This window comes from Gracilinanus agilis, chromosome 1, assembly GCF_016433145.1.
Source record: "Gracilinanus agilis isolate LMUSP501 chromosome 1, AgileGrace, whole genome shotgun sequence".
Taxonomy (NCBI): Eukaryota; Metazoa; Chordata; class Mammalia; order Didelphimorphia; family Didelphidae; genus Gracilinanus; species Gracilinanus agilis.
The window spans coordinates 606,932,958-607,077,136 of record NC_058130.1 but is presented as its reverse complement, the minus strand read 5'-3'; the positions used below and the strand labels follow the sequence as shown (position 1 = coordinate 607,077,136).

Sequence of the window (144,179 nt, the reverse complement as noted above, 5' to 3'; positions counted from 1 at the left end):
CAAAACCTCCATTTGAAGAGTGCACTCAGGCCAGCCTTCTCTTCATTTCCCACCCAGCTGCACTCATTTGGACTTATCCATTTTCCTGTACTGGATACTTTTCCTTTTCTTTCCTTCAATTTTTTAGCTTCCTTTTGTGTATTGTCTACCCCCTTTAAATTGTAAGCTGGTTGAAGGCTAGGACTAGACTTTTAACAAATGTTTATGACTGACTGACTGACAGACTGATTATATAGCTAACTATACTATTTTAGGATCAGGATTCTTGGCCACAACACATTCTTTCTTGTCTCAACACAGCCAGTGGTCCTTGATATATGTGGGTTAAAAAGATTTTTTAAAAAGGATTAGAAAAGTGCAAAGGATTGCTATAGACAAAATGATTTGAAAATTTTGAATAGGTAGTAGTTCTATATTAAGCCATTGGTCCATAGAACTTTTAGCAAACATGATGTCATCAAAATTCTGTGCTAGGTATTTGACACAGCTGTTGTGTATGAAGTGATGATGAGGTGAGGTGCCTTTAGAGTTTTCTTTAAAGAGTTCTGTTGTTTCTCTTTTTCTTTTTAAAAAAAGTTTTACCATCTGGCTTAGTATCCATTCTAAGACAGAAGAGTGGCCAGGGTTAGGCATTTGGGATTAAGTGGTTTGCCCCAGATCACACAGCTATCTGCTGTTTCTCTTATGAATTAATCACTAGTCTTTTAGTTGGTGCAGTGAATAGGAGTCACAAAGATTTGATTTAAAATCTGGCTTTAGTCACTAATTAGCTGTATGACCCTGAAAAAAGTCATTTAATCTCTGCCTCAGTTACTTTATCTGTAAGATGGCAATAGGATCTCTTATCTCCTAGGATTGTTGGGAGGATAAGATGATATAATATTTATTTTTTAAAATGATATTTTAATTTTATTTATTTAATTAAAAACTTTTTTTTCATGGTTCATTTTCTTTCCCTCCCCTCTTTCCTGCCCCCTCCCAGAGCTGATAAGCAATTCCCCTGGGTTATACAAATGTTATCACTTGATACCTATTTCTACATTATTCATTTTTACCATAGAGCTGAAATCTCAAATCATATATCCTTATAAAGAAGTGATAAGTCAGAAGTTTTTCTTTTGCTTTTCTACTCCCATAGTTCTTTCAATGTGGATAGCACTTTTTCATAAGTCCTTCAAGAATGTCCTGTATTATTGTATTGCTACTAGTAGTAAAGCCCATTACATTGGGTAGTTCCACAGTGTTTCACTTTCAGTGTACCATTTTCTCTTGTTTCTGCTCATTTCATTCTGCATCAGTTCTTGGAGGTCTTTCCACTTCATATAGAAATCCTACAGTTCACTCCTTATAGCATAATAGTATTCCATTGCCATCAGATACCATGATTTGTTCAGTCATTCCCCAATCAAGGGACACTCTCATTTTCCAATTTTTTGTCACCACAAAGAGTGTAGCTATGAATATTTTTGTACAAACATTTTTTTATTATGAGATAATATTTATGAAGTTCTTTGCAAACTTTAAAGGACTATGTTAATGCTTGCCTTTGGTTGACACTTTTTTTACTTATGAAATTTGGTTCTTTTTTACTTGACATCTATGTTTGTTCTAATCTCTCTCTACTTGGTCCTTGATGATGCCTCCATAACATCCCTGGTTCCAAAGCATAAGCCTTCTTTGCATCTTCAAACTGAGAGTTTGCTTTAAAAGGATGTGGAACAGTTCTTTCGTATCCAGAAAGAAATTCCGGAGTACTGAGAAGGCATAGACGATAAATGGTGGGTAGTACAGTGGTCTTCATGTCAGTACAGTAAATCTCTGTAGCATATTTTGTCTTCTGCCATGGAAATCTGATTTCCCTCCTTTGAAGGGAAGAAAAGTGGAGAACTCAACAGAACACATTCTCTCATGATAGTTCTTGCCCATAAATTATAAAGTTTTGCTCCATGGACCCTTCATCTCATGAATTTTTAAGGAATGACTAGAAATTGCCCTTGCTTTATAAAGTCCTATAAGCCTGCCCAAATTTGTTGTATTTGAAATTGATTTGTATTTGCTGGCATTTTTAGGCTAAATTTAAAGGGCTAAATAATGGATGAATAAAAGTTGAGGTAATATAGACCATACCTTTGTGGCCATTAGTTTAGTAGGGAGGATTTAAAAAAAGACCATAAGCAGAGAATTGAGGTTATGATTCTTGATGACGAATCTAGATTGGAATCTTAGTACAACAGGGGATAAATTGGTGTGACATTCTTCAATAGAGGACTTATCAAAACAGTAACATTTTGTATGTGTCTCCATTGCATTACGAGAGAATGAATTATTTGCTGAACTCTTAACAAAAATGTTTGCTTATTGTGGAGCAACATCCCAGTAGTATTTAATAGTACCTGTATAAATCTTTTTTCATATTTTGATGCCTTATCATGGCGTGGTATCCTGTGGATTCTGCTCACAGAATCTAAGTCCTATAGAATTTTAATAAGATTTGTTGGATCATCTTATAGACAAATAAGCTATGGTCATAGAGGCTCTCCTCCATGAGGGATTTTTTTTGTGGCAGATAAAGGTGTGAAAGAATTGTGATCTGAATCAGAAGAGGGAGTACCCATACAAAAACCATGGAACTTTGACATGTGGAAGAAGTATATAAGTCTTTAAATTACTGTGTAAAACATGTATAAGATGTACTTCCTGCCTCTTAACTAGTTGGATATAGTCTGTGATGTGGGCTTATAGTGGGCAGTAAGGGGTAGTAATAGAAACAGGAGCTGCATACTCTGAAATCTTGCATTTTTCACTAGTTAGCACCGGTTAAACATCAATTGCACAACCTGTAGTTTCAGTATTAGTCAAACATGAATTGCATTTTGTTCAATTACCCTCTCTGTGTTCTAGATCTGTGATATTCTATACTGGGCATCAGCTTTGTGCCTAATTTGTTTTTATTAATTACTCATTGTTCTTAGAAATATTTAATTACCTATTGTGGTCCTCCAGAGTACTGCATTCTCTCCCCCCCCCCAAATGTTCTCATTCTAGAAGGGCAATAAGTAAGACCTCTCCCATGTTGACAAATAATGACAAGGTTGATAATGACGGAACATGGAACTTGCACATTGGGGACTCTGGCATTCCAGAAGAATCCCCCAATCTTGTTCATGCTCCTTATTCCTTATGGCAGCAAACCCCAAAATATATTTCCACCTGAGTTTGGAATGGGAGATGCCAAGCTACCAGATCCCAATAAATATGCCAACCCTAATCCATAGGGTGTGGAAGCTGCCACTCTACAGGGGACTCCATATTATCAGCTCCAGAAAGGCTACTGTACTAGCCCCCAGACTATTCTACCAGCTTTTAGGCTATTATACCACCGTAAACTACTTCTTCAAATAAAATTCTTTTCTTACCTCTGGATTGAATGGAGTTCGACCAAGTTTCTGCCACAAACTTGGGTGTGATTCTCCTGCATCATTTGTTTTTGGAAAATATATTGGATTTGGACTGGAGGAAAATGGATTTGAGTCCCAGGTTTGATACTGACTGTGTGAACAAGTTCTGGGTCTGTATCTTCATTTGTAGTTTTATAGTAGCTACCACTTAGTCCTTTTTTTTAAGTTTTATAATGTGCGTACATATTCACATGTGTGCACGCACACACACATAATTCCCAATCTATATGATAAAATTACTGAAATTCTCTCAAGAACCCTATGAAGTATGTGCTATATTCCCATTTAACAGATAAGGAAACTTGGATCTGTAGCTGGGGAGACCTGAGTTTGGAATCTGTTCCATTTACAGCTAGTGATTATGGGCTAGTATCTACTTAGTTGCTTATTTAAAACAAGGATTCTGATAGCATCCCACAGAACAATATTATTGAGGAACTTTTGTTAGCCTTAAATACTATTGCTATTACTAATAACTTGCTACCATATACTTTTGTATATTCTGACCATCTGGGCTGCCATATGTTATGTGTGGATCTTCTTCTAGACTATATCTTTTATTTGCTATGAAATTGGAAAAGGCCTTTCAGTGGACCAAGTTAGCAAAGCACATTAGGAAAATTACAATAGGCCCAAACCCTTTAATGGTAGTTCAGAACTTCATAGATTTTGTGGTCATTCAATCAATCAGCATTTTTTAAGCTCCTTCTATGTGCCACTGGCTCAGTAATGAGGATACCAAAAAAGGCAAAGGACAGTCCCAGCTCTTAAGGAGTCCAGTCTAAAGATTAGGAAGACAACTTGAAAAACAATTACATACAAAAAGGATATATTCAGGATAAATTGAAACACTATTTGTAGAAGATTTTAGATGGAATTTGAGGGAAGCCAGGAGACAGAGTTGAGGAGGGAGAAGATTCCAGGCATGGGGAACAGCCAGTGAAAATGCCTCAGGGTTTGAGGATGGAATATCCTCTTTGAGGAACTAGGGAGAGAGACTGTCTTTAATGGAGAATGGATGGGAGGAGAAAGCCAGCTTGTAAAAAGGGCTTCTGGAAGCTTATTTAAGAGGTAAGTGACATGGTCAAATCTCTGCTTTATGAAGATTAAATTGACAGTTGAGTGGAGGATGGAGTGGAGTAGGGAAGAATTTGTGGCATTAAGACCAACCATTAAGGTATTATAGTCGTCCAGAAATGAGGTAAGGAGGGTCTGCACCCAAAATGGTGGCAGTGTCAGAAAAGAGAAAGGGCTATATTTGAGAAGTATTATAGAGGTAAAAATCAACAGGAATTTGCAACACACTGGATATGGGGGCAGAGTAAGGGAAAGTGAGGAGTTGTAACCTGGGTTGCACCTCTGGGTAACTAAGAGGATAATGGTACTCATGACAGTTTGGAATCAGAGAGGATTTGGAGTGGAAAGATGAGGCCAGCTTTGGACATGTTTGAGTTTTAGATGTCCACTAGACTTCAAGTTCAAGATGTCTAGTAGGCAATTGAAGATGCAAGAACAGAGGTTAGGAGAGTGATTCGATCTGATTAAGTAACTGAAAATGATAAGCATGGAGATCATAATGGAATCCATGGAAACAGATGAGATCAACAATTTAAATAATCAAAGAGGGCTCTGGACAAAAGCCTCGGGGAAACTTATATATGTTACATTTCTTGGAGACTACATATGAATAAATTATATAGTTAGAACACAAGCATATGTGAAAATGAAAAATACCCATTTGTTGCTTTGGAATGTAATGCCATTGTTGCACTGACTTATTTGAGAATTAGGAACTATGGAGTCCATATGGAGTTCCAAGGAAAAGGGTAATTGCCATTTAGTTGAAATAAAATTTCAAAAATTTGGATGCTTTTAAAAATTACAAAAATCCCAAGTATACTTAGAGCAGAACTGTCAAACACAGACAAGGGATACGGGTATGCAGCTTTTACCAGATCAAAATGTAATTGGGAAATGTTTAATAAAATAAAAATATAATAAAACACAAATAGTGTTAATTTATGGTTTCATAAGACAGTATGTGGCCTATAATAATAAAATAATAATTATTTCACATGAAATTGCTGAAGATTCAGATGTCCTACTTTGTTGAATATGTCCTATATATAATTCTCTCACTATAGAAACTCTTAAATATTTCTAAATTTAACTAGCAGTGGCGATGAGATTAAGAAATGATTTATACTATGCTAATTTCAAAATTAGATTGGAAATTTAGTATGAGGACTTTCAAATGTAAGGGATCCATTTCTCTATGAATTTGACAACACTGTTTTAGAGTATAGTTTTTGTTCTTCACTTATGTCTGAGTCTTTGTGACCCCATGGACCATATGAAGCCAATACTGTTCATGGGATTTTCTCCTATGGATTGAGGAAAACAAAGGTTAAGTGACTTATCCAGGGTCACACAGCTAGTAAGTGTTCAAGATTAGATTTGAACCTAGGGCTTCTTGACTTCCAGGCCTAGCACTCTATCCACTGAGCCATCCAGCTACCTCTAGAATATAGTTTAGTTCATATTAATTATGAGAACTTGGATATAATTTTGAATATAACACCACATAATATAATGTTTAGGCCTGATATTTCAGTAGTATAGTATCCCTGTTAATCCTTGATTGAGAGATAATTATGAAACAGGTGCAGGTGTGAAGTATCTGATAAAAATACGAGGATATCAAAAATTGCCATTTATTTCAGCATCCTTGCAGGTGTGTTTAAGAATATATGGGGAAAATCTGGATGCTACTCAGATTTCTTACTAATACTATTAATCATTGGACTGTGTCCAGGGCTATTGTGTGAAATTGGCAAGTTTTGAAGTAAACAAGATCAAAGAAATGTCAGCAAGGAAAAAAACTGTTGGAAGCTTTTGTTTATTTTGTGCTTTTAAAGTTTTGGGGCAACCAAGAGGACTTAAAAGATTTTTTTTAGGATTATGATATATTGTTTTGATTTCTATTGAAGACTCTCAAATTTAGCATAATCTTTTATAAATCCATAATACTATGAAAATGTATTAGACAATAAAAATACAGAGTAAAAATCCTACCCACAATAATATTTTATAGTATCGTAAAGCTAAGCTACATAATGGATATTTAGCAAAACTTTTGTCCCTAGGTGGTATTTTCATAGCAATTACACTAGAATTTTGAAACAGTTTTTACATGAAATTGCTGATGATTCAGGTATCCTAGCTTTGCTTAATATAGCCTGTGTACTAGAAGGGAGGACAATGAATAAGGGGGTAAGAGATAAACAGAAACTATTATATTAAATGAAATATTTATCAATATCAAACCCACATATACCAAATGTTATAGCATCTAAATTTTTAAAGTAAAAAACTAAATGAGTTACAGATAGAAATAGATAAAACAATAGTAGTGGAGGACTTCAATTTTACTATCTCAGAACTAGACAAATCTAACCTCTCCCCCTCCCCACCCCCCATAAGAAAGAAGTCTAGAAGATGAATAGAATCTTAGATAAGTTAAATATGATAGATATCTGGGGAGAATTGAATGGGAGCAGAAAGGAGTACTTTCTTCTCAGTGATACATGGTACCTTTATAAAAATTGAGCATATATCAAGGCACAGAAACATAGTTAAATGTAGAAAAGCACATTAAATGCATTCTTTTCAGACCATAATACAATAAAAATTGCATATAATAAGAGGTCATGGAAACATCATGTAAAACTAATTGTAATTGGAGACTTTGAAAATCACTGGAAAGCCTACATATAAATTGATTTTTTTCTTAAAATCATGAAGCATACCTAAAACCATCAGCAGGTATTATTTATAATAGGGTTAAGTAGAAGCCTTTACAATAAGATCAGGCAGGAGTACCCATTATTACCAATATTATTTAACATAGAAATGCTAGTAGTAGCAATAAGAGAAGAAAAAGAATTTGAAGGAATAAAAATGGACAAAGAAGTAATAAAACTATCTCCTTTTGCAGACATGGTATATATGGAAAATCCTAGAGATTCATATCAATAATTTTAGCAAAGTAGAAGGATATAAAATAGAATCACATAAATCAGTAACATTTTTATGTTACTAAAAAAGTCCTGTAAGAAAAGATAGAAAGTGATACTCCAATTGGAATAAAATGCCTGTCAGTATACTTGCCCAAACATTTTTTATACAAATAAAATCAGTTCTAAATAATTGGAGAAATATTAATTGTTCGTGAGTGGGTAGAGTCAGTATAATTAAAATGACAATCCTACCTAACTAATCTACTTATTCAATGCCATTTCAATTAAATTAACAAAAAATTATTTTATTGAGGTAGAAAAAAAATAACAAAATACATTTGGAAGAATAAAAGATCAAGAATATCAAAAGAATGAATAAAAAAAGGTAAAAGAAAGAGGTCCAATAGTACCAGATTTTAAAATGTATTATAAAGCAATAATTATCAAGAATTCTCTGGTACTGGCTAAGAAACAGAAAAGTAGTTCAGTGGAATAAGACAGACCTACAACAAACTGTAGTAAAAGATTATAGTAACTACCTTATATTTGACAAAGTATAGATTTATACTTTTTTTGGGGTAAGATCATTATTTGGTGAAAATTGTTGGGACAACCCGAAAGTAGTTTGGCAGAGCCTACATATGGTCAATATCTTACACCATTCACTAAGATCAAAATACATACTTGATCCAGACATAAAAGGAAACATAAGTAAATTAGAAGGATAGGAAACATTATCTATCAGATTTGTGGATAGAAGAATTTAAGAATCAGTAAAAGATAGCAATTGTGAGATGCAAAATAGATAATATTGAGAACATTAAATTGAAAAGTTTTTGTACAAATAAAACAAATGTTTCCAAGATGTGGGGTTGGTATGTATGGATAGTCTCTCAGTTAGAGGTCTTAGATCTAAAATATAGAGAACTTTGCCAAATTTATAAGATAAGAGCCATCCCTCAATTGATAAATGGATAAAAATATGAGCTATCAATTTTTGGATATAGAAATCAAAGCCATATATAGATATTTGAAAAAAAATGTTCTAAATCACTAAAAGAGAAAAGCAGACTAAAACAATTCTGAGATATCTCAATCTATCAGAGTGGCTAAAATGACTCAGGCAAAATGATAAATACTGGAGGGGATGTGGAAAAATGGGAACACTAATAAACTCTTCGTGGAGCTGTGAATGGATTCAACCATTTTGGAGTGCAGTTTGGAATTATACCCAGAGAGTTATAAAACTGTGTGTAGTATACCCTTAAACTCAACAATACCATTGCTGGGTCTGTTTCCCAAGACTAGGGAAAAAGGAAAAGAATCTCTTATGTTTCAAAATATTTATAGCTGCTCTCTTTGTGGTAGCAAAGAACTGAAAATTAAGGGGATGCCCATCAGTTGGGGAATGGCTAAACAAATTGTATATGATTGTATAGTCAGAAATATTTCGAATCCCTAAAACTATATTTCCCAAACTTCCTTTCTGTATTACCTACAATGCTTTTCCTTTTGTTTATGTTTGCGAGGTCACATTTGTATAAGTTCTGAAGTTTCATCTCTTTCTTTCTCTTTGACAATGGTGAGCAGGCTGAATAGCTACGCCCCTCACGCCACCATTAAATAATTAATTAATCTTATTAATTAATTAAAATATTTATTGTTATGAACTAATAATTTTACTGTTAATGTTAGTGTTAATTATTAAACTCCACTGAATATTTATTATTTTTTGTTGTTAATTAAACTTTGTTAACTATAATATTTATTAATTTTAATCTCCACATTGTGATGAGATACTACTGCATCATAAGAAATGATGAGCAGCTAATTTTTTAGAAACTTGGAAGGAACTACTACACAGGATAATGAACAGTTGTACAGGTGAACATTACATACAGCTACCAGATTTAATACTTGAAGAATAAATTACATAATTAAGTAAATAGTTACCTCCAGAGAATGAACTAAAAAATAGAACCATAAAAAGCATAATTTATATATACATATCTGTCTCCCAGATGATGCTTTCTAAGATGTGGAGAGCTGAGACCCATGCAAATAAATTCTATTAATAAATAAACTAATTAATTAAATTTTTAAAAAAGGATTATAAGGTAGATCAGAGGCAGCTTTCTTCAGCTTTACAAATTATCTATATACCAAAGGGGACCAAAAAAACTGTTCTAAAAATTATACACACACACACTTTCACTGTAGAAACTCTTAAATATTCCTAAGTGGTGAGTTTAGAAAGTGATTTATATACTGTGTTGATTGGAATTTTTTAATCTTTTCAAATTCAAAATTAGTTTGGAAATTTAGTATAAAGATTTTAAAAACAACACATCCTTACAGTGAACCTAGGGGTGTGGTGGGAGGGTTGGGAATTTATTTCTAACACCATGCTTTTAAAAAATTTAATGTTAATGTGTACTCTCAGTTTTTTAATCTTTAATTGGTTTTTTATATTTTTAAAAAATATAACTTACTTGTTTGAAGTTAAAAGGAAGTCTCATTCTCTAATAGTTTCAGAAATCATACTGTTCTAGGTTTATTGTATTTCATGGAGTAATTTTTTTTTTTAATGTTTATTTCTGCAGGTTGGTATGTCGTTTGGCATCTGTTTTTGTCCAAATTCAAGTTCCTCAGAGAGCTAATAGGAGACACAGGATCCCAACAGGGAGATAATGAGCCTTCAGAGTCTGAAGCTGAGCAGGAGTCTCCACCCACTCCCCAGAGGATCAGAACCAAAACCGTTTGGCATCGAAGGCCACCTGTAGAAGAAATCTCCACCTAACATAGCAGCACCTCAGGGCATTTCTCCTTAAGAAATGATAACAGGTGGTTGCTTGTGTGACTTAGTGGTTTTAGGATTTATTGAGATTCTGACTAAAGAATTTATATTCTTGGATTTTAAATGCATAACTTACTTTAGGCATTTAGAAGAGGTTTGCATGAAAGCCATATAGAAATAAAGGGAATAAAAACCAAACTAGACCATTGCAAGTTTTTCCATCTTAAAAAAGTAGCCATGTATACCACTTCCTGGTTCTTTGATTTATTTCCTTCTACTGGTCTGACTATTATCAATGTAAAAGGTATAAAGTAGTTTGTGTACCTATTTTTCCTTGCAGCACAGAAATGATTAGTGAACTTAGTTTGACCCTTCATTGTTGATAAATGATTTTTCTTTTTAAAAATATATTTGCTTCTATGTGATTTGTCCAGGAACCCATAATTCCCTGGAAGAGATTTCTTAAATTTCAACTTTAAGAAAGAGTGAGGTTTTGTTACTTTTTTATAGGGGAAGGACTTAATGCTAAATTTATTAGCTGTGAAGATAGTAGTCTATCTTTAAAAAAAAAAATAGTTAGGCGACCACAAAGATTTTTTATTTTAAGAGAGAAAGGGAATAGAGAATAATACAGTTAAAACCTGAATAAATATAAAATGGCCATGTTTGTCTTAGGAGAACTTCAGAGATTGGATTTGCCAGAGATAAAAAGGTTTATGGGTTAATTATCTTCACCATTCATTTTCCTCAATTGTTATTTGCCTTATTCAAGTACTAATTACATCTCCACCCCATCATATGGTGTCTATTTTCTACATTATATATTTGTTATCAAATGTCTTTTTTTTCTTATTCTTCTAGAACTAATTATTTTAAATTTTTACAAAATTGGATATACCCCACTATAATCTTTTATAGTACTGTGTAATCATTTTTGGTAGTTCGTGTTCCATGATGGTGGTATATTTGTTTAATGGTGCAGTTAATATTTCCTAAATTATTCCTATTGCACACAAGTTTTGTCAGTGTAACTGATTTAAACTTTGTACTGTGGCTTTTCAGGAATTATGAAAGAAGATTGATCCAAAGACCACACACACCCCAAACACCTCCCCTAACAATTTTGGGGGAAGTATTTGCATTTATGTTTTGGGACAATCTGTCTTTTGCTTGCTTTTTTAGATAATTCCTTAGTTGATTTTTTTACTTTTTCGTTACTGGTGTCAAAACATTGTTTCTAAACAGGTAAACATAAATCATTAATCCTGAATTTGTGGGGTGGCTTGTATAAAGAACAATAGAAACAATAAAAATGATCATCTAAATAGATCCTTGGTTCTGAGAAAAAATTTAAATTGAAAATTTTATAGTTAAACTATAATAACTATATTCTGTATTACAACCTATGCTGACCATACTTAGTTGAGAAACACTAAATAGCTAGTCACCATCCTTTCCTGCCAGTATTATTGTAGAATGAATGTTTTGACTCTTCCCTGAAAAGTGTAGAAGAATGATCATTCCAAAGTAATTGCTTCCACAACAGTTATTTTTTGAGAGGGAAGAGATGAAGGGTGGAAAGGGAGGGTACTATGTTCTGACATTTGTGCTATATAATTAATTATACTTTGGTTTTTCAGGGTTATAGTTTTCAGGAAATTTTATACTTAACCTTTTTTAAAAAATATTGATTGGAAGGAAGGAACCCACAAAAGCTTCACTTGTTAAGTCATGGAATTTGAATTGGCCTCACTACTTTCCAAGGCTACCTGTTCACCTTTTGGGCAGCTGTATTATTAGGAGATTTATCCTTTAGCTAATATCTAGTTTATCAGTATAATTTTATGGAAAGGGAATCACTGATATTGGTATTATGTTTGATTCCCACATTTTTTTAGTTCACTTAGTGTAGTTTAATTGAGTTTTTATATTTTTCATATGATAAGCAACCCCTTTTCTGTAGGGCTATCCATTTTTAAAGGAAGTGTCACACTTTCCTATTATAATTACATTTTTAGCATTCAGAAGACATTTCTAGCCATTTTTAAAAATAGAATGGAAAGATGGCAAATCCATTATGGAGTATTAACTTCCACTTTCTAATTCAGTTGGCAATTCTTTATTATCTGAATAGTACAACTCCTTTACTGTATTTTCTAGTCTTTAAAGAAGATTAGTAAGAATAGCCCATTGTCATTTTTGAGATTCAAAAGCTCTGGGGCTGTAAAATATGTAAATCATAACATTTCTTCATTATTTGAATTCTTGTATGCTTAGCATGATGGTGACCTTGAACCAAACTTCACTTTTATGAGAAAACAAATGCTGATTCTAGAACTAAATACTTATTTTAATCAAATGTACAGTACTATGGAGAGTAATTCTGTACTTTAGAACTAGAACTTTGTTGTCCATCCTTGACACCATTCCCAAATATTTCTTTTCCTTCTGCCTAAGGATATGTGTAGCTTTGTAGATTAGGTAGTTATTTGAATGAAGATTAGCCAAATCAGTTGCAGTGCTATTAACTAGATGCCAATAACACTAATCCTTTGAATAACACTGTTAAATGATGCATTTGATCTTTATAGTAAGCTAATGCTAGTGTTCTTAGAATCTGAAATATTTCTAATGAAATTTGATGATGAGGATGTAAATGCATTATAGGAATATGAGAGAGAACCAGCTCAGAGTCATTTAGCAAGCGTCTTATGACACTGATCTGTAATGGACTGCTATATAAGTTCACAAACATGTCAAGGTTCTGTCTTAGTAAAAGTGTCGAACTTCTTGAAGTCTTGAGTTCTGAAGAACATATTGTGCTTTTAGAACATCTTGACATTTTCACCAAAAGACATTTTGTAAAATGTGAAACATAGCTCATCTTTTTATTTTTAACAAAAGAAAAATCTTAAAACACAAATCATTTAAATCAATGATGTAATCTTTAAAAAGTGGCATTTATCTTAAAAATTATGCCTTAGTGTCATACCCCATTTAGTGAATGTAACTTTAGGTTTTTGTTTGCTAGACTTCAAATATTTCCTTACTTGAAATTGTCTAAATAAAGTGAACAGCAATCACAATACATACCATACAAAGCAGGTATTGGAGTAGATTTTTCCTATGGATTCTAGACTGAATATTGGGTCTGGATATTGTCTGCTTTCAATGATTAGATAAATTATGGTTTTGAACGTAGAAAGCATAAGGAGTTTAATTCTTTTTAAAAACTATTAGTAGAGGGTTTTAAAAAAATCTGCTAACAGGCACTTGCTGACTTTTATTTTATGGTGAATGTTTAACATTTATCCACAAAGCTTAATTCTATGCAGCTCATTCACCAAATACTGCTGCTGTGGCTACTTACAGTAAATACTGTGTGATGTGCTACAAAATATTGTCACCTTGCTGCTTGATGTTAGGTTTACATTGAATTAGACTCGTGTTGTTATAGTACTTTTTTTGTACAAAGATATATCTTTTGGAGATATTGAAGAATGTGTACAAGTGGTTATTTTGCCTCCTCAGTGTTCAAAAATGATAACTGTTAGATATTGTACCTGATGCTTTTGTGGTTTGTCTTTATCATCATGTTTCAACTGTTTTATTTTAAACTTACTTTACATAAAATAAATAAAAATGGAAAGCAACTAAATAATGTAGATGTCTAAAATCCTTAAGGTACAATGAATAAACATTGGGTTTATTCATTAGCCCTGGAATAATTTAAAAGCTTGGTTCTTGATCCTGGAATTATCTGAAAGTTGCTTTTAGTCTAAGCAGTTTCATCAGTTAACACTAGTAATCACTAGTAATGCTAACCCTAGCATTGATAGTTCTTGGTAGTTTCCCCAAAAAACTACATATAGGTCAGTCTAAAGATGACTAATCCATTAATCAACCATAGAGTTTATACTTTATCAGATGGTGCTTTATTATTTACCTAGTGAATCTTCTAATATTTTTTTCATCCTTGATTCTCTGAATTTCCATCAATGAATTAGGCAGCCATTTTCATGTAAAAGGTAGCAACCTGGATTCACATGTAAATAACTGGAGGGATCCAAATTTTGTTGTAGATGATGTTTATATGGCACATCATTCCATTCCATTGAGGTTTTGTTACCTCATATATCACAGCTACCCTTTGTGGAAAGTAGGGCAGGCGTTATCCCCACTTTACAAGTAAGAACCTTGGAGGCTTAGCTTCAGATGACTTACCCAAGGTCAAGTGCAGAATATCCTATTGGAATAGACCTTAGAGATCAATTAATATAGGGTCCTCAATAGGGGGACCATGTAATAAGAAATCTAAGTGTATGGTCCACAATGTCAACTTTTTACTAATTGATCCACACTGGCTAACATGACACAGGACAGTAGTGGTAGTGGTGGGCAGGTAATTAAGACCTATTAGGCAAAAATGTTTAATTAAATTAAGCCTTCCATATCTTAATAGTCAGGATCTATCCTAACATCCTCACTTTTATATCTGAAGACAGTGAGAGAGATTAGATGACTTATCCAAGTTCTCATACACACACACAAATTAAGATGGAATACTTAATGTACTTATTGTGATTTTTAATATTGTATATCTTAATAAAACCACAGGACCCTTGGTGAGAATATCTGTGCCAGTGCTTCTTTGTGACACAAAGGTGACCCTGGGTTTTCAAAAGCAATATCAGAAGCATAGTCTCTGGTACATTCTACCATTTTGAAGAGGTTTCATATGTAAGCCCAACAATAGATAGTGCTGTGATGCAAGGAGCAGCTAGCTTAGTATGGAGAAAGTTTCAGCAGAAAGCTCATAGCTGGGGGATGAATTCAAAGCAACCATGAAACAAAGATAATTGTGCATCTGTATATTATACGCATGGTCGCATGTGCATGATATTTTCATGAGTTACTTTGAGTTAATCGTGTGTATGTACACATACATATACTTATGTGTGTATATATGTGTATAGATAAACAATTTAAGGTTTGCAAAGTCCTTTACATACATTCTCTTTTGATATTAGCATTATTACCCTGAGGTACCAAATGGCCCTTAGTCTTATGTGTCCCACTTCTCTAGTGATGGTGGAAGGTGGCAGAGGTGCTAAAAGTCAGTTTTTCTATCTATGAATATTGACCTAGTTATTAGTTCTCCAAATTTGAGAGTGTTTTCTAATGAACATCAAGTCAACCTATTACTTAGAGAAACTGATCATGTTGCTGTTGCCACTCTGGCTGTATATATGAAGCCAGAAAATAGAAGAACTTTGTTGTTAAATGAAAGGATGGTTCCTGAATTTCTTCTTGAAGAGAGTAGAATTTATAGTTTGTTTTGTCATTTGCCCAAAGTCAACAAGAAACATTTCATGAGACTATTAATTCCGTTAAAAAAATTAAAATGCCTATTAAAATGTCTTTTATTTTGAAATCTATTAAATACACTTCAAAATGTGAATGAGAGTAAGGAAAGAAAAGAAGAAAACTTTTTATGTGCTCTGGAATGTATAGAGGTGAGATAAGGTGTCTGGTCTATGATTCCTTTAGAGCTCTCGACCCTTAGTTTCCATCTTAGAATTAATACTGTGTATTGGTTTCCAGACAAAAAAGTGGTAAGGGCTAGGCAATAGAGGTTAAGTGACTTGCCCAGAGTCACACAACTAGGAAGTGTTTGAGGCCAGGTTTGAACCCAGGACCTGCCATCTCTAGACCTTGCTCTCAATCTACTGAGCCACCCAACTGCCCCCTAGGATATATTCTAATAGGGCAGATAAAGCATGTATAGAAAATCCTTTTAACACAAATATGATTACACATTACACAGCAAAGGTATAAACAAAGTACTGTGAAAAAACTGAACAGAGTTTGGTTGGGTTTAGAATGTATATGGAGAGAGAACTGGGAAGGCTTCAAGGAGCCAAATAGCATCTTTGCAAAACCAGAAAGAACTTAGGTACACAAACACCCTCGTGTGATATTTGTGAGAAATTGAATTCTTTTTTTATTGAAAATATCAATTCACTTCTGATTTTTGATGATTATTCCTCACATTCCCTATCTGGGCATCACTTAGGGCTGGATCAAGAGCCGTTTGATTTCTGAGAGCTTCTTCATTCCCATGGTTTCTAGTTTGTTTTAGCACTAGACAAAAATGTTCAATGGTCATCATAATCATGATGTCAGTAGAAGCACTTTGCATAGAAAAACGTTATAAAACAAAGGAGAATGCAAAGGAAAAGTGGCCTAGAGTTATGAGAAATTGGAGGAGAGAGATTACACTTCCATTTAAGTTTGGGGAGCAAGGAAACATTCAAGGATGAGGTAGTCCCTGAGGTAGGATCCTAAAGGAAGAAAGATACTTTAAAATATGAGAGTGATAGGGATCATGCAAAAACATGAGCAATCATGACAAGGTAAGAACAGAAGGAGATGTGAGAAATACAGAAAATGAGTGTTTTGAAAAGGGCAGAAAGAATTGGGTTCTGGAATATTTTTGAAAGCTGGGATCAGTTTATGTTTAATAATCAGAGTTTTGAAAAAAAAAGTAATGTAAAATCAGTGTTATGTCACAGTTATTAGAAATGGAAACAGACTGGAGGAAGGCAAGAAGACCGATTAGCAAGCTTATAATGGTCCTAGGTGAAGAGAAATGAGGACCTTAGTAAGGTGGTTTAAATAAGAATTAAAAAGAAAAAATACTTTTTCAAGGAAAAGGACGAGAGGAATATTGCTGATGTAGAATCAAGAAGATTTGAGAATCGATTGACAAGAATGAGGGTTTGACAAGTAAAAGACGAGACGATTCCTTAAATCGGTAGAATTCTGGTGCCAATAGCCATCAGAAGATTGTAGGTTCATCTCCTACCAATGTTATAATGGGTAAGATGGTAAAAGAGTCACTAGGGGCCTGGGCGCCAGTAACCAGTCCAGCAGGAGATTGGGGTTAGTTGATGATGAAGGTGAGCAGCCTCGGCTGGGAATAAATTTGGTATAAGAATTAATTCAAATGTTGTTAGCTTGGTGCCCAGTGTATCTTCACTGCTAGCTGTAGGCTCCTTTAAGATGTTAGGTGGGTGGCCCCTCCCTGCTGAGGTAACTGCCTTCCTATTGGATGAGAGCAGAACCCAACAGGAAGCCGAGACCTTAACTTCCTGGCAAGCAATGGAGGCTCAGATTCACCTCCACACTAACACCAATTACTCAGCATTTTCTCCTCTCCCTAGTCTCCTTAGCCTTGATGGTGTTGGAATAATCATAGGATTCTCTGATTAAGGCTAAGGGATTTATTTGAAACTGGGGAATGGAAAACCAAGGTAAGAGGGCTAAGGTGTTATTAAGCTGTTGCTAAGGGCAACTGACAGGTGCTGGCAAAGGTCCCAGAAGGTCCTGGTAGGCTGAGGGCTGGCTGCCCTCAGCCAGAGGTAAATAGTCTCTGGCCAGATATTATTTGAACAGCTAGCTACACAAAAGATGTTGTTAGGTTGAGCTTGAAGATGGTCCTAACCACTAGACTATCCTATTATAAGTTCCTATCCACGATCCACCACCCTTCTCCCTTCACCATCCCAGGTCCCAGGGGGAATCAAGTTGTCTGGGTGAGGTTAGGGGAAATCAACCCAGGGTTGTGTTTGCAGGGCTTTTTATAGCCACAGCCCAACTGCTGGTTGGCTCTTGGCACATGGCACAATGTCATGCCAACATTCCATTATGATAACTGACAGGTATGCCTGAGCCAATATTGTAATGCAAAAATCCTGCACTACAAAAGAAATAAGACATTTAGGGAAAGAATAGGGTTTCTGTTTGGTTGGAATATGAGTTCAGTTTTGAACATGTTGAATTTCAGGTGTCAGTGGGTTTGCTAAGCAGACATTTATTTTGAGATACCAGACTGAAGTTTGAGATAGAAATAGATTTATTCAGCATCTTTCATAGAGGTAATGACTGAGACCATGAGTGATGAGATTGTGGGAGAGAATAAAGAATCATTCCCAGACCAAACATTAGGATTTACCTTTATTAGGAATGAGAAGATTTAAAAGAACTAGTTAAGGAGATGAAACACACAAGTATTTAGAGAGAGAATCACCCAAGAACAGAAGAAAGACTATTAAAAGAATGATTTGTCAGTAATCAAAACATCAGCCAAATAGTGAAAAAAGGAAGAGATGAGAAAAGGATTTAGTAGCATTTGGATACTTTGAAAAAGTGATTTAATGAGACCAGATTGCAGAGGGGTTGGGAAGTGAGTAGATGGTGAAAAAAGAGACTGTAGCCAGTAGAGATGGATCTTTCTAGAGTTTGCCTGTGAAGGCAAGAAAGATATAAACCCCTTTTTGTGCCATCTGGGAATCTGGATATTAATCAGCTGCCAGTTACTTAGACATTCCCTCCCACCTCCATTCCTTGTCCCCCAGCAAGAATCAACACTAGTCCTCAAATTTAGGCTCCTCCCTCCCCAAAATGCCAGGTCCTGCTTAGCTCAGATAGGAACCTGCTGGATTTTATCAGTTAGGATGTAACCAGTTCTACCAAGAGCTCAAACCTGTCTCCGAAACCCTGACTACCACTCTTTACTGTGAGTGTTTCCCCTCAATAAAGCTGCCTTGCTCTACTCTCTAATGACTGTCTTGTGCTCTGAGCTTCCTTGTTCCCAACCTTAGATCCTAAACCTAACTGAAGGCTTTAAAACTGAGTGTATGTTTAAGAATAGAGAATAACTGAACAATACAGGCTGAGAGAAGCCAAAATATAGAAGAGATTAAAGCTAAAAGGTGCTGATTAAATGAGCAAAATAGAGGCTATGTAACCAACATTTACAAACAAGGGATCTTAGCTTTAGCACAGTTAGTCCTATATATATGTTTAAAAATTAGCTGAACAATTATAAAATGAGAGGAGATGTGACTAATACCCAGGAGTTAAGGGTCATGCTATAGAAAAAAGTACTGGACCTGGAATCAGAGAAGGCTTGGTTTCCATTCTTGATTCTAGCATTTGCTGGTGCTAATTTATAGTTCATTGGATTTAGACATGGATGGGACCTTGGACATCATCTAGTCCAAATCCCTTACTTTATAGGAGAGGAAACAGGCTAGAGAGGGTATCTTGAAAAAATGGGTAATAAAAAGCGTCAGAAAATATTTATAGCCTATCTATCCTTTTCTCCAAAGAGTGTAGTAATAATCTGAAGATTCGTTTTTCCTTTAGGAGGAAACTTGATTAAGTTGAGGGGTGGGAGGAGAAGAGGAGTTTCTGCAGCTTGCTGGAACCAGGATGTTTCTTCAATTTGCTCTCCTCATCTCAAGAACCTTTTGCTGTCACCCAAACCCCTTGCTGACACCAGTATCTGGTTCCTGGTTGCTGCCATTCCTTTCTTTTTTGGATCCTCCTCTTTCCCAACAATGTCTTCCCCAGTCAGTTCGATTTTCTGGACCCTGTGGTCTCTGGGAAAGTTAGTCCCCAAATTCCTTCAATCAGTGCCTGTGCCTTGTGCCTGATGAAAAATGTCATTTTCTTTAGCTGTGTTGTATATACTATGCTAGAACAATGGATAAAGTGCCAGCCTGAAGCCAGAAAGACTCATCTTCCTGAGTTCAAATCAGCTTCAGACACTTACTTGCTGTGTGACTGGGGCAAGTCACTTAACTTTGCTTGCCTCTGTTTCTCAACTATAAAATGAACTGGAGAAGGAAATAGCAAATTTCTCTGGAACCTTTGCCAAGAAAATTCCAAATGGGATCATGAAGAGTTGGACATGACTGAAACAACTAAGTAGCAGCAACAAATGCACACTTCATGTGTTTTTCTGTGCTTTCCTTCTAAACCCGTGGCAGAGAGATGGAGAAAGGTAAGAACTTTCTTATATTGATTGTCTGCCACATAAATGTGAGCTATGCTTATGGGTCAACAACTTGGTCTTAATAATAATCCACACATTCACCAGGTTGGCTAAAATGACAAAAGGGCAAAATGATAAATGTTGGAGGGCATAGGGAGAAGCAGGGACATCAATACACTGTTGGTGGAACTGTGAACTGATCCATCCATTTTGAAAAGCTATTTGGAATGACACCCAGATAGCTGTAAAACTGTGTATGTCTTTATTCTATTTGGGTCTGTTTCTTAAAAATATCAGGGAAGGGGCAGCTGGGTAGCTCAGTGGATTGAGAGTCAGGCCTAGAGACAGGAGGTCCTAGGTTCAAATCTGGCCTCAGCCACTTCCCAGCTGTGTGACCTTGGGCAAGTCACTTGACCCTCATTGCCCACCCTTACCACTCTTCCACCTACGAGACAATACACCGAAGTACAAGGGTTTAAAAAAAAAATATCAGGGAAAAAGGAAAGGAATCTGTCTGTTCCCAAATATTTATAGCAGCTTTCTTTGTGGTGGCAAAGAACTGGAAATCGAGGGGATGCCCATCAATTGGGGAATGGCTAAACAAATTGGGATATGGGATTGTGATGGAATACTACTGCACCATAAAAAACATGAGCAAATTAATTTTTTAAAAACTTAGAACTATAGTTGGAAAATCTTGAACCCCTGAAGACTGCATTGCCCAGAATTCCTTTCTGTATCACCTATAATGCTTTTCCTTTTGTTTACATTTGTATGGTCACATTTATATAAGTTCTGAGGCTCCTCCTTGGTCTTTCTCTCTTTTGCTCCTGGGAGTGGGCTGGTTAGTAACCTTTTAGTTAGGTCTCCTTTGTTAGTTTATCATTAATAAAAACTTTATTAAATATAATATTTAGTTATTGGATATTGATTTTAAAATCCACATACATGAGATAATGAAGAGTGAAATGAGTAGAACCAAGACAAGATTATGTATAGCTACAGATTTAATATTTAAAGAATAATTTGTGAATATTCACCTCTAGAATGAACTGAAAAGTGGAAACGTGAAAGATATAATCTATACATTTTACCAGATAATGCCTTCTATGGTATGGGAAAGGGAAGGAAGGGCCAAATAAAAAAAAAATAAATTAAAATAGTAATGTCCCAATGATCTCCTTTATTACTAAGTTGTTCTGTTTTTCTCCACCTACATTATCTTTGCCTTTCTTCACCATTTGGCAGTAGTGACTTGAGGAAAAATGAATTTGTTATGGTAGACCCACAAGAAAGAACTAGTGGTGATCTGTAGACATTTGGGAATCAGATTTAGTCTGGTATGAGGAAAGAACTTTCTAATAATTACCTAAATGATCTCAAAAGGTAATGTGTCTTCAATCAAATGGCCGCTTAGCGATGTTGCAGAGGTCATTCCTTCTTAGATATGAATTGAATTTGGATTGAAGTCCCATCTAAGTATTATCTAATTACATTATATAATTAAAAAAAAACCTCAGTCAACTAGCAAATCAGTATTTGCATTATTAAGCCAGATATATTTCTGTGTTTTCAGAACAGTGCCTTATTAGATATAGTTTTCAAAATATTTCTACCAAATTAGAAATTACAGCTGGGTCCCAGTGAGTATGAATAATGAATCCCAGAAAGTGTCTGCATGTATTCAAATTTACACTATTCATAGTTATAACTGTAAAATATGGTAATTGATTTCAGCTCAATGGAAATATGCAGTTTGCATTTGAATAAATGCAACCACTTTGGGGGGATTCATTATTCATCTTAGTGGGACCTAGTTGTACTTCTGAACAGGACCTGAAGATGGAGTTGGGTTCAGATGTGAATTGCTTTACAAAGTGCCACATTAGGTACTTCTTAGCTGTCAGAAATGTGACAAACCCTTGCCTCTCTTCTGCCTTAGGAGCTCTAGCAACTGGGAAGACAGGAAAGTTTTCTTATGGCAAGTGGAACTTAAGTCCAGCCTAGAAGGAAGGTAGGAGTTCCAGGAGGTAGAGAAGGGATGGGAATGCATTCAGAAAGAGGCCCAGGGGGGCAGCTGGGTAGCTCAGTGGATTGAGAGCCAGGCCTAGAGAAGGGAGGTCCTAGGTTCAAATCTGGCCTCAGACACTTCTCAGCTGTGTGACTCTGGGCAAGTCACTTGACCCCCATCGCCTAGCCCTTACCACTCTTCTGCCTTGGAGCCAATACACAGTATTGACTCCAAGATGGAAGGTAAGGGTTTAAAAAAAAAAAAAGAAAGAAAGAAAGAGGCCCAAGTAGTCACCAGAAATCTAATGAATGCCTTGGCAAACTGTGCAGAGATCATTCCTAATGCCAGCCACAGAAGAAGACCTGTGTTATTTTTGTACCTCCCTACACAGCACATAAAATTAGAATAGCCACATCACCTGCCCCCTCATTATTTCCCAAGACAAATATATTGTCATCAGCCTGAGTCAGGAGGATGGGAATAGAATCAGAACCATTGTTCTGGGAGTAGGATGATTGTTTCCCCCGTTTCTTGTCCTGCCTTTAGTTCTACAGAACAATAAAAGGAACAATTGTAGATCATTTATTTCTTCTGCATGGCTTTGCTAGGAGACTTAATCCATGGAAAGTGCTTATACCGACACACTACAGTGAAGGCTGGTTGGGGCAGGGACAGTGTTTTCTGAAGTTTCTTGGATGTGGACAGATAGGAACTCAGAGCCAGTTGGGCCTTTTATTAACGGAGAAAGTAAAGTTAAATGAAGCGGAGGGGGGAAGGTTGCAGTGGAGGTAGAGTCCTGTAGGCTGAGAAATCCATCCCATTGCCTGGACCTTCCCCATTCTGTGGAGGAAGGGACTTTTAACCACTAGGTGGCATCAGGTCTCAAGATTTTACGGAGGGACAGGCTGCTGGTTTGGCCAGAGCAGGCCCCTTTGACACAGTATTAGTCATTAGTATTAGTTGCCCTGTTTTACTTGACCCTATTAGTTATTTTAACACTTACTTTATTCCAGAACCTGAAGGACTGCAGCCAGATGACAATGTTTCTAGCTGTAATGATTACAATTATCATCATAATGGGGTTCAAATTCAATTATAAAAATAGTAATACGCTTTTTTTTTCCTTTTAAACCTTTATCTTCTATCTTAGAATTAATACTGTGTAAGGGCTAGGCAATGGGGTTAAATGACTTGCCCAGGATCACACAGCTAGGAAATGTCTGTGATCAGATTTGAACCCATGACTTCCGGTCTCTAGGCTCGGCTCTCTATCCATTGAGCCACCTAGCTGCCCCTAATAAAGCCTTTTTATGTTCATATTTTAATAGAGGAGAAATCCAAGTTTCAGGTCACCTAGACCAAGTAAGCTTTGGTAGTTACATATAAAGAGCTCTCATAAATAGAATTTGTAGCCACAGGCACTTCCTGGGCACTGTCAGCTCTTTACCTCTCTTCTGCCTTAGAGCCAATCATAGTATTCATTTTGGGACAGAAGGTAAAGCTTTAAATAAATAAATAGCATTTGCAGCCTGACTGTAATAGACCCCTGGACTTTATAATCAGGAGACTTGAGCTGAAGGAATGACTCTACCACTTTTTATTTATGTAACTTCGAGCAAATTACTTACTCTCTAGGTCTCAGGGTTTCTTTTTAAACCTTTGCCTTCCATCTTAGATTCTAAGGCAGAAGAGAGGTGAGGGCTAGCCAATTGGGGTTGTGACAATGGTCACACAGCTAGGAAGTATCCAAAGTGAGATTTGAACCCATGATCTCTCATCTCTAGGCCTGGGTCTCTATCCACCGAGCCACCTAGCTGCTCTTCTTAGGTCTCAATTTATAAGATCACAAGATTTAGATTACAAATTTACACTTGGAAGGGACCTTAGAAATCATCCAGGACAACCTCTTCATTTTGTGGTTAAGGAAAATGAAACCAGTAAAAGTTAAGTGATTTACTAAAAGTCACATAGATTATAACGGATCAAGGTAGGAGCTGAATGAACACACAACCCCTTAGTTCCAAAGCTAGCACTCTTTCTTATAGAAAAACAGGCAAAGAGAAATGAAGGCCATGTAGCTATTAAGTAGGAGAACTGGAATTCAAATTAGACTTTAAGATTACAATTCTAATGGATTTTCTCATCATACCACATTGCCTCATTTGGATTTAAAAAAATCTTCATGCATATTTTTAGTTTCATCATCTGTAAAAGGAGGGGGAAAGACTAGATAACCTCTAAAGTTCTTTGCAGTTCTGACACCTTGCTCTGAGGTGATTCTAAACTTTACCTTCCAAATTAACACTTGAATCTGTTCCAGAAAAGGAATGACAAAGATAACTCCCAACAGGTCCAGATGCTGAGTTTTAAGAGTAGAGGTTCTTGTACTTGGTTTGGGGAAAGTCTGCAGTTGATAGTGGTGGGCTTTGCACTCATGTCTCTTAAAAGGGATTGACCTTATGGCAAAAAACTGTCAAATGGAGGATCTGGAACAAGCCCTGGTGGCTTCTGGGAGTCTGCAGGGACATGTGCTCAAAGATTCTGAACAGCCGATGAAGGGAAAGCCTATGAGATGACCCCTAGGGGCTTTCACAGGTTTTATTTGGACTTTTGCTTTTTATATCTCCAGGAGGTTCTTAGAATGAAGAAATTTGAGAAATACTTCCAAGTAAGGGAGAAAGAGGGAAATATCATAAAACTGTACCATCTTTAGGGGACAACTAAGTACCTCAGTAGACTTAAGAGTCAGGTCTAGAGACAGGAGGTTCTGGGTTCAAATGTGGCCTCAGACACTTCCTAGCTGTGTGACCCTGGGCAAATCACTTAACCCCCTCTGCTTGGAACCCATACACAGTATTGATTTTAAGACAGAAGATAAAAGGTTTTTAAAAAAATAAAACTATTCCATCTCTTTATATCTTATAGGGGCTAAGTGCCATTTTTCTTTTTTGTTTAAGTCATCAATATATTTCGTTAGGTGGTATGATGCTCACCGCCCTAATAAATTGGATGGAAAATAGTTATTAATTAATAATGTTTTCATTTGTTCTTTTTCAAAGAGGACCACTGGCATCCCAGAGTGCTGTCTTGACTTGAATGTGAGTTGGATTTAAGTGAGGCAGAGTTGCACACAGTCATCAGGCTCCCTCTCTCTCTTCCAGAGTTCTCCAAGCCCAATGGCGAGATAAGAATTGAGATGACCACCGATGGCCAGGGACACAGGGGACATCTGACCAGGCTCTCAGCGCTCCTCAGTGCCTGCTTCAGCCCCTTCATGGCTGCTGGAATGAATCATTCTCATCTGACTATTGATTTATTCCACCAGGGGGAAGTCTTCGCCTGCTTGGCACAGACTTGTTGTCAGTTACCTGCTCGTCAGTTACCCTCAACCTGGATAGAGATATTTGGGTATATATTATTAATATACCAATATATTTCTTGTATATATACCAAATATATTTATATAGTATTTAAAAAACCAGGTTGAATTAATAATATATAACAATATATAATAAAAAAACCTATCAATAAGACATTATAATAATATAATAATTATTGATACTATATCATGGTATTAATTCTATCTGATATTAATTCTTATTATACTTGACATTTATATAGCTTTATAAAATACCTAATTTAAACATTTTTATTTGAATGTTATAAATACTCTGAAAAAAAAACACACAAAAAAAAAGGAAAGGTAGTCCCTACCCTCAAGGAGTTTACAGCCTATTTGGGGGAGACAACATACAAAAGGAGGCAGGAGAGTTGGGGAGGGAGATACCAGGTGGTATGAGGCTAGAAGTAAATTTCCAGAATTGAAAAAAACAGGACAGCATGGGGGTTAAGTGACTAATCCATGGTCTCACAGTTAGGAAGTATTTGAGTCCATATTTGAACCCAGGATTGCCTATCACTAAGTCTGGCTCTCAATCCACTGAGCCACCCAGCTGCCCTTGAGATTCTACCTTTCTGAGCAATTGCTTATCTTTATTGGAAGAACAAAATCTTCCCCTCCCTAAACTAATGAAATCACAAGCCTAATTAAAAAAGTACACTGCCAGTCTCACATCGTTATTGCGGGCAAGTGACTTAGTAAAATATGTTATATGACTATGAGTTACTATTGCTATAAAGACTAAAACCCAGTTTAATTAAGTTTAATTTCTATATCCTGTATAACAGAGAAGACACTTGGTACGACTCTACATTTAAAAAAAGAAGAAGAAGAAGAAGTTTTGGCATCATGAAGGTCTCTGGATTTCATGAAATGACCTTTATTTTATATTCAAGTTCTCATGTGTAGAGGCTTTAAATGGATGGAAAGGATGAAAAATCTGGAAAACTGACTGTTGTGAGCCACAGAAATTATAATGCTTTCATTGTTTCCAGAAAGCAAAAACATCCCAGACCAAAAATTAACCTTACAGACAGTGAATTGTGTCAGGCTGGTACCCTTGCAGCCTACTCTGCCAAAGCTGAGATGTCTGGAGCTGTGGGTGTGTAGGATGGTGGAAGGCCAGGCAGAGGGAGAGGGAGAGGGAGGAGGCTTCAATTATTGAAGAATTATGCAGTTACATTCCTGGCCTCCCTCTTCCAGGAACTCAGATTTATTCATTCATTGCTGCTAGGAAGAGGTATCTGGAGAGGTCAGAGCCAGGGGTCCTTAGTTCCCAGTTCTGTCTCCAATCGGTGACATAACTTTAGGTAAAATCTCTTTGTTTCATAATTACTCCATCTGCCAAATAGGGATAATGATATTCATTGCGGGTTAAGGTTGAAATGCTTTGAGATTCCTAGGAGAAAGTTTCCAAATATTATGTACTAGTTTACAGTTTCATTGGGTTAGTAACTTAATTTCTATAGCAGTATATGGTTTACAAGGAACTTTCTACAAAACAACCTTCTTATGCGATATGTAGTACAACTATTATCCCATTTTATAGATGAGGCAATTGAGGTTCCCAGAACTTAAGCAACTGGTCCCTGGTAACACTTAGTAGTTGTTAGAGCCAGGATTCAAGCCCAAGTCCTTCAACTCTTTCTGGTTTCTTTCTTTCATACAGGGGAAATGTTTTCTTTGTAACTTTAAATTTTACTTTTTCCAATCAATAAGCATTTTTCTCTTCCTTCTACTCCTCCCCTGCCAAAAAAAGAAAAAAAGAAAACCCTTGTAATAAATATGCATAATCAAAATAAACATTCACATTGGACCTATCTAAAAATATATCTTGGGAACTAGGCAAACATTTTCTACAATCCAATTCAATTCAACAAACATTTATTAGGTGCCGTCTATTTACAGGCCCTGTACTAGACACTACATATACAAAAAAGAAAGAAGGAAGGAAGGAGAGAGGAAAGGAAGAAGGAAAAGAAAGAAAGAGAGAGAGAGAGGGAGGGAGGAAGGAAGGAAGGAAAGAAAGGAAAGGAAGGAAGGAAAGGAAAGGAAAGGAAAGGAAAGGAAAGGAAAGGAAAGGAAAGGAAAGGAAAGGAAAGGAAAGGAAAATGTAGAAAGGAGAAAGAAGGAAGAAGGAAGGAAGGCAAATTTGGAGCTTTTTAGCTAGAATGAGAATAATAAACCCAAGTTTTTAATACCATTCTTTGGCAAGCCTATGAGGCCCAGATTAGGCCTATACTCTCAGTATGTGTGAAAGAGTTGAGACATCAGAGTGACAAAACTCCCCAAATTTATATGATCCTCTGGGTTAGAGGATAAGAAGAGAGGGAGTGCTCTGGTTATAGAAGTATGTTGCAATACTTGGGGAGAGAAATAAGGAAGCTAAGAATTTTCTTTTGTCCATCTGAAACCTAGGGTCTTGGGTTGTTTGTTTTTTTTTTTAAAACATGGCTGTGAGGAAAGACCTTCTGGTGATACACTGAAAGCTGGTATACTATAGAGAATACCTGGATAATTTTTTGGGACAGGAGTAACATTTTCTGGTCCAGAAGGTGAGTTTCCAAGGACATACGGCATGGCACAACTGTAGAGGAATAAGTTTAAGGTGATGAACCAAGGTTTTATGATTGGTGTCCATTGAATTAGTTGCTTTATTTTATTAGCGTAACCTCTATTATGTCAAGGCCTGTTTGGGCAGAAAGAACAGCATGAGAATAGAATGTAAAATAGACTTGCTCAAGTGTGAACCAGCTCACTTGACTTTACCATGTCAGTGATAAAGAATAATTGTTTAAAATCATTGAAGTTTAAAAGAAACTTCAGATATTTAACATAACAGATATCAAATATTCAGATATTTGATATTCTGGTGTTTGACATTTTTCCTTTTCTTGATTAGAAAGTCAATGGGTGTTTTGGATAATTTGGTAGATTTTGTTTGGAGGAGGTATTGTTTATGCTTTAGCAAGCTGGTTTTGATTTTTTCCCCCTATAATTTAGAGGACAGGAGTATAGAGAAAGGAACTAAATGAGGCAATGTGGTATAGTGGACAGAACATTGGGCATAAGAAGACAGGGTTCAAATCCTGGTCCTAAAATTTGTTAGCTGTGTGAATCTTAATCTTTCCAAGTTTCAGTTTTCTCATCTGTAAAATAAAGATCCTGATACTTACACTGGCTACTTTATAGAGTTGTTACAGGGAAAATGCTTTGTAAAACTTGACATATGAGTTCTTATCAGGAACTGTGGGGCAAACATCTTACTTTCTAGAGAATCTCATTAAATTTAGATAAAATTCAAACAGTATAGGATTAAAACAAAAACAAACAAAAGTCCCAACTTTCACATTCTCAGTATTAGATTGAAGAGAAAAACAAACCTCTGTTATCTGTGAGAACTTTCTTCTTTGGGGAATTTTGAGGATTTGGAAGAGAGGAAGATCAGGTACAAGACTGTTAAACTGGACTCTAATGTGTAAGCTACCCATGGGACAAGGGAGAGAGAAACTCATGATCAGTTTACAAATACTCTCAATTGGCTCTTGCCCACTTGCCCATTGTCCTTGAGAGCACATCTTTAAGAAAGGAGGCTGTAACACAAACCAAGATTTTGGTGAGACAGTGGTAACCATCCCCAGAAGGCAGATAACCTTTTTGAGAAAAGAGAAAAAGGTGATGTCTGACTCTTAAAGCTAGAGGCTGGACACAATCCAAGAACCAATGCAAAATGGGTCATTTTAGAAAAAGGAGGACCTCTGTAATAATTTACACAAAAAACTCACTGTTGGAAGAAATCTCAGAAGTCCAACTCATACCTGAATAAGAATTCCCTCCACAACATCCTTTCTTTTAAAAGAAATATTTTTACCCACATTAGATGTCAGTATAATTTTTAACATTAAAAAAATTCAAATTCCAAATTCTCTACCTCCCCCCTCAAAAGGGAAAGCAATCAGATATAGTTTACATGTTCAATCATCCTCTCCATCATTCTGGACCAATGACCATCCAGCTTCTGGTTGAAGACCTACAGTGTTAAAGAATTCATGTTATGATGTAACTTATTCTAATTTTGGATAATTCTAATTATTAGGATATCAAGGTGATGCAATAGGTGGTGCATTAGGCGTGGAGTCAGGAAGACCCAAGTTCAAATCTGGACTCAGATACTATCTGTGTATAATCTGGGAAAGCCACTTAATTCTGTTTGCCTCAGTTTCTGCATTTATAAAATGAGCAGGAAGAAGGAAATATTTAATTACTATAGTATTTTTGCCAAGAAAACCCCAAATGGGGTCATGAAAAGTTGTATACAACTGAAACAACTGAACAACAAAAATTGTTAGGTCACAGGACCTGTTTTCTCATCTGTAAAATAAAGAGATTGGAAGTAAATCTCTAGGTCTCTTCCAAGTTTAAATCCTATTATCTTCTAAGTTCTTCTTTCTGAGTGAAACAGAATAAATGTAATCCTTCTTCTACCTGACATCACTTCAAATACTTGAAGGCAGCTCTCATTGCTGTCCGTCCAGTCTAGTCATCCTAGATTACAGTGCAACATCTAGTAGCAGCTCCCAACTTTTTGAGTGGGTTCCTCAAGGAATGCTTACTCTAGGCTCAAAGCATTCTGTGGGTCCTCATCTCCTCAAATAACAGATGAATAAATCCCTGCTGATTTTTACTTTTTACCGCTAATGGTCAGGAAGAAGACATTATTAATTGAAAACAAAGACATTTAATGAAATAGCCGAGTAAGAAAAGTAGCAACAAAGCATTTTCACTATAAACCTACAATATACTTTCCCACAAACACACCCCAACTTTGTTAGGAAAAATGGTCTTATGTAGGGAACATTCGGGGAGAGGAGATGCATGTAAGGAACGTGAAGATACACACATAGAGTAATGTAGTTGTAGGGAACATGTATGGTCACAGCATCTGCATAGAACAACTCACCTCTGAAGCTGCAGAGTAGCTTTTTTCTAATGATATTATGCTATTCTTCTCAGACACGGGTCCCTCCATTAGAAACTTCAGCAGAGCTTTTAGTGAACATTCTATACATTTCCCAGAGTCATCATTTGAAGGCTAAACTGTAAACCAGGTAATGTTTACTCATTACCAAATAGCTCTGCATCTGTAAAATGAGGATAACAATAGCAAAGAGGCTAAAATGATCTATTTGTAAAGTGCTTTGCAAACTTTAAAGTGCCATATAGATGCTAGCCATTATTATTATTGTTATCATTATTATTTATTCTTCCTTTTGCCCCCACAGTGTGTAAATAGAATTAGCCAGATCCCATTAATAGTCAAAAATCTACTCAACCCAGGCGTGCTAATGATGTCACTCCCACCTCCCTTAGTGGGGAGGGGAGACGAGTTACCCACACGTGACAATAAGTAACAAATCAAGAATAAGGGACTGCCCTTTGGGCAGTCCAAATCAATGTAGAAACTGCCATTTGTCCATTTGAATTAGAGGTGGACCACAGGAAGTGATGAAAGACACGATCTCTTTAAGTAAGTGAGTGAACTTCCTGTGGGGGCAGTTGCCCTCTGGAACTGGAGGAAGAAGCATCTCCTGAGACCACAGACAGCTTACACTCTGTATTGTCACGTGGGTAAGTTAGGCTGGCTTCCTTGGCCTAGCTGGGCCAATTCTAAACTCTGCCTATCTGGCTGTTGGGCCTTGTGGCTTACAGCTTCATTTATTTAGCCTTCTAACCTCCCTTTTTCTCTTTATTCCTACCCTTACCTACCTGATTGTAAATAAACTCCTCAACCCGATGCTGACTTGGGTCTGATTTAATTACGGAATCAACCTGAATTGTTGATTCCTGGCGGCCACATAATTTTAATATATAGCTATAATAACTAAATTTTAATTCTTACAACAGTGACTACAGGGACAATTTAATAAAAAGAACAGAGTTTCTAATACCAATTTTTTTCTATGTAATCAATTTTTGCAATCCTCATCTCAGTAGGAAAAGATCATCTGATGGTTGCTTCTATTACTTTTCATTTCAAGAGATCCAGATTTCACAAAGTCAAGTAGTTTATGTATTTGAGATGATGGCCACCCAGCACAATCTCCATCTGCACAGAGCTAAGAATCAGATGATTCAGTAGGCAATATCTGACATCCTAGAGAGAAGATGTTAACCTTTGAATAAAGGCAGCCTGATGGACAAAAATCTCTAAATTGATTTAGACAGCAGCACTATTTTTTAAATTAAGGTCATTTAATTATTTAATTAATTTATAATTTTTTTTTTCCTATGGTTACTTGATTTATGTTCTTTCCTTCCCATTCTCCCACCCCATCCCATAGCTAATGAACAATTCCACTGAGTTTTACATGTATCATTGATCAAGACCCATTTCCACATTAATATTTGCAACCGAGTGGTTTGTTTAGAGTCTACATCCCCAACCATATCCCCATCGACCCATGTGATCAAACAGTTATTTTTCTTCTGTGTTTCTACTCTCACGGTTCTTTCTCTGTATGTGGATAGTGTTCTTTCTCATAAATCCCTCAGAATTGTCTTGGGTCATTGCATTGCTGCTAGTACAAAAGTCCATTACATTCAATTGTACCACAGTGTATCCATCTCTGTTTACAATGTTCCCCTGGTTCTGCTCCTTTCACTCTGCATCACTTCCTGGAGGTTGTTCCAGTTCACATGGAATTCCTCCAGTTCATTATTCCTTTCAGCACAATAGTATTTCATCACCAACAGATACCACAATTTGTTCAACCATTCTCCAATTGAAGGGCATTCCCTTATTTTCCAATTTTTTGCTACCACAATAGCACAGCTATAAGTATTTTTGTACACATATTTTTCCCTATTATCTCTTTGGGGTACAAACCCAGAAGTGGTATGGCTGGATCAAAGGGCAGGCAGTCTTTTAAAGCCCTTTGGACATAGTTCCAAATTGCCTTCCAGAATGGTTGAATCAATTCACAACTCCATCAGCAATGTATTAGTGTCCCAATTTTGCCACATCCCTCCAACATTTATTACTTTCCTTTGCTGTCATACTAGCTAATCCAGCAGCATTAATTTTGAAGTGATGTATATTATTTTTAATATTTAAAAACAGTTACTTGATTTTTGTATATTTGTCTATTTCTATAAAATTATTATCAATTTTTCCCTTAACTACCTGAAAAATATCTGAAAAAATAGAATAGGATGTACTTTTAGTTTTCCTTAATATTAGGATATGAAAAATGATTGTAGTCAGGGTTCTGTAAGCAAAAAAGTATCTTTATGTCATAGATTTAAACATGAAAATCTTAGAAAGCTTGAGTAGTGGATTGTCCAAATTTGCTTGTTCTCATTCTATCCAGAAATCTTGCTATTCTCCATTCAACCACTTTTGCTGACAGTTTTAATGTTACTTCAAATGGAAAGCTCATTTTCCCCTACTCTCTGTTGCTCATAAATGGTTGAACAGATAGATAGCTAAAGCATTTTTAAGTGCTTACTATCAGCCTGACAGACTGCAAAGTGCTGGGAATACAAATTCAAGCAAAGCATAGTCCCTGGATAGTCCTTTCCTCAAAAGCTCACATTTAACAGGGAAAGGCAACACATTAAAGGGGATTGGGAAGGTGGGAAGGCTGCTGCTGGTGGAGAAGTGGAGAGTTATGAGTTATAGTCAGAAGTGAAGTGAGCATTGTCCAGGCCATGGACTCACCAAGCAGAGGAGAGGGCCAGTCCAGAGAGAAAGGATCTGGTTAAAAATGCCTCTTCCAAATATCTCTTTCAAATCTTAACTAAAACTGAGAAAGTCTAGACAAGGGCTTCATAAGGAAACCAGACAGCTATGTGGCACATAGAGTGCTGTGTCTGAAGTCAGCAAGATTCACCTTCCTGACTTCAAGTCTGGTCTCAAGCACTAGCTATTTGACCCTGGGCAAATCACTTCACTCTGTTTGCCTTAGTTTCCTCATCTGTAAAATGAGCTGGAGAAGGAAGTGACAAACTACTCCATTGTGTTTGCCAGGAAAACCCCCAATAGGGTCTCTCTCTCTGTATCTATGTCTCTCTTTCCATATCTATCTATCTATCTATCTATCTATCTATCTATCTATCTATCTATCTATCTATCTATCCATCCATCCATCCATCCATCCATCCATCTATCTATCTATCTATCTATCTATCTATCTATCTATCTATCTATCTATCTATCTATCTAGTGTCAATCAGGAGAGAGACAAAAGATTCAGTATCAACAGGTATTTTTAGTGTCTACTGAAGAAGCTAAGGATTATAGAAAATCTGCAATTGATGTAATTTTTCTACTTTTTGAAAGAGAAACCAGGCAATCTATTCACCCTGGCCATTATCATGATCACCATCAGCAATGATTCTACTTTCACTGTCTTCCTCCATCCTGCTTATCTCTCTGCTAATCTAATCTCTGCCCCTTGTGACACATCCCTTCAGACACCCAATGCTGGCTATCTTGTACCTCCTAAGCCTACTCTTCTTCAGTTTAAGTACTCACAGGGTTCCAGAACTTGAGTTTGAACTGAGTCTGCTACTTAACAATGTAAGCGTAGACAAGTCACTTTTCTAGTTGTACCTTGGTTTCTTAATTTGTAAAATGAGCCAGAGAAGGAAATGGCAAACCATTCTAGTATCTTTGCCAAGAAAACCCAAAACTGGATTACAAAGAGTTGTTCACAACTGAAATGATTGAGCAAGTGATAATAAATTCATTCTTTAAAATCCCAACAACAGAGAATATATAATTGGGATGGGGCTGATTCCATGGTGGGTAACAAAGAGGAGGAAGAAATCCATTCTTTTATAAGTCTGTCAATCAGAAAAGAGAGAAAAAAAGGTTCAGTATTGACATATAGCTTGAGTATCCATGGAAGGTAAGGCTCAAATTACAGAAAATTTGTAATTGATACAGCCATCACCATAGCCATCATCATGATCATCATCAATAANTCCTTCCTTCCTTCCTTCCTTCCTTCCTTCCTTCCTCTCTTTCTTCCCTCCCCTCTCTCTATCCTTGCTCTCTCTTCTTGCTCTCTCTCTCTCTCTCTCTCTCTCTCTCTCTCTCTCTCTCTCTCAAACCCTTACCTTCTATCTTTGAATCAAAACAAAATATTGGTTTCAAGGCAGAAGAGTAGGAAGAGCTAAGCAATGGGGATTAAGCCATCTCTAGGCCTGGCTCTCTATTTACCAAGTCACCTAGCTGCCCCTCCTTTCTTCTTTCTTCAGAATTTTATGAATATGTGATCACACAGTAAATTATTGGCAGATCTGAGATCTGAATTCAGATTTCCTGACTCCTATTCCTTTCATTTTTCCACTAGGTTACAGTTCCAGGAGAAGGGAAAGTAGGTCAGGGATGATCATGAAGGTTTTCCTGTTCCCATTTTAAAGAACTATTTCACACCCTCGACACGTTGCCCAGTGCCCCAAAGTTATAAATGAAAACCATCAAAACATTCTAGGAGAACTAGGCACTGGTGCCCAGGAGCAGCTTTTTCTGCCCTACATTCAACTGCCTGGCAGGGAAATAAAATGCCTTTTGGGGCCCCTCCTAAGACTCACAAAGGCCTGGGAACTACAAATACTCAGCAGTCATTTCATTCACTTCCTTAGCAGAGAAGGGACATGATTTCCTCTTCAAAACGGGCCCCCATGAGGTTTGTTCTTACTGTTTTTCGGAGACAATAGCAGGTCATGTGTTCTGCGTCCTTCCCTGTTGGTTTTCCCTTTGTAAACACAATTAGGGAGCTCCTGTAAAACCCTCCTTTGTCAAATCTTAGATTTTTCTCTGCTGTGTCGATTAGTGTCTAGACAGACAGTTAGAATGTACTGCCAGAGGGCCAGCGAGATGTCCATTTCTATTTTTACCTCCGTACACATCCCCAGTGTCCATTTGCCTTGGCTTTTAGGATTGGGAACGGGGGGGGGGGGGTCAGCTTGGATGAGATTCCTAAAAACAGGGAAATGTGGTGTCGTCCTCAGTGTTCACGAGGCTCCATGTCTGACCATTGCTCAAGGAAACATAAATTCCTTTCATGGGAATTTGACGATTTCCTAAAGAAACCAGAGTAGGGTCCCCTCTATCATGAAGGAAGATGATAAAATAATTTAGGATAGTGAGTTCTGTGGGAGAGGTCACTGCTGTTTGATGCTTCACGGTCACACCAGAGACGACTGGATGTAAATTTTTATATAACCTCATCGGGCTGTCCTTTGGGAAACCGCCCACAAAGGGGCAAAACAGGGGGTCCTCGCACAGTTCACTTAACTACAGCTATTGGGAAGTGCCTTAAGTCATCTTGTAAGGGCAAGTTTTTCATAGGCTGAATTTAGGAGTTCGTTTTAGAGGCTGATCATGGGGAACAGCAAGATGAAAGATGAATCCACAAATCCATGGGGTGCAATTGTTTTAGCTGCTCTGTTATGGGCCCTCTTTCCCTGGTAGACTAGTCTCTAATTATTACAATTCTTTCTCTTTCATCCATCCACAAGGTAAAGCTTGTGCTCACATGTTAAGAGCCTGTGAGGACCTGAAGTGACCCAAAAGCAGCCTTTTAGACAGCAGGCCCCCTAGCTCACTTGTTGATTTATCTCCCTCTTGGTCTTTACGTACATTTATATTCTGTATCCCATATACCACAGCCCTGTCCCTTCGAAAGGCTGTGTGGTCCCTGGAGGGTACAGGGGCTGCTGTAGTGGGACGATATGATGACCATCTGAGAGGAGACCTAAACATGTTCTTTGTCCTAGTTATTCTGCTCACCAGGCACAGGCTGTCTTTGGGAAGCTTCCCTTTCAGCCTAAAGTTACTGAGGATGGGGGCCCAATACTTATGAAAGAATTTTAAACTTTAAATTTAAATTAAATTTTAAATTAAAAATTTTAATCTAAAACAATTAATGAGGAGCAGAATAACTACAACAAAACTAGAATTTAAAATTCTCTGGGGCTAAGTTGCCTTGTCTGTAGAGTTATGGATAGATTCGAAATCACAGACAAAATGTCTGAAGGATTTTACTCCATCAGCCTACTTTCTCTTTTCTCACTCCTTGACCTCTTGCAACCCAAGTGGTTGTAAGCCTTGTGGAGGCTCCCCGGTCAGAGTTCCTGGGTAGGCTCCCAGATTGCAAATTTGGTGGCTTTTTCCTCTGTCCTCTTTCTTGAGCTATCTATAGCATTTGACATTGGTAATTATTCCCTTTTGTTGTATTTTATTAGGGATGTTCATGAATCTCTTGGTTCTTTAGCTTGTCTTGCTGTTCCTTTTCTTTGTGCCCTTTACTAGAGCACATTCATATAATAATAATACATAACACTATATATCTAATGTAATAATAATATTAGCTAGTATTTATGTAGTGTTTATTACATTCTAGGCATTGTGTTAAATGCTTTACAGTTATCTCATTTAATCCCACAACAACTCTGAGAGCTAAGTGCTATTGTTGTCCTCATTCTACAAATGAGAAAAGAGAGTTAAACAAAGGTGAAGTTACTTGTCCAGCAGGGAATGGTATCCACTTCCAGAGAAACAACTGCTGGAATCGGATAGATGAGGATCAGAGTATTCTATGCTTCACATCAGTGATTTATGGTTTTATTTCGGAGTTTGGGTTTTGTATGAGTGAGCTCTTACAACAATGACCAATATGGAATGATAATAAAAATAAAATTAAAAACAAAAGTTACTTATCCAGGATCACACAGCTAGTAGGTAGCTAAGGCTAGATTTGAACTCAGGTCTGGTACCCTAACCACAGTGCCACCTAGCTTTCTCACTATTTCCCATTTCCTAACTTTCTCTTGACTATTCCTAAATGGATGTCCCAATGAATATCAAATGGATCCTCTTTCTCCTAGTTGCTAGTGTTCTCTCCCCAAAGATCTCCTACTTACTTTCCTGCATCTGATTTTGTGTTTACATGGGGGAGGGAGTATTTTCCTAACCCAATTGATAAAATTTTAGGGTATAACGGGTAGGTAACAGAGGAAACGTGGTTAAAGTTTTGTTCCTTTAAGCCTTCAAATAGTCGCTTTCACAACTTGTGAAAGACATGGGAGTGCTCCCCAAGAGGAAGGTTTTGTTCATGAAGGTTTTTGACCTATTTGTGTCGATTATTTATTAAATATAAATGTGCCAGTTGGGGCTTGTGAGCATCACGTTGGGAGTGTGGTGGTAATTTCCCTTGGGGGACCCAGCTCTGAAGTTTAAATTGTGGGGAAAGCTGAGAGGGAACTTCTTGTCTCCTCTTTGCACAAGTAGTTTTTCACATTAGACTGAAAGAGCCTTGAAGACAAAAGCTGTTCTGACTTTGTCTTTGTAGTGCCAATGCTTAGCATAGTACTCAAAGAGGACCAAACTGATATTCACCATGTCATACATTCACAATGTACAGTGTGTCCGACTGTGGTTGATCAGACCAACCTGGGCTCGGAATGTATGCAAGGCAGCTAGGAGATTCAGTGGACACAGTATCAGGCCTGGAGTTGGGAAATCTCCTTTTGCTGAGTAAATCTGCTCTTACACACTAGCTGTGTGACCCTGGGCAAATCACTTCACCCTGTTTGTCTCAAATTTCTTCCTCTGTAAAATGAGCTGGAGAAGGAAACAGCAAACCATTCCAGTATTTTTGCCAAGAAAACCCCAAATGGGGGTCACAGAATTGGACAGGGCACCAATGAATGAACAAAGCAAACTGAGATCTAGAGAGGTTAATTAATAGGCACTTACTGAATGCTTGCTGAATTGAAAGATCTGCTGATACCTCTAAATCAACAGGTCCAAGAACACAAATATTATCTTTCTTCTCAGACTTACTCTCTCTTTTGGTGACATTATTTTATTTCTAGAACCTCTAACCATCCATTCTCTAACATTCAAGACAGTGTTATCTTCAGTTCTCTCTTCTTTTCCATCTTTCACCCAATAGGTAGCCAAATCCTTTCAATTTTACCACTGTGATACGTCTCACATCTGCCCTCTCCTCTATTCCCACTGCTACCAAGCTAATACAGATCCTCACTTCCACCCACCTGGATTATTGCAAAAGCTTCCTAACCTTCTTGCTTCCATTTGTTCTCTGTCCTACAACTTGTCCTTTTAGTGGTGCCAATCTAGTCCTCCTCAAACACAAGTCTGATCAGGTCACTCCATTGCTCAATAGGCAAGGCTTCCCACTGCCTACCAACTAAAGTTCAACCCTGAGCTTTGCTTCCACCATTCCCTTACTCACGGCGTTCTATACCTGGAATACCCTTGCCCCAGATCCTTCATGGTCATCTAATTCCTTTCCACTCCAAAGCCTCCTCCTCTACAGAGGAGTAATCCACTGCTCAAGGACAGTGACTGGTGTGTAAGAAGGCAGAACAGAGAAAGTCACCCAGCATGAAAAGGAATGGATAGGTTGCCATTTGAATTATATTATCTTTCTCCTCAAAACAATTCCATGAAAACTTCCCTGATTCTCCTAGTCTACAATAATATTTCTCTTTCCAGAGCACACGCAACCTTTTTGGTACCTTTTTTATCCATTAGCATTATTTGTATGATATATTCTGTTATGAGAACACATATAGATCTATGGACAAAAACTCTATCATATCACTACTTCATTCCTCACTTAGCATCGAGAAGAGAACTCCATGCATTCATCTTTTAAATGGTTTGTTGAATCAAATCAAAGATCTCATAGAATGGAGAGATGGAAAGGACCTCAGAGATGAATTAGTCTAGACCCTTCTTTTTATAGATAGATGCTGAGGTTAGAAAAGGAAAATAATTTACTCAAGTTCACAAACCTAGTATCAGAGCCAAGATTTTTCCACATTTTGAATTAATTTGATTTGACTTTTAAATTTTATTTTTCTTGGTATATATTCAAATAAAATGAACAGTGATGATTAGGGGAATATCATACAAATTGGAATTCACTTGAATAGCAGCAGTGCACATGACTGTAGCAGTCTGGATTGCAAGTGATTTGGGATTCAGATGTAGTCATTATACCAGTTGTCTCCAAAGCGGGGGTCTTGAACCCTGGAATGCTTCAGCATGACTTTAAAGGGCTCTTGATCAACCAAGAATAGAATGGGAAGATGGGTGGCATTCCACTCTTCCTACCATAATCAGTTATGGGTCATCACCAATACAACCACACCACTGGGGGGAAATAGGGATGTTAATCTCCCAAAGACTTCAATTGAGGAGATTTCAATGTGCTTATCTCCCAAAAGAATCACAGGGGGGATTGTTGGAAGAGAATTTCTCTCTCCATTATGTTGCTTTGTTTAAGGTCATCTCTCAATGACCTCGAGGTCAAAGACTACTGAGTAAATTCAGGTATAGATAGGCCCTCAGAGAAAGGAAGTAAAAGAACCAAGGAACCAATGAGACAGGGAACTGATTCCACCAGCAGCCCAGGCAAATTAAGAAATTATGGTTGGTTCCTGAGACATGATGTGTGAGAGCTATGGGTGGAGAAAAGAGATTATAAGTAGAGACCAGGTGGTCTTTGGGGGTCTTCTGACTGGATCATGGAGAGCTGAGGAACCCTTGGCAGAGGTTAGCTTCAATCCATCATGACAGTCAATAGATTAGTAAGCTAAATACCTCTCTACCTCTTTCCTACTATTCCCTCTCTTTACTACTACGACTACTACTTTGATTTAATAAAGTTATAAAGCTACTATCAGACTCTTAATTTTAATTATTATACCTTTTATCACTCAACACCTTCCATCTCTATCCCCTCCATGGTAGACAAACTTTTACCTTTTTTCTTTTTCCCTTGGTGTGGCATCCTCAGGGAAGTTATAACCTAAATTCAGCCTTGAGACTTGCAACGGCAGTTGCGTGGATGCTATTGGGGAAAATTTCTCCCTCCCCAGTTGTATCTCCATCCTGTCCCCCAGATCACCATGTGGCTACTGGTTCTGTGCTCCAGGGCAGTAATTGGTGAACAAGAAGGTAGAACATAGCTAGGAGGCATAGTGATAGAGTGCTGGGTGTGGAGTCAGGAAGACTTGAATTCAAATCTGGCCTCAGACACTTCCTAGCTCTGTGAGACCCTGAGCAAGTCACTTAAGCCTATTACCTCAGTTTCCTTATCTGCAAAATGAGCTGGAGAAGGAAACAGCAAACCACTCCAGTACCTTTCTTTGCCAAGAAAACACCAAATGAGATCATGAAGAATTGGACACAACCGAACAAAAACAAGGTGGAACAGAGTAAGTTGCACAGTAAGAACAGGCTTGAATTACATGATCTTTCCCCTCAAAATTACCCATGTTCCTAATCGAGGGCATCACTGTTCTTATCACTCAATTCACATTAGTATCCTTTTCAGTTCTTCATTTTGTCTCACATCCATTCAACTGCCAAATCTTATTGTTTTTCTCATCATAGTATCACTTTCATTTGTCTCCTTCCGTATATTTACACAACCACCCCCCTAATTTAGGTCCTAATCACCACTCACCTGGATGATCATAATATTGCTTCCTAATTGGCCTCCTTGTCTTGTCTTTCCCCCCTCCAATGAATCCTCCATACAGATACCAAAGTGATTTTCCCAATGCATAGGACTGTTCAAATCACTTCTCTATCCCCAAACCTTCAGGACATTAGCATTCACTCACTAATCAAATATTACTTCATCTTTATCTCATCCTCATTTTAATTTCTATTTTTCCATAAACTTATTATATATCTAATTGTTAGTGAAGTAGTAATGCCTATAACAAATAATATTTATTATGATTATTAATATAATTGAAAATTTTAGAGGTGATGCTTAAAAATATTTTCCTGATAGGAGTTTGGGATCACGAAAGCTGGCAGACTACTGATTTGTGCACCACAAATGGCTATGCATACCTAGAGTTAGGAGGATTATATCTTGACAGGAAATGACTGGTTACTGATGGGGGTATCATTTTTGAACCAGGTGTCTATATGCAGTCAAACTATCTACTTCTTAGAGGAGTAAAGATGAAAATTCATACCAAATTAGGAGAAAGGATGAGAGGAAAATACCTCATTCAATTACTGTAACTCCAACCTGGGCTATTCAGGCAAGATATTACTATTGTGAAATGGATAAAGGAAAAGTCATCAACATCATCTATTACTATTTTCTACTGAGGCTTAACTAATAGAAAGCAATCAACACAATGAAGAAGACAAATAGATCTCTAGTTAAAAGCTATGGACAATACCCATTTAGTATCCAGACATTTGTAAAAGTTTAGAATAAGACCCAATTAAACCAACTCATCCCAGAAATAAACATCCCAGAAGAACAGATGGAAAATGGAACAAGTCCATCAGCATTCCTTTTAAAAAACTTTTTATACCCCTTTCCTTCTATCTTAGAACAATTCTAAGACAGAAGAATGGTAAGGGTAAGGGATGTGGGTAGCCTCTAAGCCTAGCACAATGCTTTACCCTTACCTTCTATCTTAGAATTTTTAAAAATTCTATTTAAACCCTTACCTTCTATCTTAGAATCTTAGAATCAATACTGTGTATTGGATCTAAGGCAGAAGAGTGGTAAGGGCTAGGCCAGTGGTTCCAAACTTTTTTGGCCTACCGCCCCCTTTCCAGAAAAAATATTACTTAGTGCCCCCTGGAAATTATGAAACTATTTATTGAACTCAGAATAGAATGTAATACAAAAAAAGTGTGGCCATTACCACCTCCACTGGATCGCTGCAGCACCCACCAGGGGGCAGTAACGCCCACTTTGGGAATCACTGGGCTAGGCAATGGGGGTTAAGTGACTTGCCCAGGGTCACACAACTAGGAAGTATCTGAGGCCAGTTTTAAATCTAGATTCTTCCACCTCCAGGCTTGGTACTCTATCTACTGTTCTTCTTCACTGCCCCGCATCAGTATTTCTAAAATAAACCTTTCCCTCTCCACTATCTACCTTCTTCATCTTATTTCGTTATTCTCTCTTCCAATCAAAGTGGTCTGCTAGTTTTTTCCAAATAAGATATTCCATCTCCCACACTGATGTCCTTCATGTTTGGAGCTACTCTTCTTTCACTGCCACCCCTAGCTGTTAATGTTCATTAATATTGTTCTTAATATTGCTAATGTCCTCTCACTTTACTTTTTGTATATATTTTTGTTGTTCTGTTGTTTCAGCTGTATTAATATTCTTAATAATCTCTTGTTGATATTTTCTTGCTCTTGACGTTATTTTGTTATTGTTGCTCAGTCATTTCAGTCATGTTTGACTCTTCCTGATCCCATTTGGGGTTTTCTTGGCAAGGGTACTGAAGTGACTCGACATCTCCTTTTCCAGCTTATGCCTCAGAGGAAACCGAGGCAAATAGGATGAAGTGATTTGCCCAGGGTCCCAAGGCTAAGTGTCTGAGGCCAGATTTGAACTCAGGAAGATGAGTCTTTCTGATTTCCAGCCTATCTGCAGTGCCACCTCTCTGCCTCTTTATACTGTACATTTTCTTGTATATGCATAGGTTGTAAAACTCCAGTAAAATGTAAGTTCCTTCAGGGTGAGAACCATTGAGTTTTGTTTTTATTTTTGGTCTGTATAGCCCCTAAGCCTAGCATAATACTTTACATATAGTAAAACTTAATACATGTTTGTGGAATTAAATTCAAGAATTTTTTTCCAGATGGTTTACTGTGAATCCCAACCAAGAGATTTGGACTTTTTCAGATATAATTTTACTTTGAAGCAATACAAAACAAGACAAAAAAAACCCTCAATTTTTTCCCACATTGAAAAATTGAGGTCTATAATATAGGCAGAAAAAAAAGGGGCTTAAGTTCTTTTTCCCTCCTTAGAAATGTTCATTTAAATCAACAGCTACTTTTGTAGCAGAGAACAAATGCAAAGGAAAATCTAGTTGGTATAAAAAAGATTTTAAAAATTTAATGATTTAAAAATAGTCTCTACATAAAAGATAGCAAAAAACACAAATGTAGATTTAACAACTTGGTTTTCCTCTTGAAAAGTTGGAATATTACCTTGTAGCTTAGTATAAATCTGTTACTTCCTAAAAAATATACAACATGTCAATAGCAACAAAGTCCCCAAGAATAAACTCTTGTTGTAATATTTTCAAGTTGTTGATGATGCCAGCCACTCTGCCTTGTCTGCAGAATGGCCACGCAATACCCCATCTTTTCTTTTGATGGAGCACAACTGTGAATATTACAATATGCTATTTTTAAAAGTACTTTTGTGATAAGCTCCATGATTTATTCATCTCTTTCTGATCATGAGTGGTCTTTCTTAATTCCATTTGCTATCCCAACATTTTGCTTGCTCAACACAAGCAAATTTAATTTGATAAAGCATATTATTGCCATGGAAGAGCACATTTTCATGTAGGCTGGAACAAAAAGAGTGAACAAGGCACTGGACAGAAATATCTTAGATAACTGCCTCTTGACTTCAGAATATGAGCATTTTATAATTCTTAAAAGATCATTGCCTGTCCCCATTTTTTCCACCTTGCTTCTCTGTGAATCTATAAAGACTTGTGACATGTGTTATATCACTAAAAGATGTAACAGTAGTATTTAAACTTCATAGTCTATAGTATAAAAGCTGTGACTCAGTGTTTTGTCTCGTTGGAGCTAGTCAGATTGAGATTAGTCAGCAGAGGAATAGTGAAGGAAGAGAGGCTGAAATCAGTCCTAGGATTGGGTTGGTGGTAGTGGGGTGTGCGCATTGGGAGAGGTTAGGAAGGTCTTTTACTGTCCTTGCCATCAGGCCCAGAGACCATCTAAGGTCCCCAAATCATTTTGCTCCAGAGGGGCAATGAGTGACTTTGCAATTTGGGTATCAAATGTTCCTCCATCGCCCTAAGGTACACGACACAATTTTATTTTCCTCTTTCTTTACGCCTCGAAGTGCACATGCAGTGTGTGTTCCTTCTGCAAGGAGGAGTTTTTTCAATTTAAATGAGACCTTTGGAAAGCCTCACAGCTGACTCACAAATACAAAGGATCAAACAACCACGGGCAAATATGTGCCTCGTCTTTGTTGTGGCTTCCTCTCAGTTTAGAAATACCCCCACTCCTAGCCAGAAATTGCCTCTCAGTACATTTTTCTTACTCCTCTAATGACTAAGCCACTTTTCCTCCCTAGCACCCTAAATCATTGCTTTGTCTTGACACACATTTTATAAAAAATGTTGTTCTCCAAACCTGCCCACTCAGAGGACCCAGTGCATTTTGGAAGAAGGAAGAGGGAAAGAGGGAAATTTTGAAAGGGTTCCATGAAAAGAGTATTGTCCTCTTAATTATAAGGAACCAGCGTCTTGCAGACGTCGTCTGGTTCCCAGACACTAGAATGAAAATGTCCATTATAATCCCTATAGCATATGGCACCGTCTCATCAGGACCATATGTTAGGTCATCTGCGAAGATGGAGCACTTTGGGGAGGCATAATAAGGTGCTTCTTAATTCATGGTTTTTTCAATGGAATGTGTTACATACATATCTATATACACACAGGCTGCCACAGGCACATATGAGAACATGATTGAGTTTATGTACAGTTTATATATATATATATATCTTTGATACATAAATGTATATATAAGAACCAAACAATTTGACCTCTCCAGCTCCCTGAATTTCTGAAAGTTCTCTAATCCATAAAACAGATTTAAAATATTTCATATAAAATATCTACAAAAATAGATAATATCTACATAAACCAGACAGCATTTCCAGTTTGATTCTGTGGCTCCCCCCTTTCCCTCAGAATGTCGCCATCTCTAGCAAGGAACGCTTGAACAGCTGTGCGTTTCTGGACAAGTCTGTTACTCGGTGAACCATTTCTTGCAGCGCCGGCGTGCTGGGGTAATGCAGGGCAGCCATCTTCGTGGCCATCACAATGTTCTTTAGCTGCTCGCACAGCTGGTTGCTGGAATTCATCACCTTGTTGCGGATCTCCTGGGCGGCCACCTGCCTCGTTAGCGTGTCTCCGATGAACACCAGCTTGTGCGCGCTCAGGATGACGAACTTGCTGTGGGCCACGAAAATCCTCGGGGGCTGCGCCGAGCTGACACAGCTGAAGAGGGCATCGATGGCGTTGAGGAGGGAGATGTAATGAGTGTCACACTGGTCATAGTAGAAGAAGAGCAGCTGTCTGTCCTGGGCGCCCACGCTGCTGTTTGGAGCTGGGAGGTTCTGAGAGGGCTTCCATTTGGAGATGTCATTCTCCACTGGCTTGGTAATTTCTTGCTCCAGTAGCTGAAACTGGCTAATCTGGGGAGGAGAAAAAAAAAAGGGTTCATTTAGAATAATAATATAATGGTAGAATGGAAAGACTGTGGCACTGGAGATCTGGGTTCCAGTCTTGGCTCTTGGGTAAGACACTTCAGTTCTCTGGGCTTTGGTTTATCTATCTGTAAAATGGATGGCTTGGTTTGATTTTATTTGGGGGGGTTTTGGTTATGTAGGAGTGTGTTCTTACAATAGTAACCAATATGGAAAGGTGTTTTGCATGGCAATTAAAAAAAAAAAAGAAAAAATGAATGGCTTGGGCTAGATGATCTCTAAGGTCAACCTGAATTTTGAAATTTTATGATTCCTCTCTTTAACTTTCGGGCTACAAGCATTCTCAGATGCTGTCTTTAAGAGAAAAAGCAAGGAGGAAACAGTGCCTTGGCACGCAGAAATTGCTTATTAAATGTTGGATTGAATTAAGAATTCATATACTGGGGCAGCTAGTGGCTCAGTGGTTAGAGAGGTAAGCCTGGAGATGGAAGGTCCTGGGTTCAATTCAGTTAAGTTCAAGGCACTCAATCTGTAGCCCTTACCTCTCTTTTGCCCTAGAACTGATACCTACTATTGAGTCTAAGTCAGAAGCTAAAGTTGGCTTGATTTTTTTTTAAACAATTACTATCTTAAAATCAATATTGTGTATTGTTTCCAAGTCAGAGAAGCAGGAAGGGCTAGGCAATGGGGGTCAAGTGACTTGAACCCAAGATCTCCCATCTCTAGGTCTGGCTCTCAATGCACCGAGTCACCTAGCTGCCTTCAGACAGTAAAGTTTAAAGAACAAACAAACTCATTTTCTGAATATGAACCATTAATGAAGCCAACGGGGCCCTCAGTTGAGTTAACTATTCTCCCACCTTTGAGAAATGCCTTTAGAATGGTCATTAACAATGCTCGGATAAAAGCCCCCATTAGCTTTCTCTGGGTCTTCTACCCAAACATAAGTAGAAGTCAGAAATTACACACTCTCTTCTGGTGAGCTAATGCACGGAGAGCAAAGGCTTCTTGCTAACAAGAGGCACCAGGAAGCTGCTTCCCAGGAGACTTACTCTTGTACCCTTGATTTTGCAGTCACTTCCAGTGGTTCCATCAGATCTCCCGGTGACCCTTAGTGCAAGCCTACATCCAAGCACTCCTTTGTTTGCAGTAAGGACTTGTTCAAGTTCCCCCAGGGTGGAAGTGGCGGCAGAGGGAGAAGATCCCACAGCCTCTCCCTAGCTCTCCCTAGGAGACACTCAGCCAACAGCCACAAGGAATGTTGCTTGGATTCCCTAAGCTAGATTTATTTCCTAAGGTCAAGTGGCCAAAAAAGACTGACCACTGTGAAGGTAGGAATTTACACGTCTGTAGCTTTAAGTCTTAGGCACATATGTGAACCTGGACAAGTCATTGAACCTTGTTTGCCTCAGTTTCCTCATCTGTACAATGAGTGGGAGAAGGAAATGGCAAATGACTCCAAGAAAACCTTAGATGGGGTCACAAAGAGTCAGACTTGACTGAAAATAACTGAACAACAAAGCTTTAAGGCTTTCGTGTATCCTTAGAACAACTTAAATGAGGTAGACAGGACAAGTATATTATAAAGCATCCTCCCTTTACAAATCAGGAAACTAAGGCTCTCAAAAGTTAAGTGACTTGTCTAAGTGCCTACATCTAGAAACTGACAATAGGGATCAGAACACAGTTCTTAATGCAGCAATTCTCAAACTTCTCCACAGTGTTAGAACCCTTTAGGTTAAACACAGCTTTGGCAGAACTCTTGTGATAAAACCCTCTAAAATCATTTTTTTAATGCTTGTTAGTAAACATAAGATTCATGGGAAAAAAAAAAACCTTTAGGTGTAGACTCTAAATGATCACTCTATTGCAAATATTAATAATATGGAAATAGGTTTTGATCAATGATACATGTAAAAGCTAGTGGAATTGCTCATTGGCTATGGGAGGAGGGAGAAGGATGGGGAGGGGAAGAACATGAATCATGTAACCATGGAAAAACACCCCAAATTAATTAATTAATTAAAAGAAACTTAGGGTGTTTCAGGGTTCCTTGTAGTACGGTTTAAGAAACATTGACTTAGTACATTTGCACTACTATCTAATACCAGAAGACTCAGAAATGTTCTCAAGCCCTCCCTCGAGGCCCTGCTATCTTAGAATGTCCTAGCTGAGCCCCCAAACCAGGAACAAGAGGTTGGGCTCTCCCCGAGGACTCTCAGTGTTGAGAATAACACTTGGCTTGTCATGACTAGTATCTCTTATTTGTTCCTTGGCCCTGGCGTGGGCCAGGAAACTATCATCTGCTGGGGTCCTCCTGGAAGAACAGAAACGTTCCATTGTCAAAGACCCATCTGTGCTGGGCTACCAGGAAGATTCTTGACCCCATGCCATGCTTTTTAATCTGACTCCACTTACCTGGTGATGTTCCAGCTGCATCTTGTTCTGTTTGATGATGTTTTCCTTTTCCAAAAGCTCTTTCTGCTGTCTTTCAAACTCTTCTTTCCCCTGTTATTTTACAACAGAAAAGACCCATTACATCACTGCCATGATTCACTTGTGCTAACAACATAGTTGACAAATGGGTAAATATTGCCTTGTTTTCCATAGCCACGGATGCTTGCCACACACACCCACCTATGCACACAGGTACAGCATAATATCAACCTGGCCTTCCTGAGGCACTAATCTCTCTTAATGCCAAGGAGACAAACCCATTTCTATCCCCACGCTCTGCTCTCTGACCCTGACAAGTTCTTTTTGATAGGCAAGTTGGACTCCCTTCAAACCTCTCTTAGAAGCTCTATTTCCAATATTCTTTTCTAATGCATTCAACTTGGCCTCATAAACCTTAGTTCCACCATCTGTAACATGAGGGAGTTGGATGAGACAATCTCAAAGCTCCCTTTAAGTTCTGAAATCCTACGACTTGATGACCTCCAAGGCCAAGCTTAAATTGGGCCAATAAAACTTACTTCTGGGCCCTTGAAGTTCCCCATCTGGCTCTGTTCTCGAGATGGCCATCCGCCAGGGGTGAAAAGTGCCAAAATAACACAGTAAACCCAATTCACAAAGAGTGGAGTCAGGGTTCAGCGACCTCCGCAGAACAGAACAGGCCAGAAAACTAGGCAACCTTTCCAAAGTTGGGGGGGGGGTGGGGGAGGGGATCCAGCTGCTTTTTCCTTTGTGGATGAATGTAGAAGAGATGGTCCTCTGGGTCACCGGGCAGGAGCCTGGATGCCTTTGGAGAAGGCTGAGGTGGGGAGGGAGGCCAAAGGCAATGGCAGAACACAAGTCAATTCACAAACAACAATGTTGGAGTAGAAAGCCTTGAGAGAGCTAACTCTTAGGGTTCGTTAAGAATGTAGGAAGCAAGGATTTTGTGGGGGTTAGTGGCAGAGCTGGGACTGAACCCAAGACGGCTGACTTCTACTCCAAGGCTCCTTCCCTGATATGATTAGATCCAAGCTACTTAGATGAGCATGAGTTAGAAAATTATTGTAGCTATTGTTCAGTCATGTTGAACTCTTTGTGACCATATTTGGGGTTTTCTTGGCAAAGACTCTAGAGTAGTTTGCCATTTCTTTCTCCAGCTTATTTTACCAAAAATGAGGCAAAGAGGGTTAAATGACTTGTCCAGAATCCCATACGTGAAAAATTCTGAGGCCATATTTGAACTCAGGAAGAGGAGTCTTCCTGACTCCAGGCACTCTATACCTAGTGCCACCTAGATGTCCCTAATAGAAAGAATACCAGATTTAGACTTGAAGGAACTGGGGTCAAATCCTAGCTCTGCCATATACTAGTTGTGTAATGTGGGTTTTAAAATGTTGTGGCTTGGGGAACTGCATCCCCCAGAATGCCCCAGGGCTTCCTTCTTCCTACTTCCTGGTGTGGGATTGATTTTGAATGGACCAATCCCATGCTGGGGGAGGGACCATGCCCCTACTTCCTGGTGTGGGATTGGTTTTGAATTGGATCAAACCCGTGCTAGGGAGGGGCCACACCCCTTACTTCCTGATGCAGGCTACATAAGGACCAATCCTGCGCCTAGGAGGGAACTTTGAATCAGAGGAGATTCCGAGTAGTGGGGAGTTAGTTAATTTCAGCCTAGGGGAACAGCAGGTGGGGTTTTTTCTTTAAATAAAATTTTAAAAAGCTCAGACTGAGTTAGTTTTCTTTCAGCTCTTCAGTAACCTTGGGCAGGCCGCATCATATACTGTGGCAAGGTAGGAAACAACTGGTAGGCACCAAATAAATTATTCTCTTTCCTTCTATGTTTAAGGCATTGCACTAATTGCTTTACAAATATTTAATCCTCACAACAACCCTGTAAGGTAGGTGTTATTATTACTGTTCCCATTATATAGTTGAAGACACTGAGACAGACATAAGTTAAGAGACTTGCTCAGTGTCATGCAGCTAGTAAGTGGAATGAGGAATGAGGAAAATGAGGCAAAGAGCATGAAGTGACTTACCTAGGATCCCACAGCTAGAAAATGTCTGAGGCTATATTTGAACCCAAGTCTCTAGGCCCAGAACACTATCTACTGCGCTACTGTTCAGATTTTTTGAGGTCCATTCCAATCCCTTCATTTTATGGGGGAAGAACCCAAGGTCCAGAGTTTAGATGACTTGGAGGATGCTGAGCTAGGATTTGAATACACATCTGTAGACTCCAAATTCAGGGCTCTTCTTTACTCCACTGCCTATAGTACATTCTTCTATGAGCTTTAGTAGGTTTGTCTCTAATACGAGGACTTTAGATGAGAGGCATCTCTAAAGTTTCCTTCAGTTCTAAAAGATATAGATGAAGAAGTAGCTGGGTAGTACTGCGGATAGAGCACCAGGCCTAGAGTCAGGAGGTCCTGGGTTTCAAATATGGCCCCAAACACTTCCTAGTTGTATCATCATGGGCAACTCACTTAATCCCAATTGCCTAGCCCTTACTACTTTTCTTAGTATCAATTCCAAGAAAGAAGGTGAGGATTTTAAAGGGGAAAAAAAAAGATATAGGTGCTTGATTGGTTTGGCATCCTTACCTGCAGGTGAACATAATCGTAGTCATCCATCCAGCTCCGTTCAGAGCCATCATTGCTATTACAGTCGGGATGCTGGTCTTTGCTTAGGCCTGGGGGCAGAGGCTTGCAGTGGGGCTGGGCCTTGTGGTCAGCAGGATGTAGTAGCTGGGTCTGTGGCCCGGAATGCAAATAGTCGGCTGCACCGGTTACATTCTCAGACCCATTCTTTAGACGCGCATCACCCGGGGCTGACCTGAAGAGCATTTCCGCATTGGTGCCAATGGTGGTGGTGAGCTGCTTAGTGTCATCGGGCACCGTCTTTGCCACCATCACAAAGCGGTCAAGATCGTCGCACTTGCTCTGAGGTTTATTGACAGCTAGGATGTTCAAGGACCAGTGGCAGGCATTCAAGTCCTGGCTGGTCTGGGTCAGAATCTGGTGGGAGTCTTCCACCCGCTGGAGCTCTCGCTTCATTTTGTTGTGAAGGGTGAGCTCGGCGAGGCCCGAAGCGTTGGCCACGGCTCCTTTGGCGAAATGGAGGTAATCCCTCAAAGAGGGCTCTACCTTGTCCACTGCGGCGTGGATCTCATTGATGTTCCTCTCCATGTAGCCATAGCACCTCCAGTCTGTGATGACCAGAGCCATGAGGTTGGACACTGCCGTCTCTAAAGCCTGCTGGAGCCGGTAAAGCCTCTCGATGGCCATGTCCGGGTCCAGCAGTAACACCCTTTTGTCCTGAGATGGGGAGGCTGACAAGGAGGACTCCTTCGATGTCGTGGAAGAGGTGGACATGTTGCTCCTGGTACTCCCCGTGCTGGAGAACGAGAGCCGATTCATGCCGTCCGTCACATCCGGGCACCCTTTGGTCTCCTGTGTGCTTTGTGGCGGGACGTCATAGACACCATCTTTTTCTTCAGCATTCAGTCCTTCATGGGCCACCGGCTGCTGCTCGAGAAACTGAACGCCTCGCGGGATATCATAGGCATCACTCGGAGAGGCTGCGGGTTGTCTGAGGTGCATGTGCTGGTGGCTTTGCAGAACGCTTTGGGGTTTCTGGGATACCTGCTCAGTAGCTCCAGAAGCATCGCAGGCGTGTTTTAGGTGAAAGTCCTTCCCTACAGCCTTGGTGCTTGTCGGGGGAATGTCATAAACCCCTTCTGGTCTGACTTCTGGCCTTACGTGTTGTCTCATAGGAGGAGGGAAATCATATTCCTTTTCTCGAAGTCCTACTTCATCTCGAGAAGCAGGCGGAATGGCATAAACCTGAAACACATGAGGAAAAATCAGTCAGATGTGTACCAAACTACAAGGATCCCTTTCGTATCACAGGGGTTTACTCCTACAATCTAGAAAACCCAAGTAAAAAAATTTTGGCCCTAGAAGGGCAGTTAGGTGGTTCAGTGGATTGAGATCCAGGCATGGAGATGGGAGGTTCTAATCTGGACTCAGACACTTCCTAGCTATGGGTCCTGAGTAAGTCACTGAAGCCACATTGCCTAGTCCTAAAACTTCTCCCTCGGAACCAATACCCAGTGTTGATTCTAAGATAAAAGACAGTGGTTTTTTCACAAAATAATTGTTCTTTGGTCTTCCCTTCATATCAGAGAAGTCTGAATTTTTTCTTTTTCTCTTATGGGATGTTTACAGTACCTTATATGTATTTTTAAGTTATTAAACTTTTAAAGATATCTCTATATTTCTAGCCTTTTTGTGCTATTTGCTGACTTCTGCATTCTTTTTGTAAACTTCAACTTTAAAAAAAGAACTTGTGTATACTTCTGGCATTAAAAGATAAAATACATTGATGTTCTACAATACTGTGCATAGATCTGATTCCTTTCTGAGTTTCTAAACTTTTTCTATGTCTGGCATCTACAAAACTCCCCTCCAAATTCCCATTTAATTTCTTATGCCAACCTACCCAGCTCTCCCCACTATACCATACTGAATCTGAACGTAGTAATCAATGGTTGTTCTATGAATGACTGATGATAAGGTAACCAGCATTTATTGAGCATTTACTATATGCCACATACTAGTTTGTGTGGCTCTAAGGAAATCTTTTAGTCTCCAAGTGTTGCTATAATATTGTAGACTAGTTGCTGATTTCTACGATTGGAAAGAGTTCCTTCATTATCTCCAGGCTGACTCTTGGCTTCCTCTACATGCCCTCTTTATCTGGAAGCCCACTCTGGCTCTGGAATTCACCCACTGGAAGTCTCCTTCATCCTGGCAGCTTCTCCCAGGACGTCTATTTAAGAAGTGTGCCCAGGCTACCCGTGTCTCATTCCTTTCCAGGCTACATTCCAAGTGTCATTTTCAACCCTATTAGAGCAAAAACTCCTGAAGGTCAAGGACTCTCTTTCCTTTTACTTGATTTTGTATTTCTGGTGTTCCACACAATAAGTGTAAACATTTAACAAATGCTTGTTGTGGACTTGCAGCAATAGCCTTACACAAATAAGATCCCAGTTGTAGGCCCTCCAAAAAGGGCAGATCATTGCATCAGGTGCTGGAGGTGATACAAAGGTTATGAAGAAATGGTCCTTGCTCTGATGTTACCCACAATGGGGCAAAGATTCCCTCTTGCCCAATATTTCAAGTTCAGACTCCAATCCTTGGCACTCAAAGCAGATCTCAAAGTATTAGGAAAAAGGTACATGAATTGCTGTGGCCAAAAGAATCTGTCAGCCATTGGGTAATCTCTAGGTGATGAGTCTCTTGGCACTTAGCTAAGTCAGTTCTTGGATGAGAGACGCAGGGTCCATTACTAGGTCTATACTCAAAAAGCTATTTTAGTTGGTAAGGCCTGCCTGCCACTTGTACCCTTCTGGCCAAATAGCTACGAGTGCCCAGGGTCACCCTCTTATTACAATGAGGCAATTGAAGAGGCAATTTCCTCCTTTAATGGAGGAAAAATGAAAAATAGATCTTATTTGTCCAATGGGTATTCTCTTCTTCAAAATGGTCACCTTGGGAGGCTAGACACATTTCAATGGTAAACAATGGCTCACATTTCTGAAATGTCTCTTTTGGAACCAAGCCTGGGGCACATTCTTTTGAATCTCTTTAATGGAGGAAAATCTTTGTCCTCTGAAGGTAGATTTGGCTTTTGAAAATAACCAGAAGTCATTGGGAGCCATGCATAGTGAAGAGAGTGAGTGATCAAGATGGGTAGCACCATCTGGGGGCCAAAAACAAGGCATACTATGAAACAGATTGTTTGCTCTAGCTTGTAAGTAGACTCATAATGAAGACTTCCTAAAAAAAAAAAAATCTTTTGAATATGTTTGGAAGAAGTATTTTGCCTTCCAAGAGAGCTTCTCTGGAGGATAATCTGGATGTTTAAATTATGGCACATTTGGGAGGAAATTAGTCATATTATTTAATCATAGCTGGTGTGACTATTCTATTCATTCAAGTTTCTAAAACTTTTTGCCCTTTGAAGGTTCCATATAATGTCTTAACAAGTTAAAAAAAATCCCCTCCTACCAAAAAATCCCCCAAATAACTAGGATCATTTTTACTTACCCCTTTCACAGGAGGGATATCATATACTCCTGACGGTTTCATCTCTCCCGTTGGAGTTGAGAAAACTGGGCCTTTCAGTGATGTTGGGGGGATGTCATATACCTAAAAAAGAAAAATCTGTCATGCAAAGTGGAACTATCTTTTACAAGTCACTTTTGAAATAATTCTGAGCTTTTGGCTCCAAGGGTTTCTAATAAAGTGATTTGAAATTTAATTTTTTGTTAAGGGTCTAGGATCAGTGGTTCCCAAACTTTTTTGGCCTACTGCCTCCTTTCCAAAAAAAAAATATTACTTAGCCCCCTGGAAATTAATTTTTAAAAAATTTTAATAGCAATTAATAGGAAAGATAAATGCACTTGTGGCCATCATCGCCTCCCTGGATCGCTGCAGCACCCACCAGGGGGCGGTAGTGCCCACTTGGGGAATCACTGGTAGGTGATCAAGCACCAATATACTTTTTTGTTTTTAATACTTATCTTCTGTCTTAAAATCAATCCTAAGTATCAGTTCCAAGGCAGAAGAGTGTAAAGGGCTAGGCAATGGGAGGTAAGTAACTTGCCCAGGTTCACATAACTAGGAAGTGTCTGATGCCAGATTTGAACCCAGGACCTTCCATCTCCAGGCCTGGCACTCTATTCACTGAGCTACTTAGCTGGCCCCAAATTACTCAGCCCTTATGGGACTTGAACAGTAACTTTTCTTTTTAAATTCTGTTTTTTTTTTCATTTTGAAGGATTATAGAAACCAGTTTGCATTTAATTTTTGAGAGTGTAACCACATATGCGGCCAAAATATGATGAAATGATAAAATGATGTATTTTTTTTCTCAGTTAAAGGACTTGAGGTTTCCAGATAAGTAAAATCCCAAATTTCTAGCATGGATTACTTTATGTAAAAATGGCTATTGTAATAATAATTTACCTTTGAGACAGTTAGATGGCTCAGTGGATTGAATGCTAAACCTGGAGTCATAGGGACCTGGATTCAAATCAAGCCTCAGATACTTTCTAGCTGTGTGACCCTGGGAATGTCACTGAACCCCATTTGCCTAGCCCTTGCCCTTCTGTCTTAAGTTACTAGGACAGAAAGTAAGGGGTAGAAAAAAAATTTATCTTTACATAAAACCTTATAAGGAGTTTATTAGAATTTATAAAGAGTTTCCTTAGGACAACCTTGTAAGGCAGGCAATGCACGTATTAATATTGCTTCCATTTTGGCTCAGAAATATTGAGAAACTTACCTGACTAGTCAATGTGGAGGTCAGAACTCAAAACCAGGTTTTCTGACCCCAGGATTCTTTCCACATCAAATGCAAATAATTTTGCCACAAAATACCTTTCCTTTAAACTTCAGTTGATTTTTGAAGACATGTTACACCTTAATGTTGTATTTCTGCTGCCTTATTGTTACTCACCCCTTGGATAGGATGAGATGGAGGGATATCGTAGGTGTCCTTCTGGTACTTGGATGGGAACTCATAGACGTAGCCATGGCCTGTTCTCACTGGGGTTATCACCTGAGGGACAGAAGAGAAGGAAGTGTCAAATGAAGAGCCTCTATTCTTTTTTTTTCTGCTTTCAATTTTATTCCATTTGACCAACTGATAGTTTTCTATGATGAAATCGACTGCAACCTTAAGGATGAGCCTGTATTCTTAGCAATGGATCAAGTTCTTTTCTGGCTCCTGGCTAAGTGAACACCTCCAAACTTTCTATTATTCTTCTCTCAACAAACAGTAAATAAATCAATAAATAAGAATGGAAAGATGGAGGCAGGGAGAGGATGAGAAGAAGGGAAGGCATTACAGAACAGTAGTCATGTGAAATTCCTGTTGCTTTTTGAGCAAATGAGCGATTAAAAAAAAAGCCAAAACCATTTTTTTTCCAACTTCCTCCTGACCTAGGTAACACAAACATCTCTAAAAATTCTTCTCCCTTAATAAAAGACTTTGTTCTGGCATTTTATCTGACAACTGTTAAGCATGAAAAGTCCTAGATTATACCTTTGGAGTTGTAAAGATTTTTCTCCCTCCTTGAATGAAAATCACTATGTACTGAATTGGTTTTAATGACTCCGAAACTATGTGCAAAGTGAATAATGGGAATAGAGTCCAACCACTTAAAATTCCCCTCATAGCTTCAACTAGATACAGCATTTCCCCTGCCCCTCCTTGCCAAACTTTATTATTGTGAGTGGAGCTAAAAGGCCATAGCATTTGTACAAAGCCAGTGGTTCTAATAATGCCACCCTTGGAGACCCGAAGGAGCCTGGTGTTCAAGGTAAGGTATAAATAACAAGAGTTAGTCTCCATAATTGGGACAAGGCACAAATTCAGGTCTCCTGACCCCGGCTCATTGTGCTAATCATTTTCCCATTTCCACTAGGGTAATGACAGTCTAAGCAGGACACACTTCCAAGTAAGTCAAAGGCCAAATACCCCCATCGTGACTTCTGGCATCTGGAATTAATGGAAATGAAATGAATCTCACCTGACAAGCTCTCGTTTCTATAGAATTCTTTAGGGGCCCCAAACATGAGTTGAGAGAACTCTGAAAGATTTTTTTTTTTTGAAGTCGACTCATTTTGAGGTATATTTACTCACTAATTCTCCAAGGGCTTCTAAATGGCTGTTTTTTTGGCATCCGTAACAGCACCCTCAAGTATCACAAACCATCCTTGAGGAGAGCAGAGCTTGCAAATTAGAAACAAGAGGTGGTTCCCTCAGCAACCATCATCTTTTATCCTTTTCTCTAATGTGAAAACTCTGGCGTCAGGCTGCTCACAAAACTATGTGAAAAATGTTCCACCGTCGTAGGGCTCAGATGGGTGGAACTTGGCCAAACGTACCAATCCTCCTCTCAGCGGGGATCCTGAACCCTCAAGGACTGGAACTCGGGCTCGGGTCAAGTCCCCCTCACACTCCAAGTCAACGACTTCTTGAGATTCAGGTGAAAAGAATTGAGCACCCAGGCTACGTTTTCACAAAAACTCAGCCCAAAAGGGCATACCGCCCTTACCCGAGACTTCCATTGTGTTCCTTGGGTCCACTGGCACGAGTGGTGAAGAAACAATTTATTCCCGAGTGCCCACAACCCAGCAGGTATCACATTTCCCCCTTTAAGAACATGCCTTTTGCAAAAACAAAGCCAAAAGCTACTCCCCTGCTTCATACCTTCCTAAAAAAACGCCTGCCGGGCACTATCATTCATTGGGGTTCTAAGGTATCTTCCTGCTTTTCTTTCCTACTTGCACTATTTATAGTTTTCTGATCTTGACTTTATAAAGAAAAAAAGTAGGATCTGTTCACAAAGCAGCTTTTGTTTCATCTCTAAAAGTCTCTAAGAGTGGACTACACCCAAAGCTGCCAACTCAGTCATGCAACTAGAGATCCAAGGTTTATATTCCCAAGTCCGGCTTTCACTGTTTTGTATTTGCCTTTAAGAAAAAAAAAAAAGGTCTAAAATAGCATTTCATGAAATGTTAACCTACAGAAATGACTTCAGAAGGGAGGAGACACACACAAAAAAAGGGGGACTGCTTTTCCTTGACTTTGTGGCCTTTCCCTGGCAGAGGGCATTTGTTGTTCCCGGTATTTAAAAATTCACTTCCTGACAAATGTCACAGAACTGCAAGCTCTCCCCTTAGCTTCCCCCATTTAAAGAATGCCTGTGGTCATCTGGTTTTGAAAACCCCTGCATTCCAAACCCATCATTTTCCTTGTTTGTGCATTAAAAGAAACAGATGGCAGAACCCAGGGGGAAAACACACACACACACACACACACACACACACACACACACACACACACACACAAAACACAACATACTACACTGTGGTCCAGCTCCTTCTACCCGTCCCCCCATTATAGCATTCTCCAGTGTTGTGGCCATTTAATCTAGCTTGGTCCACAAATGACAATTTAAGTGGGAACACCTTTTTTTTTCTTTTTCATCTGGATAGATGCAAATAGGAGAGCTATTAATCTTGTGACATCTGAAAGAACTTGAGATAAAAGTGTGTTCTCGTCTGCTTAACGACGTGCTCCTCCCTGACCTATTGCTTAGGCCACTTCCATGCCAATTAAGAGTTTTTTACCCAGAGGAAAGTGCTGACTGGGCAGTACCTTGCAATGCATCCAGTTTTGTGGTTCGTTATTTCTTTTTTTTCCTTCCTCACTTAAGTACAAAAACATTTTTGCTCTCCTCTGGTCCCAAGAGAAGGGAAGAAGGGGAAAAAATAATTTATATCTCACTCACTATGTGCCAGGCACTGTGCTAAGTAATTTACAATTGTTCTTTTCATTTGATCCTCATAATAACCTTGCAAGATAGGTACTGTTACTATCCCCATTTTAGATTTGAGGAAACTGAGGCAGACTGAGGTTAAGTGACTTGCCCAGGGTCACCAGCTGGTAAGTGTTTGAAGCAGGTCTCCCTGACTCCAGACCCAGTGCTTTCTCCGCTGTGCCATCTTACTGTCTCAGTAAATACTCATCTGAAGAATAAGAGGAAGAATTGAAGAGATGCCTATCATTGGGGAATGGCTAAATAAGTAGTGATATATAACTGTGATGGAATAGCACTATGCTGTAAGAAACAATGAGCAGGTTGAATTTAGAAAGTTATGGAAAGACTGGTTTGAAATAATGAAGAACGAAACAGAACCAAGAGAACACGGTATATAGCAACAGCAATATTGTATGAAAAATAATCGTGAATGTTCACCTCCAGAGAAAGAACTGATAAATAGAAATATGCATGATATGATTTTATATTTAAATAGAAACATATTAAGTAAAAGAAATAAATATATACATATGTACATATATGTACACACGCATAAATATTTATCAAATAGTGACTTCTCTATTGCAGGGTAGGAAGAGGAGGGAGGGAGATAGTTCAGAACATAAAATGTAACAAAAATTAATTAAATTAAGTTAAAAAAAGAATAAGAAGAGAGGATTTTTAATGACAAAATGATATGTTTAAAGGAAATCAAGTTTTATAAAAGAAATTATAAGACATTGGTATCAGAGTCCTCCTTGAATGTAGAATGCATCTTAAAGGATGCTTTCTCAAGAAATGTTAGCCTGTTTACTCCTTGTTTTGTATCTAACCATTTTTCTTCCCTGGATTCCTCTTCTCTTGGGTATTTGCTAAATCAGCCATTAGAGAAGGATGCTTCTTCATGGCATGAAGATGGCTTTGAGATTGTGAAGGCTCCATCACTGGTGGAACACAAACTCTGCCAATTTCTGCCAAGCTCGAAAGGCTCTGCGTCTAAGCCCTGTGGTAGACCAGGTTAGCTAGAATTTAGTGTGGCTTCTCCCTTGCAGGTTGATCAATAGGTGATAAACATTTTTTTAATTTGCAGTTACCCACTAAATTATTAAGACATGGGGAGGAGAGAATACCTGCAATCTCTTTAATGGAAGGGATATTCACTTGGATAAAGTCAAGGTTCCTAAAGTATATATAAGTACTTATTAAAAACCAAGGTAGAGAATAGCAAATTGATTCATTTCCCTAACATCTCCACAAAAGAAACCTCTCTCTGCCTGTCTATCTCTCTGTCCCTCTGTCTCTGTCTCTGTCTGTCTGTCTGTCTGTCTGTCTGTCTGTCTGTCTCTCTCTCTGTGTCTCTCTCTCTGCCTCTCTCTTTTTAAACCCTTACCTTCAGTCTTAGAATTGATACTCAGTACTGGTTCCAAGATAGAAGAATGGTACGAGCCAGGCAATTGAGATTAAGTAATTTGGCCAAGTTCACACAGCGAGGACGTGTCTGAGGCTAGATGTGAACCCAGGACCTCCAGACTCCAGTCCTGGGGCTCTATCCATTGAGCCACCTAGTTGTCCTCTCTGGAGTACTCTTGAGTTAATCTTGCTTCAATGTCTTCTCTGCACTCTGGTGATTTCTTTCCAGGCTTTGATCAATCATTTCTTTGTGATTTGGGGTTTTCTCAGCAAAGATATTGGAGTGGCTTGCCATTGCCTTCTCTAGCTCTGAGGCAAACAGAGTGAAGTGATTTGCCCAGGGTCACACAGCTAATAAGTATCTGAGGCCAGATCTGAGCTCAGGAAGATGAGCCTTCCTGACTCCAGGTCCAACACTCTATCCACCGTGTAAATTGCCCAAAGGAATTGGATTTAATGACCTCAAAGGATCTTTCTAAATCTATGGCCCTTTGATACTATTGTAAAGACTGGAAGTGAAGCACACATTTTTAGACATGGCAGATATGTAGTCTCCGTGTGTTAGATACTTATCTTTTGCAAGGGAGGGTTTTACTAAGGGGGTGGGGAAAGGTCCCCACTGGGAAGTGGCAATGATATAAAAGAATATCAATAATAGATACAATTAACTATTGAAACATGATTAATAATAACAGGCAGCATTTATATAACACTTTAAAGTTCTTTAAATATGTCATTTCATTTGATCCTCACAACAACCCTACAAATTAGATGCTACTGTTATTCCCTAAAAGGTCAAATAACTTCCTCAGGGTCACGCAGCTGATAGCTAAATATCTAAGGCATGATTTGAACTCAAATCTTCCTAATTCCATTAAGTTCTAGAACTCTAACCACTGCGCCACCTAATTTATGTCTTTCCGGTCTAGTCTCTATGCTTATCTCCCTTCTTTGTGGAGAGTCATGGGCAACACGTACTCCGTCTAGGGGCTGTACTTGTTACTGGAGAGAGATAGAATCAATCTTTTCATGATGCTGAAAGAAGTAATGCCCCATATGAATAAAAACAGAGATTTTTCCTTCTTTGTTAATTTCCCAAAGCAGCTAAAACAATAAGTACATGGTGGGGTCCCCCAACATGGGTCAAACTTAACCTAATAATTAGTTTCTTTTCCTAAGGAGCACTTTAGGGGATGCCTTGTAGGGTATTTCCATGGAGAGCAGGGACAAGGTTCCAAGATTCAAGGATGAAGATGGACGTTAGGAGAGCAGGCTCAGAGAGGGGAATTCTCAATGTGGTAAGCATGGGTTATTGAGTTGACCACATGTCCAGTAAGTTTAATGTTAGAGACTGAGAGAGAAAGAAAAAAGGTCTCTATTTCCAAGAACTTTTCTAGCTAGTTGAAGAATATATAAAGCAACTAAAGAGCTATTGAGAATAAGGCACACAGGGGATCCTTTGGGGCCAATGTGGGGAACCAGAGAAGCCATTTTACCTATATTTTAGGTTCAAGTATAAGCTCCAAGGAAGCTTCCTTCATTGCCTCAGATGGACCCCAAATTCTAAATTAAGCCAGCTGTAGGTGGACAGTATCTATGAGAGGAGGATATAGTTGAAGAACATGGTACATGTATGTCAGAGAGGGACTCATGATGGAGCCAAGAGAATGATCACAGGTTCATCAAGTCTGACTCTAATTTTTCCAGATGAGGAAACTGAGATATATAGTCCTCCATCCAATCCATCCCCCCTCCAATCCTTCCTTCATGCAGTTCTCAAAGGGATATTTCTAAAGCACAGTTCTTATTCTTACTGTATCACTCTCCTTCTCAAGAAGCTCTTGGATTTCCATTTTGCTTTTAGAATAAATGATCAGCAACTCTGTGTAGCATTTAAAGTCCTTCACATTCTGGCTCCCATCTTTGCAAACTTTTACTACTCAACTTTTACATTTTTAAAAATAACTTTTACTTTCTGTCTTAGTAATACCTGAGACAGAAGGCCAAGGGCTAGGCAGTTGGGGTTAAATGGCTCATCCAAGGTTACACAGCTAAGGAAGTGTCTGAGACCAGATTTGAACCCATTTATTTTGTATTTGCTTATCTTTCTACCTACTATTCATCCATTCCCCCAAAGGAATATAAACTCCTTGAAGGCAGAGGCTGTATAATTGTATCCCCAGCACCTAAGGTAACTGTTTGCATGTAGCCAGTGCTTAATTGAATGCTTATTATCGGAATGAATCGATGCTGAGGAAACTAAGACGACCCGCATTAGAGACCATGGGAGAATTCCAACTTGGTCTGTCTGTGTGACAAGGCATCATCCTTTGTTGGGGTTACCAAGGCCAAGCCTGGGAGCGACACAGTTTCCTTTTTCCCCTCCATGGAGGTTTTGTCACAAACACCTGGGCTCTTTTAAGTTTCACAGCCTGAATATGTGGGAAAATTTCTTAAGAAAGGGAAATGGAAACCAAACCCTCCCTTCCTTTTAAAAACACTCATTCTTGACATCTGAAGGACAAAATATGTTTCAGCTCCGATAGCCAAGTGGGTTGATTCTCCCGTCACTTCTGTTCTGCCTGTTAACAGATAGGGACAGGTGCATCTCCAGGGGGAGCTCTTAGAAGTGGGGGCCACTTGCCCCACTAATGTCTTCAGCAGACTGAAAATATCTGACAGGCAAGGTTTCGGAAGATGTTTGCTTGTGGTCATTCCTCCTGTTCCACCTTTTCTTTCTGAAGTGATAGTGGTGATCCTAAGCCTATATATCAGTGTCTTCTAGAGATTTCCAAGCTGTTTGCTTTTAAAGGTTTATGTTATTTGATGGAGACACAAAATGGAACTTGAACTTCTTCAGAATGAAACAAGATTAGACTCTTCTTTCACAGATTTATTCCAAGGAGGCCTCCAAGGCAGTGGGAGTTACAAGGGAAAATAATGACTGAAGGCTGGGTGTGGTCCTAAAGGCACTTGGGGGTTATTTTGCTTTAAGGCTAAATGCTAATATTCATATTTATAATCAGGATCACTATGACAACCAACCACACCAAAAGGGACAAGCCCAGTAGAAAATTTGTTTTTTATAGGAGTTAGTGATGGATGTGTTTATCTAAGGGAGAAAGTCGCTGCTACCCAGAATTCAGTACATTTAATAATTTAGGAACTTTGTTGTATGAGGACTTACAACATCCTTATGAGTTAAACTAATGGATTTTCAGGTCTTTAGCAAGGTGTGTGTGTGTGTGTGTGTGTGTGTGTGTGTGTGTGTGTGTGTGTGGGCGCGCAGGGATCTGAGATACCTAAATACAGGACTATTCATCTCAAGGCTTGTTCTCTGAGAATAATTCCCACTCACAGATAGGAAAATTTGGACAGAAAGATTAAGTCATTTGCTCCAAAATCATACAGCAAGCCAACTGTTTCGCTTTCCCCAACTTCCTAGATATTTACTAAGCCTCTTGAAGTTAGAGACTTGGTTGATATTTTCTTGAAATGTTCTCTCTCTCTCTCTTTCTCTCTCTCTCTCTCTCTCTCTCTCTCTCTCTCTCTCTCTCTCTCTCTCTCTCTCTCTCTCTCTCTTTCAATTATCATCTTCACACACTACTTCCATATTGTTCCTCCCTTCATACTTTAAACCAGTGATTCCCAAAGTGGGCACCACCGCCCCCTGGTGGGTGCTACAGCGATCTAGGGTGAGCAGTGATGGCCACAGGTGCATTTGGGGGCAGTGAATAACTGTAAGGGGGTGGAGATAGTATGTGACAGGGGGCGCTAAGTAATATTTTTTCTGGAAAGGGGGTGGTAGGCCAAAAAAGTTTGGGAACCACAGCTTTAAACAAACCCTACAAAACTTGTACCAAAAATAAAATGTCAAAATATCTTTTAAAAATACATTTGGCAGACCTTCTGTATTTGAAGAAAATGCCTCCATTTCTATATTATCTGTTAATTCCCTGTATTTAGTTTTCTATAGTCATAAGCAAAATGGATTATGACATCCAAATTACTTGAAAATTAAAGCCAAAGAAAACTTTTACTTCCATTCTTCAGGCTACTTCCTCAAATTCTAACCCTTGTGAATATATATGTATATATTCATTTCAGAATACAAGAAAGGTGATAAACACATCTGGATATTCTGGTCTAGGGACTGATATACCTAAATTCATACAGTAGATGCTCAGAAAACATATTTCACCAAAATATATAGATCATACCAGGTGCTAAAAAACCACACATTTTTATGATGGGGCAGCAATCCCAACCAACTCTTGGTAAAGAAACTAAACCCTCTAATAATGCAGATAAGTAACTCAATTGTGACTTAGCCTTAGAAAGCTGTCTAAGGCATTCAGAGGCTGAATGACTTGCCCACTGTCACAAAATTAGTATCAGAAGCAGAATTTGAACTCAAGACTTCTTGACTCCAAGGTTAAGTATCATATCTCTTACTACAAATAATACTTTGGATTATCCAAATCTCAAACTGTAATTTTCATTAATCACTACTGTTATGGTTGTACATTTTTTAGCATGCATAGAAAATAAAATTATATTGCTTCTTCCTAAGCAACTTCTAATGTCAGAATTAAAAAAAAAACCCTTACTTTCTGTCTTGGAGTTAATACTATGGTAAGACCTAGGCAATGAGGGATTTGGGGGGAGAAGGGAGGAGTCAAGTGACTTGCCCAGGGTCACACGGCTAGGAAGTGTCTGAGGCCAGATTTGAACCCAGGAACCTCCTGTCTCTAAGCCTAGCTCTCAATCCACTGAGTCACCCAGCTGCCCCCAATGTCAGAATTTTGTGCATCCACAAGATTATATTCGGATTGCCTGTATTGTTTATTTGAAGGCCTCAGTTTCATTTTAAGATCCTTCATTAAAGTCAAACTGACCACCCTGGCCATTTTTATTATGTCTTATAATTACATCTTTGTCTCCCTGGCCAGGAAATATCTGACGCTATCCTTTTAATGAAAATTCAGCAAACCGTGCCATGACTTGCCCACTGGAACTTAAAAGTTACTCTCCTGAAACTGTAGAGTTTCAGAGGTTTTCATGTTGGAAGTCCAAGATTACTAGTTACTTTTCTATGGCCAGAAGAGAAAGCCACATGTTGCCTCTGCTGGATTTATTAATTCTCTATAAATTCTTCCTGCCCAGGCTGGGTGTAGCAGTGAGCTCATTTATTTACTCACTTAGCAACAATCTAATGAAAAGTGGGTCTGGCTTTAAAAAAAATACACCCCCATGCACCACAGCCATGGTGAACTTCTCTCAAATGCTCTGCTTTGTGTGTTTGGGGTGGCTTTTTTTTTTCTTTTAGAAAGGGGAGGGGGACCAGGTTCCCTCCCTTTCAAAGACACTTTGAAGCTTGAATGAAAGCTACAACTCAGCCTTATGCCGACCACGTTGAAATCACTGTCTGTTTTCTTGTCCCAAATGAGGCACAAGTCACAACTGGGAGCTGGGAAGCGGAGGGTGTCATTCTTCCTCCTGACATAGTGTTTGCAGTATTCCCATCCATGGTGGAGAATACTCCTCTGAAACAGTAGCCTGATTGTTGAGTCTCTACCATGGCTTCCCCTGTTGCTTTCAGCAAGCTCTTTGTATGATCTGAGCTAAAGCAATATTTAGTTATGGGGTGACCAAACTCCAAAGAGTCTGAAACCCTTCAGAGAAAGAACAAGGAAGGACAGCTTGGGCCCAGTTGTTTTTAGTCAAGCAAAAAAAGTTCTTTTGCCTTTTTCAGAGACAAAGAGGAGCATGGGTTTTTGTGGTCCCTGTGACAGAGGGGAGGCTGAGCCATTTTCCCCTCCCATTTCTCTGGGATGTGCTATGAGGGAACAATAAAAGGCACAAATATTTGGGCTCTGTCAAAATAAATTTGAACATAGTAAGAGCTCCTTTTTAGCAGATATCTTAAAAACATTTTTTTTTTAAATCTTGGATGAAAAGTAAGCCAATAAATAAACTCTCGTCTCAAACACAGACCAGTGGAAGAGGACAGGAATGTAAAAGGATGTGGCTTTCTGGAACTCAATGCTTTCTGATAGTTTCCATCTAAATAGGAGAGCTTCTCACGGTTTAATTGGGAGCAATGACATGGGTTCATGTGGGGAAATGACTGACATCACCGGTGGCTGTGCCAGACCCTGCAGGATGCTTCTGCAATTGCCATGACCATCATATAACTTCCCTTAGAGGAACGGGATCAGTGATGTGCAGCAAGAAGGGTCAGAGATGCACCAAGGGCAAGGGCAAAGGTGCACTGATTCAGAGGAGACTCAGCAGAAAAAAATCTCCTTTCCCCACCTCCCCTCCCTCCCTTAGCTCCCAAGGTGACAACCCTTCTTAGCTTTCAGTGGCAAAGCAGGGATGAGAACTCTCACTCTTCAGAAACTCTTTCTAAATCACTCTGGGCATGGGTCCGACAAATTCCAATTTTCTACGCCCCTTGATACTTAAGTCTTTTTCCTGAGATTGTTCTGCCTTTGGAAATAAGGAAAGAGACATCAGAAAAGGGAAAGAACTAGTACCAAAGAAAAGTCGAGGAAGATTTGTTAGGACTGCCTTTTCAGTGAGATATTTTTTATTTTTATGAAAACATCTTAGATTCTTATAACCTCACTTCTGGTGAAATGGTGTTTTGGTGAGCTCATGTTATTTCTGGAATGAGAAAGCATGCTAGAATTCTAGTGTTTTAAAGCTAGAATAGAGAGGCAAAATGAGTGGTCATGGTCATATCCCTGCTTAGTGGCCAGGCAGGAGCCAAGAGCCTCTCAGCCCACTAAAACCCTAACCCCATAAAACTATCCCAACAATGTGTAAATTCTTTCAATTACCATTTTATAAAACCTAAAAATATATATATTTTTTGTCTTTGATTTCCCTATATGAGGAGGCAAAAAACACTGACTTTGGAGTGAAATGACCTGGTTCAAATTCATATGTCATTTATTACTTGTGTGACCATGAACATGTCAACTAACCTATCGGGGTCTCAGATTTCTCCTCTGTAAAAAAGAAGAGGTTGGATTACATGGCCTCTGAGGTTCTAAGTCTATATGATTCTATGAATTCTATCCACCCCAAAAGGAATCTCATAAAATTGAGGGGATGTCCATCAATTGGAGATGGCTGAACAAAATGTGGCATATGATGGTGTTGGAATACTATTGTGCTGTAAGAAATTGATTTCAGAAAGAGCTGGAAAGACCTGCATGAAATGACACAGAGCGAAATAAGCAGAACCAGGAGAACACTGTATGCAGCAACAGCAATATTATCTGATGATCAATTGTGAAAACTTGGCTACTCTCAGCAATACAGTGATCCAGGACAATTCTGAAAGACTTATGACAAAGAATGCTACCCACCTCCAGGGAAGGAACTGTTAGCGCCAGAATGCAGATCAAACATACTATTTTTCACTTTAGTTTGTTTGTTTAGGGGGCTTGATTTTATATGATTATTCTCTTATAAAAATGAACAATATGGAAATGTTTTGGATGATAATACATGTATAACCCAGATCAAATTACTTAACATCTCCAGGAAGGAGGAATGAGGGGAAGGAGGCAATTTAAATTATATAACTTTAGGAAACTTATGTGTAAAATTGTTAATATATGTAATTGTTAAAAATATTATTACAAAATTAAAAAAATGATTCCATAAGTATTATCTTTTGAATGCCTTAATATAACTCAACTTCCCATCATTCCTTGGTCACTCCCTCACAACAAGATGATTTCATGAGATCTCACTACAGGCACTATGTAAAGTCATTTGTCATGATCTGGGGTAATTTATAATTATTTTTTAAAACATGATACTTCCATGTGATGGAAAAAGCCAATGTAGAAATGTTCTTAGAAGACTGAGGTTTCCAAAATGAGCACAGGGTCATCATTTTGGGCTTCAGAGAGGCTTTCTGATGAGTGAAATGAGCTGCTTTATCCCTACTTCTATTAACAGTGTAATATAAGAATTAACATCCTGTTCCTGGAGCCAGGGGACTTGAGTTCCAGTTCTGGCTCTGAAATTTACCATTAGTTTTCTGAGGGCAGAGGAGGCACTCTAAAACATCCTTGTATGCCCACAATGGTTTGAACAAAGAAGAAATCCCCCATAATAACCAGTGAATGAATATCTTCTATCAATAGTCAGTACTTCTAGAGTGTCACTTCCTTTAAGAAGAAACTAGGTGGCATAGTGAATAAAGCACTGGGTTGGGAGTCAGAAAGAACTGAGTTCAAATTCAGCCTTAGACTTTTGCTAGTTGTATAATCCTGAACAAGTCACAACTTCTGTTTGCTTCAGTTTCCATATCTATAAAATGGGCATCATAAAAGCACTTATCAACCAGGGTTGCTATAAAGATCAAATGAAATAATATTTATAAAGCACTTAGCACACTGATCGACACATAGTAGGTGCTATATAAATTCGAGCTACTATAATTATTACTTTTTTAATTTAAATTTTTTATTTTTATAATTATTACTTTTTTTTTCTAAACCCTTGTACTTCGGTGTATTGTCTCATAGGTGGAAGAGTGGTAAGGGTGGGCAATGGGGGTCAAGTGACTTGCCCAGGGTCACACAGCTGGGAAGTGGCTGAGGCCAGGTTTGAACCTAGGACCTCCTGTCTCTAGGCCTGACTCTCACTCCACTGAGCTACCCAGCTGCCCCTCTATAATTATTACTTTTGAAAAATGCAAGATGGCTCAAAAACATTTTTAGTTCATTCTCAATTTCTAATCTTCATTAAATTCAACAAATATTTACTGAGTGCTGATTCTGTGTAAGGCATATATGTATAAGGTTATAAAGGGAGAAAAGCAGGTGCCTAGCAACTAAGAGGCATCTGAAGGATCACACAACCAGTTAGTGGAAGGTTTGAAAACAAACTAAGACTTCTAGCAAAACGGCCTTATTTAGGGGTGCCTAGATCTGAAAAAACAGCTATACAAAAACCTAAAAGGATAAACTGGGCTCCTTACAAAAGGATTAAAATTTTCTTTTTTTTTACGAATGGATTCACCACAGGAATCTTGATTACATTTAAGATCCAATTTGTTTTACTAAGTTTGATTTACTCATGCCCTTTCCAGTACATTTTATCAATCAAGAGACAACTACCTCTAAAAGGTATGGCTAGCATGTCTTTTTTTTTAAACCCTTATCTTCTATCTTAGATTCAATACTGTATATTGGTTCCAAGGCAGAATAGTGGAAAGGGCTAGGAAATGAGGGTTAAGTGACTTGCCCAAGATCATACGGCTAGGAAGGGTATGAAACCAAATTTGAAACCTGGACCGCCTTTTCTCTAAGCCTGGCTTTCAATTTACTGCCCCCTAAAAAGCCTTTTTAGAAATATATTTGACTACTCGATTCCCTTGCTGTGAGCCAGATTTATTTAATAACTGAATCCAGCAGAGTGCTAGTAAATAAATATTTAATAACCAGCTCTGAGAAAAGTAAAATGTCATACTTTAAAGTTTAATTTGATTGATTAATATTGTCTTAAGTCTAACCAGTCAGTAAAACAATAAATCAAGCCTTGAGGTATAACAGCCCTTTCTGATTTCAAGGTATAAATGAAAATTTAACATACCTCTGACTAAAATTATCTTCTACATTCAACCACTAAAAGTTATCAAAGAAAGAACCCAATATCTCTTGATTTATCCGAATCCCAATTGTTGGGAACTTGTCTAGTTAGCTAGTTTTACCCATTTTGGGAACTCCTAGGCTCAGGCCCTAATTCTGCTGTATGGTTTTAGGTAAATCACTTACTCTGAGTCAGTTTCCCTGTATGTAAAATGATGACATTCACTCTACCTACCTGCAGGGGAGTTGTGAGAATCAAATGAGAAACTGTACATACAACACTGTGTGAATGGTAGGTATTGTGGTTATTATATTATAAACATTCTAGGAACGTCATCATTTAGCACATAATCATATTAAAAGAGACTGACCTTCCTTTGCTTTGGTGTGGGTTTATGAGATATTAGTTATTCACATAGTCTTGAAAATATTCTTTATCTCTGTAGTCTAATGGCTTTGTAACAAATTGCAACTGGGTTTGAAGTCTTTGGCACAGACTCTAGTCAAACAAAGAGCTTCTTTGTTAATGAGAGGAGGTGTTACAGTTCCCTTTTACTGGGGTGGGTGACTCAAGGCTAAGAAAGGCTACTTCTCATTTTTAATGCCAAAGAGTGAAGTCTGGGAGCTTGAGGGGTCACAAATTCCATCTAGGGGTCATGTTCCAAATTTGTTTGAGATTAGGGGTTTGGATCAGGAACTATTTACTCATATACTATAAGGAACTGTGAGTAGAAAACTTTCTCACTTAAGCTAGGATTATGTTTTATTAAGTTTCCTGTTCTACTTGGACTTTTTATAAGCAAAGTTGTAGAAGATGTCTTAGGAGGATCTCTTAGGTGCCAGTGGGAAGCAGTTTTTATAAGTTGATTTACCTGTTGCATTATGAACTCATTCTGATTCCTTTAAAGAAAAGGTATTCTGGTTGGGTATCAGGAAGATAAGGAGTTAAATGGAGAGCCTGATTTCTCAATGGCCACAAGATCCAATCAAGGAAACCCTCCATCCATCAGCCAGACACTAGGTCTGGCAAGGTTGGTTGGGGATTCCTTTCTCTGAGTGTAACTTCTAATGACTCAGGGTCCAAGAAGGTGCAGACATTCCTGCCTAATCTGCTTTTTTTGGAACCAAAGATTACCTTTCAGGTATGGAGTGGAGAAAGACATGATTACAGTCCGTGAATCACATCCTGCTAATCTCAGCCTCTTTCCTACTTTGGGCAATTGGAAGAAGGCTTTAGTAATGATGTAATGTGATCCTAATGAATGTAGCTGGGCCCTTTCCTGAATGCCCACCCCAAAATAGAACCTTTTTAACCTTTGTGCAAGGGAGTTAAGATGGGAGAAGGGATATCTATATGATTTTGTGGCTACAAATGCTTTATTGAAACAGCCCTCCTAAATATAAATGAAAAAATGCAGTGTATAAATACTTTCCATTGCCCCAGAATGAAATAAGTATCACCCCCTATTTTAGCTCAGCCCAATATTCCTCCCTTTTCCTGAAATGATGTTGCCACTGAATTTGTAAGTCTTCAGAGGAAATACTTAAGACTTCTGCCCTCTCATGATCACCCCACGTCTGAAAACCCATCAGTTCTACCAAACAAATGGATCTGCAGGCAGATTTTATATTATACCTACTCATCCTCTGAAACTCATATGTGGGCATACCCACAGGGCACAGAATATGAGCAGGAATATTCTTAATGAGACTGAGCTGTCAAAGCTGCCTCGTATAATTCCGACTCAAAGCAGAACAGGTTACAAAAGTCAAGTCTACGATGGATGCTAGGTGACATTAACAGGATGCAGCCTAATACAATCTTAGGTCTGTCTAAGGTCATTGTATTTTCTTTAGAGGTATATTTCATCTGTGTAGCTAGCTGGTACAAGTGGATAGAGTGCCAGGCATGGAGTCAGAAAGATGAGTCTTCCTGAGTCCAATTCTGGCCTCAGATCCTTGCTAGCTGTGTGAACTTGGAAAAGTCACTTAATTCTGTTTGCCTCAGTTTCCTCATCTATAGAATGAGCTGGAGAAGGAAATGAGAAACTCTTCCAGTATCTTTGCCAAGAAAATTCCAAATGGAGTCACAAAGAGTCAGACACGACTGAAAAATGCCTGAACGACAACATATTCCATCTACTCTATATTTACTTAGTATGTTTGGCAAAGAATGCCCAGAGTGAAAAAGAACAGGGAAAAAAATCAATAAAAGGTAAGGCTTCCAGCACTATCCAGATCCCATAGAGTTCAGATAACTACAAAGGAGTCTTCAAAGTAGTATGGTATAATAGGAAATAGCTGTAGACTGATAGTTAGGAGATTAATCTTCTAGAGCCAGCGCTGCTGTGGCCCATTGGATGGGCAAGCCACTTAGAACATTCGTTTTTATATCTATAATCTGTGAAATGAAGGTGTTGGAATAGGGGACCTCTGAGATTCTTTCTGACTATAACAGTCTATGATTTTCCACATAAAATCACCGTAGTACTTAGAGCAGAAACACGCACCTATTAAGCACACTATATAGATGTGGTGGTGATGACGTGTCTATTGATTATCGTGGAGTAAAGGGAGCAAGTTCAAAACTGACTTTAGAGAGGAAGAAAAAAAATCACTGCTTTTCTTTGTGGAGGAAAGGGTATTTGTCTAACTGCTGATTTAATAAGCAATGAATGGGAGTTGATGTGTCTGTAGAGGGTGGGGTTCAGGGCTGGAGTTCCCCTGTTAAAACTAAATAAAGGATTGATAATAAGCAGACTGAAAACACTGTCTATAAAACAAGTGACTCATGAACAGAGAAAGCCAGGCTAGTTAAAGGTTCTAAAGCATAGAGCCCTGCAGAAATGCAGAAATACAGTAGAGCTCTTTAGTTCTAGAAAATCCAAAGACAAACACCCTCAGATTAGAATATGCAGGCATAACCTGCTTCTTAATACTGAGGGGTTTTTTTGGTTTTTCTTTTTCTAAGACAAAATCCCATTTTTTCCAAACCTTTGCCTCAAAAGAACTGTTGCAGACCACCCCATGCAATAAGAGGATTACAAACTTTTCCCTCATTCTCATTCTAAGGATGAGAAAACTAAAGTATAAAAGGTAAAAAGCTTGCCCAAAACCACTGGAAAAAAGATAGTGATGGGAATGAGAAAATAACTTTGGATCCCCTATGCACTGGGTTTACCCCTGTAGCGCTTCTTCTTAAGTCATTTGTGTGGCTCCCCACCCATTAGGAAGATACTGAGTCATAAGCCAGCACATAGGGAGATGATGACAAGAGTGTGAGAACAGCTGCAAACCATGTTAAAAAAGACTCTTAGTGGTTGAACCACCAGAATCCCAACTTCTCCCAAAAGGAAGGTAGCTCCTCCTGTGTGCATTTGGGTGGGATGGTCAAGGGAGGCCAAAGCATCACAGGACAGTGAAGCTAGAATCAAAAAAGAAGATTCTTAGTGACACAATGGCTAGCACTATGGAAGAGGCAGCCTTGGGTGCCTGTGGGTCAGAGGCTAGAGTCTGACTTGGCTACTGGCTTTGCCATCCTACTAATCCAGAGCTCTTGCAAGCTGGAGTGACAGGAGCTCAAGGAGAGGGGGAAATGTCCCTCTGTGGTGATGGCAGAGCTAGTGGGACCGTCACCCTTGTCACAAGGGAGAGCTGTCTTAGCCACCCAGAAGAACACTTTGGAAAGGTGTCTATTTGTGTCTCGTGATGAACACGAGAAAACACCATCCTTTTAGAATAGAGGAATGAATGAATGAATGAAAGAGTATTTATTAAGCACATAATATGTGCCAAGCTCTGAGGATGCAAGGAGAAAAAGTGAGACAATCTCTGCTTTCAGGGAGCTCAGAGCCCCAAAAGGAGAGGCAAAACACTTAGAGAGGAAGAAAACGAATTGGATGAACTAAAAGGAAGATATACCAGACCATTTTGCCCCAGCTCCCTCTCCCCTACCCTTATATAATGAATGCAAAGTGAATGGGAAAGAAGTTCTCTAAAGTTTTACATTTTTCAAAAGTCTGGAAATTGAAAAGGCTGGGTCTAAAAAGGGTCTAAAAAGGACCTTCCTGCCAACATAAACTGTGATGAAAGTTAAACACTCACACCTTCTAGCAAGCATTTCCGTTCCGACCTCCCTGTCTGCTCCATACCAGCTCTGGTCCCTGAAATCTATTTTTAAGGTGCGAATGAAATGGTACTAAGAAAGAGGAGATTTATCTATTTATAGGGACACCTTCTCACCATGCCATTCTCCATTAGAAGCAGAAGCCAGACTCGGCTTTAGCCATGTATGCCCCTGAGGCTGGAGCTTTTTTTACCTTTTTTGGGGGCTCTGGATCCCTGAGGCAGTCTGGTGAAGTCTACAGACCTCTTCTAAAGTCATGATCTTAAATACGCATAATATATAAGATTACAAAGGAAATCAATTGTAATATAATATTTTTTAAAAATACTAGATTAAAAACGAGGTTTTTTTAGTCCATGTTTACGAACTACAAGTTAAGCACCATAACTTCTCAGAAACGTACTGAATTTAGCCCTATTACCTTCAATGAGGGCTGCATCTAAATAACTGCCCTGGGCATTATTAAACTTGATGATGACCACAATCACTCAAATACAGTTGTACCCATTTCTACTGATGAGCTCTTAAAAAGTCATTCTTTTTACTTGGTTAAGCCAAGATCATAAATATACTGCTCAAATCCTGCTCTGATGCACCATCCAGAAGCAGAAGTGAGTATGGTCTTCTCAAAGCTATACATCCAGCAGAGTGTAAACTCTAAATGGTCTCAAAGTCAGAAAGACCTTGATTATGGACCCCATAGGAAACTCTGTGTGTGTGTGGACATATGAGAACTAGCCCAAGCTCAAAAAGACTTATCGTCAGAAGATTGGCTATGAGCTAATGATTTTTTGGAGTCCATGGCAATTTATGAAAACCATGTACTAAGTTACAGAAGAGTCACACTCAGAATCATGGAAGATTTCTGTTCAATACTGCCTCTGATATGTGTAATGACTGTGTGACCCTAGACTAGATCCTTACCCCTTCTGCCTTCACCAACTCTCTAAGATTAAGTAGGTTCCAAGCAGGTTCTTTATTGGTTGAAGGAGTTCCTTCCAGTTCCCCAACAAAAGGAATGGATTGGTTGTGATCAGAGTTGGTGAAAGTAGCGCAGGCACTCATGAAATAATAGCTCTTTTCAACTATTGAAATATTTAGTAGTAGAGATTGATATTTAAAGAAACCTCACAGTAAACTTTCTTGCCACCCACCACGTTTAACAACGTCTTTTACTGTAATGTGGATGGTTATTTCTGAATTAATCAGTTTTTAAGTTCAGCTCTTTGTGCACTGACTTTTCTCAAAACAGTCTATGTTTGTAGTAAGTGTTAAGTCAGGAAACTCCTAATCTCTATGATACATTCTCTACTGCTGTTCAGTATGCTTTGATATTTCTTCTTTCTCTGTTAAATTGTTCTGTCACTAATTACTGTCCTTTGTTGGAATTGAAAATTCCTTTTTTAGTTAAATATCTCATGAATCTATATTCCAAAGTTCTATCATATTCACTTTAAGCATTTATAGGAATTATTTTTTCTTTTCAGAAGGACTAGTGCAAAATCTCTTTCAAAATGTAATAGTTCCTGGTGTATTTCAGTTTTTTCAAGCTTTAAATTGGCTGCCTTTCAGAATGAGTTAGTTGAGTTGACCGATAACCATCTTCCTTATTCTAGTTTCAAAGTACCACTAGATTTGAAATCCTTAAGATACCTTAAAAATGACATGGTTCAACCCCTTATTTATTTATTTTACTGATGAAGAAACTGACGTCTACACAGATTAAAATCAATTGCCCAGAGTGACACAGGTAGTAGGCAAAAGAGGTGAGACTCAAACACAAGGCCTTCTGACCCAAAGTCCAGTGTTCTTTCTACTCCATTATTATTTTAGTGGGCAGGTTCTTTTGACATCATGATGTAATTCAATACATTTGGAACCTTCTAGTATCAGAGGAAAAGATAGGGTAGGTGTGGTCTGACAGCTTTTAGAGACATGAGACTTGGTTTACTATGAAGAGGAAGAGGGGTGCAGCTAGTTGGTTCAGTGGACAGAGAGCCAGTCCTGAAGACAAGACGTCCTGGGTTCAAATCTGGTCTAGAACACTTCCTAGCTGTGTGACCCTGTGTGACTTGGAACCAACACAATACAAATCTTGATTCCAAGATATAAGGTTAAAAAAAAAAAAAAAGAGGAAGGGCTACTTAATGGTAGTGAGCAATCTATATTAGGACTATTAGAGCTACAATTCTGATACTTTTGATTTCTTTATCTGAAAATTGCCTATTCATGTCCCTTGCCCATTTATCAATTGGGGAATGGCTTGCTTTTTTTTTTATACAATTGATTTAGTTCCTTGTATATTTGAGCAATTAGACCTCTGTCAGAATTTTTTGTTATAAAGATTTTTTCCCAGTTTGTTGTTTCCCTTCTGATTTTGGTTGCATTGTTTTTGTTTGTACAAAACCTTTTTAATTTAATATATTCAAAATTATTTATTTTACATTTTGTAATTTTTTCTAACTCTTGCTTGGTTTTAAAATCTTTCCTTTCCCAGAGATCTGACAAGTATACTATTTAGTGTTCACTTAATTTACTCACAGTTTCCTTCTTTATACAATTCTGGATTGGTTATTGCCTCTATGGTATTAAATTCTCAAGTTCCATGATACAGATGTAGATAATGGGAGAGGAATGTACTCACCTTTTTACTTAAATGGGAACCATTGGTCCCACCAATGCTTCTCTGGACTGATGGTGGCACCTGGTATACATCTTGCTCGACAGCACCATGGCCCGTAGGTACTTGGTAAATTCCCTGATTCTGATAGGATGGTGGTACTTGGTAGACAGCATCCCGAGATGAAGCCTGTGAGTGTGGTACTTGATAGACTTTCTGCGGGCCAAAATTCTGGTGCATTAGTCCAGAAGAGGGCTGGTCCTGACCGGAGGAACTCTCCTGCAGTGGGCCAATCAGAAGCTTCACACGGTTGCCTGGAACGATGCCTTGCCGTCCGTGTAATGAGCAGAGCCACCATCCTTCCAGCCCACCAGTATTCTGCTCAATCACAGTCAATATATCTCCTTTGCGGAATGCCAACTCTTCTGCACACTCAGGAACATTGTCATACAAAGCTCTTGCCATAAGATTCTAATAAGGAAGGAAGGAAGGAAAGGAGAGAAGACAAAAATAAATATGTTATAACAGAGCCTTCATTCTTTTGACATTTGAAGCCCATTTACTCGTGGAAGGGGTGCCTTCCTAGAAAGAAGTGTTTGAACAACAGATAATATAAATAATAGACAGTCACACAAAGAGTGATTGTCCCCATAATACCCTTTTGCCTGCCTCTTTGCCAGAGCTCAAAAAACTGGATGATTCTTGGACAAGTAGGTTACACTGATTCCCATACTATAAAGGACCTCTCTTTCATTGGTATGGGTTCTTTCTTCAATAACACTAATCGCAATCCCATCATGTCTTAGTTGAGATGTCACTGTATAAATTCATTCACCACCCAGTGATCAGTCTTATAGTGAGAAGCCTCTTCTGCTTAGCTCGGCTGGTCCTCGATGGCTACACACAACCCTTTGCTGAGTCTATAATCAAAGATTTCTTTAGCCTGGTAGCCAGGACCTGCCAGAGTTTGTATTCATTCAGCTGGCAATTCTGACATCCCAACATTACCTCCATACCAGAATGAGACAATGGAATAGGACTTCGGTGAAATATGGTAGACTATACTGTGAAACACTTTCTTCTTTCTTAAAATTGGTCAAGAAAAAAAGCCTTAGATTGTTATTGGATGGACTGTATGGCCAGTTCTTAGAGGGCAGAAGTGGCACAGATAATCTAAAGCAACAGATAATGCAAATATAATTTCTTTAAGGTGTTGAGCTGCAATGATCCATACACAATTATTCAAATGCCTTACCACCCTGAGGTCTTGAGCTATACCAATTGGCTTTCCTTTTCAAGGTTTTTGAAGACATTTACGGAGCCACAGACAATCCACAAAATAGATAATTTACTTAGAGATAATCAAGAATTAAGTACTGTATGGCTATGTACCCAATAATAACAATAACTAGCCTTTGTAAGCACTTTAAGGTTTGCAAAGTACTTTACAAATATCTCATTTTATCCGCACAACCACCCTGGGAGTATTAGTGTACTCCTTTCAAATGAGAAAGAAACTGAGGCAGACAGAGAGTAAGTGCCTTGCTCAAGGGCCACATAGCTAGTAAGTGTCTGAAGTTGGATTGGAACTTATCTGACTCCAGAACCAGCCCTCTATCTTACTCCTTGGCTGCCTAATCTTCACTGGTTTATGGAGGTCATTTCATATAACAAAGGGTAATAGATGGAGAATTGGAAGAGGCCTTAAGAGGATATAATATCCAAGTCACTCATTTTACAGATAAAGAAACAGGCCTAGAGAGGCTAAGTCACTTGCCCAAATAGCAGAGCAGTAAATAGAACTAGAATTTGAATGTTGAAGCCTCTGATTCCAAGTCCCATGTTCTTTTTATCATGTCATGCTTTAGGGAACAGGATTTTTCCTCCTGATTCCTGCTCTTACCTATCCTGCTAGAGTGAAGTAGCCCTTCTGCCTTTTTTTTTTCTCTTTTGCCCAGTTCTTGAATCTCTCCATTGATGCTTGGAAGAACTGTGGCTTCTCCTTTCATTGAACCAATAAACACTTGCTCTCTCTCTCTGTATGATGGCTTGTCTGGCACATTCAGTACAGACAGCCACAGTGGGCATTCAACAGAAAGTAGGCAGGAACTTTGTGCTGACATTCTTGGAACTCTTTCAAAGGCTCCAAACATTTCATTTCTTGGCTCCTGTGATGTTTCCCAGTATGCTGGCAGCCATTACACATGCCTGCCTACTTCCCGGTACACAAGGAAGTCAGTCATATATTTATTGCATGCATTTGAAAACTAAAAGTAATATTTTGAGTACTTCAGCTAAAATATTTGGATGTAATTAATATCATTGTATGACGACTATTGATTGGAAAAAGGGCTATTGATTCGCTTTCCCCTTCAATTACAGAAGTATAGAACTTCAGCTTTTCAAGGGCAGAAATGATTTTTAGTTTTATACATAATATGCTTTTAAAAATCCCTACCTTCTGTCTTAATATATATCTTAAGACTGTATTGCTGCAAGGGCTAGACAATTGGGGTTAAGGGGTTTGCCCAGGGTCACATAGCTGGGAAGTATTTGAGGCCGGATTAGAACCTGGGACCTCTTGACTCTAGGCCTGGCTATCATACTACCTAGCTGGCCTTTATCTTTTTTTTTTTTTTTTTAACCTTTACTTTCTGTCTTAGAATTGATACTAAATATTGGTTCCAAGCAATTGGGATTAAGTAACTTGCCCAGGATCACACAGCTAGGAAATATCTGGGGCCAAATTGAACCCAGGACCTCCTGTCTCCAGGCCTAACTCTTTAACCACTGAGTACCTAGCTGCCCCTTAAAATATACCTTAAATAAATACTTATTGGATAAAATTGGGTTGGAAGCCACCCCAAATTAGTGAGTTTTCTGACTGCATTATTGTTCATAAGCATACTTTTTGGAATGATATATGAAGAGCTAAATGGGACTTCACCAGTCGTGTCATCCAGCTTCCCCTTCCCCTCACCCTTTCTTTTTAATTTAATTTTTTTTGACTCCTTATCCTTTTTAGAGGGAGGTTAAATGATTCATCCCAAGGTCACACAGAGAGCAGAGTTGCAGAGGCAGCCCATTTGACTGCAAATCTGGCACTCTTTTCACTGGAATTCCCCGTGTGTAATTTTAATAGAATATCTCATCATTTTTACCCTTTGCAGTTGTTCTATCCCAACCTTTTTTTTTTCTTTTTTCCTTTTTTTCTTTGGCCCAGTTACAGAAGCTTCTTCAGTGCTCTGTGCTGATTCTGGTTTGGAATGTGAATGGTGTCTAAGTGAAGGGGGTCCTCTCCAAGTGAGGGTTACCATGCACAACTCAAGTCCTGATGCCCTTTGTGGTGCTCCTAATCATGGAGTTATCTGGATCCAGAAAAGAAAGAGTCAGATCCTTGGATACTTTGGTGGTACCAAGAATGAGGCTGAATGGCCCTAGTTATGAGAAACCAAATAAGCCTCTGATGTGAAATACTCCTCCTACTCCTACTCCTCCTCCTCCTCCTCCTCCTCCTACTAACTTACTACTACTACTACTATCACTACTTACTACTACTACTACTACCACCACCATCATCACTACCACCACCATCACTACTACTAGTATTACTGGTATTAATACTACCACTACCACCATCATCACTACTATTACTGCTACCACCACCATCACCACCATCATTACTATGACTACCACTACTAACTACTATAGGACTTTATACTTTATAGAGCTATTGATCTGAGTTATTTAATCTGAAGTAGGTGCTATTTTTATCCCCATTTAAAGGATGAGGAAATTGAGGCAGACAGAGTGATTCCTTCAGGATTACAAGGCTAATAAACACCTGCCACAGAAATGGAATCTGGATCTTACTGACTCTAAGATAAGGGTCCCATCTATGCATTAGACCAAGTAGCTGCCTCAATGTGAGCTGCGAAGGGAATTTAAGGAATAGTGAAGTGATTCTGTTTTATGTGAAAACTTCAATTACTCTCTACAATGACTCTGAGAGGGAATGTTAAGTTAGAGGCTATACAAGGAGAAAATGATGGAGATAATTAAATTCTTATTTAAGAAAAATCCCGAGAGCAGAGCACCTACCTCCTCCTCTTCTTTCTTCCTCCCTAACTTCTTGGACATACTGTGATGGATATGCAAAAAGGAATTGCTTATCATTAACTGCCCAAGATGGGACTATGGTCCTTTGATTTCAAAACACGTGGCCCTAAGAGTTCCGCCTCACACATACCCCATTTCTGATCTCCTCTCCTAAAGTATTCAACAATTGTGAAGCACCAGAGATGGAATCACAAGTAATAGAGCCGCTTTCCAGTCCTTCTAGGGCTCAGGGATAAGAACCAGGCCATTCTATTGGCTTTAAAGGGAGGAGAAAGGGGAGAAACCCAAGACAGTAGGAAGGCCACAGACAACAGCGCAGCTCAGAATAAATAAAAGAAATGTGTTGTAGAGTTGGGTCAATTCAATGGAACTAAATGAAGCACTGAACCATGAGCGATTAGAGGCAGATAGAAATTCCCATGTGAAAGTCATTCTTGGTGGTTTATTGTCTCTGTCCCAGTAACCTTCTCACCACCTGGTAAACAGCATGTGAATGCTTTTGCGTCCTGGACCTGCCTCAAATGCGGCTTCGTAGCAAAATACTCTGCCATTCCCATTGTCAATGCTAACCGAGGCACCATCGGGTGAGTTATCCTAATTGGTTGTCCATTATTTCACAGCAGTGCTCCCCTGTGCCTGCAGAGATGAGTATTTAGAGAGGGATGCCTGATGGGGCTGTTAGCACCAGGGACCTCAGCAACAGCGTGACACCTATTCACACACTGATGAATATTCTCAGTTAAAGAAGAACAGACGTGTCAGGGGATAATGCCGGTGGCCATCACTGAACGTTAGTTACTAAGGAAAATCCAGGTATTGTTCCACAGCAAATGCCATAGACCAGAGAACCAAGTAATGCTTAATATAATTTATATATATATGCATATATATACATACATATACACAATATATTCATACACAATGATAAATATATATACCCACAATGACAATATATACCCATAAATGACATATATAAATATATATACATACAAATATGTATATATATGTACATATACACACACACACACAATCTATATCTATAAAACACCTATGTGGCACAGAGTGCTGGGCTTGGAGTCAGAAAGACCTGAATTCAAATCCCACTTCAGATATTTACTAATTGTATGACCCTGGGCATACTCTTCAGTTTTTTCAGCTGTAAAATGATGATAATAGCACCTCCCACCCAGGGTTGTTATGAGAATCAAATGAGATAGTAATTATAAAGCACTTAACATAGTGCTTAGCACATAGTAAGTGCTATATAAATGTTATTATTATTATCTATTAGCCACTTTTGCCAATATATACTATACTGGGTATTTAAAATTTTTATTTATGTGCCTTTTAAAACTCTTCTTTTTTTTAATTTTTAAAATTTTTTTTAAACCCTTAACTTCTGTGAATTGGCTCCTAGGCGGAAGAGTGGTAAGGGTGGGCAATGGGGGTCAAGTGACTTGCCCAGGGTCACACAGCTGGGAAGTGTCTGAGGCCAGATTTGAACCTAGGACCTCCCAACTCTAGGCGTAACTCTCAATCCTCTAAACTACCCAGTTGCCCCCCCAAACCCTTATCTTCTTTCTTAGAATTGATACTAAGTATTGGTTCCAAAGCAGAAGATCAATAAGGGCTAGGCAATGGTGGTTAAGTGACTTGCTCAGAGCCACGCAGTTAGGAAGAGTCTGAAGCCAGATTTGAACCCAGGTGTCCTCCCAGCTCTAGCTGTGGCAATCTATCAATTGAGCCACTTAGCTGCCCCCTATACTGTGTATTTTAATTATTATTGGTGACCATGATGGTTGCTCTAGTTCAAACATAGCTGACCATCCCAGGAATCATGGGATCATGGATTTAAGACCAGTAGAAACCTCAGAGATCATCATAATTTTATAGATGAAGAAACTGGGGCCCAGTGAGGATAAATGATTTGTCCAAGGTGTAATAGATATAGGCAAAACAGTTTTTTCACTTCATTCTATTTAGAATGTCCCTGGCTGGCAGCCAACGCTTTCCCCCTTAGTCTGTCTGCAAAAATCTGCTTTTCTACTTCTAAAGCCTATACCTATTACAAAGGTCACACAACACGTAGAACCCATGTGCTGTGGCAGAAGGTAGGCAACGGGGAACAGAGGAGTGATCAGGAAAGACCTCTATTTGAGCTGAGCCTCAGAGGTTAGGGGCAGGAATTGAGCAAAGGCAAGGAGATGGAAATGTCCAAGGCTCCTCAAACCAATTCTGAAAGGCAATGAGCAGGATGGGATGACACTGATAAAACCAAACCCCAAAGCCCAAACCATCTAAGACCTCCCACTGAAAGGTCCCCTTTGTCCATTTCCCTTCATTTTATTTTGGTTTTGTGAGGGTGGAGTGGGAGGGCGCAAAGTTCAGAACACAGGGTTGTTCAACTTTCTAAATCTGGGACTTCTCTTTGCTCCACTGAGTGTAGATTCCGCTGCAATCAGTCCAACTTCCTATATTGGTGCTAGGAGTCTTTCGGCCTCAAGAATTTGGTTGATGTTAACTAAAACAAACGGTCTGGCTCTTACTGACTTCGAGACCTACTAGGGTTCCATCTGGCTAGGACGCCACTATGAAATAATGTCATTATATAATATAGTTCTAATAATGACCTACATAATAAACAAAAGTTTCCAAGTTATTCAACATTCATAACAGTTTCCTTTCACAGAATGCTTTATGGTTCAAAGCATGTTTCACAAACAAATCTTCTTTGACCCTCACAAAAACAGTGCAAACACTAACCTAATTTTATAGATGCAGACATAGTCCCCAGACAGAGGAAGAGACTTGCCCAAGAATCATACCTCTAGTTACTAGTAGAGCCAGCTTCAAACTTATGAGGCAGCTGGGTGAGCAATGGATAAAATGCTGGGACTGGAGTTAGGAAGACTTGGATTCAAATACAGCCTCAGTAAATACTAGCTCTGTGACTCCATGCAAGTCACTTAACCTCTATTGCCTCAGTTTCCTTATATGTAAAATGAGGCTACCTCCTAGAGTTGTTATTAGAATCAAATAATATAATTAAGAGTTTTTAGCACAGTGCTTGGCACAATAACAAGTGCTATATGCATGTTATTTATTATTGCTGTTGTGACCTTTTGTATGACTTCGGATATATCATTTTACTCATCTAGGTCTCGGTTTCTTTATCTGGTAAAATGGGAGGATTAGACAGATAGTGTCTTCCAAATCTGAATCTTTGATCCCAAGATCTCTTGGAATACCAGGATGCCACAGCAACACACAGTGTCTTGGGATTCTGCTTAGGTGCCCTACTCTACTCTCTCCCTTTCTAGTAGCCTCTAGCTATGCGTCCCATTCTGACTGGCTTACAATATCCATTCCGCTACCCCTGAGATCTCTCACCCACCACTGGAATTCAGCTACACACAGTTTATTTCTTAAAATCTCTGAGTCCTATTACAAGCAATGACTTATCACATAAACCCTGACAAGGAAAGTGACATATACTGATGACATTCAAGGACCCCTAAGAGATGGGGAGAAGATTGTAGTTAAATCCTAGCCTCTTTGATATTGAAGATAAGGAAATTGAGGCCTAGAAAAGAGACCTTTCTCAGGGTCATATAGTTTATTCCTTCAGTAACTAGGGAAGGCTGCGTGTTATATAATTGGAGATTAGAAGAGTCCTGTGCCAATAAGTGACTTTACCATACTCCTATAGGGCCATAAAACTGTACATGTCCTTTTCCTTAGCAATACCACTACTCGGTCTATATCCCAAAGATCAAAGATAGGGAAAAAGGATCTACTTATAGAAAAATATTTATAGCAGCTCTTTTTGTGGTGGCAAAGAAGTGGAGAAGGAAGGGATGTCCATCAGTTGGGGAATGGCTGGACAAGTTGTGGTATATGATTGTAATAGGATATTATTGTGCCATAAGAAATGATGAATAGGACGGTTAAAAAAATCCTGAAAAGACTCATATTAAGTGATGAAAAGAGAAGCGAGCAGAATAGGAGAACATTATACATATTTAGCAATAATAATGGCCAATATTCAACTGTGAATGACTTTAGTTATTATCAGCAATGCAAGGATTCAGGACAACTCCAAGGGACTCATGATGAAAAAGGTTATTCGCCCCCTTAGAAAGAACTGATAGAGTCTGAATGCAGATTGAAGCATACATTCTTCACTTTACTTCTTCCATGAATTTTTATCTAGCATAAACAATATGTGTCTTCTTTCACAATAACAAACATGTAAATATGTACTATATAATAACACATGTTCAACCATTATTATAATACCTGCCAATTTGGGAAGGGAGGAGAAAGAGAACATGGACTTAAAAATGTCAGAAAATGAATATTAAAAATTATATAGACATGTAATCTGAAAAAAATTTTAAAATGCTTAAAAAGCAAAAAAAAAAAAACCAACCAATAAGGGAGTTCACAACGAAATTAATTTCTTCAGAAAATCCAAAGTAGCATATAAGAAATTATCTTCACTTCAAGTTTCAGGAAGAGGTTAAAGAATGCTAAGCCAGAGTTCATTCTCTTGTACTATCCTCTGTAGTTTAAAGGTATGATTCTACTCTTGCCAGAAGTTGGTAATCTAAGCATCTCAAAGCAATCTGGGAATGGTGGCTTCTCTATTCAAGCACGTTCTCCTAAAGGAGAGGATTTATCTCTAGAACTGGGAAGGCCAAGAAACACAATAAATAAATAAATATGAGATAAGAGGACAATAGTAATTCTATATCCGGTTCTATCATTAGTTCAGGAAAGAGAGGTGACCAGAATTTAGGCAACAGAAGGAAAAGGCCAGTAGATGCTGATCTAAAACTCTAAAATCAGAGAGGATTCCAAGTAGGCAGCTGGGTGACTTGTCCTTGAAGAGCCATGAATCAGTTTAGGTTCTTTCAAATATGGCCACAATTCAATTCAATAAACATGTATTAAAATTCTCATTCTAGTTCTATTTGCTGACATTGGGCCTTGGGCAGAACACTTTCACATTATTAGGTGTCAGTCTCTTCATGAGTCAAAGGATTAGATGACCTCAAAGTTCTCTTCCAGCTGTCTCTAGGTTGATGAATTCCTGGCTGCCCGTGAGGTACAAAGCATGGTGTTAGGCATTAGAGAGACAAAGACTGATAAAATGACAATTATTGTTCTCAAGAAGTTTATGATCTTCAATGACACACATTAAAACCAGTGGAAATGCGCATCGGCTATGGGGGGGGGAAGTGAGGGGGTGAAGGGGAAAGTAAGAGTATGAATCATGTAACCATGTTAACTTTTCTAAAAACTAAAAATTATTAAGGAAAAAAAAAAGAAGTTTATGATCTTGTAGGGAGGAAGAAAGATGTATCCAAAATAACTGTGATACAAGTCGGAATGAATCAGTCAAATGACAGACAGAATGAGTATGGTCAAAGTATCTCTCATTGATCAAGTTCTGAGAACAGTAGAGGATGGAGAGATGACAATGCATTTTCTAAAGAAACATCTGCCTGGATGATTATCTCCATTTTACATTTGAGGAAACTGAGGCTCTGAGAAGTTAAATGTCTTGTCTGAGATCACAAGACCACTCAGTTCCCTTTCCTAGATTCATTCTTCTCCAGACTACACTTCTGATTTATTCTACCATAACCCCCTAAACTTCATCCTGTTAAACTCACTTTTAGCCCTTAAAATTCACCCATAGGAAGTGACCCTGAAACCTCTTCCTGTGATTAGATTAGATGACTTTTCTCAAAATCTCCATATAGACATCCCAGGCTGGTTACATCCCATTTCTGTCCTGGATGCCTTCTAAACTTTCTCTACCATTTCCTGGCTTTCCCTTTCTCCACTGGGTATGTTTGTTTCCCTTCTCCCTGCCCTCTCAGCTTTCTTTGATATATTATCTTCCCTTTAGAATGTAAGCTTCTTGAGGGCAGAGACTGTCTGCTTTTATTTATATTCCCATTGCTTAGTACAGTGCCTGGCAAAAAGTAAGTGTCTAATAAATGCTTGTTGTCTGCCTGAATTTCAAAAATGTTTCCATCAAATGATTAACTCTAATGTTACTACCTATAACCATTTAGATATTTGAAGAATGTATCAGTTCAGTGTTTTTTCCTTTCTCTGACTCAGCCTTGGTGAAAGTCTTCAAGATTTGCTTTCCCCCCCCAAACTGATCACTCTGGCCAAACCTGATGGTAAACCTTTCCGAACTTACTGAGACTGGTCTTTAGTCCATCATCTAGGCCATCATCTAGGGTCTGCAACATATGGCTCTCGAGCCATATCAGGCTCTTTTGAGGGCCAGATATGGCTCTTTCTGCAGGAGCCATAAAGTCAATTTTTTTTCAGGCGCTCTTACAGGAGCGCACTGTGAGCACTGTACGGCTCTCACGAAATTACATTTTAAAAAATGTGGCATTTATGGCTCTCATGGCCAAAAAGGTTGCCGACCCCTGATCTAAGCCATGCTTTAGGCACCTTTTCAGTTTAGCAGAACTTATAAGAGCTGGATATGAGGCACAGAAGTGGAGGTATCATTATGATAGAGTATTATGTGCTCATAAAAATCACCTTTAATGTGTGATCTCAACCTTTGAGATTTAAAGATATTTCAGAACAAAAGCTAAAGTCAGCAAAGCAGGTCATCAGGTTTGGGAAATAATCCTTAAGGTTCTGATCCTTCAGTCTAATTTTCTAGCACAGAAGAGATAGGGAGATTTTGTTTTCAGCTGGATTCAGTGAAGAATTTGTTTTAAGTATTAGGCTAGAGAAAATTAAAAGTGTTTTCCCCCATTCTTTACACAGATAACTAGTCTGGGCAGGGAACTCAGTGGTAATAATGAGATAACTGAGCCATTGTGAAAAAAAGAAGGTCCCAAAGGTCATAAAACTGGAGAAAGGCGAAATGCAGGGAGGTCAGACAGGAAAGTGTCCACCCCTTCCTAATAAAATAAACTGAGAATGACGTAAGAAGACCGCCCTAAGTGTATACAATCACTGAGCAAACAGGAAGGCAAAAATATAAAAATAAAAAGGGCTAGCCAACTCAGAGATTACATACAATAGTCCCTTTAAGAGCTCACTCCCCTTTCTTCAGAGCAGCAATCTGCACCAGGGAGATGTTTGGATTCTTCTGTTTTCCTGGTTCCCAAGCTACCAGAGGGGAGGAGGAAGAGTCTGCCTCTCTTAGGGAACCAGGGCAATGCTTGCTCCTCATAGGGAACTATAACCCTGGGTCATGTGATAACAGTGGTTTTTTTTTTTTCCGTCCTTTTCTACCTAGGTATCAAAATTCAGGGAGTTTAGAGGTCCCCGGCCATGAGATTCATGTGTTCTTCCAAGCAAGGAAAGGTGTGATTTGTAATTTCCATGATCATATGGGCTACCTTTTCTAAGGAGCTGAGAAACAAAGGAGTAAAGCCTCTCCCCACATCAGCTGTAGCCACATACTGATAGCATCACCAGTGACCAGGCTTTGTGACGAGGCCTCTTCCTCTTCCTATTTTTGGTCTATTTTTACAACCCAGGAATCCTTGCCAAGGCTTCAAGTGCTGGCACATTCCTTGACTTCCTTATACCCAACCCCAAGTTAGGAAAATGGGGTTTAGACTAAGTAGGATAGAGGGGTAAAGACAAATACCCCTCCCTCCATCCCCTCATTCATTCATTCATTCATTCATACAACATTCAACAAGCATATCCAATCTAAAAGGACACTCGAGAAGGAAAATGCAATTGCTAGAGAAATCAGGAAGTGGCTGATGCTTGACTTTACTCTAGAGTCAATGTCTGGACACAACACATGACAGAAGAAAGTGCAATTTTGTTCTTTGCTAAAGAATAGTTATGAGAGCTCGAAGCTCTTTTTGCTGCATTTCTTTTTCATTTTTGTTCTTAATCATTACCTCTGAAAAAAGGAGTGCTGGGTAATTTCAAGAAGAAAAAGTATTATCATATGGTAGGTAATGAGTTGAAGCATGCATTTTTTTCATTTTAGGTCTTTTCAAATTCAAAGTCATAGTCTTTGAATTATTTGTCTCCTTGAGGTTGGTAAAAAGCAGATAAAATTATTATCTGATGACTATAATGGCAACTACAACTCCATTTATGTCAAAGGTTCATAAAAGGCTTTACTCAAAAACCCTGCAAGGCAGGTCTGTTGAGGATGATTATTCCCATTTTACAAATAGGGGAACCAAGGCTCTAAGAGATTAAATGACTTGTCTAAGATCACAAAGCCAGTGAGTATTAGAGCCAAGATTCTAACCCAGGTTTCCCAACTTTTTTTTTTTAGATAAGAAATGTGATGTATTTATATCCTAATTGTTTAGAAATTAATATTTGATTATAATTATTAAACATGCTTTGTATTTCATGATAAAAATCAAACTCCAGGGATATATATTTATATATACATATATGTATGTGTCCACACACACACATATACAGAGTAGACAGAAGGTAATCTCAAAGAGGTCAGAGTGGAGTGGCATGTATGGAAAGGACAAAGTGGGAACCAGAAAAGGCCTCCTGAAGAAGGTGGGAATTGAGCTGAGTTCAAGGATGACAAGGAAGACAAAAGATGAGGTGACAGACATTTAAGCACTGGGCAAAGCCAGCGCACAGGTACAGAGATAGGAGAAAAGAGCATCCTTTTAAAGAAATAGCAAGAGGGGGCAGCTGGGTAGCTCAATGGATTGAGAGCCAGGCCTAGAGACAGGAGGTCCTAGATTCAAATCTGACCTCAGACACTTCCCAGTTGTGTGACCCTGGGCAAGTCACTTGACCCCCATTGCCTACCCTTACCACTCTTCTGCCTTGGAGTCAATACATGGTATTGACTCCAAGACAGAAGGTAAGAGTTTAAAAAAAAAATAGCAAGAAGGCTAGTGGAGCCAGTCCATAAAGCCAAGCAGGAGAGAAATAATACACTTTTTTTGGCAGGTAGGCTTATCTACCAAGACTGTTAGAGCTAGAAAGGGACCAAGTTGGGTAGAGCTTTACGAGTCAAATAGAGGAGTTTCTCTTTGACCCTGGCGATAATAGCCACCAAAAGCTCATCAGGTAGGGAGACAACTTGGGCAAACCTATGGCTTGAGAAAATCACCCTGAAAGCTAAATGGAATAGGCATTATAATGGGGAGAGACTTGGAGAGGAGGGTTGGTCAGAAGGCTATAGCAATAGCCCAGGGGAGAGGTGATAAGGGCCTGAAATTGTGGTGACTGTCTGAGTAGAGAAGAAGAAGCATGTGGGAAAGGCAGAGACAACAAGATTTGGCAATAGCATGGGTACGTGAAGTGAGTCAGAATGGCGAGTTTGAAGATGACCCCAAGTTACTGGCCTTTGGGTAGAAGCTATTAAGAAGAAAAACTTGACTAATGTAAGAAGCAATTTCCTAATAAGTAATGCTACCCCAAGGTGGAATGGGAAGCAGTGAGTTCTCCTTACCTAAAAGTCTTCAAATAAAGTTGGGTATGTTGTAAAATTTCAAATGGGACTTTTCTCCTTTTAGATATTAGTGCCTATGATACATAGTGTCATAGGTACAACCATTGAGTTATGGAGTTTATAAAATGTCTTTTACAAATCATGCTATGAATGCAGATTGAAACATATTTGACTTTCTTTGTTTTCCTTGTTTTTTTCTTCTTTTTTGTGTGTTTTCTTTTAAAATAGCTGATATGGAAATATGTTTTGCATATCTATCAAGGATGGAAGAGGGGAGGGAAGGAAAGAATTTGAAAATCAAAATTTTTTAAAACAAATTTTAACATTATTTTTACATGAAATAGGAAAAATATGTGTAAAAATTTTTTTAAATGAAAAAAATCAAGCTTTAAACCTCTCCTATACTCAGAATGAAGTCTACTCAAAGTTATTTGACTTTTTGGCTTATAATTGAGGAAAAATGGAAAAGTGCATATGCTGAAAAGATTCTGTCACTAGCTAGAAAAAGAAAGCTAGACCTGGAAGCATTACTAACCTTTTTGACAAAACAAAACAAAATAGATGGTTTGTTTTTTCTTCTAAATAATAACTTAATTTGCATCACTACATCAGTTGAAAGAATTCTCTCACTTGAGATAATCTCGTGTTTAATTTTGGGCTCAATTTTGAAGAGTAAAACTGAATGCCAATGAGAGAGAGAGAGACAGATACACAAATAGAGAAACAGAGAGAGGCATAGAAAGGCACAGAGAAACAGTGAAGAAAGAAGAGAATGACAGATTCATATATCAAATATCTTTCCATGTTTTTCTTCCTATGAGCACTATTTTGCCTGGAATTAAGATCAGGAAGGTAACAGTAGTTAACCTATGGCCTACTTTAAGGCATCCAAATATTAGAAAGGGAGCCAAAAAATGGGATACTCACAATTTGCTATCATGGTTTTGTGCCAAGAGAAATCTTAGAGAAACCTTATGATGGTGAAGGATTAGAAAACAGGTAAATGCTAAAGAGGTGCAAAACAGCCAAAATTATTGAATGGCACTAGAGCAATTCCATCTGTCTATCTTGATAGGCCAGTGTAGCACCCAGATACCCAGGCAGGAGAGCTTGGATTAATTTGGAGAGGAGTAATGGGTTCTAATCCACTAGAACAAGGCATACTTTGCCTATATGCAATTGAGTAAAACCCAACACATGTAAGTAGTAGCAACCAATATGGTAGCTGGATAAGTGACCAGGTCACAGAGGCTTGAATATGTTGAGATCCCCCCCCATCCATCCTCTCCTAAGGTTTACTACTACCACTCTGAGGTCACTACTGACCTTTCAGAGTTTGAAAGTCATTTATTTTAATGATTGTCTTTGTAGATCTCATCTGTATTTAGTTTAGCTGGAATGGGAACTTTGAAGTCATGAAGTCCTATACTCTGCCCAGTGATGACATCTTTCTACAATATTATTATTATTTTTTTTTTACCCTTACCTTCTGTGTATTGGCTCATAGGTGGAAGAGTGGTAAGGGTGGGCAATGGGGGTCAAGTGACTTGCCCAGGGTCACACAGCTGGGAAGTGTCTAAGGCCAGATTTGAACCTAGGACCTCCCGTCCCTAGGCTTGGCTCTCAATTTACTGAGCTACCCAGCTGCCCCCTTTCTACAATATTATGAACAAGCAATCAAGCCTCTGCTTGAGGATTTCCAGTGACAGAGAACTTACTACCTTAATGTCCCATTTGTTAGACAGCTCTAATTGAAAGGATAATTTCCATCACATTGAACCAAACTTTTCTTTCCTGAAATTTCTGCTTTCCATTGTCCTATCCAAGTTGTCCAGTTCAAATGTGGGTCCCATTTGGGGATAACATATACTTGTCTGAGAAGGTAAAATAAATTTAGCAATTATCAGGCATGTTACAGTGTCTAAGGAGTAAAGTCTGAGCCATAGCATTGTTTCTTAAAAATAAGAGAGAAAAGGTAGGCGGAAAAATGGGATAAAACTTCAAAAAGAAATTGTTCAAAGAGTAGGTACATGGGCAGGATTGCACATGCATGTATATTTATACAAAGATATTATGTAACATTTAATTTAATATGATTTTAATTACATCACTTTATTAAAGAGCCAGTCTCAAATACTACATCTGTATATTGCGCTGAGAAACCCACAAACAGCAAGGAAAGGTTACCTTTATAGGCTGAAGTTACAATCGGAACAGAGACAACCTACTACTTAGTATTTTGTGCTATTCACATGAAGAAGTTGGGGTTTAGTATATGAAGAGGAAGTGTCTTTTTAGTTAGGTCTTGACACTTTCAGCTCAACTTACTTGTAAAAAAAAATAGGTTAAATCTCCCAAGGGGGTCTTTTTTTTTTTTTTTTAAATAAAAATTTCCAGTAAAATAATGATTTAAAAAATCTGAAGCCTTCCAGGACTTTCCTCTTTCAACCATTTCCCCAACAGCAGGTGTTTAAAAAATGCCTATTAAACTAATTCCCCTCCTCCAAATCCATAAGTGATCTTTCCTTCCTTGAATCTTAGGCCATTTCATTCTAGGTGGACTTCAACTTACTTACGCAACTTACATTAATCTTATCTTTCTCTTGCCCTTGCCCCCCAACTAGATTATAAACTCCTTTAGGGCAGGGACAGCACCCTGTTTTATCTTTGACTCATTAGGGTCCAGCACCAAACTTCAGGAGCTTTTGTTGAACAGAATTGAGAAAGAGATGCAGAGTTCGAAAACTGGGTTTTGAAACCTAGAAATGCTGCTCACTAGCTGAGTAACTGGGTAAGCCCCAAAGCACTCTGGGCCTGTCTCTTCATCTCTGAAATGAAGGGATTGGACTTTAAGGCCCCTTCCAGCTCTAAATCTATAATCCTATAAAATGAAAGCATAATCATTATTACAGTACTTCTATGAGCTCATGAAATTGTGGGCCATGAATTGTACCATTAAAAAAAAAAAAGAAAAAAAAATCCTCAGGGAGAAGAAAACAGATGAGAATCCTTGGCCTGAAATGAAATGACATCATCATTATTACACCTGCCACACCAAAACATGGGCAGTTCAGAGCAACCAAGTTCCCTGCAGCAATGAAATAAGCTGCGTCTATAATTAAGATCTTAGTAAGGATAGGATGCTTGATGCTGCTGCTGCCACAGGCTATAAAAAACAGAATTACTACTCCAAGTTTCAAAAGAGAAAAACTGAAACATAATCCTGATGCTTGCTTAGAGGTTTCAGGTGTTCCAAACAATTCTTATATTTCAAATAGAACTTTTCATGTAGAAACTTATTTCCAAAGATGGTTATTTTGGCAATAAAGAAATGCACCATGCACATGTGGGAGGGAAGGCACAGAGAAAGATGTGTCCAACTAGCATTTGGGAAACCTGGGCTCTCATTCCCAGATCTGCCACCTTGGGCCAATCACTTTGCCTCCTCTGGTCTTCCGTTTTCTTTTTTGTAAAAGAAGTTTGGATTAAATGAAACTTAATGCCCCTTCCAACTTGTAAGGGGGTTCACTTGTCCTTAGACAGCCTCTAAAGTTCCCTTCAGCTCTAACACTATTATCTCTATCAGCTCTAACATTTTTCTGTTCATCAAGAGAATCAGCCTCAATCCCTAGAAAGACAAATCTATTCAAAAATATCTGTCAAGTGTAGCTGTAAATTCAAACTACCAGAAAGCTGACTGAGATCTGAGACATTTTAATCTGACTTAGATATCAGCAGCTAAATTTGAAAAATTTATGACAAGTCATGGTGAAGGTAAGGGAGTTCTAATCATAAATACAACTGCCATATATAAATCTTGGTAGGTTGTGATTTGGCTTTGGGAGAAAAAGGTTGGTACTGATGGAAGCCTCTGTAGTGTAAAGGGATATTTTGCCCTGTGAACATGATGACATTTATTGGGAGCCAAAATTGATTCCCAAGGCATTCTTGGCTTTTGTATGATTCACTGTCTAGGGAGGATTCACAAAGGCTAGAAATTCTAACTTCACAGTAAATGGGGGCTACTTAGGGGAAGAGGTCTAATGAGATGTTTATATTCTTCTCTCCTCTTTTTGGGAAATAATAATCCAAGTTAACTCCATAAATGAAGCAAAATGGAAAAGAAATAAGAACCATAACAGAATCTATCATCAAAGTACATTTTAAAAAGACCTGACACTATCTAATTTGAGCCTGTTCATTTTACAGATGAAGGAGAAAATCAAGCTTTTACCAAACTCTGCCATTCTATCTCTGCTCCTTTGGCCCATTTCCTGACAATCAGACTTGGTAATTCTGCCATTAATGGAAGCTAAGCTCTATGGAAGATCTTGGATATGTCCCCGTGGATATAGAACACTCTGAAAGCTGACTTCTTACCAGGAAGCTTCTGGTAATCGATAATAAAGGGGGCTTTGCACTAGATGCTACTACTGGACAGAGGGAAGAGACCTTGGTGACACATTCATCCTTTGGTGTGATTGTTGTGGCAACAGTTCTTCAGGGGATGGGAGCAGACTCAGTGCATGGGTGGGAAAAAAGGAGAGAAGATTTAGGTCTGAAATGGACCTTCTTGATAATCTAATTCAAATTGAATTTCTTCATTTTACATGTAAGAAAAGTGAGGTCCAGAGGGATTAAGTAATTTACCCACAGTTACCTAGGTAGTAAGTGTTAGAAGCAAGATTCAAACCCATAGCCTCTGACCCCAAATCTGACACATTTTTCACCATACCATCAGTCTCACCAAATTCCTGACATGGAAGATAAAGACTCTATTATCGTATAGATGTTAAAGGGAGGTATTTTTGCCAAACTGATGGATCATGGAAAGATGAATAAACTTAAAACTGACAAATACTTATTTGTGATGTTAACTTTTATGTATATAACACATTTTCCCCCTATAATTTGTGTGATTACTTTCACAATGCTGCAGCAACTGGCAAGGCAAGTATCTAATATTTTTGGGCTACCACAAAAATGAAAAATGAATGGAATGTTTATCAGCTGAGGAATGGCTAAATAAATTGTGGTATATGAATGTGGTGGAGCATTATCATGCTGTAGGAAATAAGGTAAGAGATGATTTTTATGCAGATGGTTCAGTGAATTGAGAGCCAGGCCTAGACATGGGAGGTCCTGGGTTCAAATTTGACTTCAAACACTTCCTAGCTGTGTGATCCTGGGCAAGTCATTTTGCGCCAGTTACCTAGCCCTTACTGCTCTTCTGTCTTGGAACCAATACACAGCATTGACTCTAAGATAGAAGGCAAGAGTTTAAAACAAAAAAAGACATGGAAAAGTTTGCATAAAGTGATACAGAATGAAGTGAGCAGAACCAGAATAGCAACATATGGTAACATCAATATGATAAAGATGAACTTTTGAGGACTTTGGTAAACTGATGAAGAATGAAATAAGCAGAGACAGAAGAACAATTGATTCAATAACAACATTATAAAAATGAAAAAATTTGAAAGCTGGAAGAACCATGATCAATATAACGACCAATCCTGATTCCAGTGGACCAAGGAGGAAATATGCCATTCTTGACAGAATGAGGATAGATTTAGAATGCAGAATGAGACAAATGCATTTTCATATACAGACATCGAAGGAATTTATTTTGCTTGACTATACGTATTACAAGATATTTGTTTTTCTTTTCTTTTTTCAATTAAGTTGGAGTAGAGAGGGGAGAAAGCAGATTTCTGTTACTTTTTAAAAAATAAAAATGCAGCAATATGTGCTAAAAATGTGTGTACTTTCGGATAAGGTCATGTATTACAAGTTTTGCTTAACTGTTTTACTTTGTTACAAGAGATATCTCATAGAGTAGGAGTAATCTGTAAATGTTTGTAATGTAAAAACGAAACACGTCAGTAAATTATTAGAGAAAATGAATAACCTATGTTCATAGTGAGCTTTAAGGCTTGTAAAGGACTTTACTTACAAAATAATCCTGGTATCAGGAGGAACAACTATTATTTTCCTTCTTCTACAAATGGGGAAATGGAAGCTCATATTAATTGAGTAGCCCATGCTCATACAGTTATTATGGGTTATAGCCAGCATTCGAGCCACTGACAGGTATACTATAAATTGATAGATTGATTCAAATCATATCCTAGGTATCATAAATCCTCATGAAGATAATAATAAGAGTTCACAATTTATAGTACTTTGAGTTTTATAAAGGCTCACCACAGCTCCATGGGGTAGATAATGTAAATACTATCACTTCCCTTTTGCAGAGAAGGAAATTGAGGCTCAGGAGAATGAAATGGTTTGGTCAGTATCACACAATTAATAGTGTCAAAGCTAGAATTCAAACTCCCATCTTTGGTCTCCAAGACCAGGGCTCTTTCCACTATACCCCAAAGCTATGAAAAACCACAGTAGCAGAGGAGGAGGTGGGAACAAATCAAGATTATGCTTAGTGGAAAAAACCAACGTCAGAGCACAAGTGGAAACTAGATCCTACTGGAGTTTCTGAGGCATTTTTCATCTATGCATCCTACACGTATTTGCTCGTTCATTCTTTAAAGCAATGATCTGGCTCTTGACTTCCTGGTAAGCACAACCACCAAAATACCACATGAGAAGCCCTTTGTGTAACAATTAAAGCCTGGAAGTCCCAGATATTTTCAGAGAAATCCTGCTTTTGCAATATGACTGTGAGGATCTGCTTCAGCTTGTGCATTGTGAAATCCTAATAAAACACACACACACACACAGAAATAAAATACATTTCTTTCTTTCTTATTCACATCTATTCTCATCACAATGTTATCTAGTCATGGTTGATACTGTTTCAGAGAACCTTTTTCCTTTTACTGTGTCACCAGCAGAAGTACTCTCTGGTTATTCTCTAACTAAACTTATGTAGAATACAAGGATGCTTTTGGACAGATGAGGAGTGAAGCCATCATTTGGGACATCTGAGAGCAGGTCAGGCTGACTGTTCAGCTTGGCCTTGGAGCTGTGAAACAGTCCACAGAAGTACCCAACTCTCACGAATGCTCTCTATACCTTAACGACCATGGGAGGGTCTCTGGAATGTACAGGGTAAACAAGAAAGAGGGTTTGGGGTTGGCAAAGTACAAACATTCCATTTTCTCTCTTTCCGTGGCCAAATGCTTTGTAGTCATTCATTGCCTGGGATACAGGCAGCTCCTCTTGAGCATTTGAATCAGGGAAATATAGTATTTTGTCCTAGTGACACTGTTCTGTTTGTCTTGGCAAATAGTCCTGGTAATTAAGTCTATATGTTTCTAGCACAGTGGTGCCACAGTGCTAATGCCTGGTATCTCAAGCCAATTTATTTAGATTTCTTTCTAACACTGAAAATTATCTAAAAATAGATAACCAAGAACCAAGATCTCATGCTTCACATTTGCGTCACTCTAATTAGCTGAAATAGGATAAAGATTGTAGTCTACACTGAACTTCCCTCCCAACCGTCTCCTGCCTTGACCTCTCCCATTTTCCACTTCAATTTATTGACTTTTATAATCAATGATTTTTTTTCCATTCCTTAATCTCCCTCTCCCTTCCTATTTTTTCAACTATAGGCAAAAAAGCAAAACAAAACTCTAGAGAACTTTCCTTTCTGACAGGGTATGATTGCACAATTTACAGGGTAATTGGTACTCCAGGTCTTGAATTGCTTAATTGCATTTCTAGCCAATCCTTTTTTTAATTTAACTGTATCCTCCACTGTACCTACCCAGCATAGAGCTTTACATGGAGTAAATGCTTTGATTGCTGATGCTACGATGAGAGTAACCCATTACTATGAGTCTATAGTAATAGTGTAGTCTGGTGGAATGGCGTAAAGATGTATGAATGGTGTGAAATCCTTATGTTTCATATTTGAGTCTTGATTCCTAATTCTAGGAAAATCTGGGGCATAGTGGAGAGAGAGCAAGCCTTAGAGTCACTGTGGTAGAGTGGTAAGGTCATTGGCACCAGAGAGAGTGTTTGGCTTTAAATCCTGTCTCTGAGGCTTACTATTTCTGTGACCTTAGGCAAATTAATTAACTTCTCTGGGCCTCTGTTGTTTGCTGGGTTTGCTGTTGTTCACTCATTTGTGTTATGCCCAACTCTTTGTGACCCTATTTGGAGTTTTCTTTTCTTTTTTTTTTTTAATTTTATTTTTTAGAAAAAAATTTTTTCCATGGTTAAATTATTCATGTTCTTACTCTTTCCCCCCCAACACTCACTCCCCCCCCCCCCACTCCGTAGCTGTTGAGCATTTCCACTGGTTTCTTCATGTGTCATTGATCAAGACCTATTTCCATATTATTGATAATTGTTCTAGGGTGGTCATTAAGAGTCTACATCCAAATCATGTCTGTATCAACAACCCATGTGTTCAAGCAGTTGTTTTTCTTCTGTGTTTCCACTCCTGTAGTTCTTCCTCTGAATGTGGCTGGTTTTCTTTCTCATAAGTCCCTCAGAATTATCCTGGGTCATTACATTGCAGCTAGTACAGAAGTCCATTACATTTAATTTTACCACAGTGTATCAGTCTCTGTGTATAATGTTCTCCTGGTTCTGCTCCTTTTACTGCATCAATTCCTGAGGTCATTCCAGTTCACATGGAATTCTTCCAGTTTATTATTCCTTTGAGCACAAAGAATTCCATCACCAGCATATACCACAATTTGTTCAGCCGTTCCCCAAATGACAGGTATGACCTTGTTTTCCAGTTTTGCCACCACAAAGAGCGGGGCTATAAATAGTTTTGTACATGTATTTTTCCCTATGATCTCTTTGGGGTACAAACCCAGCAATGGTATAGCTGGATCAAAGGGCAGACAATCTTTTGGGCATAGTTCTATTTGGGGTTTTCTTAGCAAAGATACTGGGGTGGTTTGCCATTTCCTTCTCCAGCTCATTTTACAGTTGAGGAAACTAAGGCAAGCAAATTTAAGTGCCTTGCTCAGGGTCCCATAGCTAGTAAGTGTCTGAAGTCAGATTTGAAGTCAGGAAGATGACCCTTCCTGAACCCTGGCCCTGGGTTTTATCCACTGTGCCATCTAGCTGCCACAGGACTCAGTTTACTGATCTATAAATTAAGGGGATAGAATGAAATCTATCTGACCTAGAGACATATTCTAGCTCTAGATCTAAGATTCTAATGAATCTTACATTGACAATGAAAAATTCAAGTCCAACTTCTGACACTTTACTCATGACTGGTTGGTCATCATTGCACTTTGCAGGGCTGGAGGAAATTCTCTCTAGAAGGCTGTCAGTTATAGTCAGGTTTTCTATCTGAATTGCTAGACAGAATAATGCCAATCAAATCACAGGTAACAACAACAACAACAACATCATCATCACCATCAACAACAACAACAACAACATCATCATCATCATCATCATCATTAACAACAACATCATCATCATCAACAACAACATCTATTCCCTTGGCATAACCAGTGCTGGGTGAAAATTTTATCCATGTAACCATAAATATGGTATCAGAGTGCCCAAGTCTAGCTGTCACACCAAAGCAATATATCAGCCCTTTGTACCATGCCCTCTCTTCAGTGTAATCATCACATGCTAGATTGTCTTTACTTGCAAATATAGGATAGCTTTGCTTGCATTCACAGAAGCTTGCTTCAAACAAGCCAGCCCAGACAAGCATACACACTGCAGAGGTTATAGGGTATCATTTAGATAGTGATTGGGTTGGATGGAGTTAATTAGTAAGGGAGTGGTAATTATGTTCAAGGGGAGCTGAAGAGAGTAAAGGCCTGTTTTAGGGACTGTAAGGAAATTAGAGAAACAAATGTTTAGACATTTTTTATGGAGTGGTTGAGTAGGAAGATTTGACTTGTGGGAAGTGACTGGACCTCGACAGTCATATGGGTACAAAGGGGCAGGGACAGCAGCAAGGTTAAGTGATAGGAGTAAGATTCCTCTTGTGAAAAGGAAAAGGAGATAAGAAAAGACTGTGTCTTGGGGGCAGCTGGGTAGCTCAGTGGATTGAGAGCCAGGCCTAGAGACGGGAGGTCCTAGGTTCAAATCTGGCCTCAGACACTTCCCAGCTGTGTGACCCTGGGCAAGTCACTTGACCCCCATTGCCTACCCTTACCACTCTTCCACCTATAAGTCAATACACAGAAGTTAAGGGTTAAAAAAAAAAAAAAAAAAAGACTGTGTCTTAGGGGCCGTGTGTGTGTGTGTGTGTGTGTGTGTGTGTGTGTGTGTGTGTGTGTGATGAGGGAAATCATGAGGAAGCTAGTGTTTGAAGACCATAGAAAATTGGATGAAAAATAGAAGATGAGGTAGGCAAGGGGTAGAGGTGAGTGATAGAGAACAACAGAGGACCTTTAGAGTTAAAGAGAGATTTCTTTAGAAGACTGTGAAGCAGACAGGAAGTCACTGATGAATTCTGAGAACAGGACTGATGTGTATTCCAGTGATGAAAAGATGCCTAAGGAATCCTTGGTATGTTACATGTTGTGCAGCCTGCTAACTTGAGTAGTATGGGCACATCACCTTGGTGTCCAAGAGAGTATTTCTGTTCATTGACACTTGAATTTTGCCACTGAATTAACCATTGCTTTTATTTTAGGTTAGCCTTTAAAATAAAAAGTGACCTTTTTTGGTCTTTTTAAAGTCATGGGTCTCATTAAAGAGAGTCCAGAGTCCATGCAACAACACCTTTAGAAAAGAAGGAAAAATCTAGTCTTGTCCTAAACAAAATACCAGAGAACATATTGGGCTTGAATGATCAATACAGAGGACAGAAAAAACATAAATTTTCTCTATTCTTTTTTAGCAGATTTGCATATTCCATCCATATACAAAAACCCCTCAAGCTCTTTTCATGATGCCAAATCCTAATTAAAACTTGTTTGCTGATTGGTCTGTGGCAGGATTCTCAGTAAGCATTTCAAATACATGTAGCATTTCTAAATCGTCTTGTGGACTCTGTGACTATTTTTTTCCATACTGGATGGTTTAGAGGGATAAGTTTTAAAAAATCCTTGTATGGCAAAAATAAGCCAGCAGAATTTATTGATTAGAGAGGCAAAGAGGTTTAGAAAATTGGCAAGGTCATAAATGAAGTCAAGGGCGGAGCAGGTCTTAGAAATCAGCCAAGTAGCATTTACTGAGTGCTTACAAAGCCTTGAGATAGAGGGAGAAATCTCAGACTCCTGGTCAAACACAGCTGTACATATACTTACTCAAGTCATCTTCCTGGATATCCCAGGACCAACTGTCTTCCTTTCTGCTAACTCAACAGAAGGGAATTCTTTTCCAGGCAGGTGTGAGGAAAATAAGTCAGAGTTGCTAATTCCCAAGTTGATTAATTCTTATGATAGATATCGGAACATGTAGAAAACTCTTAATAAACCCGAGACTCCCAAATTTGTTACCTAGTAGATGAAATAATGGACTAGCTCTACAAGAAACTGCATACAGATGCAAACAATGGCTACTATCTTTTTACAAAAGAATAAGGATACAAATAAAAATTGTTGACTGTGTGCCTACAAAGCGATTTATGCTAGGAAATTAGCTTTCTAATCACTATCCTCAGGCCTTCTGTGAAACCTAAACTCAGCCTAAGGCTGTGTTTGTGTGTTCTTTGCTCTAAATGAAGAGGCATTTGGCAAGTGTCTGGTTAATATAATCCCTACTGCAGCCAATATGCAATAACTAAATCTGGTATGGGTCCTGAATTATCAAAGAATTATTTTAAGAGTCCTATCTGAATTTAAATCTAGGGCAGGGCTGTGTACAGTGACATAAATATTGATTCTGGGTGTTTATAACTAAACAACTATCTGGTTGGACAGTCTACACATAAAATTAACCCAATAACCACCAAATCTTCATACCACTTTGCAAAATCAGGCATAGCCTCTGGGTATTTGTCTTGCATGGATACTTTTAAATAAAGTAGTTTAACCTTTCTGAGAGCAATAAATATACCAGTCATGAAAGAAACTTTTATGTAAGTTTCTGTAAACTGGGTTCTTTCAAATCAGTACAGTATTTTCTTGTCCCTTTGTCTATAGTCTATCCATCTAGTTACATAATCAGCTCTTCAAACAAAACTCTCTACTACACTTCTAACTACAGGAGGCAAATAAATAGTACAAAGAAGGGAAATTTTTCATCCAAATAGCATTTTGTTTCATGTTCATAATACTTGATGAGTTCCCATAACATTGGGTCACGTCCCACTGTGAAGCCTTCTCCCCCCCATTTTTTTCTTTTTTTTTTCTTTTTCTTTTGGCGTGGGAAATTTGAAAGGAATCATAGACGGATTAGATTTATTATCATTCAGGTGTTTCATTAGGGACCCACTATAGTATAGTGAACAGACCACAGATATCCAGTGACATGGAAAGTGAAGAACTGAGTTCAAGTCCTGATTCTACACTAGTGATTTAACCTTAATTAACCTATCTGATCCTCACTTTCCAGACAAGCAAAGGAAAATGATAAAGCCTACCCTCTATACCTCACAGCATTAAATGTAAGAATAACAAGTTTATCAGATTTGGAGCTCAGAGAGATTTTATCATCTAGTCCAGCACCCTCCTATAGAGATAAAAGAAACAGAGACTCCTGGAGATTATGATTTGCTAAGCTTCCAAATAGATAGCAGATCTGGGATTGGAACTGGAGGAATGCATCCAGTACCAGATTTTTCTGTATGTAAAATACTTTGCAACACTAAAGTCAGCTATCAGTCGGATTATTGGCCAGGAGTAAAACACAAACAAAGGTAAGATTTTCTCCCTGAATGTCATTTAATAATTTTCATTGTCAGTTACAGACTATTCCCATAAAACTGAATAGTATAAATAGAGCATAGACTTCAATATAATTTTGGTCTTAAGGTTAAAATATGCACCAATGGTAAATAATATACACAGGATTATGAAATAATAATTTCTCTTAGAGCAAGATTCTTGGCAAAGCCTCAGTTAAGTGTAGCCAATCTACATATTTATTAATTTTATATTTTTACTGCATATATATGTATATATTTTTAATTTTAAACCCTTAACTTCTGTGTATTGACTTATAGGTGGAAGATTGGTAAGGGTAGGCAATGGGGGTCAAGTGACTTGCCCAGGGTCACACAGCTGGGAAGTGTCTGAGGCCGGATTTGAACCTAGGACCTCTGGTCTCTAGGCCTGAACTGCATATATTTTCATGCAGACTTTTCTCCCCTTTTAGATAAGAAGCTCCACCCCCATAGGGATTTTTTCATTCTTTGTACTTGCTATCCCTAGTGCCTGGCACATAGTAAGCTCTTAATAATTTTTAATTGATTAGTTGATTTTGTAAATTATTTAAGGAAGCAACACAACTCAGGAATTTCATATTTCCATAAGAGGAGATAATCACTCCAAGAATCTTACCCTGGTGTGGTCCTCTACAATTTTGCATTAGGGGAAATACTTATTCCGCCCATCCCAAGCAAAACTGCTCTCAACATTAGGTAAAGTTTGCATGCTCATTCACTGATAAGCATAATAAAACGGGAGAGAAAGAGCAAGTTCCATCCTTCTTTTGTGAAGAATGAATGCAGAAGCAGAATTGCTGGAAAACAACCTTCTTTTGTAAAGGACCAAAAGAAAAGCTTCTGCTTTGAATTTTCAGGCAAAAGAAATACACCTGAGCATGCAACTCAGGTCCCCATTTCACAAAAAGGACTTGGATGCTCCCATACTTTGCTACAAGAGTAGGGAAGGGGGAAAGGAGGGGGAGGAGAGCGCTCTTAAAATGCTTTATCAACAATCCAGGCGAGATGCCTGAGCTTTTGCTATCTCTCATAGAAACACACAGCCAGCACGCCACTCAAACCAAGGCACTTGAAGAACCTGTAACAAATCCCCAGGGCAAGCCAGCTTCTCGATCCAGCAGATCTGATTCCCCTTTGAGAGAAGCCTTTCCGGAGCCCCGTTGGCTCCAAGGGGAAAAAAGAAACACAGTAGACTTTAACTAAAGCTCCTCTTTTTCAAGTCACAGACAATATTCTCTCTTTACCGGCTGCTTTAAATTAGCCCAGAGAAAAACTTTTTTAGCAAGTCCTTTCCTCCAACAACTTTCTTAGGGGACTGGTCCCCGAGGATCCGTGAAACCCCTCGGAATTCTTGACAGAGCCTCTCAGATAAAACAGAGCTCGGAACGCACATCCCCTTACCGAGGTACCCCAGAAGGCAGAGTAGAAATGCTGCAGGCACACGCAAACCGACAAAACTGAGCAAGAAACCTTCTGCAAACCAGACGGATTTTTTTTACCTTATACTTCATGTCTGCAGCAGTAAATTCAGTCGCTTTCTGGAACTAGTGAGACTGCATTGAAGGCTCAAGGGTCTTCCTCTCCATGGAGTGCTGGGTTAAATTAAAACGAGAGCAGTCCCAGGATTGAGGCTGGTTTGTCAATTTGAATCGGCCGAGGTCTCGGTACTACTAAGTTTCCAAAGTATCTGAGCTCATTGTTTTGATTGAGGCAGGCTGACTGCTGAACTCATTTGCATACCGTTCCCCTATTGGCTAGAGGAGAGAGATTCAGCCAGACAAGGTAAAACTGATGCCACCCCCTCCTCTTAACTTCTAAAAAGCCTCACAAAGAAGGCTTGATGCAATGAGACTTTTTAACTCAGAAAAGGGGTGGGGAAAAAAGGAGAAAATAACCTCCTCTTCCAAACTTGAACCCCTCCCCTCCCCAAAAAAATCCACAAGGGAAAAAGAGAGTAAATTCTTTTTAAGATTAACTCAATTTTAAAAGAAATCTGCCCCACAAAGCAAGTTCTGACAGTCCTGCTTCCTGTGACCTAGCAACTCCTCCATACACCCGCTTCATTTCAAAGCCATTCACCTCGCAATCTCGACATGAAACGAACTCTAGGAACAAAAGGGTTTCTGTCTCCAGTCCCCTTTTTACTAACCACCCCTGCTGATATCTCTTTTGGAGGGGGTTGGGGGGAGTTGTTTGCTTTTTTTGTTCTTTTCAATGTTCAAAGTACTTTCAGTGTCACTCTACAGCAAACCCCTGACAGAAATCCGGATGGCAAAAACCCCAGAACTTTACTGAATTCTCATGAGTGCCTGGTGTGGGTATCATGCACATTCAGTGGCCTTCCCAGACTTCTCTTAGTTAGGAGAAAGAAAGGTCCTTAGGTTAGATTCTACCTCTGGGTTGGTCCTGCCCTGAACATCCCCAATACACTTCTTTCCTTCACTAGATTGGCTCTTTTGATGCCTGCTTGTTTGTGTCTCCAGCTTTTGAACTCTGCTTTTTTTTTTTTTTTAATGGTCTTCTTGCTTTCAGGTCGAAGATGACCCATTAACCCATCAACTCTTCATAGGAAGAACAAAAATTCTAACCCTTTGATAAGACACTTATCAAAGTGTGAGACTTCAGTGATGTGATGTGTTGTACAAGACATTGCATTGCACACATTTAGGTACTTAGTGCTATGGCGATCTCACCACTCTGTGGTTACAGATCCTCCAGTATCTTTCTCATTCGGCTTGATCTTATACCCATGACTTTCCATAAATCCTCCACAAGCATCTTACTTAATCGATTGGAGGCTTTCCTGTGACTCTGAATACCTCAAAAGTACCCATGTATCACTTGGGCTTTACCCATATTGTCACTCATTTTCCATATAGAATACACTTTTCCAGTAGAAAGTATTCTTGATGATGTCCTTTACTGAACATTCACTAATTAAACAATTTGAGTTGCCTAGTTACTAATTCTACCTAGAGGAAATAAAACACAGTTATTGATTTCATGATTTCTGTAGGGAGGCAAGATTCCATTCAGTGCACAGACTTAGCCCTCTTCGGTATTCATCTAAGGTGGAGAGAGAGGAAGGAAAAAAGAAGGTTGAAGCAGCATCTCAGTGTCCTGTTTGCTCCTTTTCACTGGGCCTCAAGAAGAAGGTTTGGTGGATCCAGACAATAAGTATTCGTGAGTGGGATGGACTCCAACCAGACTACATGACTTGGATGGAAAATCAGTCTTTATTTTTTTTTTTTCCTGACCGAGTTGGATTGAAATCAGTATTTTCCAAGTCCCAGATGGATTAAAACTCTGCTTTTAATGATGTAAGCAAAAAGGGCAAGAGAGCAGCTGGCCTCAAAAAGCTGTTTCCAGATTCAGGGTGGAACCCCAGTTTCACAGTTTAATGCAGCTCTGATTCCCTGGAAATAGCCCACAGCCAGGCATTACTAGGCTCTCATTTTATAGCCTCAGCTCTGTCCTTTACCAGTGTAATAGTTGGGTTGCTTTGGCCTCCTTCTAACCCTGTTTTTTCCTATCGGAGTTTACGGGGAAAATGGACCCAAATGATTTTCTGAGTTTTAAAAATTATTTCTTTTGCCTTTTTTCTTTACAAGAAATTAAACACAAAGTATTTTGTAGGCTTGGGCACTATCAGTTGTCCCTTCCATTCTGAGGGTAAGGAACCTTTGACAGGAAATAGAAAATTATTTTCGGTGTCTGTCTCCATTAGAAAGAGAAATCCATTTGGAGCCTTTTCATCTCTAAAATAAGTCTTAGAGATGGGCATATAGGAGATCGATCTAATATTCTACAGGTTCCCTTTTACAGGGAGGTGTTCTGTTTCATTTGACATGAAAAAAGGAAACTAGTTATGTGACTATTACTTTGGAAGATTATAGTCTTTTGTGAATAAGATGGAACATTACTGTACTGTAAGAAATGATGAAGGGATGGTTTCAGAGAAACCTAGTAAGACTTCTATGTACTGATACAGAATGAAGTAAGCAGAACCAGAACCATTTATACAAAACTCCCAAACTTTATTTTAAAGACAAACACCTAAATGACTGAGGACCAATTACACTGATTGATGCAATGACCACAAACTCAGGGAAGACTCTTGATGAAACAAGTTACAGAAAGTTGAAGGACTCAGGCTATATACGGAAGACATATTTTTATTCAGACATTGCTATTCTTTCTTTCTGTATGTGGGGGAGAAAACAGAGGTGGGAGCAAGAAAAAGCAGGCTTTTGAAGATTGAAAAGTTTTACCTTAAACTTTTAAAAAACCCTTTTAAAAATCCCTTATCTTCTGTCTTAGTATTAATACTGTGTATGTTGATTCTTAGGCAGAAGAGCCACAAGGACAAGACAATGGGGGTTAAGTGATTTGCCTAGGGTCAAATAGCTAGGAAGTATCTGAGATAAAATTTGAACCTAGGACTTCCTAATTCCAGGTCTGGCTCTCTATCCATTGAGCTACCTAGTTGCTCTGCTGATTACATTCCTTCTTGAATATTTTTTTGTTTTTTTTTTCCCTGAGAAGTATCTTGATGTATAGAGGCAGCTTAATGTAGTCGAAAGAGCACCAAATGCCTAAGAAGAGCATCTTGGTTCAAATTCTGATTTGTATTTCCCAGGATCATAGCTAGAAGGGAATTGAGAGGCCAACTTGTTCAAATTTTTCATTTCACAAATAAGTGAAATAAAACCCAAGGAGGTTAAGTAGCTTGCCCAAGGTCAAACAGATATTAATCATCAGGGGTAGGATTTGAACTCAGGTCCTATAATCCCAGAGCTGATACTTTTGCCAGTGAATCATATTACTTCTCTATTTTCTAGCTATATGATTGTGACAGGGTTTGTTTGTTTGTTTGTTTGTTTGTTTTTGAGCTTCAGTTTCCTTACATGAAAAAGAGTATATTTATACTACCTATCACATACCATTGTTGAGTGTAAAGCACTTTTAAAATCTTAAAATCCTATAGGAATGTGATGGTCTGATGCCCTTTGCCTTAAGAAGACACTTAAGCTTATTTCTAGCTATCAAAGGGTACCTTGTTTTCTGTTTCTTTCTATTTCTATCTGGAGATCAATCCATAGTATCACAAAATTAGAAGGGATGTCAGAGTTCATTTAGTCCCTTCTGTAATATCCCCATGTCATCACCCAGCATTTATTGAAAGGTTTTCAGGGAGAGGGAACCCATTACTTCCCCAAACTGTTCTTTTTTATTATTATTATAAATTTTACAAAACCAAATAAAAAAAGCATTTCCATATACCAAGAAAAATTATTGTAATAAATGAACTACAAATGTCATATATTTAGCTTACTTTTGTTCATATCTACATCATAAATCCCATTCACAAGTGTCCCAGCCTCTCTCCACAATGCATCACAGAAGATATTTTTCAGGAAACCAACTCATTCATACAAATTAAGTCTTTCATATTTTCTTTTTTCATTTTCCTTTCTGTAGGTGACATTCACAGTTTATTCTTTTAGCATTAATTCTGTAGCTGTGTATAATATTCTATTGGTTCTACTTATTTCACTGTTCATTTTCTCATGTCGTTCTTTCCAAGTTTTTAAAAATTAGCCTGCTTATTGCTTCTTATGGTACAGTAATATCTCACCACAATCATATACTACAATTTGACTAGTCATTCCCCCATTGATGGGCATTCCCAGAGTTTCCAAATCTTTGCCACCACAAAGAGAGCTGCTATAAATATTTTGGAACATCTTTCCCTGATCTCCTTGGGAAATAGACCCACTCAGGAATATGCTGGGTCTAAGGGTATACACAGTTTTATAACTTTCTGGATGTTATTCCAAATTGCTCTCCAAAATGGTTGGATCCATTCCTTTTTTGTAAGGTTCTAAGTATTAGAAATCGTCCCCTTACACTGACCCCAAATTTCCTCTCTTCAGCTTCTAGGCATTTCTCCTAGTTGCCCTCCCTAGACAACTCCAATGCTTCTTCTATAAAATAGTCATTCAAATATTTAAAGACAGTCCTCTTGTCTACCTTCTCTTCATCTCCAACTACCAACTCTTCTCTCAAGGCTAAACATGTCTCACCTGTTCAACATATAGAATTAGTCAAGAAAGATAGGTTGAATATGGATTGTGAAGGACTTTAAATGCCAACAGAAAAGATTGTATTTGATTATAAGCAATGGGACTCCACATGGCTATTTCAATTTCAAAAAATGTGTGACCTTAATGTGAAATGTGTGAACTAAAAGCCCTAGTTCCTTTATGAGGTATGAATCTTTTTGATTGGGTCAATGAGGGATTAATGTGATTGGCTAAGTCAATCATACCCTTGGGGGCTTTAAATAACAGAAGAATTTCATGTTAGTCTAACAGCAAAGTAATCAAGCTTCAGGGACTCCCAGGCTTAGGAGCATTTTGAGGAGTCAAACCTTTGCTTCTTCAGAGACAACAATATGGGGAGAAGTAGAAGTGAGCCTGAAGGAACTCCTCCTCCTAATGACCATGTAATTGGAGAGTCAGGATACAACACATTCAGCTGGGACCAGAGAGAGACATACTGAAGGTAAACAGATACAGAAAGAGAGTGGCGTGAAGAAGGAAGCAGCTTCGAGACACACAAATCCTTAAATTAGAAAAGAATTACTAGGAAGGACTATACCAAGAGTTTTAAGTTTACCTTTTTGCTACCAATATCTTCTATATGTGTGCCTTTCTACCATTGCACTCTTAAGATTAAGCCCACTCTTCCCTAAGACCAGACATTTTAAACCTGAAAATCACAGACTTCCAAGGGATATGTAGATAAATTTCAGGGAGAGCCATGAAATAGGATAGCAGAAAATACAACTTTATTTTCAACAATCTCTAACTGAAATTTAGAATTTCCTTTAATTAATTAAACCCTATTTGAAGAAGTCTACTCATAGGTTTCACCAGACTGTCAAAGAGGTTCATGACATAAAAAAAAAAGGTCAATAGATTGAGAGCCAGGCCTTGAGACCAGAGCTCCTGGGTTTGAATGTGAACTTAGACATGTTCTAGTCGTGTGACCCTGGACAAGTCACTTAACCCCCATTGTCTATCTCTTACTACTTTCTGCCTTGGAACCAATATACAATATTGATTTTAAGTCAAAAGGTAAATGTTTAAAAATAAATAAATTAAATTAAATAAAAATAAAAAAGGTTAAGAACCCCAGCTCTATACTCTCTGTATATCTGTGGGATAGTATAATTCAGGGTTTGGGGGCAAATGTTTTGTTTCAACTGTTCTGATATATCACCTTAGTAAATACCTTTGCAGAGAAACTATTCACTAATAATGAATTTGAAACATATTAATAGAGGCTCATGAGTTGTAATACTTAAAACCCCAGTGGCCATCTGGTTAGGATTAGAATCCTGAGAGAATAAGTAATTTGCTGCCCTCTGGGGACCTAAAAGTCAATGCAAATGGGAGCTGGAACACTAAGTTCAAAGGGAATGCTACATTATCCTAGAGCAGTGATGGCAAACCTTTTAGAGGGGTGAGTAATGTGAGAAATATCCTCAGGTGCCTATGGAGAGGAGGAGGGGAACAGCTTGGCCCCAAGTTCCCCTGGCTTTCTAGTAACAGACTCTGGCAAACTCTGTGCTGGGGCAACAGTACACGTGCCCACAGAGAGGGCTCTGAGTGTCCCCTCTGGCACGCGTGCCATAGGTTTGCCACCATGGTCCTAGGGGTAATAGGAAGCCAAAAAAGCTTCTTGAATAGTGGAGTGACATGACCAGTCTTGCATTTTAGGAATATCAGTTTGATACATACATGAAAGATGGTTTGCATCAAGGAAAAATTAGAGGTATGAAGACCCATTAGAAAAACATTCCAGTATTCAAGAGAAAAGGTGATGAAGGTATGAACTGGATGGTAGTGAATGTATGTGGAGAAAAGGGGGTGGATATGAGAAATGTTTTATAGGTGAAATCTACAATACTGTCATTTGATGGAGGATGAGGGAGAATAAAAGGATTAGGATAGCTTCAAAGTTATGAACCTAGGTGACAGTGAAGACAGTGCTGCCCTTGGCAAAAACAGAGGTTGCAAGGGTTCAAATAGAAGATAAAGAGTTTGGTTTTTTTTCTAAGAGTTCTGGTTTAAACAGATTTAGTTTTAGGTTTAGTTTTAGTTTTAGATTTAGTTTAGGAGAGGACCTGCAGATAAAAAGGGTTAGGAGGCAATTCATAATGCAGACCTGGAGCTTAGGAGAGAGGTAAGGGTTGGATTTGTAGATTTGAGAGTCATTGGCTCAGGTATCCAATTATATTGAATTCATGGGAGTTGATGAGCTCATCAAGGGAGAGTGTATTAAAAGAGAAGTAAAAATAACCCAGGACAGAGTCCCAGGGACACCTATAGTTAAGGAATGAGACATAGATGAAGCCCCATCAAAGGATACTGAGGAGATATCAGGTAGCTAGAAGGAGAATTCAGAGAGAGTAATGTCACAAAAACCTAGGCAGGAAAGAATAATCAGGAAGGCAAAATATTCAGCAGTTTCAAATGCTACAGAGATGTCAAGAAAAGCCAGGAGAGAGAAGAGGCTATTTGGTCTATCAGTTAAGGAAACATTGGTAATCTTGGAGAAAGCAGTTTCATTTTAGTAATGGGTTTAGAAACCAGCTTTCCAAGGTCTGAGTAGTTGAATTCATGTAAGGAAGAGCAGGCAATGAATATAGGAAGGTTTTTCTAGGATATTGGTTGTGAAAGGGAGATAGAGGACAGAAACTTAAAGAGGCAGTGTGGTATAGTGGAAAGGGCCTGGGATTTAGCATCAGAGGTTATGGGTTTCAATACTGGCTTCAAACACTCACTACTTGTGCGACCTTAGGAAATCACTTAATTTTGGTACCTCAAGTTCCCTCATCTATAAAATGAAGGAGTTGGGTTTGATGAACTCTAAGGCCCCTTTTGACTTTTACATGAAGCTTTAAAAAGGAAGAGAAGAGCTAGGCATCTTTGTTAGAAGCAGTGAATGATCTAGTGGAGGAGAAATGGAGATGGGACAAAGGGATAAGGTGATGGACAATGATAAAGGTATGGATATTGATTTATAAAGGCAATCATAAACAGGATTGGGCAAAATAAACAGTGGAAAGCCATTTATTAAACACATTTATTAAATATTTCTAAGGACATTTGGTCTCATCACTGTCACTGCTTGAACTATGATTGTCTTTATAAATAAAAGTATTTCTAATATATTTCTTTTTCTTTTTTTTTTAAACCCTTAACTTCTGTGTATTGGCTCCTAGGTGGAAGAGTGGTAAGGGTGGGCAATGGGTGTCAAGTGACTTGCCCAGGGTCACACAGCTGGGAAGTGTCTGAGGCCGGATTTGAACCTAGGACCTCCCGTCTCTAGGCCTGGCTCTCAATCCACTGAGCTACCCAGCTGCCCCTCTAATATATTTCTAATCATCATGTCTACAATCTGTTTTTTAGTATTTTCTCCCCAGTCAGTTTGTATAGCTCCACCTTCTGTTAGTTTCCATTCAAGTTCTTCTAACTTCAGATTTATTTCTCTGCATTCAATTATTCTGATGAATTTGGATGGAATGAGAATCAAGGACACAAATGGAGATGTTGACGTTGTCAAGTGGGAAGCCATTTAGTCTTTTTTAGCTTTAATTTGCTTTTTTTTTTTTTTTTTAAGAGAGAATTAGATAAAATGGTCTTTAAACACAACTAGGTGGCACAGTGGATAGAGTACTGGACTTTAAATCAGAAAGACCTGAGTTGAAATCCTGCCTCAGACACCAGATGTGTGGTCCTGGTACAGTCACTTAACCCTGTCTGCAGGAGAAGGAAAACTCCAAATGGGGTTATGAAGAGTTGGACACTCCTGAAACAACTGAACGGGAATAATACCAAAAAAGTTTTTCCCAGCTTTAAGTCTTACAGTCCTAATGAGATAAATCTTTGTTGAATTAATAACCTAGTTTTTCTAGTTTTCAAGAGAAGAGGTTTCTGAAACCTAATAACGATGAAAACTTGAGAGGCTTTTCTATGTTGACCCAATTGACCAAACGATGTGTGAGACCTGTGCAAAGCTGTGACCTTGCAACAACAGATTTTCGCAATAGAGGGCACCTCAGCAGCAGTGTAGTCCAATCCATAACCCCTAGCAAATCCCCATTACAGTATGCCCAGTGAATGACCAGCTAGCCTTTGCTTGAAGACTTTCTTTTTTAAAAACCCTTACTTTCTGTCTTCGTATCAATTCTAAGACAAAGTACATGGGCAAGGCAAATGGGGTTAAATGACTTGCCCATGGCCACACAACTAGGAAGAATCTGAGGTCAGATTTGAACTCAGGTCTTCCTGACCACAGACCCGGTGCTCTATCCACTGTGGTGCCTAGCTGCCCCGTGAAGGCTTTCGTTGAAAGGAAATGCAATACCCTCTGAAGCAATCTAGGCCACTTTGGGATAGTTCTAAATGTTAGTCAGTGTCTCCTGAATTCAAGTCTGACTATGACTTTTAAAACTTCATTCATTTCTATTTCTGTCCTCAGGGGCAAAAAAGAATGTCTATTCCATCTTCAACTTGACAGTCCTTCAAATACTTGAAGACAGCTATCATGTCCCCCTGAGCGATAATCTCTCCTCTAGGCTAAACATCTCCATTTCCTTCCACTGATCTTCACATGGTATAGATTTGAGATCTTTCACCATTCTGGTTGCTCCCCAACTCATTAATGTCTTCCTTAAACTGTGGTGCTAGTCCCTGAACACAATATTCCAGATGTGGTCTGACCAAGATGAAGTATAATGGAACTATGACCTCCGTATTCCTAGAAGCAATGTCTATTTTAATGTAGCCAAGATCACATTAGCTTTTTTGGCTGCCATGTCACACTGATGACTCACATTGAGGTTGCAATTTACTAATTTTCACTGGCTGTCCCCCATGTCTGGAATGCTTTCCCTCTTCATCTGCCTCTTGGCATCTCTCCAGCCCTCCTCCAAGTCTCAGCTAAAATCCCACCTTCTACAAAAAAGTCTTTCCTGATTCTCTTCATTTCTAGTGACTTTCCCCTCTTTTGATTACCTCCAATTTATCCTTCACGCGTACTGTCTGTTTGTAGTTATTTGTGTGCTGTCTCTCCCATTAGATGGCAAGTTCCTTGAGATTGGGGACTGAGTTTTGTCTTTTCTTTATATTCCTAGCACTTAGCGGAGTGAACTTGGCGCCTAGGAAAGGTTTAACATGTGTTGATTAACTAAAAAATTGCCCAAATCTTTTTCCAAACCATACCCTCTTCTCATCTTGTACTTAGGAAGTTGCTTTATTGAATCCAAGTGTAAGAATCGACTTTTATCCCTATTAAATTTCAAACTGAACACATTAGCATTCCAGCATGTGGGCATTGAGACAGCTAGAGGAAGAGTGTATAGAGTGCTGGACCTATGACCAAGAAGACCCGAATTCATCAAATTCAGGCTCTTGCTTGCTTTGTGACTCTGGACAAGTCACTTAACATCTTCCTTGAGGATAATAATAGCACTCATCTCTCAGGAAGGAAATATGAGATAATATTTGCAAAAACACTCAGCACAATGGCTAGCCCATAGTAGGTGTGATATACTTACTTTTTCCCTCTCCTCCTCCTTTATTCATGAAGTTCTTCCTTGGAAAGCTCCCTCCCTTTCTATCCAAATTCTACCTTTCCTTGGGTCTAACTAAACCATCACTTTCTCTATGAAGCTTTTCAACACCATGACAGCCCTTATAGACATGCCTTTGAATTCCTAATAGCATTTATATTTGTGTAACACAACTTTTACTTGGTTATAGTTTCTTAAAAATGACTTCATAGATATTAGTCTTATTTTCCCAACTAGATTGTAAACTTATTTTTATAGATAGAAATCTTTTTGGGGTCCTTATCCTCCAAAATACCAGACATCTAGTAGTCACAATAATAGCTCATATTTCATAATATTTCAAGGTTTAAAATTATATCACAACTCTGTGAGGCTAGTGGGGCAAATATAGATGAAGAAACTGAGGCAGAGATTTAGTAAGAAAAGTATATAGCACAATAGAAATTTCTGTCGTCAGAGGACTTGGGTATGAATTTTGATTCTTTCACTTTCCACCTTCATGACCCCAGGCAACTCACTTAACTTCCCTGAGCCTCATGTATAGTTGGAAAATCTTGAATCCCTAAAACTACATTACCCAAACTTCCTTTCTGTATCACCGACAATTTCTTTTCCTTTCTGTTTACATGCATCTTTTGCGTGATTGTATATGTTTTGGGTAATGCCACATTAGCTCTCTCTTCCATGTGAAGTGAATGGGAAACGTTCCCTGTGTTCTCTAGCTCTCTAGTTAAATATTAATAAATCTCTAGAAATGTACTTTGGAGATATTGAATATTAATTTTAAAATCTACACTCAGTTTCTTTATCTGTAACAACAGGAGGTTGGATTAGATGACCCCTACATTCCCATACATCTCTAAACCTATCATCATTCAATTTCTAGATGGCGACTTAGTTAAAAATTATCTGGGTTTGGGACACGAACTCCAAGTCATCTGATTCTGTTGTTGATGTCCAGTTGTATCTGACTCTTTGTGACTTCCTGGATATGTCTTATGGAGTTTTCTTGGCAAAGACAAAGACAATGGAATGGTTTGCCATTTCCTTCTCCAGCAGCAAGTAGGTTAAGTGACTTGCCCAGGGTCACACAGCTAGTGTGTGTTTGAGACCAAATTTGAACTCAAGTCTTACTGACTTAGGACAGTTAGGGAGGTACAAGTGGTTAGAATGCTGAATGGACCTAGAATTAGGAAGACAAATCTTCTTGAGTTTAAATATGACCTCTGGATACTTACTAGCTATGTGACCTGGGACAAGTCATTGAACTCTGCCTCAGTTCCTCATCTGTAAAATGAGATGGAGAAGGAAATGGAAAAGTACCCTAGTATCTTTGCCAAGAAAACCCCAAATGAGGTCAAGAAGAGTCAGACACTACTGAAATGATTGAACATCAACTTCCTGACTCCAGACCCAGCGCTCTATCCTGTGAGCCATCTAGTTGTCCTATCTGGCTCTGAATCCAAGACGATTTTCATATTCAAAACTATATTCTGAGTGAATATTTTGTATACCCAAAGCCAAGATTCTTTGTCATGCATAAAGCACTGAATACAATGAGGGGAAATTAGTTACTTTTTAGAAGGAGAGAGTAAGCATCCTTTATTTTGCCGCTTTCCAATGTTTAAATAGACAAGTCATTTCATGGGATGGTGATGGGAAGCCATTCTTTCAGTAGTCATTTAGAAACTTTAAGGGCACTTTCCTCAGGATAATCTATCATTAGAGGAAAGGGTCCAAGGAAAATACCATTGTGTGCGAGGTATAGCATGTACCTCGGAATGGGGTTCTTCTGTATACCTTCGTGGCAGTAATATCTCGGCATCAGACAAAGCACCAGCTATACACATGAGCTGTGCCTCCACGTGACAGCTTTAAGTGCTTTTTGAAGGCATTAACCAGTTCATCTATATGTAGTTCTTTGTGCCCTCATGGGAGAACCAATTGAATGCTTTGACATGTCTTCACTGAAATCTCAGTTCCTTCAAAGGCAGAGTAATTTAGAACACAAGAGCTTCTTGATTGGCTGTTGCTGAAGGAAGTCACTTATTATTATGTTTCTATCCTGACTTATTTTTCACACTTTCCTCTGTCTTCACCTTGATAAACAATAAGAGGCCGGAGTTATTTTTGTTTAATCATTTTCACTCCTGTATGACACTTCGTAGTTTTCTTGGCAGAGATACTAGAGTAGTTTGCTATTTCCTCCTCCTGCTTATTATATATTTATAAAGAAACTGAGGCAAAACAGTGACTTGTTATAAAGTGTATGAGGCCAGATTTGAGCTCAGGAAGATGAGTCTTCCTGATTCCAGAGCCATTACTTTATCCATTATCCACTATGACACCTAGCTGCCCATAAAGGGTCAGAGATAGGACCTGAATTCCTGCTCCTGGGGAGGCTGAGGCTGGTGGAAGACTTGAGCTTGGGAGTTCTGAGCTACAGTAGGACTAAAGTTGATCGGGAATCTGTACTATCTGACACCAATATGGAAACCCTGGGGAGCTAGTGGGCAGGTCGCCTAGGGAGGGATGAACCTGTCCAGGTCAAAACCCACCTAAATCAAAGCTGCCATGCTGACAAGCAGTGGGATGATAGAGAGTCCCTCTCTTAAAACCAAACAATAAGAGGGGAAAACATGCCCCCAGTGAAATGATATCGTGTAGTTTTTAGAACCTTAACTAGAAATGTTTCTGTCCCATAAGCCAAGTGAGAGCACAAGATTTGTCCTTTATTGGGAAAAAGGGACATGTGGTGGGGAAGAGGCAGAGGTTTTATCTCGAGAGGATGGTCTTAGGGAAAGGTAAGGCACAGGGCAGGTTGGAGGAGGAGCTCACACCACCTGCCACACTGGGATCTTCCTATTTAAGTAACTATTCTTGGTAATGAGGTGATAATCTCTGTTTTTCTAAAAGGAGGAGCAGCTAACTGACTCAGAGCTAGGTCTGAAAACAAGAGTTCTGGGCTTTAAATCTGGCCTCAGACATTTTCTAGTTGCGTGACCTTGGCTAAATCATTTAATCCTAATTGCTTACCCTTTACCATTCTTCTGCGTTAGAACCAATACTTAGATTGATTCTAGGAGTGTTTAAAAAATATGTGTTTAAATATTTAAAAAATAAAAATAAAATAAAAGGACCACACTTTTCATTAGAGTTTTTTAAACTCAGCATCCTGGAGCAAAACTCTGTTTCTTGCCCTAACCAGGGATCCATAAAAATACTCCTTCTCTTGACTCTAGGCATTCTTTCTGGTTGTCCCCCATGCCTGGAATGTTCTTTCTCCTCTGCTTTGACTACTGATCTCCCTGGCTTCCTTTAAGCCACAATTAAAATTCCATCTTCTCTAGGAAGCCTTCCCCAATTGTTCTTAACTTCAATGCCTGATAGCCATTTTTCAGTCATGTTTTATTCTTTATGACCCCATTTGGGGTTTTCTTGGGAAAGATAAAGGAGTGGTTTGCCAGTTCCTTCACTAGCTCATTTTACAGATGAGGAAATTGAGGTTTGGGTGACTTTAAACAGGGGTAACTGACTTGCCCAAGGTCACATAGCTAGTGAGTATCTAAGGTTGAATTTGAACTCATGTCTTCCTGACTCCAGACCTGGCCTTCTAAACATTTCACCACCTAGTTGCCTCTGTTAATTATCTCATATTCGCCTCTATGTTTGCTTTGTACAACTCTTTGTAAGTTGTCTCCCTCATTAGATTTTAAGTTCTGTGGGGGAAGGGGCTGTTTTTTGCCTCTTTCTTCAAAATTTTAACCCCCAGTGCTTAGCATAGTGCCTGGCACATTAAGTACCTATACTTAATAAATGCTTATCCATTAATCAAAGGGATCTCAGAGGATGTCAAATCCAAATCCCTTATTTTATATCCTATTTTGCTTTTTTCTAGGAAACTGAGGCTTTGAGAGGTTAAGAGACTTGTCTGTAGACCTACAACCAGCAAGTATTAGAGCAGGATCTGAACCCAGGTGTTCCTGACTCCAAATGCAACTCTTTTAGCATCACTCTGCCTATATAAATGCTTGCTCCCTCTAGATTTTTTTTTAACTATATAGTACATGTACATTGTGATTTTCAGAGTTAGAAAGACTATGAGATGACAAGATTTTCACTTCTCCCTTTAAATTAGCCAAGCTAAAGCCAGGGGTTATGTTAATAATCCCTGAGCCTGTTCTGTTTTTCCTCCCTGATTTGAAGACCTCTCCAGCCTTTGGAGGCCACTTTTAAGTCTCTCCAGGGTGAAGTTCTAAAACTTAGTGCTTTGCCCTCACCCTGGTCTCCTATTTCCCTGATACACTATGACAGTCAGAAATGAGATCTACCTTTAAAGGAGGTTTATGTGAATATGTGATCCTGGAACAGTGATCTGTTACTGGAGGGAAAAAAAAAGATCAGAATACTACCAGTGCAATGGTAAGGCTTAATATCTTGACTAAGTTTTTGGAAGATGCTTTAATTGTTGATGTCTTTATTATTTCATACAATAATGACATATTCATTTTCATAAAAGCATAAATTTATACAATTTGGTCTTCGATTTCTGAGTCAAAAAAGAAAAATTTAATTTGCTTGATAGCTAAGTTCTCTCAAATAATAATTAAATGCATATCATGAATGTAGGTTGATGTTTCAGTGATCACCATTTTTTTTTTACTTCCTGACTTAGAATCAATACTATGTATTGGTTCCAAGGCTGAAGAGTGGTAAGAGCTAGGCAATGGGGGTTAGGTGACTTGCCCAGGGTCATACAACGAGGAAATATCTAAGACCAGATTTGAACCCCAGACTTCCCATCTTTAGGCCTGGCTCTTAATCCACTGAGACATCTAGCTGCCCCACCAAAGGATGATCTTTTGAATATTCTCTTACTTAAATGATCAGAGTTTTAAAAAAAGCTTGTTCCATAGGGGGAAAAAATCTGGAGTAAATATTTATAGGATCATAGATTCTGAGCTGGAAGTCACCATAAGAGCCATATAGTCTCCTTCATTTTGCAATCAAGGAAACTGAGGAGCAGAGAGGTTTAGAGTAACTTGTGGAAGGCTACACAGCTAAAAAGTATCTGAGACAAGATTCAGACACATCTTCCTGACTCTTAAGCCCAAAGATATATCCACACACCTGCCTTGGATTCCTACCCTTTGTGTAACTAGCTAGTTTGATGATTAGTATGAAGATGTAGAGGGTCAAATTGTTATATTTCAGGATATCCACTAACTCAAATGGAAAAGATAAGCAGTATGGAAATATTGATGGAGAACCATCCTTGGAGCCAAGAAAACCTGGGTTTATGCCCTGCATATGACATCGACTATGTAACCCTGGGCAAGTCACTTTAACTTTTGATGCTTTAGGGACCTCTCTAAGATTATAATTTGCAGTGAAGGCATGGACCTGTGTTGGTAGGGGACATTTCCTCATTCAGAAGTTCCTATGCCAATGGAATCCAGATCTTTGCCATATGGGCAAAGGTCCTAGGTGCATTCTAACAGGAGCTTAATGCTAAAAAAAGAGTAACTTTTCCCTTGGGGAATTTCCACTCTCTTTGAGACTTCTTCCTTTTCCTTCATGTTTCATTTGATCTAAATAAAGAACATGCTACATAAAACAGTTTGTTGTTGTTTGTCAGTCATTCCTAATTCTTTGTAACCCCATTTGGGATTTCCTTGACAAAGATACTGAAGTAGTTTGCTGTTTCCTTCTTTAGCTCAGTTTACAGATGAGGAAACTGAGGTAGGCAGAGTTAAATGACTTTCCCATGGCCACACAGCTAATAAGCGTCTGAGGCTGGATTTTTCACTCAGTTCTTCTGTTTTTAGGCCTGGCACTCTATCCCCTGTATCATCTAGCTACCCACATGAGGCCGTGATTCAAAGCTATTCTGAAAATAAAAATTTTTTGCTTCATGTACACATAAGAGCTAAAGTTAATCTACCGTGATCATTGGATCTTGAATGATAACAACATTTGTTTCTTACTGAAAGCCTTCTCCCACATGAGTCAGGGACAGCTCTCAATGGGATGCCAAAAATATTTTTAATCATCTATGCTATGAAGAGTGCTATCCTGGGAGTAAAAAGGGGGACATAAAAGTTAAAAAAAAATGAAATCCCTGAAACCGCATGAAGCTTACAATCTAGTTGGAGAGGGGAGTGTGGTACTCACGCAAATAATCATAATGCATAAAAAATTCCTGAAGTTTAAAACAAATTATAATGTGAAGTCTAAAGGAGAAAAATTTATTATTGACTGGGGAGGGATATCAGACAATGCTTATTGGAATTGGTTGGATTTTAAAAGAGTCAAGAATTCAGTATATGTGGGAAGGGAGAGAGAAAGGAAAACAGGCATTGATTTAAACAGTAATAGGTGCAGGAAAGTGCAGTTAATGGTCCACTTTGACTGGAGGACTATACCTGGAGGAAAGTAGGGCAGGATAAAGTTTGAAAGTCATGGTGGCACATAGAAGAGAAAACCATGGATGCCAGGCAAAAGAGTGAACTTTATTCACTAGGACATAGGAAGCCAGTAAAAGGTTAAAAGTAGAAGAGTGGCATGAATATATTAATGCAGAAGAAAGATTTACCTATGAGCAATATGCAAGATTGTTTACAGGAGTGAGAAAATGGCTATAGTAAGACATATTAGAGGGTATCTAGGTAACCCAGTAGATAGAGTTCCAGATATGGAGTCAGGAAGACTCCTCTTCCTGAATTCAAATCCAGTCTCAGACATTTACTAGCTATATGACCCTGGGCAAGTCACTTAACCTTGTTTATTTCCATTTCTTCATCTGTCAAGTGAGCTGGAGAAGGAAATGGCAAACTACTCAAGTCGCTTTACCAAGAAAACCCCAAATAAGGTCATGAAGGGGCAGCCCCAAGACCTTTTTTGGAGGCTATAATCGCTCTGGCTCAAACCATCTAGGGTCTCTACTAGATTAAGGTTAAGGGCATAAAAAAGAGAGGAGTGATTTGAGAGTGGTGCCTTAGAATTAATGGACAGGATCTGGTAACTTTGATGATAGGTGAAAGAAAGAGAAGAGACAAAAATAGCACCAATGTTTCAAACATGGGAAGTTGGGTGAATTTTTGGTGCCATTAAAAGAAAAAGTGAAGTCAAAAGATGAAGCAATTTTTTTTAAAGTTAGTAAGCTTGATACATGTTGAATTTGCAGTGTTTACCCCACGCAGGGGGAGATGTCATCTTGAAAATTGAAGAGGGAAGTCAGTGGCTCAGGAAAGGTTAAGCTAGGCGGTGTTGTCGCTGCTCAGTCCTGCCCAATTCTTCAGGACTCTATTTGGGGTTTTCTTGGCAAAGACACTGGAGTGGTTTACCATTTCCCACTCCATCTCATTTTGCAGATGAGGAACTTAGGCAAACAGGGTTAAATAACTTGTCCAGGTCACATAGCTAGTAAATCCCTGAAGCCACATTTGAACTCATGCAAATGAGTCTTCCTGCCTCCAGATCTAGTGCTCTATCCACTACACCACCTTGCTGCCCCCTAAGCAAGGCCAGAGATGTCATTTGGGAGTTATCTATAATAGCTAAACTTATGAGAGTGAACAAGTTTGGCAAAGGGAGAAGGATCATCTGTGAGGATGTTCTGTTCGGTGCCTCACCGAGTGAATGTCACAGGAATATTGAACAAAATAACAAAAACCTTAGTTTATCCCTACATTGCTTGAACTATGGTAACTCTTGAATTTTTGAAATCTCCAGTGAATTTTTGGTTTTCCAGGATCTTGTGCTATGGGGCACAGTGGTTAGAGCATTGGTCTTGGGTGACATTGGGTGACATTCTAACCTGGAGGGACAGTGATGAAACCTGCTGCTTACCAAGCAACTTTCTCTGGGACTCAAGTTGAGCAAAAACTTCAGCAAGAGAGATGACATTCTTCCATGTCTCAAATGACCCTGTTAGACATGGTCCCTCCAGAAAAATCTTGCTCTCAACCCCACTACCCCATCCCACCTCCTTCCCTGCCCTAGCTACCAGGAATTCCTATACCTCTTCAGCTTCCCTGATTGGGTCGTTCCAGGTCACCAAAGGCCTCATTGGGCAGCCCACTGTACCACCAGTTGGCACTGAAGGAATGTGAGTACAGCAATACAAGTGTGCTTGAGAGAGACGGAGAGAAGCAAAGCAAAAGGAATGTATGTGGGGAAAATAGCACGCACCAGCCTGTCGCTTCTAAGAATTCTGAAGGGATCCATTCACTTCAGAAAGCAAACAAAGAGTTCCAACAATCTGTGATTTTTTATTTTGTCTCTGGCACGAATGCCTTTTTAACTTGAGGCAGTGGCTGCGAAGAGGTGGTGGTGGCACCAACAGCCAATGTCATCTTGCCTTTAAGACTGTGGACTGCACATGCCATCCAGCCCACTGATGCAGAGAAATAAAAGGCTGTTCTCTTCTTTATAAGGAGAGATGAAGGAGGGCCTTGCTAATGAGGACCCAGAGAATTTTTTATGGTTTCACTAAGTCATGCTGTTGTGGTTTAAAGATGTTAAATATAAGTTTAGCTAAGTTGTTTAAGTGTAAGTACCCAGTGATTTCAGGACTTGAGGATCGAGTAAAGAGGGTGTTGCAAAGTGTTTTCTTGAGTTTCAGTGCATATGGTTTAGAGCATGACTCATGTCCTAGGCAGGTTTTGGAGTTCCTGGGCTTGGAAGGGGATAGAAACCTGTGAGGAGAGGGGCTTATGCCCAAGTCATCTCTGGAACATTGTGCTTCTGTTTGAAGGGAGCAAGCTAGAATGATTTGGGGATCTCTTTCTTGGGATAACTCATAGAGCTTAGGGCAGATCAAGGAAAAGATAAAACAAATATTTTTAAATTCTAATTTGTATAGATTTACATTAGGACTTCTTTCTGGAAAAATGAAGGTTAAAAAGGAACTTACTAAAACTTATGAAATTATGAAAAAAATATATAGAGACTTGTGTTATGTCATGAGATTATGACATACTAGAATTAGAGTTTTGAAAGCCAAAACTTTGGGGTTAAAAATAAGCTTTGTGGAATGAATGGTAAACTTAAAGAACATCTTACTCTAGGAAATCATATAGGGTGACATAATGCATATAAAATTTAGATTCTTTTATGAATAATAAATCATAGATTATTAGAGAAATCATTTGAGATAAATCCTTAATTTTTTGAGGTTAAAGTCATGTAGAATGACCATGTTATCCCACGAAGCATCACTGGGTACCTCTATCAGAGATGGAAAACTGACTTGGATGAATCAAGAACACAGTGTGTCAGTTCTTAATATCATGAGATTGAGAATTCTGGGAGATTTGGGAGATATCCTAGATGAATATTTATTTAACATTAATATTTAATCAAGTGCAGCTAGGTAGTACTAAGTGCTAGCTGTGGAGTGAGAAAGCCTCATCTTGAGTACAAATCTGATCTCAGACACTTATTAGCTGTATAACTCTGGACAAGTCACTTAACCCTGTTTGCCTCTGTTTCCTCACTTATAAAATGAGTTGGAGAAAGAAATGGCAAACTACTCCAGTATTTCTGCCAAGAAAACATCAAATGGAGTCATGAAGTGTTAGATAGGGCTGAAAATGACTCGACAACAACATTGAACTAACCTGGGCCTTAGCTTCTTTCTCTATTAAAAAAAAAAAAAGAGGTTGGACTAGATGAACTCTGAGGTCTAGCTCTAGGACCTTTTGATGTTATGGCCATCTTTTTATACTGTTAAAGAAAGCAAAGTCAAGAAAGGAAAAGGGACTTGCCTATGGTTACCCAGAAAATAAGTAGTAGAGATGAGATTTGAATCCAGTCCTCCTGACTCTCTTCTGCTCTTTATTTCTTGATTATGAGCATCAGAAACCATAGAGAACCTTGACAAATTATACGATTAGTTCTAAAACCAAGGAGAATTATTCTAGATTCTACCAAGTACATTTCTTCTGGGGAAAGACTGTAGAAAAAAGGCCATGCATATGATTGGCCCTAAGGATAGCCTATGACTATTATAACATTTTTTGTTTTCTCCTTTCAGTTCCCACCACTCAGTGGAAAAAAGGAATTTAAGAGAGAGAAAAATCATTGCTTCCTCCCCCACCAAATTCATTGTGTAATCCACAGAACTGATCCAATTTTCAGACCACATTTATTCTTCTTGAGCAGGTTGAGTCTCTTTAAAGTTGGTCTTTATTTTAAGATTCTTCCTTGTAATTTAAGTAGGTTTATTCTCCTTTTTCTATCATCTGTGCAATTGGATATTCTACTCAATTCAATTCAGTTATGAAATAGTTGCTGTGGGTAAAATATTTTGCATATATTCCTAGAATTTCTGCTATCAAAGAGAGCTCCATAGTCAATGATACGAGTCTTTTCCATTAATGTCATGTGCTGGGAGATATGAAAAAAAATCCTTAAAGTGAATTTAGTTTTGCTTATTTTAAATGTATATATGGAGAAGTAGCAAGGCAAAACTGGATAGTCAGCCTCATAGTTAGAACAACCTGTATTAAGATCATGACCCTTGGAAAATGTCAGTGAGCCAGGCAGATCTCTAACACTGTGAGCTGCATAATTAATATAGACCTATACTAGCAGATAGAATTTCCTTTCTGAGAGCTCCCTACACTGATGAAATCACAGGTCTAGATCGTGTGTGTGTGTGTGTGTGTGTGTGTGTGTGTGTGTGTGTGCGCATAAACATATTCACAAACACAAAAAGATAAAAGGTTGAAATTCCCAGGGTTTTTTTTCTGATTGATAACGAAAATCAGGAAGTTCTATTTCATTTATCAGAAAAGAATCATAAGTTTTGCATGAAAAAGAGGAATAGCTATTCTCTTGATTCATCCTTTCTACTTTCTTAGGTTCCATCAAATCAGCACTGGACAGTAGCCATACTTTGGCCTCACAAATGACTTCCAGCTGCCTGATTCCTGGGTTGGTCCCAAGTTGTCTAGGTGATCATCATTTGGTGTTGGAATGGCACTGAAGAGGGTATTAGCTGAGTTTCTTTTCCAGTTACTCATTTCTTCAGCTAAAGGGAACATTTCCTATAGTCCCAAGATATATTTTTTTAAAAAAGGAGAGAAAGAAAAGAAAAACCTAAAAAGAATGATAAAAGATGGGATAGTGTCCTTTCTTTTCTATCACTTCTGCTCTGTGTGAGAATTTGTGAAAAAAGGAGAAAGAAGAGAAGAGAGTTGAAGAAATATCAATACAGACACACAGATAATACCATAAGGAGAATCTTAGGATGGTGATGGGTTGTAGGGTGGTCCATCTAGGAAACATGACTAGTTCTTTCCTTGAAATATAGATGAAAATGGAACCATTAGGTTGTAATGATTAGAGGTAAAGTATGAAATATATTTCCTATTCTCATACTAAAAAGAAGACGTGTATGTGGTGGAGGGGAAGGTCTGTTTGTATGTAAAATGTATATTATTTATGAATAAATAAAGACTATTTCTATAATACTGATTCTAAATTTTCTTGCTAATTAATATGGCTATGATATATTACTAGACTGCACTTTAAAAATGCTTCTTCCTATTACAGTAGCAACCAAACAACTTCATGAAGATAAATGTATGCAAAAAAAAAATCACACCGTAAAGTTATGTAAGTTTCTATTTTAGAATCATCTGGTTCTAATTTGCTAAATTTACTGCTTTGGAGCTGATGCCAAAGTGTTACATTTGATTTATGGAAATACTTTAGAACATTTTTCCATCATGCTATTGTACAATATATTTACTGCTCTTTTGTTATTGTTAGAAAGATTATGGACCTTTTAAAAAAATGTTAGGAGCTTGGTGATATTTTATTATAAAATGCCATAAGATGTAATAAGAATCCTAGTAAACAATGACATTCACTTAGTAGCATTCCACTTGGTTTACCAATTTTTATTTTAATTGAACGAAGAGATCCATCTGGAAAATGGATGTTTGAAAGCTTCCATTTTGGGCCAAACCACTTTTTTTCAGTGCAGACTGTATTTTTTTGAGAAACATTTAAATAGCAGCCATACCATGATACACCGCTAACCAAAAAAAAAAAAAAAAAAAAAAAAAAAAAGAAAAAGAAAAGAAAAGAAAAGAAAAAGAATACTTTAAACCCAGACATCACCCCAAAGAGGAAACTTACAGAATATTCCAGTAAAACTGAATCTAAAATTATCAACCATTAGTAACTTTTGGACCAAAGTAACTTAAATTCCAAAATGGGTCTGAAACAAGGGCAAGGGACAAGAGTGAGAAAGGCTGAGGCCACATTAGGTAGGGGGTCGCAATTGTGACCCATCCCAAAGTCTCCACTCCTTTCTCCAATCCCCCTAGAGTCCCCTGTTCTATTTAGAAGCAAACATAAGGCTGTGGTACAAATTTTGCATGTGCTTCCAGGCCCTAGCTGGGATTTCCAGGAACTGTCAGCCCAACTCCCAACCAAGAGCCCTTTGCTGACAATCAAGTAGATCCAATGTTCTGTGATTTAGTGAAACAAACCCACTTTAAGTTTTCAAAGAGATTTATACACTTGTATGAGTGTGTTCTTTTGGTTTTTATCTGTAGTTTTTACTTGATTTACCAAAAACAAAAAGTTTTTAATTTTATACCTATACAAAGTAATATGGATGCTGAAGAATTCCCCGTCCTGTGTAGTACTTTATTCTAGCAAAATAATAATTAGAGAAATTCAAATCAGAGATTCCAACTCAGACCCGTAAGACTAACAAAGATTACAAGAGAAAAATGACAAATGTTGGGGTTGGGACTCATAGAAAACAGAAACTGTTGGTTGGTACAGCCAGTCTGGGAATCAATTTGTTATTAGGTCCTACAAGTTACTATATAGCCCATATTAATGCTGCTGTTGAAGATAACCTTTTTATAGTGCTTTAAGCTTTATATCTTCACAACAATACAGGAACTTAAGTGCTATTATTACCTCCATGTTACAGATGAGGAAACTGAGGCAGAGTGATTAAATGGTTTTTCACATACCTCAGAAGAGTCTGTGGTCTTCCTGACTCTAGAGCCTTATCTTTATCCACTGTGCCTCCCAATTGTCCTACCTTTGGACCCAAGTATGCTATCACTGGGCCTCTATATCAAAGAGATCAAAGAAAGAGGAACAGGTTCTCCCTCTATAAACATATTTACAGAAGTCTTAGTAACCAAAAATTAGAAACTAGGAGAATGGTGGGTTCTTTCTTAGTCAAAAAGTAAGTAGAAGAGCTGGAATCTGACTCAGGTGTCATGATGGCAAATTTGCTGCTTTTTCTACTACATTTTAAAATCATTTGTGATAATCCAGCAAAGGAGGTACTGTAGGCATCATGAATATTGTTTACAAATGAGGAAATAGACACAGAAAAGTTCAGAGATCTTTTCCATGGTCATAGATATGTGTTAGAGGTAGTGTTTGAACCCAAATCTCTCCTGATTTCAAGTGCAATGTTTTCCAATATATCACATTGCTTCTTTTAGAGGATAAACCTCATAAAAACAGGGAATTTCTGTTGCTTCACTTTTCCATTCTCAGCACCTGTTACAGTTATAGCCTACATAGGTGCTTAAAAATATTTGTTAAATTAAATTCTTCTTCTCTATATCTCATCAGCACCTAGGACAGGGCAGATCCTCTACTGGGGGCTTAAGGAATACTTGTGTTAGCCTGTCAATTACTTATTATTCAGTCCTATCTGACTCTAAGTGACTACATTTGTAGTTTTCTTGGCAAAGATACTGGAATGGTTTGCCATTTCCTTTTCCAGCTCATTTTACAGTTTATTTTATTGAGGCAAACAGGGTTAAGTGACTTACCCAGGGTCCTACAGCTAGTAAGTGTGTGAGACCAAATTTGAACTTAGGAAGATGAGTCTTCCTGACTTCAGGAATGGCACTCTATCTACCATGGCACCTAGATTCCATGACAATTACTTACTTTATTGAAAAAGTAGACTGAGAAAGAAAAAAGAATGCTGTATTCTGGCATTAGACTATTAGCATAATTTCCATAAGGGAAGATTAGTTTACTAATAAATTCTATGGACCAGTATAACTTTTATATATATTTCAGTGATTGGTTAGGCTATGTGTATATGTATGAACTTATCATCTTTGTGTGTGTATGTATAAGAGAAGGTGGAGTAACAATCAAAAGGGAATGGGAAGAAGAAAGGGTGTCCTCATATATATGATTCAGAGTTTTATCATAAAGGTCAGGAATTCATGAGAGAGAGAAATTCCTGCCTTTGAAGGTGCAGCCTGATGTTTAAAAAAAGTGTTAGATTTGGAGGCAGATGACTTGGGCTCAAATTTTGTCTCTTCTTATACTTGTGGGGCCCACAGCCAGTTACCAGACTTCTTTCAGTTTTCGCACTAGCAAATGAAGGTTTGGACTAGATGGTTTCTATGGTTCTCGCTAAGTATAAAGAGCTATGAGATGTTCTTTAGCTCTGTTACATAAGTGACTGTGGTGAAAATTGCTTTTCCATTAATGATAATTATTATAATAGCTAGCATTTATATAGTACCTTAAGGTCTGTAAAATGCATTACTAAGAGAATCTCATATTATCCTCAAAACAACTGGGAGCTAAATGCTATTATTACACCTGTTTTACAGATGAAGAAATGGACAAATCACATAGCCAGGAAGTGTCTGAGGTTGGATTTGAATTCTGTCTTACCTGATGGCCAGGCCTGACCTTCTATTTACTTTGCTGCTTAGCTCCAACACCAAATAAAAACCAATAACGCATATAACCAATACTGATTTCCTCTCCCTTTTGATGACAGACTACTGTAGTAGAGTGGAAATTGCTTTGAACTTGGAAGATTTGAATTCAAGGACCTACCTCAGTACCTCAAGTACCTACCTCAGCTCTACCACTTGTGAATTTTGTGTCCTTGGACAAATTATGGTACCTTTCTGAGTTTCAATACTATAAATGATGATAATTTTTGCATCACCTATTTTGATCAATAAACCAACAAGTATTATTAGAGAAATACTATATGTCAGACACTGTGCTAAGCACTGGGAATACATGTATAATTCATAAAATCATCCCTGTTTGCAAGGAATTTACATTCTAATGATGGATACAAGTATGTGGGTAATTGTTGTTATTCACTTGTTTTAGTTGAGTCTAACTCTTTGTGACCCTATTTGGGGTTTTCTTCATAAAAGTATTAGAGTGATTTGCTGTTTCCTTCTCCAAATCATTTTACAGATAAGGAACTAAGGCAAAGGAGTTAAGTGACTTGCCCACAATCTCATAGCTAGTAAGTATTTGAGGCCATATTTGAACTAAGAAAACTTAGTCTTCCTGACTTTAGACCTGGAACTCTTTTCATTGTGTCACCTAGCTTCCCAGTACATTTGTGAATGTTTATGTGTGCATTTAAAAGCACATATACACATTTATATGAACATGATATTATATATGAACAACATACATACATGTGTATACACATATGTTTCTATATAAAAAGAAAGTACAAATATAAAGTAGTTAACTATAGGGTAGTTTGGGAAGGAAAGTAGGGACAGAAAATTTTTCATATCAAAGGTGCTATTTGATCTGCATATTAAAGGAAAAGAAGGATTCTATGAAGCAGAAGTGAGGAGAAGTTACCTTCTAGGCATAAGGGATGACTAGTGCAAAGGTAGGGAGACTGCTGAAAAAATATAATATCTCCCCATTACACTGCTAACAGGCTGTCATGTGTTAGGAACAGAGAGAAGTCCAATCTGGTTGGGTTGTAGAGGGTAGATGGTGGAGGTGGACAATGTCTAATTAGGCTATAATCTTAGATTGGAGTCATGTTGTGATTTAAAAGCTAGACAGAAGTTTATATTTTATCCTAGTATCTTATAGGAGGAAGCCATTAGAGCTCAATGAGTAGGGGATGTTTTTTGGTCAAATATTCCCTTGAATAAAATCATTTTGGCATTAGCGTGAAAGATGGAATGGGGAAAGACCTGAGACAGAAGGACCAATTAGGAGACCATTGTAATAAGGTGGGTGAAAGGTGATGAGGGGTTCCACCATGGTGGTTGTAGCAAGCTGAGACCCCAAAGCAAGGTTTGAGTCCAGAAACCCTAAATCCAAAGAACCTCAGGAAGGCTCAACGCCATAGAGTAGAAAGTCCCCAACCTCATTTCCCCTCCCTTCTCTCCTTCTGCTTCTAGGTTATGTTTGTGTTCACCACCCCTAGAAACCCTTTACTTACTATTCCTTCCAGAAATCATTCCATTTTCTGTTTCCTTACTTTTATAATGACTGTACTTCCATGTCTAGAAATGCCCTCCCTTCCCTTCTCTCTGCTAATTTCTCTAGGAGAACTTCCTTAAAAATTTAGTTCAAATCCTAGCTTCTGAAGAACTTTCCTATTCTAGCCATCTGCTATTGCCTCCCCCCCCTCCCACCCTGAGATTACTTTCCATCTTACTTTGTTCATGTCTTGCATCTACCTGGTTATTTACCTGTTGTCCACCTATTAAAATGGAAGGTCCTCAAAGATAGGGATTTTCCCCCCTTTCTATAAATCCCTATCTGGGTACATAATAAGTCCTTAATAAATATGATTGACTGATTGGTTTGACAAAGAATGGGCTCCCTCATTGTCAGAACCATTTGAAGATTACTTGAGAAAATGAATATGGCATACACGAACACTTCAACGTTCTAATGTTTTAGTATAAAACTGGCTAACAGAACTACTAGCTTACAGTTATGTGGAGTTCTAAGGTTTGCAAAGCACTTTCTGTATATTTTACTATCCTATAGGTAGAAAGACATCACCAGAAGGCTGGACACTAACTAGGTGAAATATTGCCCACTAAGTCATTGAGGATCGTGACTGAATGAAAACACCGACCCTGGAAAGTTGTGCAAATGTACACTCTCATTACAATTATTTTCCTTAGAAGGCATTCTTATGAATACCCATTACCCAACATCAGAACCTTTAGCATGACAGTTTCTCCTGCAGATATGCAGGAACAATCAAAGGCAAAGAAAGGAGAGGCTCATTGAGACAAAGAATGGTTTGGGAATGATTGGGAGGGAAAGATCATGACCAGGCAAAGAAATGAGTCCCTGCTGTTCTTTCTTGGGGTTCACTCTTGTACTTAGAGGTCAAAGTCAGTGAAAAATTGTAAACTATTGCCAAACTGCCCCTTGCTAAGAGTGAGAGTGAGCCCCAAGACAAGCACAGTGGCAAAAACCTAAATTTAATTTGACACACCATGAAAATGAGACAATTGCAAGCTAGCCCTGATGGAGTCTAGTGCGTCACCTCCCATTAGCATCATTCACAGGGTGGCTTCCAGCATCTCTCCATTTTCTCAGCCTCATGAATACTAGGCAAAGACATTTCTGGGAGTCCTTAGCATCCAGGGGTAAGAGAGCAGGACTGCTAATCTCTCCGAATCACTTCCTGTTGCCAGTGAATAGGTTTTTGTTGTTGTTGTTGTCACTGGCTTAATGGCCAGACCCCTTGTGGAGGCTTCCAGGTCTCCCCAAAAGGTCAGCCTAACTTTTCCTCATGGGTCTGCCATTCATATGGTTAGTAGCAATTTCTCTTCTCAAGGTCCTCCAGTGTGGCTGTCAGTTGACCTCAGACTTTGTCTCTGAGTTTGACAATGACTATTTTGCCCTTTGGGGAAAGTCTCTTGGGAACTCACAGTGAATTTCCTTCAGTGATCAGCAGCAGTTCATCCAGCATCTCTCATTTATCATTCTCTGGGCAATAAATAGTTCTATCCAAACTGCTGCTTTGATCCAATATTTCTTCACAAATGGCTAGAGCTAGTGACTCTGGAAATGAAGTTCATAGACTTTTCATCTGTCACTAGTAACAAATATTTGAAGGGCAGTTTTCCCAGACTACTTAAAAAAAAAGGTGCATCTTTCCCAGATTGCCATTTAAAAAAAAATGGAAAACCACTATAAGATTTTGCTGTTACATGAACGTATTTTCCATTATGTGGAGATTTCTCTGAAGTGAATAAAAGTTTATGGGGTATGATGTAAGAGAGTCTGTATTTTGAGTTTTGAAAGAAGCCCATCACCAAACATGAGGAATAAATCCCATTTATGAGGGGAAAAAACTTTAAAAACTGGGTCTCTATCTATGTAATGGATATATATGTATGTAAAACATTTATATATATATGACATCTTTATATATGTGATATTTTTTCCAACTTAGAAAAAACTCATTTTTCTTTTATTCATTCAACACAAATATTAGAAACTTAAAAAGATTGGCAACTGCCAAAGCCTGTCAGTCAATAAACATTTATTAAGAGCCTATATATATAGGGGCAACTGGGTGGTTCAGTAGATTGAGAGCCAGACCTAAAGACAGGAGGTCCTAGGTTCAAATCTAAACTCAGACACTTCCTAGCTGTGTGACTCTGGGCAAGTCACAACCCCCATTGCCTAGCCCTTACTGCTCTTCTGCCTTGGAACCAATACACTGTATTGATTCTAAGATTAGGTTAAGGGTTTAAAAACAAAAAAAGAGTCTGTATGTATGACAAGCGTTGTATTGAGGATATAAAGAAAAAGGAGTCCCTGCTCTTGGGTGGTTTGAGTTTTTGTCATTATTATTCGTTTTTTAAGGTGAGAAGGGTAAAATAATTTGACACTAATATCTCCTTATTAGAGCTATTTGAAGATGAATTGGGAAAATGAATATGGCATGTTGGAGCCCTGTAACTGTCTAGTGTTTTAGTGCAAGCCTGACTAACAATACCATTAGCTTGTGCTTATGTGGAGTTCTAAGATTGGTAAAGCACTTTGTTTATAGTTATCCTAAGAATAGAAAGGTTCAGCTCATCCCCAGAAGGTTGGATATTAGGTGAAAGATCAGCCACTAAGTCATGGAGGATTGTGGGTATTGGATTGTGGCGTTTCAGTTAACTCCCTTCTAGCCACATTCACCAAACCCCATGACTTTCCAAACTAAAAAAATCCCCTCTCTGGACACTACTATGTTTTTTTTTTCCTTTTAGAATGTAAGGCCCTTGCGAAGAGACTGCTTCACTTTAATATTTGTATCCTCAGCATTTATAAAAGTCTTTAACTTATGTAATCACTTAATAAATGCTTTTCTAGTCATTCATTCATTCAACTGTGATAAACATTTCAAAATGTTTCCATATATATATTTCCCTAAAAATTTCTCATCAAAACCTTTAGATAAGCGTAGTGCAGGTTTTGTTATAACCATTTTACAAATGAAGAAAAGAGCAACCCAAAGAAGTTAAGAAATTTGCCTAAGGTCGTGGAGCCCAGGTGCCCTGACTCTCCATCCAGTTCTCTTCACACTCTATTTTCTTCCCGTGACATCAGCAACTTTTAGAGCAGCAGGGGCAAGGGCAACACTTATATGTATCCATAGAAGTGATGCTCCTAGAGAGAAAAAATAGCTGGCTTTTATAAAGCACTTTTAATGTTTCCTAAGCACGTTTCATAAAACAACAACAGTAGTAACAAATGGGCCAGTGAGGTAACTCAGTGGATTCAGAACCAGGTCTAGAGACAGGAGGTCCTGGATTCCAATGTGGCCTCATATATTTCCTGTGTGATCTTGGGCAAGCCATTTAACCCCAATTTGCCTAACCCTTACCACTCTTTTGTCTTGGAAATGATACTTAGTATTAATTCTAAGGTAGAAAGTAAGGGCTAAAAAAATATATGTACAATGTGTAAAGGGTTGCAAAGTACTTCACCTGTATTATTTCATCTGATCCTCAGAGCATCCCTGTGAGTATTGTGAGGTTGGTGCTTTTATTATTTTAATTGACAATTGAGGAAACTGAGGCACAGAAGAAATTTAGTGATTTGCTTAGGGTCACACAGCTAGTAAGTGTCTGAGGAAGAATTTGATCTCAGGTATTTCTGACCCTGAGAGCAGCTAGGTGGTTTCTTGGATAGCGCACAGGGCTTGGAGTTAGGAAAACTCATCTTCCCAAGTTCAAATCTGGTTTCAGGCACTTATTGACTGTGAAACTCTGGGCAAGATTACTTAACCCTGTTTGCTTCAGTTTCCTCACCTGTTAAAACGAACTGGAAAAGGAAATGGCAAACCACTCCAGGATCTTTACCAAGAAAACCTCAAAAATGGTCACAAAGAATTGGATATGATTGAAATGACTGAACAACAACTTTCTGACCCCAGTCCAATATTCTGTACATTGCACCATCCTAATAAAAACAGGCTCTGTCAGGAATTATAAAGCATTTTTTTTCAGTAGCTCCTGACACACACTCATAGCTTTTACTTCATTTTTTGTCTTCTCTATTTTATGTCACTCTCCTTGTCAGAATTGCCCAGGAGCACATCTTGGATGTTCTGGTGCTAAAACACAGAACAGGATTTGGGTGTGAGCAAAAACTGCTATTCCCCCTCTCCTACGTGAAGGGATCCCAGGATCCCAGGGCTTCCTCATGTGCCTTTACACTCTGTGTGTGAATTCGCAAAGCCTCTGATGTTACTTTTGTGACTTTGGGCAAGTCATTAACCTCTGTGGGCCTCAGTTTTCTAGACTTTAAAATGAAGTCATTGGGTTAGAGTCGCTGGGATCCCTTCCATCTCAGATCCTATGAATTAGAGATAGTGGGAGAGCTCATGTCTCCTGTATCCAGTGTGTTATAGTGGTCTAGTTGCTAGATAAATATTTTGAAGCTTTGATCTTTATTTGAAGTTCCTTTTGTGTCACTTGGCAATATGAGCTAGAGCCCTCTCCTGAAGTGACTGATATTCTCTTTTCATCAGGATCTTTCATTCCTTCTGGAAGTCAGGAATATAGATGAATGTAAAAAATGAAAAGCAAGGGAAGAAGAGGGGGTTTATGAGACTCAGAGGGCTGCCCTTAAGTGCTGGGTAAGAGACTGGGAGGATTTTCATTATTTCACTTCAACTAATACACTTATCCATAATATTTAGGGAGATAAGTCTTTCATCATAAAATTCTCTCCACTTGTTTGGTTGCATCTGCAAAATCTTTGTCAGTTTTAACATCTAAGAGTATGTATGAGTGGTGCCTTTCTCTTCCAGAGCAAAACACACACACACACACACACACACACACACACACACACACACACACAGATTCCTGTCCCTCTCCCCCCAAACATGATTCACTGCAAATTGGCATTGAAGACCCTGGAAGTTGCTGCTGACCTTTTCCCAGGCCTTTTGAAAGCACAGTTCTGCTTGAGAGTACAGGCAGAGGTCAAGTAGGAAGCTGCTGGCGAGCAGAGATCTTGGTTACATATTCCTTATAGCTCTTTAATTATATTCCAGCCTGTGCACTTTGCAAAGAATTGTCATCCAGATGAAGAAAGCAGAAACTAATGAATAAGAAACTAATGAATCCTGGCTTAATCTAGTTTTGCTTTCCTAGAGAAACCCCAGTCGGTTAAACTGAGGTTATGGTTGCAATTCTGTGTACCTGGGGTCACTTTTCCTCAAATAAAAATAATAAATTAAAGGAATAACTAGTCATTGATGATGATGATAAGACAAAAAAAAATCTCAAAATTTCTCCAAAGGAACAATTCTTTAGGAAAGTGGACTCAAACTGGGTGTGGGTATCCTTGCACCCACAGCAACAGAAATTTTCCTCATAGTACTTAAAAGAACATGGATAAGGTCCACCATAATAGAAGAAACTGATGAAGTCTGAATGCAAACTGAGGCATACTTTTTTCCCACTTTATTTCCTTCATGAGTTTTTTTCTAGTATCTTTCATAAGATGATGTGTCTTTCACAATTTCATATGTGCCTTATTTTGCAATATGATTAACTTGGAAATATGTATTGCACGGTAGTACATGTATAACCTATATCAGTGATGGTGAACCCTTTGGAGATCTTGTACCATGCCCCATCTCTCCGACAAAGACCCAGTATTTTCAGGCCCTTTAGCGCACCCCCCACCCCCACCTTGACAGGGGAGGGAGGAAGCACTCTCATTGGGCTGCTGGGCAGAGGGGCAGGTGAACTGAAAAAATATACTTAGCACAGGTGGGGAAAGGGAGCAGCTCCCCCAAGTTCCTGTGCCTTTCTAGAAAGGAACTCTGGCAGGTGACAGCTCATGTGCTCACAGAGAGGGCTCTGCATGCCCTTTTTGGCATGTGTGCCATGGGCTTGCCATCACGGACCTATATCATATTGGCTGCTGTCTTGAGGAGAGGGGAGGATTGAAAGGGCGAGAGAAAACACAGGTGGAAAAATGTTAGGGAATGATTATTAAACATTTTATTTATGAAATCTGAAAAAAAAAGAATGTTGGACAAGAAATCAGAAAACCCAAGTTTTAATTTGAGTACTATCATTGATTTAATTGTGTAACTTTGGAAAAGCCAGCCCTTCCATGCCTCATTTTGCTCATCTATAAATTAGGGATGATAGTGTTTACTGTGCTTGCCTCTTGGTATCGTGAGGATTCTATGTGTATGATGAGAGTGTTTCATCAGCTAAGTTCTGGGTGACGTTTTACAAATGTCAATCATCATTATTATTGGTTTGTAATAATAATAGAGGTCTTAGATAGTCAAAAGAACTGACTCACAAGGTAGTGAGCCTATATTCTTTTAGTAATATCTAAAAATGGAAAAAATTTCATTCAAATGAATTAATCTGTCTTCAATAATTATCTAACTAGTCAATTTCAGCACCGAGCAGGGTCTCCAGTTATCTGAGTTTTATAGAATGCTCAAAAATTTATCAGGACAAAATTAATTTTCATTCATTTGAATTACCAAATTATTCTCTTTGAGAAAATAATTGAAAAAATAAGGTGCTGGCCATGGCATGTCCTGAATATCATTAAAAAATGAAATTGATTATATTTTTACAGGCAGGAAAAATTATTAGAGAAATCATTCTCATATCAGCTACATGTATACATTTAGAATATCAATTTTCTATAGCAAAGATAAAAATTTTTGTGTAAAATTAGAACAAAGAATAAAAGTGAGGAAAAGATGACCCTGTGCAATTAGAATATTATAAAACTGATTATTTAAACATGTTGTTCATAGGATTATAGATTTAGAGTTGAAAGGGATCTTAGAGATTATCTGATTTAACATCAGACTGGACAGTAAAATTTGAACTGAGTGCTTAATTCCAGACCCGGTTCTTTTTCCTTGTGATGAAAAATAGGAAACAAATAGAAATGACACAAACATCTATTATAATAATTTCATATTGTAGTTCAACCAAAATAAGTTAATCATAAGCCAGCTGTAATTTCATATAAGAGTTCAACCATTGTAAGTCATAATGAGGAGATGAAAACCTAAGAAACAAACACCTTAGTCTGCAAACATTTGACTTATTTTGCCAAAAAGAGAGATAAGTCAGCCAAGGATAACACAGGTCTAGAATGTAAATTTATCTGTAAAATCTCATGGAAGAAAATGGTGGAAGTTCATGAACAGTATCATCTCATTCAGCAAAGAGAAGCTGGCAAGAGTAAAATCAATGGGAATAAAGACTTGGTGAAGGAAACAAACTAAGTTATCCCAAGATTATCTAAGATGAAATTGAAAGAACAACAGAGATAAATGATGGACCATCAAGAAAAGTGGAGAGACAATACTTGGATTCCACCTGAAAAGAACTGGATATGCTTGTAGAGTAAGTAGAAATGGCATTAAAGAGAAAAAGATGAAAAAAGTTAGATTAAACTAAACATAGATACAGTCAGTCATATAAATTAGTAGATCCATAATGGATGGGACACAACTATGAAGATGTTTAGGGATGTATTTGATAGGAATCTGAAAGAGAAATATACCAAAAGTGTGTGGGGAAGGAAGGGGGGGCGAAATTTCTACATCAGACTTCATGGATAACTCCAAAGAAAACAATAGAACATCCCAAATGACTGACCATGTACCTAAAGTACCAGAATACTTTCTCATTTACATAGAGTTTTATGGGAATCATTTACATGGACATTAAATTCTATATGAAGGCATTAGAAGGGAACCAACAGACTTTTTAAAGCAATATTCTGCAGCAGACTACATCTTTGCCATTTCCTTCTCTGGCTTATTTTACAGACGAGAAAACTGAGGCAAATAGGATTAAGTGACTTGCCAAGGTCATGTAAATAGTAAGTATATGAGACTGAACTTAAACTCATATCTTCCTGACTCTGGGCTTGGTGTTCTATCCACTGTTATCACCAAGCTGCCCCCTCCTTCCCTCTCTCTCTCTCTCTCTCTCTCTCTCTCTCTCTCTCTCTCTCTCTCTCTGCCTTTGCCTCTGCCTTTTATTTTTTCCCAAGATTAAAAAGGATGCTAGATTGTCTTAAAAGGGAGTTATCATGCCTTTCTTATACTTTGATTCCCCCATTATACTGTGGAATGGAGTGTTAAGAATCTCTTCCCTCTACGACCCCCAGGATATCAGCACTTCCTACTATGTATTCCCTATTCATGGGATATCCTTATAGTAGGACTGAGTCATCCCAGAGGATGATCATACATTAGCCCAGTGGGCTGAGGAATAACATGCATGTTTCACATTTTTTCAGGCCTCTGAGAAACAATGGCCTGCTGCCCTTGGAAATTCTATTATCTTAGCATCACAGGCATTTACATGGTCTGATTCATGGACTATAACTACTTAGACGAGAGGATGACTTGGGTCAGAAGGAGGGGACTGAACAAGAATATTCAGGCTGTACTCTACCTTCAGTCAATCAACATGTGTTTTATTAAATGTCTAGAAGATGTCAGGCATTATGCTGGGAGCCGCGGATACAAAGACAAAAATAAATCAGTGCTTTAAAGAGTTTATATTTTAATCAGGGTAAGTTGGGAAAACACATAGACATATAAGTAAATATAAATTAAAATCTCAGAGGAGGGAAAGAGCACCTTCATTTCAAGGGGTCACATATTTAGAATGGGAAGGAACCTTAGAAATCATTTAGTCCAACCATTTTATCTTCCAGATAGGAAAACTGGGATCCAGTGACTTGTCCAAGATCATGCAGGGAGCACAGTAAGTATAAGCGGTGAACTCAAGATCTTAATTAAGAGGAATTGCCAATTTTCATTGAACTACATGACTGACTCCAAATCTAGGGTCCTTTCCACTATACCACAGGGTCAAAGATGGCAACGGGAAGGAGTTAGTATTACCAGTCAGAAAGGTAGGGTCTTAACAAGTAGGGATAAGAATGGGTTTTTCAGGTAGTAAGGAACAAGGTGGCCAAAGGCATGGAGATGGGAGAGGGCAGAAGGAAAATGGCAGAATAAAAAGAAATGTGGTTTCTTTGAAACAGAGAGAGAGAGAGAGAGAGAGAGAGAGAGAGAGAGGAAGAGTAATGTGAGTGAGACTAGAAAGGTACAGATGAGATAGCTCGAAGAGAGCCTTCAATGCCTGTGAAGCAATGATGACAGAATTTGGGGCATATGCCAGCAGGTAGGGGGGATATTTTTCAGAGCTCCTCATAGCCTACCTAGTTGCCTCTGCTTATTAGTAAGGACACCCCAATTTCACAGTCAAACAATAATCAAAGGAACATTGTCCCAGGCTGGGCTTCTGATTTGACTAAATTTCAGAAGTGTGAATTTTTTTTTCCTGTGTTCTGCTTACAAGTGAGCCTCCTTTAATCTCAGTGCAGCCTGGCTTCGTAGTCTACCAAGAAGTCGAAGGGAAGTGGGTTTGTGGGCTGTGACATGAAGACCAATTAGTTTCAGGTCGCTTGGTTTTTAATCTCACAAAGGGCTTTTTCCTCTCTTTCTCCTGCCTCATCTGGCTTCTAAAGCTGACTGAACGCCTACCTTAGACACATCTGGAGGTTTTAGGTCTCTGTTTCCCCAAAGGCAGCTTCAGGACATCTTCCCTATCCCTGCTCTTAAAGAGAATGGAGCCTGCCAAAGATGAAAGTAATTAAGCTATCTGAAGGGATAATGTTCACCGAGCTGGAGTGGATAAAGTCATAAATAGCTTTCATGGGTGATTATGTCTGAAAGCAAAGCAGAGGTATTGAGTTGTTGTGAGAAAGGTTACTTATTTATGGCCTCCTTGGATCCTGACAGGTTGCAGATCATTCCCTGGGTAAGAAGAGCTGAAAGAGATGCAAAATGAAACCAGAGGGAGAAGGCCCGAGTCCTAGGGGTTACAAACTTGGAATGAAGATGCTGACATTTTACTTTGGGACAGTGGTGTTAGGATTTGCTTAGGATTTTCTGAGGGCAGAATTTGGGAGTGAGGGCTCTCTGTGTGCGTGCGTGTGTGTGTGTGTGTGTGTGTGTGTGTGTGTGTGTGTGTGTAGGGGGAAGGTCTAGCTGCTGGGTGTGGGTTTTGGGGGGCACAGGTGAGGGGTCCAGCCACCCTGGGGCCCAGGAGCACATGCGTGGCCTCTATTGCCCTGCTCTGTGAGGCATACCTCTTACCCCTCACCCAGTGATCCCTGCCATGGCAAAGCAGATATGTAAGGGGAAATCCAGCAGTCGGAGGACTCTCACCTGTTGTCTCTGTCAGTGCTGCCAAATAGGCAGGCAGTTCAGAGAGCTAGCTGTCAGGGCCAAACTAAGTTATTTCTGAGTAGATGGATGGCAAAGCTGGATTCCTGGCCCAGGTGAGCCTCCCCATGGAAACGTTCCCCTCTTTGCCCCAGCTGAGGCATTGCCAACTTCAGCTGGCACAAGGGAGAAATGGGCAGGAGCAGGTGTCCCCAGATAACCAAATGAAAGCGTGGCAGAACATCTTTATAAAGCAGATCATTATTATTATTTATAGATATTTTATTTACATGTAATTTTTTACATGTAATAATTTTCCACATATGTTTTCTGAAGTTATATGACCCAAATTGTCTCCTTCCTTCCCTTCCTAGAGATGGTAAACACTTTGATTTGGATTATAAATGTATTATCATGCAAAATATATTTCTATATTGTTAATTTTTGGAAAAGAATAATCAAAGAAACCAAAACTCCAAAATAAAAACCCAGATAAATTAAAGTGAAAAAAATAGTATGCTTTAATCTGTATTCTGATTCCAATATTTTAAAGCAGATCACTATTATTTGTATTCAGATATACTGAGGGGTCAATTAATTATTTTTTTAAACCCTTATCTTCTGTTTCAGGATCAGGTCAGAAGATTGGCAAGGGTTGGGCAATCAGGTTAAGTGACTTGCCCAGAGTCACACAGCTAGGAACTGTCTGAGACAAAATTTGAACCTAGGTCTTCCTGACTCCAAGCCTGATGCTCTATCCACTGTGTTACCTACCTGCCCCTCAAACAACATTTATTAAGCACCTACTGTGTACCAAGGTCTGTGCTAAATTCTAGTTATATGGTAGAAAGGTAAAAAAAATTCCTTCTCTCAAATAATTTACAGCATAATGGAGAGACAACACCCAAACAAGTTCAGCACAGGATAGATTAGAGATAGTCGACAGAAGAAAGTAATTAGAAATAAGGGAGGAATCAGAAAAGGCCTCTGTCAGAAGATGGGATTTTAGTTGGGACTTGAAGCAAGCAGAAGTCAGGGAAGCTGGGAAGTGGAGATGATGAGGGGGAGAGTATTTTCGGCACAGGAGACACACTGTGAAAATAGAATTTTTTGGGAAGGTGGAGGTTTTTTTTTTTTTTTTTTTTTTTTTTTTTTTTTTTTGGTGAGGCTATTGCCACTGGACTGCTGGTTATGGGGATATAAAGTATGAGAAGACCAGAGGAGGCTAGGCTATGAAGGGCTTTGAATATCAAATAGAGGATTTTATATTTCATTCTGGAGATCATTGGTAGTCACTGGTACTTATTGAGTCGGGGTTGGGAGGAGGTGATATGATCACATGCAATCAGCATTTACTTTACAACTTAGAATCATTGATCACAGACCAAAAATTGGAAAAGACCCAAGAAGTCTTCTAGCCAGTCTTAGAGAGTTGCCTGGAGGCACTGAGAAGTTAAGTGACTTGTCCAGAGTCACACAGCCAGGGTGGAACAGGCCAGGTCTTCCTGACTTTCAGGTCAACTCTCTATGCAGCAGGCCTTCTTGCCTTTCGTACTTTGTAGTCATAATTAAATTATGGGTCTGGTACTTATTTTTATATGCTTAATTTTTATCTACGTATATATGCTGTCTCTCCAGAGGGAGTCTAAGCTTGAAGGCAGGGAATTTCCCTTTTGTCTTTGTATCCCCGAAGCCTAGTATGGTGTCCTGCACCTGTTGTTTCTATTCAGTAGTTTCAGTCTTGTCCAACTCTTGGTGACCCTTTTGGGGGTTTTCTTGGCAAAGTTCCTGGAGCTGTTTGCCATTTTCTTGCCCACTTGTTTTATAGAAGAGGAAGCTGAGTCAAATAGAGGTAAGCACCTTGCCCAAGGTCACACAGCTAGTAAGTGTCTGAGGCCAGATCTGAATTTTTCCTGACTCTAGGCCAAGCACTCTATTTCCTGAGCCACCTAGCTATCCCCATTTGGTGCTTAATAATCACTTAATAAATGCTCATTGGTTGACTCAAATAATAGTCCACTAAATAATAGCATGAGTTTTATTTTATTGTTATGTTTTGCTTTTCCACATCATTTCCTTCTCCTTCTTGTATGGTATGAGCCTTCCCTATAATCAAGACTAAAAAAGAAAAAGTCAAGTGTTATTTTTCTAATATTATTTTGTTTGTTTCTTCCTCATTCAAAGACAAAACTTTCCTTTACCTTAGCAATAAATCCTCCAAATGAGTCAGACCTCTGTGCACTCAGGCACGTAGCCTTACACCTTCCCTGTCTAAAGGTTAAGGTTAAAAGTGTTAGCAACAAAGTTAAGTGGATTCTAAATATGAAGCACAAGGATGACTCTTTCAGAATATTCTCCTTCCTTTGTTCCTTTGGAGGGCTAGGGATGGAGGGGGAAGTCTTCCTTAGTGGGGAACACATTACTTTCAGGAACAGCTTTAAAATTGTTTGGATCAAAGAGATCATTTAGATAATCAGTTTGTTTTGAACTCAGTGTTATCTCTTTGAATATTGGTGCTCTCAAAATTTAGATTTCAATCAAATATGAAAAACAACAAGGGACTAACTAGATGATAAAAGGGGGGGGGAGTGAATGGACAAGAAGTTATGAGTCCTGGCTTGGAATTAACAGCTATTCAGTAAGACTGATAGATGGTTGGGCAAGTCACTAAACCTTTCTGAATTCTAAATTGGTGCTAAAGGATGAGTCTTTGTGAAATAGCCTAAAACTCATTTATGTTTCTGCAAGAAAATGACCTTCTGGCTCTTCTAGGCAGGATATTCCCAGAAGGTAGAGTTGAGGTTGGAGATGGGAAGGCAGTAATGGATATAGACCAAAGTGGCTCTCTGTGTGACGATAATGGTGATGAGATAGTATGGAGGTTTGCTAAGGCCATAGCTGCAGTATTGGGTCTAGGGCAAATGGCACCAGGAAGGTTAGGAGATGGAGAAAGAAGCCTTGAATGGACTCGAAGGACTGGCTACTGCTTGGGAGTGAGGTGGAGTGGAGAAGAGGGATAGGATTAGAACTTGAATTTAGATTTCCAATTATGTAACATGCTCTGTGCTAGATGCTACGATGGATACTGGACTTAGAGTTAAGAACTAAGAGCAAAGCTGCGTTGGGGAGAAAGTAGACCTCAGAAACTTGAGTGGGAAAGAGGCCACTGGTGGAAGTCTGATAGATAGGG

At 38.7% G+C, this 144,179-nt stretch overlaps 2 protein-coding genes across 3 annotated transcripts in view; one reads left to right on the top strand and one right to left on the bottom strand.

Moving 5' to 3' along the window:
* The window catches only part of SMIM13 (small integral membrane protein 13), a 51,671-nt gene extending 26,295 nt beyond the window's left edge, over positions 1-25,376 (top strand). The window contains exons 2-3 of one of the 2 annotated variants that reach the window (XM_044667733.1): positions 10,081-10,321; positions 25,291-25,376. In XM_044667733.1, the coding sequence (XP_044523668.1) occupies positions 10,081-10,277 (197 nt within the window). In that variant the 3' untranslated portion in view covers positions 10,278-10,321; positions 25,291-25,376. Of the gene's footprint in view, positions 1-10,080; positions 11,058-25,290 lie in introns of those variants that run through there. The other variant, XM_044667726.1, reaches the window with a different exon arrangement.
* Positions 25,377-43,098: 17,722 nt separating this feature from the next.
* On the bottom strand, positions 43,099-104,379 carry NEDD9 (neural precursor cell expressed, developmentally down-regulated 9). Its single transcript, XM_044667717.1, has 7 exons — positions 104,318-104,379; positions 76,474-76,920; positions 55,802-55,903; positions 54,388-54,489; positions 50,878-52,119; positions 48,254-48,343; positions 43,099-45,823 (listed from the first exon to the last, which is right to left on the bottom strand). Exons 1-7 carry the CDS (start codon positions 104,327-104,329, stop codon positions 45,314-45,316), a joined length of 2,505 nt encoding a protein of 834 aa, XP_044523652.1. The 5' UTR covers positions 104,330-104,379; the 3' UTR covers positions 43,099-45,313.
* Positions 104,380-144,179: the final 39,800 nt, after the last annotated feature.

Bases quoted from the DNA above. Each gene is read 5' to 3' on its own strand.
- NEDD9 (XM_044667717.1), bottom strand. The intron at 54,490-55,801 runs GTGAGTAACAAT...TTTCTTTTTTAG, and splicing joins CATCTCATCCTATCCAAGGG to GTATATGACATCCCCCCAAC. The intron at 52,120-54,387 runs GTAAGTAAAAAT...CATGTGTTTCAG, and splicing joins ATATCCCTCCTGTGAAAGGG to GTTTATGCCATTCCGCCTGC.